The 138,246-nt window shown below is 50.1% G+C and overlaps 8 protein-coding genes and 1 non-coding gene across 21 annotated transcripts; 6 read left to right on the top strand and 3 right to left on the bottom strand.

Annotated features, from left to right (window-relative positions):
• The first annotated feature begins 24,156 nt into the window (after positions 1-24,156).
• Positions 24,157-73,750, top strand: ABCA3 (ATP binding cassette subfamily A member 3). Its single transcript, XM_028153003.2, has 32 exons — positions 24,157-24,292; positions 33,426-33,613; positions 35,283-35,362; positions 35,559-35,823; positions 37,360-37,487; positions 38,200-38,365; positions 40,443-40,702; positions 43,048-43,164; positions 43,451-43,571; positions 46,151-46,324; positions 48,476-48,657; positions 50,820-50,963; positions 51,481-51,610; positions 51,786-51,940; positions 52,218-52,373; positions 52,627-52,837; positions 53,953-54,103; positions 57,438-57,536; positions 59,288-59,471; positions 60,290-60,593; positions 61,880-62,153; positions 65,677-65,881; positions 66,240-66,459; positions 66,772-66,930; positions 68,064-68,236; positions 68,788-68,916; positions 69,021-69,215; positions 70,934-71,121; positions 71,543-71,713; positions 71,981-72,171; positions 72,311-72,384; positions 72,849-73,750. Exons 3-32 carry the CDS (start codon positions 35,309-35,311, stop codon positions 72,978-72,980), a joined length of 5,112 nt encoding a protein of 1,703 aa, XP_028008804.2. The 5' UTR covers positions 24,157-24,292; positions 33,426-33,613; positions 35,283-35,308; the 3' UTR covers positions 72,981-73,750.
• A 7,025-nt stretch (positions 73,751-80,775) lies between these two features.
• On the top strand, positions 80,776-89,591 carry RNPS1 (RNA binding protein with serine rich domain 1). Of its 9 annotated transcripts, none has more exons than XM_054714624.1 (9): positions 80,814-80,895; positions 81,203-81,290; positions 83,774-83,929; positions 84,171-84,326; positions 85,183-85,374; positions 85,633-85,735; positions 86,212-86,365; positions 88,213-88,354; positions 88,729-89,591. In XM_054714624.1, exons 3-9 carry the CDS (start codon positions 83,859-83,861, stop codon positions 88,826-88,828), a joined length of 918 nt encoding a protein of 305 aa, XP_054570599.1. In that variant the 5' UTR covers positions 80,814-80,895; positions 81,203-81,290; positions 83,774-83,858; the 3' UTR covers positions 88,829-89,591. The 9 variants fall into 9 exon arrangements, with proteins under 9 accessions (XP_008144643.1, XP_054570599.1, XP_054570596.1 ...); XM_054714621.1 differs by having other exon boundaries at positions 83,742-83,929; XM_054714625.1 differs by lacking the exon at positions 81,203-81,290.
• A 1,209-nt stretch (positions 89,592-90,800) lies between these two features.
• Positions 90,801-100,338, top strand: ECI1 (enoyl-CoA delta isomerase 1). The gene is made up of 7 exons (XM_008146419.3): positions 90,801-90,890; positions 90,985-91,104; positions 94,227-94,354; positions 97,468-97,614; positions 98,167-98,288; positions 98,387-98,565; positions 100,074-100,338. Exons 1-7 carry the CDS (start codon positions 90,839-90,841, stop codon positions 100,238-100,240), a joined length of 915 nt encoding a protein of 304 aa, XP_008144641.2. The 5' UTR covers positions 90,801-90,838; the 3' UTR covers positions 100,241-100,338.
• Positions 100,339-100,414: 76 nt separating this feature from the next.
• On the bottom strand, positions 100,415-103,748 carry DNASE1L2 (deoxyribonuclease 1 like 2). Its single transcript, XM_054714619.1, has 8 exons — positions 103,601-103,748; positions 103,200-103,360; positions 103,019-103,107; positions 102,841-102,924; positions 102,667-102,767; positions 102,479-102,591; positions 102,134-102,385; positions 100,415-101,724 (listed from the first exon to the last, which is right to left on the bottom strand). Exons 2-8 carry the CDS (start codon positions 103,341-103,343, stop codon positions 101,671-101,673), a joined length of 837 nt encoding a protein of 278 aa, XP_054570594.1. The 5' UTR covers positions 103,344-103,360; positions 103,601-103,748; the 3' UTR covers positions 100,415-101,670.
• A 649-nt stretch (positions 103,749-104,397) lies between these two features.
• E4F1 (E4F transcription factor 1) lies at positions 104,398-114,907 on the bottom strand. 3 transcript variants are annotated; one of them, XM_028152988.2, is made up of 14 exons: positions 114,748-114,907; positions 112,259-112,410; positions 111,075-111,180; positions 107,749-107,942; positions 107,539-107,659; positions 107,290-107,442; positions 107,030-107,199; positions 106,501-106,710; positions 106,139-106,247; positions 105,781-105,998; positions 105,344-105,542; positions 105,127-105,269; positions 104,996-105,058; positions 104,398-104,915 (listed from the first exon to the last, which is right to left on the bottom strand). In XM_028152988.2, exons 1-14 carry the CDS (start codon positions 114,905-114,907, stop codon positions 104,559-104,561), a joined length of 2,355 nt encoding a protein of 784 aa, XP_028008789.2. In that variant the 3' UTR covers positions 104,398-104,558. The 3 variants fall into 3 exon arrangements, with proteins under 3 accessions (XP_028008789.2, XP_028008792.2, XP_028008794.2); XM_028152991.2 differs by having other exon boundaries at positions 106,139-106,244; XM_028152993.2 differs by lacking the exon at positions 106,501-106,710 and having other exon boundaries at positions 106,139-106,244.
• An 8,407-nt stretch (positions 114,908-123,314) lies between these two features.
• Positions 123,315-124,492, top strand: PGP (phosphoglycolate phosphatase). Its single transcript, XM_008146413.3, has 2 exons — positions 123,315-124,022; positions 124,121-124,492. The coding sequence occupies exons 1-2, from the start codon at positions 123,383-123,385 to the stop codon at positions 124,444-124,446; spliced, it is 966 nt and encodes a 321-aa protein (XP_008144635.1). The 5' UTR covers positions 123,315-123,382; the 3' UTR covers positions 124,447-124,492.
• Positions 124,493-124,568: 76 nt separating this feature from the next.
• Positions 124,569-128,821, top strand: BRICD5 (BRICHOS domain containing 5). The gene is made up of 6 exons (XM_008146412.3): positions 124,569-127,378; positions 127,540-127,662; positions 127,870-128,025; positions 128,111-128,212; positions 128,474-128,627; positions 128,727-128,821. Exons 1-6 carry the CDS (start codon positions 127,328-127,330, stop codon positions 128,819-128,821), a joined length of 681 nt encoding a protein of 226 aa, XP_008144634.2. The 5' UTR covers positions 124,569-127,327.
• On the top strand, positions 126,149-126,230 carry MIR1842 (microRNA mir-1842). Its single transcript, NR_129216.2, has one exon. It is a non-coding gene; the product is annotated as a microRNA mir-1842 (primary transcript).
• MLST8 (MTOR associated protein, LST8 homolog) lies at positions 128,784-133,141 on the bottom strand. 3 transcript variants are annotated; one of them, XM_028152984.2, is made up of 9 exons: positions 132,934-133,141; positions 132,148-132,322; positions 131,921-131,972; positions 131,674-131,836; positions 131,154-131,229; positions 130,915-131,067; positions 129,835-129,959; positions 129,504-129,667; positions 128,784-129,370 (listed from the first exon to the last, which is right to left on the bottom strand). In XM_028152984.2, exons 2-9 carry the CDS (start codon positions 132,274-132,276, stop codon positions 129,252-129,254), a joined length of 981 nt encoding a protein of 326 aa, XP_028008785.1. In that variant the 5' UTR covers positions 132,277-132,322; positions 132,934-133,141; the 3' UTR covers positions 128,784-129,251. The 3 variants fall into 3 exon arrangements, with proteins under 3 accessions (XP_028008785.1, XP_054570593.1, XP_054570592.1); XM_054714618.1 differs by having other exon boundaries at positions 133,092-133,129; XM_054714617.1 differs by lacking the exon at positions 132,934-133,141 and adding an exon at positions 132,732-132,879.
• Positions 133,142-138,246: the final 5,105 nt, after the last annotated feature.

The raw sequence follows: 138,246 nt of genomic DNA, 5'->3' as shown, positions 1-138,246 counted from the left end.
TCCACTGAGCCAAACCGGTTTCGGCCTAATAGCTATTCTTTTATCTCAAATAAATGCCTGTTGCCCCTCACTTTGGCCTTTTATTTTTGGAATAACACCAGGAAGCTCCCTAAGGTCTCTATTTAGTCAACTCTGAGGCAACCGACTTTCTGATGATCACCCAGATCACAGGGTGTGCTGTCTTCTGCTCAACACCGTGTTGTGATCTTCATCCACACTGCCCCATGTGGTAAGCAGCTGTTCCCTCTTTATTGCTGAGCACAGTCCCTTGGATGAGTATAACCACTGTGTTCATCTATTCTCCTGCAGATGTGTGTTTGGGACATGGCCAGTTTGGGGCTCTTCAGACTACAGCTGCTGAGAATAGCCTGGCCTAGGGCTCTGGCAGACACAGCATGTGTGGCTGCTGGAGGAAGTATCAAAGCTCTGTGTCATGTATAGATATGATGGTCCTCACCTTTTTCACTTGTGACTGAGACAAGAATAACCGGTCCAATGCTCACTCCCTGAGCGTTATGATGAGCTTAACACAAGCGCTACCCACACTGTCACAGTAGAAGCTGGTCAGGTAGATAAAGGGATGATAGCCCAGCCAGAGAGCATGAGCAGCAAGAGAACAGCCAGGATGTTTTCCTGGTACGTAAAAGCTTCTTCACTGCAGTATAAAAACACCACCTTAGGGAAGGGTGGGGGGAAGAAGCTGAAGAGTTCACCAAGAGTCAATCCTAAGCACATGAGAAAGAACATGACAATCTCAATTTTAAAAATGAGTTGTTAGGATCAACCGAAGGACTTGTATGCATGCATATAAGCATAACCAATGGACGCAAGACACTGGGGCAGGGGGGTGAGGGCATGTGCCAGGGGGGTAGGGGAGGCTGGGGGAAGGTCAGTGGGGGAGAAAAAGGAGACATATGTACTACTATTTGTAATACTTTAAGCAATAAAAAAAGGGGGGATAACCACATCTATTTTTTCAAGTTGTGAGGATTAAATGTGACACACTATGTACAGCACTTGGCATACTGTAGACATTCAATAAACATTACTTCCTTAATAAAAAAACACACACGAGTTGTTAGTAATACAGCTCAGGCAACTCCCTTCACCCAACAGTGCAGAGACAGGAGACTCTACCTCTGGAAATCGAGGGTTCATAGATGTTTACAAAGAACATAGGCAGAACAAAGGAGGACTGGTCTATTCTACACAAATGACCAGGGAGCCTTCAGGCTGCATAATTCTGTCACAAATACTTGCACCCCTCAATGCCATAGGGAGCTGTTTCTGGAATTATCTTTTATGGAGGTCAACAATGAAGATGCTTTCACACCCTGAGTCACCAATCAGGGGCTGAGCTGCCAGCCTAGAATTCCGGCCTGGTTCTGGTTCTTTGCAGGTTCCCCAAAGCAAGTCCCCTGTGACATGCAGGGAAAGAGTCCCAGCACCATGCATCCCTCACCGGCGGCAGCAGATGGGGATGAGGAAGGAGATGTAGAGCCGAGAGCTGGAAAGTGGCCACGTAAACTCCACTGACGAACTGGATGTGCCTGGCCTGGATGGATCTCTTTGATTGCCAAGAGGGAAAAAGAGCTAGACAGGAAAGCTACAGCGAAAAGCAAGTTGGTAAGTCCTTTAGGGCCCCTGGAAAAGACAGCACACGAGGAGAGAGGTAGCAGTTTAAGTAGAACTGCTCTCAGCAACCACCTTCCAAAATAACAATTTGTAATTAAAACAAAGGAAGAAATAGGTAGTGAAGAGAGGAGCACTGCAGATGGGAAAGCTTTATTTTATTTTATTTTTAAAAGTATATTTTATTGATTTTTTACAGAGAGGAAGGGAGAGAGGAGAGAAAGAGTTAGAAACATCGATCAGCTGCCTCCTGTGCAACCAAGGTACATGCCCTTGACCGGAATCGAACCTGGGACCCTTCAGTCCAGAGGCCCATGCTCTATCCACTGAGCCAAACCGGCTTTGGCTAGATGGGAAAGCTTTAACTGGAGAGAGAAGTTGCACATGCTCATACAGGCTATTCTCAGAAGTCTCCATGGTTGACGGAGGTTGGGGGTGGCTGAATACCATCACTGAAGCCTTGGCACCAGAAAGCAGCTTGAACAGAACATTGCCCACCAGTGCTAGTGCCAGGGCAGACGAATGGTACGCCTGGTTGTCGAAGAGCCTGTCACTGTGGTTTGGTTCCTCACGTCTTCAAAGGAAGCTGCCACTAGGTCGTTCTGAGCAAAGCTCTCAGGCTCCTCTTCGGCCTTTTTCAGTAGGAATACCTCCACTGAACCTAAAAGAGAGCAGAACATCTATCTAGCTTCACCCCAGGCCCAGTGGGGCAGGGAGGACTTGCCATGGCCACCCCCCAACCCCTGCTCCTCCTGGGTGTCTCATCATCAATCCTCACCCACATCCCAAAGTGGGCTCCTCCTGACATGGCCTTGCCCTCAGTTCCAGTGATTCCATTTGCCTGCAGGGCCGCCTCCTGCCTGAATCTCATGACCCTGGGACCTCAATAAAGTTTGACTGGAGCAATAAAAACAAAAACAAAACAGTCTCATCTAGACCTCTTTTAAGTTTCGTTCAACTCTGTCTACTCTCCTCCACGGACTATGTGGCCTTAATGGAGCTCCTTGCCTTCTGTCTAGCCCAGGCGTCCTCAAACTACGGCCCGCGGGCCACATGCGGCCCGCTGAGGACATTTATCCGGACTGCCGGGTGTTTTTGCCGTTTTGTTTTTTTACTTCAAAATAAGATATGTGCAGTGTGCATAGGAATTTGTTCATAGTTTTGTTTTTTTTAAACTATAGTCCGGCCCTCCAACGGTCTGAGGGACAGTGAACTGGCCCCTGTTTAAAAAGTTTGAGGACCCCTGGTCTAGCCCCTTCAGTCTCTGTGTGAGAAGACACATCTGATCACATTGCACCCCACTGAATAAATTCAAAGGAGTCCCGCTGCTCATGAGATAAAGCCAAACGCCTGTACATATCCTACAGTGCCCGATGGCTATCCAAACTGAGCTTCCTGTCTCTAAGGTCTAGCCATGCTGAAGGACTCATGTTCCCCATGCCTACAAATGCTCTTCTTGAGGCTTGGAATGTTCTTCCCCTTCTATGGGTCAATTTCTATTCATATCTCAGGCTCTTACTCTGAAGCCTCCTCTGACTCTCCATGGCTGAGATGTGTCTATGTGATATCATAGCACTTCAATCATCATCGTTATTGTCAATTCACATTATAACGGTTGTCACTTATCCATATGACTTCTGGGCTAGAAGCTCATTCATGGCTGGTAATAATATTGTTCATCACTGCACTTCCAGCACACGGGGCCATGACTCATCTGACATTCTGGAATCTTTAGTGCTGGCAGGGATCTTCAATCATAGCAACGACAATAATGATAATCATTCCACTGACTGAAGGCTCACTGAGTGCCACCTGAGCAAATCCCTGGATAGGCATTCCCTCATGGAATCCTTGTGATTTATTTATTATTCTCTTCATTTGCATATAAAGAAACCAAAGCTTGGCGAGGTAGAGCATTATGTAACAAGTAGTATATTATGATGTTTCCTTTTTTGGTACTATTTTACTACATCATGTTCTGCATTTGATTTCTTTATTACAAAGCATAATTACATAATGTTAAAAATCAAATAATTATACAAGATTTATAATGAGAAATGGTAATGACCTGGCTTACTCTTCAGCATCCCAGTGCTGGCTCACCAGAGGCAACCACTTTCCAATCTTTTAGCTGGTGTTTCTCCAGATTGCTAGCTAGATAGCACATTTATCTAGTGACAGCCTTTCATGGAAGCAAGGATTTTGTTCTTCATGACTATTCCTACCCCTATGGACTTCCCCTCCCCTCCTCTCCCTCTCCTCTCTCCCCTCTAGAGTTATATCACAAATTTGGTTTTTCAATGGTCAGTTTTGACATTATTATGACTAAATAAAAATTATTCACAGCTGAGCCAAGTAGTATATCATGATGTACATTATATACAATGTCATACCCCCCCCCTCTCTGTCCAGGGTTAATATCCTCTTTTTCTCATTTGTTTAGTTTTCTCTACATTTATCACCAAGTCACTCATTAACTCCCTTGATAGAAGTACAATCTCCTCTCAATACACTTAAATATATCAAAAATTTATCAGTTTCATTTTGGGACATGCTTTAGTCCCTAGAAAGACACAACTTGGTCCCTGCCTTTCCTGTCACTCGGGGTTTGAAAGATGTTTTTTTTCCTGAGACTTCTGGCTATTCAGTCTGATTTCAGGGAGTATCGCATGCCCTGAAACCACATGGCTAGACTACAAGGAAACATAGGCCTGCTTCATGCCCCATTCTCCTGGGCCTGGTACTTACCCAGGATCTCCAGAGGAATCTGTTCCTCAGCCACAAGCATATCTGTAAAATGTTCTAAAAGCTGAGGACCCAGCTTGGAACTTGGAGAAATAAAGATGGAACAATAGTTTGTATGTTTTTAGAGCCAGTTCCAAAGGGACACTTTCCATGTTTGTTCTGAAGTTGAGTGACGTGAGACTAACTATAATGATTGCCAGAGGCACCAGGATCTGTATCAATAGCATCATGATCCAGTTGCACCAAGAATATGTAACCTTTTTCAGGAGCATGGCATAGAACTGCTGGAATAGAACTGCTGGCAGAGAAGACTGAGCTACAATTTTTAAAAGAGGGAGATGTACCATTAACATGGTCACAGATAGAAGCTGACGGGAAGTTAAGTGGCCCCTGGGTTCATGTCCAACTGTGTTCTCTCATAATTGTCTACCATTTTTATTTTGTTCAAAATTGGCTTCACGTTAAAATTCTTTGACCCAATGATTTGATTGACACTTGATGACAAAGAAAAAGAAGGGAAAAATTGGAAAGAGTCTGGAAGAGTAGTCTAAACAGATACCAAATGTAAACATGGTACACTTTTTTTTTTTTTTTTTTACCTACCAGATTGGCAAAAATGTTAAGTTGACGAGGATGTGAAGAAAATACCACTGTTTTAATTTGGTACAAGGAAACAAATTAGCTGGATGAACAAAATTTACTTTAATATTCACATAGTCCTCAAACTAGAAATTCCACTTCCGGTAATGTATCCTACAGGTATATTTGTATAAGTATGCGAGGCTCATGCACAGGATGTCCCTACTGCACTGACGGTAAACGTCAAGTGTGTAGTCGTGTGCACTAAGATTCCAACATCAAGAGTTGTGCCTGAGGGTGGGAGACCCTAGAGGTTAGCACCACACGTTCCCACTCAGCTTCTCTGTGCCACTGTGTGAGCCGGGACAGGAAGGGGGTCCTCCAAGCCTCAGGTGCCAGTGTTCCTTGTGCGTGACTTGTCCACCCGCAAGCCTTTGTGGTGGTTGGGTTTGAGTGAGGCATTCCTAAGTTTCTGGCCAAAATACCAACTAATCCCTGAACGTTTCTATCAAACAGCCCCCAAGTTTCCCACATTTGACACGATGGAGGCTACATATGCTTTTTTTTTCCCCAATTTTTTAATTAAGGTATTATATGTGTACATATCTTACCATTGCCATTCTGACAGGTGTGAGATGGTACCGCATTGTTGTTTTGATTTGCATCTCTCGGATAATTAGTGATGTTGAGCATGTTTTCATGTGTCTCTTGGCCTTCCTTCTGTCTTCTTTGGAAAAGATTCTATTTAGGTCCGTTGCCCATTTATTTTTTGGATCATTTATCTTCATTTTATTAAGTTGTATAAGCTGCCTGTAGATGTTGGAGATCAAACCTTTATCAGTGATGCCATTTGCAAATATGTTCTCCCATGCAGTGGGCTTTCTTGTTGTTTTGTTGATAGTTTCTTTTGCTGTAAAAAAGCTTTTTATTTTGATGTAGTCCCATTTGTTTATTTTCTCTTTAGCGTCCATTGCCCTAGGGGCAGTATCGGTGAAGAAGTTCTTTTGGCATATGTCTGAGATTTTGCTGCCTGTGGATTCCTCTAGTATTTTTATGGTTTCCCGTCTTATGTTTCAGTCCTGTATCTATTTTGAGTTTATTTTTGTGTATGGCGTAAGTTGGTGATCTAGCTTCATTTTTTTGCATGTATCTGTCCAATTTTCCCAACACCATTTATTGAAGAGACTGTCTTTATTCCATTGTATGTTCATGCCTCCTTTGTCAAATATTAATTGAGCATAGTGGTTTGGGTCAATATCTGGATTCTCTATTCTGTTCCATTGATCTATATGTCTGTTCTTGTGCCAGTACCAGGCTGTTTTGAGAATAGTGGCTTTGTAATACAGCTTGAAATCTGGTATTGAGATCCCTCCTACTTTATTCTTCTTTCTCAGGATTGCTGTGGCTATTCGGGGTCTTTTTTTATTCCAGATGAATTTTTGGAGAGTTCTTTCAAGGTCTGTGAAATATGCCGTTGGTATTTTAATGGGGAGTGCATTGAATCTATAGATTGCTTTGGGTAGAATGGACATTTTAATGATGTTGATTTTACCAATCCATGAACATGGTATGTTCTTCCATCTATTTACGTCTTCCTCTATCTCTTTTTTCAGTGTCCTGTAGTTTTCCGTGTATAGGTCTTTTACCTCCTTAGTTAAGTTTATTCCTAGGTATCTTAATTTTTTTGGTGCGATGGTAAATGGGATTGCCTTTTTAGTCTCTCTGTCTGTAAGTTCACTATTGGTGTATAGAAAGGCCATAGATTTCTTGGCGTTAATTTTGTATCCTGCTACATTGCCGAATTCATTTATTAAGTCTATTAGTTTTTTGACGGAGTCTTTCAGATTTTTTATGTACAATATCATGTCATCTGCAAATAAAGACAGCTTTACTTGTTCTTTTCCAATTTGGATGCCATTTATTTCTTCTTCTTGTCTAATTGCAATGGCTAATACTTCCAGTACTATGTCAAACAGGAGTGGTGAGAGTGGGCATCCCTGTCTTGTTCCTGTTCTTAGGGGAAATGTTTTTAGTTTTTGTCCATTGAGTATGATGTTTGCTGTGGGTTTATCATATATAGCTTTTATTATGTTGAGGTATGAGCCTTCTATTCCCACCTTGTTGAGAGTTTTTATCAAGAAAGGGTGTTGGATTTTGTCAAATGCTTTTTCTGCATCAATTGATATGACTATGTGATTTTTATCTCTCAATTTGTTTATGTGATGTATCACGTTTATTGATTTGCGGATATTGTACCATCCTTGCATTCCTGGGATAAATCCTACTTGGTCATGGTGTATGATCTTTCTGATGTACTGCTGGAGCCGATTTGCTAGAATTTTGTTGAGGATTTTGGCATCTATGTTCATGAGGGATATTGGTCTGTAATTCTCTTTCATTGTGTTGTCTTTATCTGGTTTTGGTATTAGGGTGATGCTGGCTTCATAGAAGGAGCTTGGAAGTGTTCCTTCCTCTTGAATTTTTTGGAATAGTCTGAGTAGGATAGGTTTTAGTTCTTCCTTGAATGTTTGGTAAAACTCTCCTGTGAAGCCATCAGGCCCCAGGCTTTTGTTTGCCGGAAGCTTTTTGATGACTGCTTCAATTTCGTCCATAGTTATTGGCCTATTGAGCTGTTTAGATTCTTCTTGATTGATTTTTGGAAGGTTATATTTTTCTAGGAATATGTCCATTTCCTCCAGGTTGTCCAGTTTGTTGGAATAGAGTTGTTCGTAGTATTTTGTAACAATCCTTTGTATCTCAGCGGGGTCTGTTGTTATTTCACCTCTTTCATTTCTGATTTTGTTTATTTGGGTCCTCTCTCTTTGCTTCTTGGTGAGCCTGGCTAGAGGTCCATCAATCTTGTTTATCCTTTCAAAGAACCAGCTCTTGGTTTTGTTGATCTTTTGTATTGTTTCTTTGGTCTCTATGTCGTTTATCTCCACTCTGATCTTTGTTATTTCCTTCCTTCTGGTTACACTGGGCTTTTCTTGCTGCTCTTTTTCTAGCTCTTTGAGTTGTAGGGTTAGGTAATTTATTACCATTGTTTCTTGTTTTTTGCAATAGGCTTGTAGAGCTATGAACTTCCCTCTCAAGACTGCTTTCGCTGTGTCCCATAGATTTTTGATTGTTGTGTTTTCATTGTCATTTGTTGCCATGATGTTTTTTATTTCTTCCTTGATCTCTCTGGTGACCCAGTCCTTGTTTAATAGCATGCTGTTTAGTCTCCATGTGTTTGATTTCTTTGGATTGTATTTATTGTAGTTGATTTCCAGTTTTATGCCACTGTGATCTGAGAAGATGCTTGATATAATTTCTATCTTCTTGAATTTGAAGAGACTTTGCCTGTGACCCAGCATATGGTCTATCTTTGAAAATGATCCATGTGCACTTGAGAAGAATGTATATGCTGTGGCTTTGGGGTGAAATGTTCTGAAGATGTCAATTAATTCCATCTGGTCTAGTGAGTCATTTAAGATTGCTGTTTCTTTGCTGATATTTTGTTTAGAGGATTTGTCCAATGGTGATAGTGGGGTATTAAAGTCTCTTACTATGATTGTATTGCTATTAAGCTCTCCCTTGATATCCTCCAGGAGTTTTTTTTTATGTATTTGGGTGCTCCTATATTGGGAGCGTATATGTTTACCAGAATTATTTCTTCTTGTTGGATTTCTCCCGTTAGTATTATGAAGTGGCCTTCCTTATCTCTTGTTATGGCATTTACTTTGAGATCTATTTTGTCAGATATAAGTATTGCTACCCCAGCTTTTTTTTCATTTCCATTTGCCTGAAAGATATTTTTCCATCCCTTCACTTTCAATCTATGTGAGTCTCTTGTTCTGAGGTGGGTCTCTTGTAGACAGCATATATATGGGTCATGTTTTTTTATCCATTCAGCCACTCGATGTCTTTTGATTGGAGCATTTAGTCCGTTTACATTTAAAGTTATTACTGAAAGGTATTTGTTTGTAGTCATATCTATTTTTGTGTCTGTATTCCTTCTTACCTGTTTATTTCTTCTTTTTACAGTATTCCCTTTAGCAATTCTTGCATTGCTGGTTTGGTGGTGATAAACTCCCTGAGCCTTTTTTTGTCTGTGAAGCTCCTGATTTCCCCTTCAATTTTGATTGATAGTCTTGCTGTATATAGTATTCTTGGATTCAGTCCTTTGCTTTGCAACACTTTGTATACCTCCTTCCATTCACTTCTAGCTTGTTGTGTTTCTGTTGAGTAATCATTTGACAATCTGATGGGTGTTCCTTTGTAGGTAACTCTCTGTCTCTCTCTTGCTGCCTTTAAGATTCTCTCTTTATCATTTATATTTGCCATTGAAATTATGACATGTCTTGGTGTGGGTCTTTTGGGGTTGATACTGCTTGGGACTCTCTGTACTTGCGTAACTTTTATCTTTCCCATATCCGGGAAGTTTTCTGTCATTATTTCTTCAAATAGATTTTCTAATCCCTGCTGCTCTTCTTGTCCTTCTGGCAGCCCTATTATACGCATGTTACTTCGTTTCATGTTGTCCCAAAGCTCCCTTAGGCTTTCCTCCTGCTTTTTAATTTTTTTCTCCAATAGCTGTTCAGATTGAGCTTGTTTCTGTACCTGATCTTCTAACTCACTAATTTGGTCCTCTGCTTCTTCTAGTCTACTGTTGAAACTTTCCATGGTGTTTTTTATTGTAGCTATATCACTTTTCATTTCTTCCTGATTCTTGCATAAGTTGTTGATTTTCTCATCCATCCGATGTATAAATTCCACGACCATTACTCTGAACTCCTTTTCGGTCATGTTGCAAGCTTCAGTTTCACTAATTTCCTTTCTTGGCGACTCCACATTTTCTTTCCTCTGTGAGTTATTTCGTTTCCCCATTCTGGCTATCACCAGAAAGCTCAAGCTTCTGTTTGCGGGGACCTGGGCCGTGTGCTGTGGGGACTTCGCTCCACCCGAGTTTCACTGAAGTGCTCTGACACTAGGATGTGTGGCTGCCTTTGGTTGGTGGGAACCAGACTTGCCCAGGGTCAGTGTCCCCTGTGTTCCGTGTGGTCTCATGTGCACACTTAGAATCAGGGGCCTTGTCTGCACCACACTGTTGGTATGTGCCGAAAATGAGATCCTTAGCATGTGCCAGGAGTCAGAGTTTCCCTGTGTCTGCACCAAGAATTGAGTGTCAGAGTCTCTGTTGCCTTGTGCGTTTTCTCGTTGAGAATCAGGGTTCCTGTGTGTGCATGCACCAACAATTGGGGTCGCTGGCTCTTAGTGTGAATGCGCTGTGAGTCAGGGATCCCAGGCAGCTGTGTCCGGCGTGCCAAATTCCCTGAAGTGGAGCTGCGTCCTGTGTGTGCTCTCTCTACTGAACCAAACCTGCTAGAGCGCACACTCTCAAATTCCTGAAGGTGAGCTGGCTCCGTGCACTCTCCCAGATTCCCTAAAGGGGGGCGGAGTCCGTCCTGTGCGCCAAATTCCCCAAAGGGAAGGCCCTCTGTGCACGCTCTATGATTCCCTGTAGGGGGAGCTGTGACCCGCAAGCCAAATTCCCCCCAAATTCCCCAAGGGGAGCCCTCTGTGCGCACTGACAGATTTCCCCGACGGGGAGCTGCTTCTGTCCCGCGCGCCAACTTCCATAAGGGGGAGCACGTCCCTGCGCAAAGCTCTGCAGCTTAGGCGAGGGGCGGGTCTATCAGTTACTATGGCGCTATCCGCGTGCCTGCGGGGAGGGGGATAGGCTCTTTGACTCACGGAAATCTGCCGGGAAGTCTGGATTCTTGTTGTTTGTTGGTCTGAAGCTGTGATAGCAGTTCTCTGTCCCCAGTGGCTGCAGGGTCCTGGTTTGTGTCAGAAGCCAGGATCCGAGACTCAGGCAGCTCTGTTTCTCAAGATGGCGTGGTCTCCGCGTCCGCACCAGCCACCGAGAAGTGTCCGCTTTGTGCGCGGGGCTCCGCCATCTAGGACTGCCCGGTTAGGCAGCCCCTTGGAAGACCTGCAGAATCTAACTGACCCTAGCTCATACACACACACACACACCACACACGTCTACACTCTCCTCTATGGGTTCCTCATTCACACTCTCTCTCTCCCTACCTTCCTGCCGGTCGCCATCTTTTCCCCATCTACATATGCTTTTGATAAGTATTCATCAAAAGGCACTGCTATTGCCCGGCCTGTTGGGTGGCTCAGGGAACCAGGAGTTCACGGGTTCGATTCCCAGTCAGGGCACATGCCTGCGTTTCAGGCTTGATCCCCAGTTGGGGGCATGCAGGAGGCAGACAATCAATGATTCTCTCTCATCACTGATGTTTCTATTTCTCACTCCCTCTCCCTTCCTCTTCGAAATTACGAAAAAAAATTATTTTTTTAAAAAGGGGGGGTGGGAAGGCACTGACTTGTCTGAAGTTGCACCCTGAGAAATACTTCCAGGGAAGACTGCAGAACTGCCTTCAAAAGCAAAGCTTGGCCAAGTGGAGGCTGGATAAAGCCTTGCTGGGGGCTGAGTATAGTGTCCTGCATAGGGCAGGTGGCTGGCCTAGGTGACCCCTAATGCCCTTTCCAACTCAGAGGCTCCATATATGACAGCTTCCCCTTTAATATGTGACTCAAGATAATGAAACAATGAAATTAACCTCTTCACAAACCCATGAAAATCAGTCTCGTTATTTTACAGTAATACCTTGTAGAAAGCTAAATTAAGACCGCCTTTTAAATTCACAATACTCTTTTTTCAACATTGAAAGAATATTACAGGTTGTCCCTACCCTCTCTAATAAAATGGTAATATGCAAATTAAACATCACTCTGCTACATAAGCCATGCCCACCAACCAAGCCACGCCCACCAGCCAATCAGGGCGAGTATGCAAATTAACCACATCCAAGATGGCTACAGCCACAGAGAGCAAGGTTTCCCAGGTAACAGAGCAAGCCAAGCTTTCCATAGCCGTTGCAGGCCTAAGCCTCCACTCAAGCTACAAAGTTTCAATTATAGAAGGTAAACAAATTCAAACAAATGGCGGCAGAATGGAGCTTGAGAGAGCAGGCCAGGGTTGCCGTCGGCAACAGGGGAAGCAAAGCTTTCCGCACACCCTGGCTGGGCCCACCTGCTTAAGGCTACAAAGTTTCAACTGTAGAAGGTGAATTAACTGCCACAGAAATGGTTGCCGCCCCGGAAGGAGCAGCCGGCTTGGCTCCACTCCAGGCTACAAAGTTTCAATTGTAGAAGGAAAATAAATTCCAGATACCAGGGCCTCCGCTTGGGTCGCCAGGGGGCGTGGCCGGCCTGCACACCACCACAGGCCCCTTGCTCAGGCTGCCCCACACCCCAAGGGAACTCAACCCTGATCCGGGACACCCTTCAGGGCAAACCAACTGGCCCCTACCCGTGCACCAGGCCTCTATCCTATCTAATAAAAGAGTAATATACAGATTGATCATCACTGCAACACACAATATAGCTGCCCCCATGTGGTCAAAGATCCTGCCCCCATGTGGACACAAGATGGCCACCACAAGATGGCCAGCAGGAGAGGGCATTTGGGAGGCACCCGGCCTGCAAGGGAGGGCAGTTGAGAGGGACCAGGTTTGCAAGGGAGGGCAGTTGGAGGTGATCAACCCTGCAGGAGAGGGCAGTTAGGGGTGACCAGGTTGGCAGAGGAGGGAAGTTGGGGGCAAACAGGCTGGCAGGGGAGCAGTTAAGCATCAACCAGGCTGGCAGCGGAGTGGTTAGGGGATGATCAGGCTGGCAGGCAGAAGCAGTTAGGGGCAATCAGGAAGGAAGGCAGGCAAGCAGTTGGGAGCCAGCAGTCCTGGATTGTGAGAGGGATGTCCCAGATTGGAGAGGGTACAGGTTGGGCTGAGGGACAACCCCCTGCCGTGCACGAATTTCATGCACCGGGCTTCTAGTATTTCATAAGGATATACTTAAAAATTTTAAAAATTCCAGGTGGTACAGTACATGATCTTTTTCACAATGCAAGATGAAAAAGAAAGATTAAATATGCTTTTTGGCCAGTAGATTTAGTGTTTTGTTTTTTTTTATATATTTTATTGATTTCTTTTTACAGAGAGGAAGGGAGAGGGAGAGAGAGTTAGAAACATCGATGAGAGAGAAACATCAATCAGCTGCCTCCTGCACACCCCCCACTGGGGATGTGCCCGCAACCGAGGCACATGCCCTTGACCGGAATTGAACCTGGGACCCTTCAGTTCGCAGGCCGACGCTCTATCCACTGAGCCAAACCAGTTAGGGCTAGATTTAGTGTTTTTATTGTTTTTTCTTCCTGGTAGGAGGAATGGACAAGATCTTTGCTGTGATCTTTTCTGATACTTTCTTCCACTGCATTAATCCTGGTAAAAAAGAAACACACCAAATTTTGACTTTGAACCAAAACAGAGAGCATGGTATTGCTGAAATGGAATACAGCTGGTCTTTATGCTTAAAATCTGCATATTTTTTCTTAAGCCTTTGTTAAAGGTTGATATATACTTCTTGACAGAACAATAGCATGATTTCAAGAATTAAACCAAAACTGCTTTCTTGCATGCATTAGAAATATTTGCTCACCCTGGTGTTTGGGTGGATTGGCAGGCCGGACTGTATTGAGAAGAATCTAAACAGGGGGCCAGTTCACTGTCCCTCAGACAGTTGGAGGGCCGGACTATAGTTTAAAAAAAACTATGAACAAATTCCTATGCACACTGCACATATTTTATTTTGAAGTAAAAAAACAAAACGGCAAAAACACCCACATGTGGCCCGCGGGCCGTAGTTTGAGGACGCCTAGAGAAGATCCTTGAATAAAGACGTTTAATTCTGTTAACAGGAACTCTGCTAATCAGAGGGTGAGAATGGACAGAGGGAAGCTTGATGGCTTGGAACTCTGTACTGGAATCTGCCAACTTACTAACCCTAAACCAAACAAAAAACAAAAAGAAATCAAATTCTCAAAATGGCAACACATTTCATTTTGTTTGAATTTAAAAAATAAAAGTCATGTAAAGTTTGAAAAAAATAAGAAGTTAGGACCTAGCTGGTTTGGCTCAGTGGATAGAGCATAGGCCTGAAGACTGCAGGATCCCCGGTTCGATTCCGGTCAAGGGCATATGCCCGGGTTGTGGGCTCGATCCCCAATAGGGGGCATGCTGGAGGCAGCTAATCAATGATTCTCTCTCATCATTGATATTTCTCTCTCTCTCTCCCTCTCCCTTTCTCTTTGAAATCAATAAGAATATATTTAAAACTAGCGTTCCCGTTGCAGGAAAAAATCCTGCAATAGGATTTCCTGCTGCACTCTACCCCGCCTCTGATCCTCCCTTGTCACCCGCCCGGCCTTCTCCGCCAGCCCGCCTGCTTTTCCCTTCGCCCCCGGCCCTGACTTTGCTCCTCTCTTCTCCTCCCCCCCGCCCCCCAGCTTGCTTGCTTCTTCGAAGCTTTACTCCCTTCTGCAGCTCTTGGCTTCTTTCGATGCTGTCTTGATATGCAAATTAGCTGCCATCTTTGTTGGGATAATTTGCATACTCGTCCTGATTGGTTGGTGGGCGTGGCTTGTCTGGTGGGCATGGCTTGGTGTAAGCGAAGTTGCGGTCAATTTGCATATTTGTCTATTATATTTAAAATACTAGTAAATAAGAAGTTAGGACAAGAATAATAAAGAAAAAAGGAGCTGTGCCTAGATTATATACTGCTAGCAAGTATAGCTAGTTCTTTTTTTTTTTTTAATATAGTTTATTGATTTTTTGCAGAGGGGAAGAGAGAGGGATAGAGAGTTAGAAACATCAGTGAGAGAAACATTGATCAGCTGCCTCTTGCACACCCCCTACTGGGGATGTGCCCGAAACCAAGGTACATGCCCTTGACCGGAATTGAACCTGGGACCCTTGAGTCCGCAGGCCGACGCTCTATCCACTGAGCCAAACCGGCTTCGGCAGCTAGTTCTTATATAGGCACTAAGTATTGAATTAACTAACCGATGGCTTTTCCAAAGAACTGAGGCAATATTAGCATGAATAGATTCATTCTTTTCCTTAAAAGACACCACATGCAAATTAAAACAGAAATGAAATATTACTTAATATCTATTTTAAGAAAAAGATATATTCGTTGTTGGCAGCAAACTGTTAATAACTCAAGAAACAAATTTTTATTCATAGTCATTGGGTCAGTTATTCTACTTCTGGGAATTTGTCACAACAAAAGAATCCAGTCCATTTTGACTCATTTTTCCCTTCAGTACAGTTCTGTCGAAAATGATGTGTTTGTTATCTCTTGCTGCTACTATTCCAAAATTTAGCTACATAAAACAATACTAGACATTTATTATCTTACATAGTTTCTGTGGTTCAGGAATTTGGGAGTGGTTTGGTTGACTGGTTTTCTCAAGGTCTCTCTCCAGGCTGCAGTGGTGCTATTGGCCAGGGCTGTAGTCCTCTGAAGGCTTGACTAGGGCAGAAGGCTGCAAGGACTACCAAGGTGGCGCCCTCCCATGGCTGTGGGCTGGAGACAGTGGTGTGTTAGCTGGTTTAACAGCTAGCTCTCTGAGTGTAGTTCTAACAAGGATGTTGGTTGATGTTTTTTGTTTTTTTTTTTAATATATTTTATTGATTTTTCCACAGAGAGGAAGGGAGAAAGGATAGAGAGTTAGAAACATCAATGAGAGAGAAACATCCATCAGCTGCCTCCTGCACACCCCCCACCGGGGACGTGCCTACAATCAAGGTACATGCCCTGGACCGGAATCGAACCCGGGACCCTTCAGTCCGCAGGCCGACGCTCTATCCACTGAGCCAAACCGGTTTTGGCAGGTTGATGTTTTAATGAACAATAATTGAGATAAAAGTGAAACAACAGAGATGGATGTCAGAACTTCATTTGTCCATGAGGTGAGCAACATTTTTGTTGAATTGAGTAATACTTGTTTAATACTGGAAGAATAGTTTCTCAAATTTCTGTGTTATGCCCATTCGGTGGCTCAGTGGTTGAATCAGGAGGTCAGGGTTTGATTCCGGTCAAGGCACATGCCTGGGTTTCGGGCTCAATCCCCAGTGTGTGGGGTGGGCAGGAGGCAGCCAATGATTCTCTCTCATCATTGATCCCCCCCGCCTCCCTACCTCTCTCTCTGAAATAAAATAAAAAATAATTTTTTTAAAAAATGAATTCAAATTTCTGTGCTATTCTATGCCCAGCCAGCATGACTCAGTGGTTGAGTGTCAACCTATGAACCAGGAGGTCACGGTTTGATTCCTGGTCAGGGCATTTGCCTGGGTTTGCAGGCTTCAATCCCCAGTGTGGGACGAGCAGCTGATCAATGATTCTCTCTCATCATTGACATTTCTATCTCTCTTTCCCTTTCCCTTCCTCTCTGAAATCAATAAAAATATATATATTTTTAAAAAGAATGTTGGTACACTAGTGTTGTCCCAGAGGTCCCTTAAACTAGCCTCATTTTTTTAAACATTATTTTTTCTTTTTGCTGTTCCAATTGGGTGTTCTTTCCTACCTTGTCTTCCATATTGTTGATTTAATCCTCTGCTTCATCAATTCTGCTATTGATGCCTTCTAATGTAACCTTTATTTCAGTTATTACATTCTTCCCTTCTGACTGGTTCTTTTTTTTTTTTTTAATGGTTTCTATCTTTTTCTATCTTTCTGGTAAAATTCTCACTGTTTCATCTATTTGAGCATCTTTATAACCAGTATTTTAAACTCTATGTGGTAGATTGCTTGTTTCCATTTTGTGTAGTTCTTTTTATCAAGTTTTGTTCTGTTCTTTCATTTGGGACATGGTTCTTTATCTCCTCATTTTATCTGACTGTGTTTTTGTTTCTATGTATTAGGCAGACCTGCTATTGTCTCTCAGTCTTGGCCGAGTGGCCTTATATAGTGGAGAGGCCCATTGGTGCAGTCTCCTTGATCACCTGACCCAGGTATTCCAGGAGTGTCCTTTGTGAAGGTTGTGTGTGCCCTTCTATTGTAGTTGAGCCTTAGTAGCTGTTGGCACATCAGTTGGTGGGATTGACCTTCAGGCTGACTGTCAGGGCTGGCTGTGACTACAGCAGGAGCTGATCCAGACAAGTCTACCCTTCAGGTGCGTCATTTGTGGAGCTGGTTGGGTGGTGCTCTCGTGTGGTCTGAATCTGGCCACCAGATGCGTTGGTTCTGGAGCCTCTGGGAGGGATCCTGGTGGAGGCCAAGGTCAGTCACCATTTGTACCACTAGTTTCTTGGTAGGAGCTACAAAGTGATTTGTGATTGGTTGCCACTTGTGCTGGGCTTGGAGGTGCTTGGGAGAGGCTATGCTATGAACTGAGGACAGCTGCCACTAGTACCTGGCTTGGAATTCTTTGGTGGTCACCATGATGCGAGCTGAAGCCAGACGCCCTTGTGCCAAGCTTGTGGTCACTTAGCTATAGCTGTGCTCCAAGCCAACACTGACCACAGGTTATGCCAGGCTTGGTGCCACCTGATGAAATTTACAATGCAAGTTGAGACCAGTTGCCACTTGTACTGAGCTTGGGACTGCTTAGCAAGAGGTAGAGGGCACACCGAGGCCAGTGCTGCTTGTTTGGGTTTTAAGGACTTTTGAGAGATTTTAGGAAAGTCTGCAGCTTGATGCCCTAGCTGGTTTTGCTCAGTGGATAGAGTGTCGGCCTGCGGCCTGAAGGGTCTCAGGTTCGATTCCAGTCAAGGGCACATGCCTGAGTTGTGGGCTCAATCTGGGGGGTGAGAGGGTTGGGGCATGCAGGAGGCAGCCAATCAGTGATTCTCTCTCATCATTGATGTTGCTATCTCTCCCTCTCCCTTCCTCTCTGAAATCAATAAAAAAATATTTTTAAAAAACTGTCTGCATGCCCTAACCTGTTTGGCTCAGTGGATAGAACGTCGGCCTGTGGACTGAAAGGTCCCAGGTTCGATTCCGATCAAGGGCATGTACCTTGGTTACAGGCACATCCCTGGTAGGAGGTGTGCAGGAGGCAGCTGATCGATGTTTCTCTCTCATCGATGTTTCTAACTCTCTATCCCTCTCCCTTCCTCTCTGTAAAAAATCAATGAAATATATTTTTAAAAAAATATAAAGTAAAATAAAAAACTGTCTGCAGCTTGAGCCGAGGCAGGCTGCTCATATGGAAAAGCCACTGGAAGCAGCTCAGACAGGGCACATGAGTTGGGTTGGGCAAGGTCTTAGGGAATCACCAGGGTGTGTCCAACAGTATTATTCAGGTTAATGGAGAACTCATATTTGATGTCTGCCTGCAAATGTAAGCTGGGTGAAGAGAGGGGTCAACAAAGGAACAATGGCACCTGCCAGGGCTTCCATCCCCTGGGAGAACTGTCCTGATCCTTGCCCCTCCAGCCCTTGCCCTGAAGCTAATCAATCCAGTTCCTCCCTGTATGTTCACGGTGCTTTCAAGCTGCTGCCCCTTCCCTGGAACTTACAGAAAACAAGTTTGTGAGCAAGTAAGTTCCTATGTGGGCCTCTCGAGAGGAATGTGTGGGACTCCATCAGCCCTTTGTCTCACTCAGATTGCTGGTTTTCACAGCCAGATACTATGAGAACTCCTCTTCCCAGACTGGGAAGTTGGGTGGGGGGCTAGGAACCCTCACTCTTCAGGGGGCACCGCCACAGCCAAGATATCCCCCCTGATCCTTATTCACCACACCTGTGTGTAGGACCTGACCAATCCATGTCTCCTCCCCTCCTTCCAGTCTCATCTTGGCTTCTTCTTTATATTCTTAGTTAAAGGACTTCTGTTCAGCTACTCCTCAGGTGGTTCTCACTGATGGCTGCCCTATAATGTAGTTGTAACTTGGATGTGGTCATGGGAGGAGGTGAGCACAGCATTTACCTACTCTGCCCTCTTGGCTGGAAGCTCTGCAGTATCTTTGGTAGGTATCAACAAGCTGACTCTAAAATCCATATGAAATGGCAAAGGAACTGGAATAGTCAAAATCATTTTAAAAAAGGAACAAAACTGGAGGACTCCTATTACCTCATTTCAAGAGTTCCTAAAACTACACTAATCAAGACAATATGGTATTGCTGAAGCATAAGCAGGCAAACTGACCCATGGGCCAAATCCACTACCCAATTTTTATAGCCTATAAACTAAGAATGATTTTGACAACTTTTAATGGTTGAAAGAACTCCCCATAACCACTATTACTGAACATTGAATAGCTTTTGAAGTTAGCTTTTACAGTGCTTACATGTGAAACATACTGTGGTACAGTCATTTTGATGACAACCAATGTTGTTTAAATCACAAGCAATAGCAAGCTGCATTAAGTACCTCCCATGCTGTCAAAAGATAAAACAAGGAGCGAAATCTTCATTCCCACACAAATTTGCAGCAGATGTATATTCCAAGCTCAAACTATTGTTTCAGCATCATTTATTTTTTTCAGACCTTGATTTAAGTGCAAAGAAAATTTTCATATTTTAAAATCCATTTAATTGGTCAAGTAAGGAGCCTCCACATAACCTTCAACTGGATGTGATTAATTTGTAATGTAACGACTTATTAAAAGTCAAATATAAAAGAGAAGAATGTAACAGAATTCTGTCAATGCTTTTCAAGCCATAAATACATTCAATCAATAACATATCTTCAAAGTAAAATACACAAAATCTCATTACAGATCAGCATTATGAGTTGAATATTTACAGTATTTACAATATTAATTTTGATGATGGGGAACACTTTGAACCCCACCCATCCAATATGTTGTCTCATAAAAAAAACCTCAATTTTTCTCATTAGTAGATATATATTACAAAAAAATTGTACTCAATTATTATATTGAATTTTTAAAATTTATCTTTATTGTTGAAAGTATGTATTATTTTCTCCCCATTGATCTCCTCTATCCCATTCTCACCCCCTCCTTATTATATTGAATTTCACTAATAAAAATTCTGTGAAAACTTGTTTTGTCTCTTATATAACAGGTATCTATATGATATCCTCAATTTTGCCTGTTGACATGCAAAGCCTAAAATTTTGCCCTTTACAGAAAAAGTTTGCCCTTTATAGGAAATTTGCCAAACCCTGGGCTAAAATTAGATCAAAGGTACACAAATCAGTGGAGCAGAAAAGAGAATCCAGAAATAGACCCACACAAATATAGTCAATTTTTTACAAAGGTGCAACTGAATGGAAAAAGATAGCTTTTTTAACAAATGGTGGTGGAACAACTGGAATCCACGTATGGTAAAACAAACAAACAACCCACTTTGATCTATACCTCAATCCATTATATGAAATTAATTCAAAACAGAGCATAGAACTCAATGCAAAATCAAATATTAAATTTCTAGAAAAAAATATAGAACATCTCTGTGACCTTGGATTAAATAAAGATTTCTTAGCTATGCCATCAAAAGCATAAAAGAAAAATTAATAGTTGGACTTCACCAAAATTAAAAACTTTTTCTCTGCTAAAGACTATTAATAGAATAAAAAGAAAAGCCACAGACTGGGAGAAAATATTTGCAAATCGCTATCTGACAAAGGAGCTGTATCCAGATGTATAAAACCCTCAAAACTCAAAGTAAGAAAACAACCCAATTATTGTTAATGAATTAAAACAAAAATTTAAGATGTTTCACCAAAAAGAATACATGGTTGGCAAATAGGACTATGAAAAGATGTTCAATATCATTAGTCATTAGAAAAAACACAAACTTAAATCACAATAAAATACTACTATATAGCTACTAGAATGGCTAATTTTTTAAAAAGTACTGACAAAGATACACAGCAACTGGAACTAGTATATTGCCAGTGACAATGCAAAATGGTACAGCTACTTGGGGAAATATTTTGGCAGTTTCTTATATTGCTAAACATATACTTCCATACCATCCAACAATCCCATCCCTAAGTTTTTACCCAAGAAAAATGATAACTTTCATTTTCAAATGTAAAAAAATTTATTTTTACACGAGAACTTATACACAAATGATTACAGAAGGCTTTACTCACCATCTCCCCGAGACTGGAAACTGGGCCCTTGCTAAGTGCCACGCACTTTTCTAAGTATTTTAAATGTTTTGATGCATCAAATCCTCACAACCCTCCTATGAAGTGGGCACTATATGATCCCCATTTTACACAAGGAAACCAAGGCACATAATGGCTAAGTAAGACATTAAGATTTGAGATTCAATTTGAGGCTGTGTGGTCAGATTCAATAACTGGCTTTAACCACTACAATATGATGCCTCTCAGTCACATGAAGGAGTAAGTGTACAGCCATTGATCTAAAATTTATCCCCCAATTATATCACTGTTCCTATGGAAACAATCAGAGGAGCCCTTTCTAAAACTGTGCATTGAATACCAGCAACTTGGACACTTCTGTACCAAAAACAAACAAACAAACATATATTGGGATAGATAGTATTTGTATTCCTGCAAAAGAAATAGGAGCTGACATATTGGTTTCATTTAAAAAGGCATATAGTGTGGATATGTATATATCTATAAATGTCAGCCAACTATTGTAACAACTAGGTTTACTGCCTTTTGTAAAGCCATAAAATTTATGTGCCACCATCCACTTTAACTTTTGTTATCCACGTTGAGAAATGCCTTTGCCATGGCAACCCCAAGGAGTATGCCATGTAATTCCTCAGCATATATTCGTGATATATGAATGTGAGTAATTTACATACCAGAAAGTGTTAACAAGCCCAGGAACCTGAACACTGGGCTCCAGTCTCACCTATAAGGTGTGACTTTGAACAAATTATGACCCTAACCTGGGCTTCCGTGTGGAGGGAAAAGACTAGATGGAGCATCTAGATTTGGCTTCTTTTTTCAATAGTAGCTCTAAGCAGAAATTTGATTAAATTTTGATTGTTGTGGAACATCAAAAGTGTCCAGCCCACTGTGGGCAGTTGTTTCTGAACAGGAGTCCAGAACCTGAACTCTTTGCACATAACAATCTTGCTTTGCCAGTGACCTTTACACCCTCCCGGTCATGATTACGATAATTAATAATAATTACAATAGCAAGCACCCTGACATGATTAAGAGCAAAGATATAAAATTACTACTCTTTGCAATTGTCTATCTTGATCTGTGTGGTCATTCTTCTTCCAGTACCCCCACTCTCACCTTCCATCCAGGGGAAATTCTGAGTCAGTCAACTCTGGATTTGGTGATGCAGACCCAGAATCAGATTTAGAAAGGGCTGGAAAGTAACTGCAAGGTATAACCAATCTAAATTGGAAATGGCAAAGTTTGGTTCTTGAAAGAAAAAAAAATTGAGTGAGGAAGAGGCAGAGTGAAGAGAAGGACCAGCCAGCCAGGTTCATAGAGTTTTCTGATAGACACTTTGGTTGGGAAGAGGGGGTGCAGTCTGTGAGGACTGATGGGGAGAGATGGTTTTTACTAGTAAGATGTTTACAGCACAGTAATAATCCACTACCCTACCTATCCCATAATTGCATTCAATTGTGTGGGGGGTTTTTTCCTGTATGCTCATTATAAAGAGCAGGCTATATAAATCTCTAGTTGTACTCACATTATACTACCATTTACTTGGCATTTATGTGCCAGGCATTGTAATAAGCACTTAGGCATTTTCTCACTTGACCCTAAAAAAATACCATTGAGTTTGGTATTATTACTATTATTATTTTAATTTTAGGGATAAGAAATTGAGGTTCAGAAAGGTAAAACGATATGCCTACTAGTTAAGGGGTCAGATTAAGATTTAAAACCAGGTCTTTGTGACTTTTTCATTCAACAAATATTTACCAAGTGCCTCCTCTGTGCCAGGCATTCTAGTACCCTGGGATATAGCCGTCAACTAGACAAAATGCCTATCCTTATGGAGTCCACCTTCTGGTGAGGGAGATAGAGGGAAGAAAAGCAAACAAATCAGTGAATACCACTTCAGATAATGAAAGGTGCTATGAAGAAAATCAAATGGGGGAAGGCGGGGACAAAGGGGGGATGGCAGACATATGTAATACTATCAACAATTAAAAAAAAATCTTAAAGAAAATCAAGTGAGGCATGGAGACAATCACTAACCCATAGGGAGTCTTCGGGTAGCAGGAGAATAAACCTGACTTCGGTCATTGCGGTTCACTGGCATCCTGATCCTCAGGCTGCTGGGAGCAGAGACAGGAGCCGGCTGGCCAGCAGGCGGCGCCCCAGGTGCTGGCCGGCCTGGTGTGGCCCAGCAACCGCTGGAAGGAAAGGCCGGAGGCCGGGAGGGGAGGTGTCCCACCTGCGGTGTCCCTCGGGCCTCTGGAGGATCCTGAGTCCTGGAGCCCCAGACACTGGTGGGCCAGGCCTGGGTGACTGTTGGCCGTGCCGACCACCCTCCAGCCCAGGCCACCCTCACCGGGTCCACCCCTGCCACGAGACCCTCCAGTCCCCGGTGACCCATCCAGGCCTCGGAACCGTCTCAGTCCCAGGTGACCTTGCCCTTGTCCAGCGACCCTTCCTGCACCGATGGCCCCTGGTCCTGCCTCGGGACCCTGTCGTTCCCACGTGACTCCGACCCGACCTCGCTCCTCTTCGGTCCAGCCCGACCCATTACCCTCCTCCCCAATCTAGCTTCGGAATCCTCCTCACCCAAGGTGACCCCAACTCGGCCTTGGAACCCTAACCTGCGACTCCCCTGCCTGAGGTGATTCTGACCCAATCTCGGGACCCCCTGGCCTCCCCACCCTTTTGAACTGCGCCCCGTCACCGTGGTCACATCCCGGGATGCCCGGCCTTCCTGCCGACCCCTACGGCCGTTTTCCAGAAAGTTCCTGGCCCTCCCAGGGCCTCACCCACAGCAGCCGTCAGCACCAGGCCGAACAGGGTCTCCGACCCAAAAGACGAGCTTGCCCACCAAGAAGAGGGTGAGGCCGAGCTAGAGGTCCGTGAGGAGAAGGGGCACCGCACCCAACAAAAGACAGTGCTGAAGGGGAAATGGAAGGAAGCCAGCGAAGGCCAAGGTTTCGGCATTGACTGCTTCAGTGGCTTCCCAGCACCTGGGGAAAATTCTGCTCAGTGTCCGAAACCTCGCCGGGCTGGGCGTCGCACGCCCCCTGCGGGCCACGGCCCGGCGAGCGAGGCACTGCGCAGGCGCGGGCGAGGCGGGGCGGGGCGTCCTGGGGAGGGAGGGGCACCCGCAGGGGCGGCCCAAAGCGCACGCGCGAGCTGGCCGGCGCGCCCCCTGCAGGATCCTGAGCGGCCAGGTCTGTCCTGTGGCGGGTCGCCGGCGCCCCCTCCCCTCCGTGACGGCTTCCTCCGCGAGGCTGGAGCGGAGCTGGGAGCCGAAGGAGTGGACCCCGCGAGAGGGCAGAGCGCCGGCCGCCGCATCCCCGGTGCCAAGGGTCGGTGAGTGCCGTAGGACCCGCCGCAAATGCGCGCGCGGCTGCGGAGCCGCTCCCCGCCCCGGCCGCCCCCAGCCCCAGCCGACCTGCCCCGGAGCCCCGCCACCCTGCACCGCCCCCGCTCTGCCCGTGCCCACCCGCGCCGGCCCAGCAGGTGCATCTCCCTGCGGCGCCAGGCCGCCCTGACTAAGGCTTCCTCACCGCTCGAACCTCTCTGGGCGTGTCCCCATCCCTGCAGGCAGGTCGCTGAAGCCACCCGGCCTCGGAGAAACCTAAACCTTCCCGGACATAGAATAAATAGCTGCGGAATCCTTTGTGCCCAGCCGAGATAGGACCCGCCGCATTCATCCAGCAGGCACTCTCAACACCTGTCTGGTAGCGTCCTGCTGCGTCCCAGGCTGGGGAGCCGAGGCAGGGCCTCCAAGAATGCTGCTGGCTCATCTCTCGGTGCAGAGTCCCAATGTGGGTGGTAATCCTTCTCCATACTGGACTCGCCTTCCTCCCAACCCCTCAGTCCCAGAACGGGGGTCCATTGAGGATCCAGGGGTCCACTGTTGGTGGTGGGAGTTGTGTGGGGGACAGCAGGATGGGTACTCCTGGTCCAGGCGGAGAGGCCTCGACAACCCTAAGTACAACCTTCTGGCGTCCATGGTCAGTCCTGATTTGGTGTCATTTGTGTTTACATGGGTATCTGTCCTCACACAGCACACTATAAGCTTCATGAGGTCTCCTGCAGGAGGGTTTAGGGCAAGTGTATATTTGTACGTGAATGCATGCCCTCTCCTCACTTCCTTGGACATGATCCAATTAAAGCTGTTGCCTTACAGGATTATTTAGGTTTGTTTGTCCCTTTGCCTCTCGAACTGTGAGCTCCTTGAAGGCACTGATTGGCTCTTGTTTGGTCTTGCACTCCCAGCACATAGCCAGTACCTGGCAGGCCTGGAGACTCAGACAAGGTTCACACGAAAAAGTTAATGCTCTTTTCTCCTGAGCAACTATACCATTTGATTTCGTGTATTTGATGCTGCCTTTTGTAAACTTGAAAGGATGAAGGTTGTTTTCCTTTAGGAAGTCTGCATCACGGGAAATGTAAGAGAAAAAGAAAATAGGTAAAAATGGATGCCATGAGGATCCTCCCTCCCCCATCTTTTTAACTTCTTAGAGAATTAAAAATAAATAATAAACACTTGCTTATTCTATCTGACAAATAGGATGGCATCATTCCCTCTTTAAGGTGATCTACCACAATTCTGATGAGACAGCCTTTTGGAACAAGAGAGGGTAGCTCAAGCTGTTTTTTAAAAAGACGTTAACCTCCCATGGTGCATGTGCCAGGCAGTCTCATAGGACCCTGTTCTGACTTAGTCTCAACTGGGAAGGCCCACGTAATACTCCTAGTTAACAGTTTCTTCTCCGGACCTGCTTCTTGAAATGGCAGTAGACTCTTCTGCTATTGAGTCTGTTGAGGGGGAAAGCATTCTAGAACTCCGAGGAGAATGTGGGCAAGGCTCTGTGAATGATTGAAAGATTTCCTGGACATGGTCCCTGGTCTTGGGGACTTTCGGGTAGAGTTAAAGAGATGACTTATTCACAAGTAACTGTGACATAAGACAGGACAAGATAAGCGATACATGAGACATCCAGAAAAGCTGCTGAAGATGTCCAGAGGTGGAGGGAGAGCTTTCAGCAAGAGCAGAAGGTCTCAACTCTGGCTGAATGTTATGATCACTTGGGAAAGAGCCCCATGTCCAGAGCAGAGTCCAGAATCTCCAGGGATGGGCCTCAGACATCAGTTTCAGTCTTAAAACTCCTCCAAAAGATTCTGTTGTTCAGCCAAGATGCAGAACCCTTGAACCAAGGTTATCAGTAGCTGATTGACAGAGGTGCTAGGACTGGGCTGAGAAATAATAGGTGGGGTTTCAGAAGGTGGAGACAGATATGGAGGATGGTATTCCAAGCAGACAAAACCCTAAAAGGCCCAGACACCTGTGGGAAAGTGTAAGGTGTGTCAGTCCCTGTCCTTGGGGGACTCGTGCAGTGTATGAATGGCTCAGAGTTATTTGCACACTTGAAGAGATTTGGAGTCAACAGGCAGGTAGGAACCATTGCAGGAGCTGACTAATGAGTTGCGCCTTGGTCCTTACAGAGCATCCATGGTTACCTCTCCCTGGGGATTCCAGTTGCCCAATTACTTCATTTCCTCCACCAAGAGAGGCAGATGAGCTAGCAGGCCTGGGAATGGGACTGAGGCTACAGCAGGGGTTAGAAAAGCAGGCAACACTTTCTTTTGTAAAAGAATGTAAGTATGTATCCCCATATATTATATTTACTTATAAATTATAGCCATACACTACTGTCATGAATATTATGGACATAGAAATGTACACAAATATAGAAGTTTTAAAGGGATGAGCAGCACAGATTTCATAGAACTCTCTCCCAATAACCTCCTTTGGGCCACATCTTTGGCAAAAATATACCCTACCAACTCCCACCAGAAGCTTTAATGTAAACTCAGAGCCATGTGATCCTGAGGAGATGGCTGCCCCCAACCCTGAACAGAGCTGGTGGTGGTGTTGAGTGTGAGACCAGCACACCAGATCTCCACCTGAGCCTCCCAATGCAAATGACCACAGCCTCAAACCCGGCCTGGAGAGGTGTGGAGGGGTCTGCTCTCAGACAATGACTGAGCCTTCGGGATTTCTTCCCATCTCATTCACGCAAAGACCACTTGTGTAAATACATCATCTAAAAACTATTTTTTGTGCACTTTCTTGTGTAAAAGAATTTATGTATCCCCCATATATTATACTTATTTATAAATTATAGTCATACACTACTGTCCTGATATTTTGGACATAGAAATATACACGAATATAGAACTTTTAAAGGATGAGAGGGAAAGTGAACATGATTTAATTTTGTCAGTGTACTAATGCTACAAAATCTTCCCTTTCTGGCTTATTTCCTGCTGTTCCCCCACCATCACCGCACCAACATATGCTGTTTTTAAAAGAAACCATGTGATCAAGTCTACATCTCATTTATAAAATAGTGAAATATATGTTCCAGCATTTGAAGGTCTGGTTCTGTTTCTGTGTCCTGTTTATTTCAGTTCCTGGTTCTTGTGGTATGTGATGCCACACCGCATGGAGACACAGACTGTTTTTCAATCCCACTCACCAGTCATGCAAGGGCTCCTGAATTTGGGCTGATAAGTGTTCATGGGCGATCAGAGAAGCTGGCAATCTAGTTCCCAAAGCTTTTGGTGTGCAGGTGTAGATGTTTGTGAAATGGTGCTCTTGCAGCATCCTTGGCAACACAATCACACCTTTTCCTTAAAGGCACTGATTTGAGTATGTTGGCTTGAAAGAAATAAGCTAGCTGACACACTGCTGCAGTCATTTGCCCTTGAAAAAAAGAAAAGAAAAAGGTCTCCGGATTTGGAACTTTTCGTGAAAGAAAATGCAGATTCCCTCCTTAAGTTCTAAATCACAAGATAACCAGTGAACCTCTGTGTCATAAAAGATCTTCACAGGTATTCCTGAGTCACAACAAAGTAGTATAATGGAGTCTGGTTTTTGTTTTTAATTGAATACAACCATATCTTTTTTAAAAAAATAATTCTTTATTGCTGAAAGTATTACATATGTCCCCCCCCGCATTGGCCCCCTCCAACCCCCCCCTGCCCCCCCCCCACCCCAGGTCCTCACTGCCCCATTGTCTGTGTCCATGAGCCATGCATATATGCATACAAAGTCCTTCAACCATGCTATCTTGAAGTATATAAACTCCAACATATCTTAGAGGCTTCAAGTAAACTAGTGGGAAGGGCCCGCCATCACCCCCGTATCACAGAACCTCTCCTCCATCAGGGTGCCCATGGCTGCTGACACACAGGCCAACAAGGGTGCCAGGGTCCGTCCATGTATTAAATATTAGTAAAGATGCCCGGGTGGTGTTGCTCAGTGGTTGAGCATTGACCCAGGAACCAAGAGGTCACTGGTTCGATTTCTGGTCAGGGCACATGCCTGGGTTGTGGGCTCAATCCCCTGCAGAAGGCAGCCAACTGATGATGTTTCTCTCTCATGGATGTTTTTATCTCTCTGTCTCTCTACCATCTTCTCTCTCTAAAAATCAATAAAAATATTTTTAAAAAATATTAGTAAAGCCAATTTTTCTCATTTCTAAAGAAAAATACTTACAAATAAAATTCCTCACCATTCCATTACTCCAGCAGATAATCTTGCTCACCACACTCGGAGACTAATAGTGGGTTCACTGGCAGGGACCATACTCAGTAAACATGCCTGCTAGTTTTAGCCTGTTTTTGACAGTATTTATTGTTATACTAGAGGCCCAATGCACGGATTCGTGCACTGGTGGGTCCCTCCATGTAGCCTGCAGGGATTGAGCCGAAACTGGCAGTCCAGTGCTACCTGCCGCTCCTGCCTGCCACTCCTGTTCATCCTGGCCATGCTGTGCCTGCCACCGCCATGGCTCAGTAGGCTTGCTGCCACTCTGCTGTGGTCTCTGGGGTGCAGCGGGCAGCCACGAGCCCTGCGTCTGGGGCCTTTTGGTCAGCTAAGCAGCGCTCCTGCTGTTGCACCAGGGGGCAGCTCCTGCATTGAGCGCCTGCCCCCTGGTGGTCAGTGCGTGCCATAATGACTGGTCGACCAGTCCTTTGGTTGTTCGGTCGTTTGGTCACTGAGGCTTTTATATATCTAGATGGGCATTTCATCTGAAGAATTCATTGAATTAGACATTTTCACATATTTACTGTCCACTCCGCCCCCAGAGAAGGATCACGTACTGGGTAAAAGATTAAGCAAAACAAAACACCCATAAGCAGCATTACTGCACATTTAGAGACCCTCTCCCTCCATGCCTCACCCCAACTCCCTTCTTGACATAGCATCCAAGCCCTTGTTGGCTTCCCTTTCGGCTTATTCCCTGCTGTTCCCCCACCACCACCACTCCAAACTACTTGCTGTTCCCCACACACACTCACTCATTTCTCCATGATCTAGTATTGCCCTCCCACCCCAACTAATAAGAAACTTGAGACCAATGTGCTCCAAATGTTGCAAAATGGGGCCCAGTGAGTCCAGAGAGCATCAGTTTTGCTCTGCATATTTTGATCAGACTTTTTTTTTTTTATAAATCTACTTATATATTTATGTATGTTTGTATAGGGGGATATTTCTGCAATTTCATTTTAATTTAAAGCAGGTATACTGCATTAACAGAATTTTTCACTTAACAAACTTGCATATATTTATATATAAAAAAGAATAAACCAGCCGAAACCGGTTTGGCTCAGTGGATAGAGCATTGGCCTGCAGACTGAAGGGTCCTGGATTCGATTCCGGTCAAGGGCATGTACCTTGGTTGCGGGCACATCCCCAGTGGGGGGTGTGCAGGAGGCAGCTGATTGATGTTTCTCTCTCATCGATGTTTCTAACTCTATTCCTCTCTCTTCCTCTCTGCAAAAAATCAATAAAATATATTAAAAAAAAAAGAATAAATCAAACATAAGAATGGAAAAATAAGAAACTTGAGACCAATCTTCCATGCAACCTTCTGGAAGCCTTCCCAGAGCTCTCTTACACGTACACTCACATGCTCACACTCTCACACACGCACACGCGCACACGCACACACACACACACACGTATACATGTACACACATCAAATTCGGTCTTCTCCAGAATTTCATGATGCTTTTATTTGGCTTCGTGTTTAGCAATTGTAGTACATGCAAACATTCAGACTGTGAGCTCCTTGGATTAAGAACGCTGGAATTTTCATTTCCAAATCCTTATTACCTGGTAAAAGTGCCCATCACACAGTGAGCACTTGGCAAATGTTTGTTGGATTAATAAATGTGTTTTTGTCTTGTGTATCCTAAAAGGCTACAGATTCTACCAACAAACATTAACTAAGTACTTGTCAGGCCTTCTTCAGTGTGTACACATGTCAACCCTTAATACTGCTGACTGTTACAGACCCTGTGTTGACAAAGAAGTGCTTTCCTAGCTGAGATAGATCCTCACCCACCTTGGTCCTCAGGAAAAGTGCCGAGTCCTGGCCAGCACCCCCAACCAGGCCATCTCTCTATTCCACACCTGTGGTAAAGAGGGCAGAACCATGGTTGTCTGCTCTCTGCCTGTCACCAGCAGGCATGCCTGTGGCTTATGGAGACCCCTCCTTCCCACCCGTTCCTCCCTCCAGGCCTGTGCAGAGTTAGGTTTCCATGAAGGAGATGTACTGAACCTGGGATATGTCAGGAACATAATAGGGTGTGTGCCTTGTCCGCTTCTGCTCGCTGGTCTGGAGGATAGCTCAGCAGTGACTCTCTTGAAGCATTTAACATCGTTCTGTTCTATATATGCAGAAATAAAACCTTATTTTTGCACCGGCATATATATAAATTGTTGGACATATTGAAGCCCATAATGAAAAAGAAAATCCCCACAAATCTAAAAAGTGGAAGTGTCTGGGTTGCAGGCTTGATCCCTGGCCCCTGTCCGGGCACAAGTGGGAGGCAACCAATGGAGATTTCTCTTTCTCCCCCTCCCTCCTCCTTCCACTCTCTCTAAAAATCCATGGAAAAAATATCCTCAGGTGAGGATTAAAAAATAATAAATAAACAAATAAATAGATAAATAAATAACATTGGAAGTGTCTAGACTCCCCAAGATGCACTAAGCAGCAGTGGCCAACCTTTCGGACCTCAGGGACCACCAGAGGTCCGCAGACCACGGGTTGGCGACCGCTGCACTGGAGTGCTGCTGAGCTGCGGGCCCCTGAACAGCGGTGGGTGCGCGTGAACTGGCACGACCCACAGCTCTTTAACAAAAGCTGCTGGAAAAACCATTTTTAGAGGAATTCTATGTGCCCATCAAGAGACTTCTCAGAAATAAGCAGCCCACAGTATGCACTCACTCTGGACCAATTCACTTGCTCACCTAAAAAGCAAATATTGAAATACTCAACAGTTTGTGTAACGTTTAATATTTTAACAGTAAGCAAACAAGGCTTTTGGTCGGGACAATAAAGTCTTCCCTCCCCTTCCTGGCTCTGTCCCTGGAGGAGTGAAGTGAGCCGCTGCGGGGGAAGTTTCCAGACGTGCTCTTGTGGGCGGAGGTGGTGGCTTTGCCAGTGGCCAAGTGTTTGCCTTAGCGTAGAACCCGCCTGGGGTGGTTCTGGACCGAGGCCATTTCCACTTCTGGGGACTCTCGGTGCCACGCGGGTCAAGTGTTTTAAGGAACTTGAGCTTCCTTTCCTCGTGTACATTTGCTTTTGTAACCAGAAAGCTTTCTTGGTTTTGTAATTCTGGGAAATCTCCTCCTTTAAATTCTTTTTTACTCAGACAGAACAGACCCAGATATAGCATTTAGTGAGACTTTGCATAAAGCCTGGCGTGTACCAAGCAACAAGCTGGGTGCTTTGGGGAGACAGAAATAAATAAAATACTAAGGTGGAGGGGCTCAAGGGACATTTTTCTTCTGATTTCTAATGTTAGGTTCTGGAGGCACTGTATACAAGTTTTATAAAGATGTTTACTGCCTGTAGGACACACAAGGATGTCGTGGTGTCGTAGTTAATGGGAGGTTCAGATCCTGGCTCTGTGGCTTTCTTGTGGTGTGATCCTGGGCCAGGTTTTTCCTCCTGGTTTCTTTGTCTATAAAAGGGTACTGATACCAGAAGCCAGAGTTGAAATAAGAGACTGTGTAAGTATAAAAGTATATAATATGAAAGCTCCTTATCTTTTAATGTAGCAGGAGAGAACAGAGTCAACCCTGCGGTCTGGTCTCTGTTTTCCTACGTCCATATTTCTTTGTTACCGGCTCTGTTCTTCCTAAAGTAACATACTTGCAATCTGTTTTGCTCTTTGATTTTCTAACTTGGTGAGGGAAGTTTTATGTTTGTTTTTCAAATTATTCTCTAGCACCCTCCATTTGCCCAAAGGTGCCAGTGAGCCATGCCCGGGAGCCCCGGGCCCCTCCTGATGTCCCAAGAGGCGTCAGTGCTCCTGATCTCCAAGGTCACCCTGCCAGCCCCACCCCAGAGCCCTCTGCACAGGGCTTCCTTTCTGCCAGTCCTCCCATAGCCCCGGAGGAAAACCGTAGCCAGGAGCCTCTCCCAGCACTCAGGTCAGTTCCCAGACACTGCTATGCAGCCTCGTAGGAAGGTGGAGGGTCTGTCCTTCTGCCCCACCCCACCACCACCCTCCTTCCCACCTGGAGAGACAGGATTAGGCTTGGTGATGTGTCCTTCCTCGGACAGACTCTTCCCGAAAAGGAAGTCGTCAACGTCTCTGACCAGAAGACCTCTACGAACTGTGACCTTTTTTACATTCCCCTCTTGAGATGGAGGAAGGAAGAGCGTCTTGGCCAGGCCAGGTGACCGCAGGATGACCGGTCCCTGATGGAGGCCCTGTCTTCCCCTCTTAGCCTAACCCACTTGTAGAAATCTTTCCTAAACCACAGGCCTCCACGGGTAGCATTAAATCACTGCTCTCTTACTACCTGTCTACAAGCGATTTTTAAGACAGTTTTCCACCTTGTTAATTTTAAAACAATTGGGATAATTTATTACTTTGCCGCTTAATAGCACTTTATGCTATTTTAGCTTTAATTTCTTCACATTTTAACCATGTAGTTAACCGAAAGCCATATTTTGCATTAATTAATATATAACTTCTTGCAGTTGTGTTGTCTATAAATATACAAAATATTTATTGACTATACTTTAAAGCATACATTTTGAATAACTATGGACACATCTTGTTTTGTGTGTTTTTGTGTGTGTTTTTTTTTTTAAAGCAGGAGCTTACTTTGAAAAAGGGGCTTTAATAGAAATTATTTTCAACTGACTAGAGCCAAAAGTGAAACTAGCTGCTTTAAAAAACAAACTCCCGTTCTGCGCACACTGGTCTGAAGGCAGGTCCTTGGGGCAGTAGTGTTAGCTTGTGCTCACTAATGAATGGTTGGCTAGCCGTGTGAGTCTTCTGTGTGATTGTCGGCCACTTAATGGATGGTGTTGGGTTAGTATCAGCCGGAATGTGGAGCCGATTCATTGAACTCAGAACTCTTCCGCTGTGAGTCACGGAGGTTTCTCCCCTCCTAAAGGACTGTGAGCTGTGAAGGGTTCCTCTTGCTCCACCTGCGTCCTCGGTACATGGACGGTGACCAGGAGCTCTCCGGGGCCTCCCCTCCTCTGCCGTTCTTGCTGACCACCATAGGCCTGAGCAGCCTGGTCCACACTTCAGCCTCCATGCCCGCAGCTTCCAGAACGTGACCACCTCCTTCTCTAGCAGGTAAGCATCTAATAAACTCTGAGCTCGGTGTCTCTACCGATTTCGGGTGCTTCTCACACCTGAAATCTAGTACAATGGGTTTCCTAAATTGAGAGTAGATACATATTTATATTTATTGGTTGATTTTAGAGAGAGAGAGAAAGAAGGGGGGGGAGAGAAACATTGATGTGTTGTTTCACTTATTTATGCATTTATTGGTTGATTCTTGTATGTGCCCTCACCATGGATCCAACCTGCAACCTTAGTGTATCGGGATGATACTCTAACCAACTTAGCTACCCAGCCAGGGCCGAGAGAGGCCTTTCTAAACCCCACTCTTGTTTCTGCTATCTCTTTTTTTTTTTTTTTTTTTCAAATATATATTTTATTGATTTTTTACAGAGAGGAAGAGAGAGGGATAGAGAGTTAGAAACATTGATCAGCTGCCTCTTGCACACCCCCTACTGGGGATGTGCCCGCAACCAAGGTACATGCCCTTGACTGGAATCGAACCCGGGACCCTTGAGTCCGCAGGCCGACGCTCTATCCACTGAGCCAAACCGGTTTCGGCTATCTCTTTTTTTAAAAAATTTTCTTTATTGATTAATGTGTCCTTATCCCCTCATTGCTCCCCCATCTCCCCCCCCACACTCATGCCCTCACCCCCCTGGTGTCTGTGTCCATTGGTTAGGCTTATATGCATGCATACAAGTCCTTTGGTTGATCTCTCCCCCTTACCCCCACCCTCCCCTACCTTCCCTCTGAAGTTTGACGGTCTGATCAATGCTTCTCTGTCTCTGGATCTGTTTTTATTCATCACTTTATGTTGTTCATTATATTCCATAAATGAGTGAGATCATGTGATATTTATCTTTCTCTGACTGGCTTATTTCGCTTAGCATAATGCTCTCCAGTTCCATCCATTCTGCTATCTCTTGTGTTTCATAATCTCTCAGCAGAGTTTCCCAGTTTATGTACCAGATTTAAATATAACATTCATAGTGACACAGGATAGATTTTCTTTGAAGGAAAATGACCACTCTTGTGGGAGGCTCACATACCAATGCTCAGTTAAAGCAGGAAATGCTTCCTTAGGGTTCAAGGCAGGAAGGTACATTCCATCATCCTGCCCATGTGTCTGCTACCTGTATCCTGCTCCTGAGACAACAGGGCCAGTGAGGACCCCCATTTCAGGCTTCTCCTCCCTCCCTCTCTCCCTCCCTCCACAGCCCTCTTCAAACTTAGAAATCACCCCGAAGCCAGCACACTAAGCTGAGTTTCCTTTTACTGGGTCTGTGTTGGTGGAGAGGAATTCCATCAGCCTGAGTATTTTGCTAAGAAATAGCACATTCACATGAACTACAGAGAACATCTGAATAGCTTTTTATCACATTATAAATACCACTCTAGCAGTCACATTGCACATAAAAGCCTGTTGTTGATCTTAAGTTTCGGGAAGAAAGAAGGTCCGTTTCCCAAAAGAGTGTACTTTAAACAAGCAGTAGAACTGTTGTTTCTCTCTCACGTGTGCTATGTTGGGTGAAGATGGTATGAAAAAAGGTGAGGAGAAACATGGAGAGAAGGTTATATGTCCCAAGATTCAATCTTCCCCTCTTTCCCCTGTGCTCCCCCAAACTCAAAGCACATTTTCATGGCACACTCTAACTTTTTGTCCTTGCTCTGTAACTAGTGCGGAGGGTCCCTCCTGGTGAGAGGATGGCAGTGCTCAGGCAGCTGTCACTCCTGCTTTGGAAGAACTACACTCTGCAGGTAAGTGCCACTCTCGGGGCATGGCAAGAAGAAGTGTGTGCCCCCTGTCTGGGCACCTTGGGAGACGGCCTCGGGGGGAGAGTGAAGCTTGGAGGGGGGTGTCCCCAGGGAAGGGGGGTGTCCCCAGGGGAGGGGGGTCTGTGACCCACTCCTGTGCTTCTCAGTCCGTCAGCATGTGCTTTCATTCCTCTTCCAGAAGCGGAAGGTCCTGGTGACGGCCTTGGAACTCCTCTTACCCTTGCTGTTTTCTGGGATCCTGATTTGGCTTCGCTTGAAGATCCAGTCGGAGAACGTGCCCAAGGCCACCATCTACCCCAGCCAGCCAATCCGGGAGCTGCCCCTGTTCTTCAGCTTCCCTCCTCCAGGAGACGCCTGGGAGCTCGCCTACATCCCGTCCCAGAGCGACGCCGTGAAGACCGTCACAGAGACGGCCAAGAGGGCCTTGGTGATCAACCTGAGAGGTGAGGCGCCCAGGGGACCTTCTTCCTGTGAGGTTCAGGGCCGTTCAGCCTCTCCTCTTGTTGGCCATGCTGCCAGGGCAACCCCCCAGCTCTGTCTCCTGTCTCTCCTTTTTAAACATTTTTACTTACTGATTTAAACATTTTTTTTTAGAGAGAGAAGCATTGTTTGTTCCACTTATTTATGCATTCATTGTTTGATTCTTATATGTGTCCTGACTGGGGATCGAACCTACAATATTGGGATGACGCTCTAAGCAACTGAGCTACCCAGCCAGGGCTTGTATCATGTCTTATTATAAGGAGTTGTGAGGGCCAGATGAATTGATATGTGGCAGCTTGAGCAGCAGCCAATTCCCCACAGAGGGAATAGGTGGCCACATACACAAAGAAAGCTCTTTTAGTTACAAGGGTAAGATGAGGTGTGAGAATATGGTGCCAAGAATCTTTTCTGGGGTGTGGTTTTGAGAGGACAGCTCTAAAAGAGTCATTAGGCCTGGCCCATGGCCTGGGGTGGGCTGGAGGGAGTCAATGAGGTAGGGGGTGCGGAGGGGACATATGTAATACTTTCAACAATAAAGAATTATTTTTAAAAATTAATAATAAAAATTTAAAAGGAGTCATTAGGCTCTGGCTGGGTGGTTCACTTGGTTGGAACATTGTCCTATATACCAAAGGGTGTGGGTTCTATTCCCAGGCACATACCTAGGTTGTGGGTTCGATCCCTGGTCAGGGGTGGGAGGCAGCCGATCAATGTTTCTCTCTCTCTCTCTCTCTCTCTCTCTCTCTCTCTCTCTCTCTCCCTCTCTCTCTCTCTCTCTCTCTCTCCCCCCCCCATCCTCTCTCTCTCTCTTTCTCTCTCTCTGAGATTAATAAGAGCATATCCTCAGATGAGGATTAAAAGAGAAAAAAATGAGTCATTAGAGAGCCTGTTGAGGTATACTCCCAATAAACACATGCTAGTTGTCTTTTCTAGCTCTTTACTTTCATGATAAAAAGTATGATCTCTTTTTTCCCCTCCTCTTGATTTTGGCATATACCTCCTGGGGCTTGTTGAATTCAGCGTAGCAAACACTTAGGAGAAGATCCTTGGTCCCTCACTGAGTGATTACAGTAAAACCCTTTATATGAAATGGGGGCTGGGTGATAAAGAATTATTTAACAAGCTATACATTAGTGTCTACTCAACTTTTTAAAGCACACCACTATGGCTATAAGGCTATAAGGGGACTGCCCCGGCAGTGGAACCAGGGCAGGTGGCCGCCTGCATGGAGGAGGGTAACAGATGTGGCATTGCTGCCAGCCCTGCCTGCAGTCTCACCAGAACCCCAGGGCTGGCTGTGATTTTCAGGTTCCGCCTACCTTCACGGCAGCCTGCCTCTCTGCCAAAAACAAAAGCCGCCTCTGGTCTTAAAAAGGTTTACACAACCCTAGAGAAATGTGTAAGTTTTCCGTCTTTTATCTGCAAATGACCGAACCATTTAGATTTTTTCAAGTGGGGCAGATGATTGGGCAACTCAGCTTCAATGCTCTTCACAGTTCGCGGCTTTGCCTCGGAGAAGGACTTTGAGGACTACATCAAGTATGACAACCGCTCCTCCAACGTGCTGGCCGCCGTGGTGTTCGAACACACCTTCAACCACAGCAAGGACCCCCTGCCCCTGGCGGTGAGGACTCAGCCCCACAAAGCCAAGTCCTTCCCTCCCCGCCCGCTCTCCCCCCCCCCCCCCCCCCCCCCGCAAACTAATTCAGCCTACAAAAGTGCTCTGCTGGCCTGGGAGTAAACCAACTTTTTTTGGTCCAGTGTTGCCATCTTGGTCCCTCCTGAGGGAGGCCTGGGGACAGTTTAACCCATCAGGCCAAGCAATTTAGAAACCTTACCTGCTTGGAGAAAGCAGCCTATGAGCCATCACTCTAGGCCCCTTTATGTCCTCTCATTTCATAAAAGGCGTTACTGGTCTCTAGGCCTCTGTGCAAAGAGTCGTACAGGATAGATAAGAAAGTAGCAAATACTTGGGACTGAAGTATGATATGGCATTAGCATTTCTGCTACATGTTTAAAACAGCCCCCTCCAAAAAGTTTTTTGCTTGCCCGATGGGATTAAGACTGGGAACCCATCAAATTTCTCTAGCGTTATTTCAAGGTCATGTAGAGTTCATGTGGGTGGACGGCAAGAGAGGCTTGGCAAAGAACACCCAAAGTGCCCCTGTGGGCTCCCTGTTACCCCTGGGGCAGGACCACTTGCTCTGACCTTGGGGAAGACACTGGGAGACACTGGTGAGTTCACAGAATGAGAGTCCCCTAACCTCTCTCAATTGATGCGGGTGTGTGATCCTCTGGATCCCTCAGAGCAGTTGGTTTTCTCTTTGTTTCCACAGGTGAAATACCACTTACGGTTCAGTTACACTCGAAGAAATTACATGTGGACCCAAACAGGCTCCTTTTTCGTGAAAGAGACGGAGGGATGGCACACCACTTCCCTTTTCCCACTTTTCCCAAACCCAGGACCAAGGGAACCCGCATCCCCTGATGGTGGAGAACCTGGTGAGAAGCACCTTTCAGGTGGTGTTGCCCCCCAAAGTGGTGACTGACAATCACATGGGGAACCCACCTTGCAGTTCTCTGCAGAAATACTTTTTAGGAATATTTTATCTTCTTTGTAGGAGAAGGAAGAAGACATCTCGTAAAACTGTCTTCTGTAAAGCTAAACTCATCTTTGAAAACAGCGAAGGCTCTCTTCCTGTTTGAGAAGACGTGTGCTCTTGAATGAAACATTTATATTCCAGTTTTTAGGGAGCTTCCGTTTGCATTGAATCTTTTGGGCTTGGTTTTATGTTTTCCTCCTCTTTGTTGCTGCCTCTGTATACAGTTTTATAGGCTCTTTAAGCTCTGTGGTTGTTTAATGATCTGTGGTTTAATTGAGTCAGTGGAATGTTTGTAGAAGTTGGATCTTGGGCAGCAAATGACGAAGGGTAAATACTTTTTGTTATACAAAGGACTCAGATAAGGCGGTCAGAAAAACATGAAGGCCTCGAGCAGCGTGGAAACCTGGGAACCTGGCACACAGCAGGCACTGGGTACATTTAGTCCAGTATTCTTCCCCCGCCCACCCCTAGAGGTCCATATCTTAGAGTCCCTGATTCCCCTGATAAGAATTTAACCCTGGCATCATCTAAAAGAAGGAGAAGATCCACATGCACAAATATGTTCACCACAGCTTTACTTATGATCACAAAAATGTCAGCGGGGTGGGAAATGACTGATTACAGAGTGACGGCATCATTCCTCAGCGTGTTGAGCAGCCACACAGGTCATGAAGATGAAGAGCATACGGTAGCATGGCAAAGCCTCGCGAGAGAGCAGTGTGTGAGCAGGCAGGCAGGCAGGCAGGATATTTCGTGGGGCAGGTGGTGTGATGTTGTGAAAAGACAGGCTTTGAATGCAGAGACCAGGGTCCCATCTCACCTTTGCCCTGCCGCCAGTTGTGTGCCTCAACTGCCCGGGTCTCAGTGGTCCCATCTGCTCAGTGGGGATATCGTTATCTCCTCTGCTGGTTTGTTGCGAAGATGAGAATCAAACCCCCACCCAACACAATAATGGGTGACCTTAATTGAGCACCTACTATTATCACAACCATAAAAAGAGTTAAATCTAAGAGGAATAGTAGAAGCACACAGGTATGGTAACCTCATGTCGGGGTATGGTTGGCATTTTGCTTTTCTCTTTTCTAGAGGCTGGAACCCAGACAGTTCTGTTAGAGACACATGTTACAGATGTTCCCAGCATCACTATTTTATGAGTGAGGGTGCCCAGACCTGCACCCCATGTTCCCCCTCTGTTTCTTGGGCTCAGGCCTCAGGCGCTCAGGCTGCCTTTTTTTCTCCTGTGGCCATGCCACTCCTTCCTTAGGCCCAGTCCCTCCCTATCTTAGCTCTGGACTGGAATACCATATCCCCAGTTTATCACTCCTCCCAGGCCCTTTTCGCTTTAGGAATTTTATTACAGACCATTATGGGGACTCTAAAAGGGCCAGCACCGAGAAACCACAAGGTACAGCAGTGGTCTTTGGTCTGTGGTGTTTGCCTCCTTTTGAGATGGTAACTCAAGGGCAGAGCTCTCTGGTCGGCAGAATTATGGCCCTCCAAAGATGTCCACATCCTAATCTTTATAAGCTGTGAATATGCCAGGACACGTGGCTAAGGGGAATTAATGTGGCAGATGGAATTAAAGTTGCTAATCAGCTAGCCTTAAGCTAGCCAGATTATTGTCATTATCCCAGGGGGCCACTGTAATCACTAGGTCCTTAAAAGTAGTAGACAGGGAAGGCAGAGGAGAGGGTCAGAGAGAGATGTGATGGCAGCAGCAGGGTCAAAGAGGTGCTGCCTGGCTGGCTTCGAAGGGGGAGACAGGGGCACAAGCCTGGGAATTATGGAGGTTCCTACAAACTAAAGGAGTGAAGAGGCCTTAGGGCGTTGGGCGATGTCGCTCTGCGGCCAGTTCAACAGGGAGGCCCTGTACAGCTCCGTGCATGTGGCTCTCTGCGGGGGCAGCACCCCATGCTGCAGCTTTTCCAACATGTATTGACCTCGTGTGCTAGGATGTCCTGTGCTCCCACACTTAGGGTACATCCGAGAAGGCTTCCTGGCGGTGCAGCACGCCGTGGACAGAGCCATCATGCAGTACCACACAAACGCCTCCACACATCAGCTGTTTGAGAAACTCACCGTGATCGCCAAGAGATTCCCATACCCGCCTTTCATTTCGGACCCCTTTCTCGTGGCCATCCAGTACCAGCTCCCCCTGCTGCTCATGCTGAGTTTTATTTACACCTCACTCACCATCATCCGGGCTGTCGTGCAGGAAAAGGAGAGGAAACTGAAGGTAACCCGATTTGCATTTGGCTTTAAAACATTTTGGCAACTGTCATCAGGCAGGGGCAGCTCATGGACGCGGGAGCCACAGAGCAGTTGTGGAATGAGGCAGGCGCCAATGGTGGCTTTAGCCTACTTGGGCTTCTTTGAAACCAATCCTGGTATATCCAGATTTTAAAAATCGTAAGGATGTATCCTATTTTGTGTGCAGTATACTAAGGCTCTGGGGCTGCCTTGTCCAGCAAGGGAGCCATAAGCCCTTGGGCTTCAGCACTTGGGGGGTATCTGGTCTCACCTGAGTCATGCTGAGAGTGTAAAACATACACCAGATTATTTAAAAGAAAAAAAAAGTAAACTGTTTCATTAGTACTTTCTATATTGATTATACGTTGAAAAGACAACATTTTGGACATATTGGGGTAAGTAAAATACATTGTTGAAATTAATTTTACTTGTTTCTTTTCACTTTTTCTTTGTGGCTACTATAAAATTCTAAACTACATACGTGGCTCGCATTCTGTTTCTGTTGAACAGAGCCGCTCTAGACGTTAGAGCAACAGTGAGCCAAGATGCTTAAATATGTGGCTGAGCACAAAGCTAATTCACTTTGCATATGGATCAAGGACAACTGTAGTTCTCGACTGCCAGGCACAGTAGGATGGGAAATTCAAGTGTATGAAGTGTCACTTTAAAAGGATATCATGGACTTAATTGAGTGCACCTGAATGAATAGTATCACCTGTAAACCCATACCCATGACATTGCCAAAAGTATCCAAAATTTACTTAGAGTTTCTCTTTTGGCGATGTCTGCAGTGCCAGGGAAATGACATTTAGAAGACTCCCACCGGCACCAAATCTGTGATTATTGGGGCTGGGAGAACCGATGAGGTGGGTACTATCTGCTTGGGCACCTTAAATAACTTTGATAAGATGGTATACTGTGTAGTTTAAATAGTTAGCAGTGGACAAAGAAATGGTTCAGAAAATAATATTTGTGCACATGCACACCTGCAGATACATAGATAAAACCAATGTGGCAGAATGTTAAGTGATTATGGAATCTAAGTGGTGGGTCCATGAGTGACCTTTGTACCAGTCCTCCCATTTTTCTGAGGCTGTGAAATTGGGCATAAGGAGAAGCTGGAAAATCAACAGCCTGGCTTGGTGCCCGGCTTACAAGAGACAATCAGTGCTGATCCCGTCCTCCAGACGCGTGCTAGCCATTCCCCGATGATGGATGGATATGTCCTGTGTCCAGTACTGTCACCACCGGGCACTGGTGCCTCGCACAGCTGAGGAGCTAAATTTTTAATTTTATTAATTTCCATAGAAATAGCCTCATGTGGCCGCTGGCCACTCTATTGAACATCACAGCCTTATGTGTCCTGGGACTCCCTGGTCAGCTTGGTCAGCGGAGTAGCTGGGTTTCCTCACCACACCTCCTGACAGCCCGACTGGGACCCTCGAGGAAGGCCTGTCCCCAGCATCACTGTGCTCCCGTCCTTCCTGTAGGGCCCCTGCCCCTCACAACAGTAGTCTGGACCCCTCATTTCAGAATAGCAGGAGGGGAGGCAGTGCCTCAGGCTTCTAAAGAATCCCACAGGCACTGTTGATCCTGGAACAGCCCTGGCCCCACACTTTGCAGCAAGGGCATTAGTGGGGCTGGTACTAGACAGTGGAGGGGCCGGGCTCCGCCCTCCTGACTCAAAACCCCAACACCAGCTGCCCCACCACACAGCTTCCTGGGGGGCAGTTGGGTACCCAGAGAAGACTGGGAAGCACAAGCTAGGAGTTTGGGGTTGCTCCGGGGAATGAAGGACTGTGAGGGAGCTCATTAGCTTAGTCAACACAGTGCATGCCCACCTCAGGCCCTGACTGGGGTTGTGAGGAAGGGGCTGTGACGGCTGAGAAGAGGGTGAGGGAGCTCACTCGGGTGAAGGGAAAGGTGCAGTAGTGGCTGGGAACAGAGAGGGCATCTCAGGTGAGTAGCACTGAAGAGTGGGGAAAGGTAGGAAGAGGGCAAGATTCCTCATGCCCCAAGGTCAAGCGCTGACAGGCCAGTGCGACCCATGTCTTCTGCCCCTGGCCAGTGTGTGTTTCTCTGTTCCTGCCCTTGGCCTGTGGCCCAGGTGTCCCATGTCCTCTTTTGGCCCATGTATGACACCGCCATCTACAATCACACCCACACACACAGAGGCTCTAAGGAAGATCATTGGGAGGAAGGTACCAGGGTCTGGCATGGCAGGCGGTGGGAACTTGCCCCAAGCGGGGGTGTCAGGCAGGGGGGTGTCAGGGTGTGTGTGTCAGGACATGCGTTAGGGCGTGTGTTGAGTGCATGCCGCTATTCCCCCAGGAGTACATGCGCATGATGGGGCTCAGCAGCTGGCTGCACTGGACAGCATGGTTCCTGCTCTTCTTCCTCTTCCTCCTCGTCGCGGTCTCCTTCATGACCCTGCTCTTCTGTGTCAAGGTATGTGTGGCTTCAAGAGGGGGTCTGATGGCAAGAGTAAGGCATTCAATTTGATGGGAGATCCAGAGACAGCCCTAGTATCACTATAGAGACCCCAAGGTTCCACGTTTGCAGATTTCAGGGGAGTCTGCCTGGGCTCAGTAGAGGAGCAGTGGTTTCATAGTCATGCACTCAGTGTAGCCCCTTCACCAGTCCCCACCCGTTTCACTTACGGCCGGAACGTTTACCATCCCCACCTCCCCTGCTGTCGCCTGCGTGTGCTGACCTGGGGTGACGCACCACGCAGGTGAAGAAGGACGTGGCGGTGCTCGCACACAGCGACCCCTCTCTGGTGCTGGTCTTCCTGGTCTGCTTTGCCATCTCCTGCATTTCCTTCAGCTTCATGGTCAGCACCTTCTTCAGCAAAGGTGAGTCTTCCTGACCGCGGGAACAGAGGACAGCGGGGTGATAAAACCCCAGACAACCTGGCAGTTTCATTTGTGATAAATAGAAACCAAAGAGTTTTTGTATCTGCACCTTCCTTTGGACTCAATTTTCTAGGTGTTGAAAATTTAACATCCCCAATTCTTTTTTTAAATTTATTTTTAATTATAATCGACATACAGTAAGTATGTTAGTTTCAGGTATACAGCATAGTGATTCAGCATTTATGTGCCTTACAAAGTGATCACCACAATAAGTCTAGTAATTATGTCACTGTACGTAGTTTTAATGATGTTATTGACTGTGTTCCCTATGCTGCACACTATGCCCTCATGACTTACTTTATAATGGGAAGTTTGTATATTAATCCCCGTCCCCTTTTCCACCCCACCCCACAACCCTCTCCACTCTGGCAACCATCAATTTATTCTCTGTATCTCTGAGTTTGTTTCTATTTTCTTTTATTTGTTTGTTTTGTTTTTTATATTCCACTTATAAGTGAGATCATATGGTATTTGTCTTTGTCCAACTTATGTCATGTAACATAATACTCTCTAATTTCAGACATGTTGTCACAAATGGCAAGATTTCCTTTTTTATGGCCGAGTAATATTCCATTGTGTATACATGTACCACATCTTTATCCATTCATCTATTAATGAATACTTAGGTTGCTTCCATATCTCTGCTGTTGTAAATAATGCTGCAATGAACATGGGGGTGCATATATCATTTCGAATAATTGTTTTTTGTTTTCTTCAGATAAATACCTAGGAATGTAATTGCTAGGTCATATGGTAGTTCTATTTTTAATTTTTTGAGGATTCTCTGCACTGTTTTCCATGGTGGTTACATTAATTTACACTCTCATCAACAGTGCACAAGGGTTTCCTCATCTCCACATCCTCACCTTGTCTTTTTTTATGATAGCTATTCTGACAAACTGAGATAATATCTTATTATGGTTTTGATTTGCATTTGCCCGATGATCGGTGATGTGTCTGTTGGCCATCTGTATGTCCTTTTTGGAGAAATATCTACTTGGGTCCTCTGTTGTATAATAAAATGTGTTAACATTTAGATCTGCATAACTCAAGCAATATTTTCCAAATGACCAAGGCATCATGTTACAAAATCATGCAAGAAGATTAATCCATTTAAAGTGCAAGTTAGACCAATGGAATTCAGTGTAATAATATGAAAAGTTCACTGGTTAGTTTCATTCCACATGGCACCTAACCTTTAAGAAACTACCACTTATTGAATGGTGTAGTGTCAAAAAAGAATATCCACAAATATCTAAAAGGTATGAAATACCCTCCCTTTTCCAACTACTTATCTGTGTAAAGCTGATTTCTTTATTCACTTCACCCAAAAAATGTAATACAAGTAGCTATGACAATTCATCTGTAATCTAAGTCAAACATGCAGAGGTTTGCAAAAATGTAACCTCTTGCTAGATTATGAGAAACAGAGTGTTTTTCATAAAAATATTTATGTTAACCTGTAATGGGTTTATTATTTTTATTCTTAAATATCTTTAAATTTTCTTAGTATTAATTTCTAATGCAGTCAACATTGGGGTGTGTGTGTATAACTCACATAAACAAACGTTCTTTGATGTCCTTAATAATTTTTAAGGAAGTAAAGGAGTCTTAAGACCAAAGCATTGGAGGGCTGCCAGCATGGACTACAGCCACACTGTTTTCCCCACACCGCCACCACCCAGCCCTCACCTCTCTCAGGTCTATCCCACATGTCACCTTCTCATCAAAGCCTTCCTGGCCCCTGGTCACAGTCACAGCCCCTGGGCTAGGGAATGTCTTGTCCTCATACTTCGCCTTGCTGGCTATCTGTGTCCCCACGGGATTATAAACTCGGGTGGGGCATGGGGTAGGGCTTTGTCTTGTTTGCAGTGGTCTCCCTGGTGCCTGGAGCAGGCCTGGCACAGGGTAGGCACTCAGTGATTGTCCGTGAGATGCATGAGTGAATGGGAAGGAGAAGACCAGGCAAGAAGCAAGGCCGTGGTGAGGGGCTCAGTATCAGTCATGTCAGGTGTCCAATGCCAAGGCAATCAGAGGTGACGTCTATAGGAGAGGGCCGGAAAAATCAAGGTGTGGTCCCAGGATGAAGAGGACATCTGCCACCCTGAGCAGGATCACATTCCCTAGGGCCGTGGTCGGCAAACCGCGGCTCGCGAACCACATGCGGCTCTTTGGCCCCTTGAGTGTGGCTCTTCCACAAAATACCACGGCCTGGGCGAGTCTATTTTGAAGAAGTGGCGTTAGAAGAAGTTGAAGTTTAAAAAACTTGGCTCTCAAAAGAAATTTCAATCGTTGTACTGTTGATATCTGGCTCTGTTGACTAATGAGTTTGCCGACCACTGCCCTAGGGCACAGGCACCCAGACTAGAGAAAAGACTGCAGGCCAAGCCTGGAGTGCCCAGCACCAGGGCCTGTGTCCCAGGGAGGGGGTCCTGAGGCTCACGGGCTTCCTTCCGACACATTCACGCAAACTCTCTTGCTTGATTTTCTCACACTTACCTTTCTCTCTTCGTCTGTAGCCAACATGGCGGCAGCCGTCGGGGGCTGCCTGTTCTTCTTTACTTACATCCCCTACTTCTTCGTTGCTCCTCGATACAACTGGATGACTCTTAGCCAGAAGCTCTTCTCCTGTCTCCTGTCCAATGTCGCCATGGCGATGGGAGCCCAACTCATTGGAAAATTTGAGGCCAAAGGTGAGTATTTTCCTTTTCACAAGCTGCCCTTGCTGATCAGTTACACCCACAGAGAGTCTGAGCGGAGGCACCTCCAACTCCCGTAATAGACACTTCGGGACAGCTAAGCGAGTGATGCGTTTGGAGGACAGGTTCTTGGCATCCACCACCTGGATGGTGTAGTCCCGGCTTTGAGTTCCCTCAAAGCTCTGCCTGGAACCAGCTGTTACTGCAGGAAAACACTGAATGTGAGCATCTATCTGCACCTGCTGACATGGGATTGCACTCGATTACCCGAGTCTCTGCCTGCAGCAGGAGGCGTTCAGAATTATTACACTCCAGGTCTCAAAGTCCATGTTTGGTTTTTTAAATAGCTGTTTATTTTTCAATTACAGTTGATGTACAATATTATATTAGTTTCAGTTATACAACCCAGTGATTAGACATTTATATAACTTATTATGTGATCACCCCCATAAATCTAGTACCCATCTAACACCATGCATAGCTATTACAATATTGTTGGCTATGCTGTACTTTACGTCCCCATGACTATTCTGTAACTACTAACTTGTACTTCTTAATCCCTTCACCTTTTTCACCCATCCCCCAAAACCCCCTCCCATCTGACAACCAGCAAAATGTTCTCTGTATCTTTGAGTCTGTTCTGCTTGTTCATTTATCTTGTTTTTAGATCCCACATATAAGTGAAATCATATGGCATTTGTCTTTCTCTGTTCTGTCAAAGTCCATGGGTTTTGATCCATGCCTCGTTCTCTGTAAAGTGGTACAATTAGCATCTCTCCCTTTCCTGGCCCCCTGCACCCTGCAGTGATTGGCAGTGAGGGTGAGGAGGCCTGAGGGAAAAACAAGGACAGACCAGAACATTGTTTTCTGGCTTCACTGGCAGGAAGTGAAATGCAATCTCCTTTCTACATGACTGACCTGTGTGCAATTTAAGATCATCTTGGCCCTGCCCCATCCAGATGGTCTCTTTTTCAGGATGAATGCTCCCGTTTCTTCCAACCACGCCATTCCTAGTTATTGTAGCTTCTGGTTGGGGCAAGTGGGGTCTATGGAAGGAGGCAGGTGGAGAGTCACAGGAACCTTCAGTGTGTCTTTATCTTTTCTTGTCTTAGTGTGGCTTTCTCTTTACTTAGAATTTTTTTCTTCAGTTGGCAATGTCTCCCAACACTTCCGTTTTAAATATGTGTTTCCAATGCTTAGTAGTGTGAAGTACACTGTGGACTTTTAATGCACCGTCCCTTTCAGGATTCAAATACTTTTTAAAAAGCCATTTACAGAGAAGAATATAACTGTATGACACCTTTCATTTTTCAAAGTTCTATACTGAATTTTCGTAAAACGGACTAATTTCTAGTTGTTTCAAAGTGAACATTGACCAAGGCCAGAGAGCAGCCATTTTCATCAGAGGTTCTCGAGCCAACAGGTCGCCTGGCTCCACAGAATGCCCAAGCTTCGTTTCAACTGTGCTGTTGCAAAACAAAGAGAAGACAAAACACTATGAGCACCACTAAATAGAGCTTTCTATGTGTCTAAAGCATTTTTCTGTTTTTAAAAAGACATATGAATTGCACACTGATCCAATATTGGGCTTATCCCAAATCACATATATGCATGCATATGTGTGTGCCTACTGTACATGTATATGTATATTACATATATAAATATTTGTCTATGTACATATGTTGTAAATCAAACGTGAGCCTGTCTAGTCAGTTAGTGAGCTTTTGCTAGCTCTATAATATCGATTTTGTAACTTACTCTTACCTTCAAGACCTGAAGAGCCCCAGCTGGTTTGGCTCAGTGAATAGAGCGTTGGCCTGTGGACTGAAGGGCCCCAGGTTTGATAACAGTCAAGGGCACATGCCCAGGTTGTGAGCTCGATCCCCAGTGTGGGGCGTGCAAGTGGCAGCCGATCAATGATACTTTCTCATCATTGATGTTTCTATCTCTCTCCTCTCCCTCCCTCTTTGAAATAAATAAAAAATATATATATATTTTTAAAAAATTACATTAAAAAAAAGACCTGAAGAGAGTCATCAGATTGGCTGTAAGAGCAGGGAGGGAGAAGTCACGCTGGCATTGCTGCTGGCGGGGAGAGGAGGGCTGCAGGTCCGTTCCAGGCCCATTTCCTGGTCTGTTTTCCAGGCACTGGCGTCCAGTGGCGAGACCTCCTGAGTCCCGTCAACGTGGATGATGACTTCTCCTTTGGGCAAGTGCTGGGCATGCTGCTGTTGGACTCTGTCCTCTACGGCCTGGTGACTTGGTATGTGGAGGCCATCTTCCCGGGGCAGTTCGGTGTGCCCCAGCCCTGGTACTTCTTCATCACGGTGAGTCCTGATATCCCTGCTCCTCATGCTGGCCACTGGGGGCGGGAGGGATGGGGGGCGGCACAGGTTTTCCCAACTCTTACTGTGACATTTGATGCCCTAGTTGGGCCAGGATATAGGACCTTCCCTGTGCTCCGTTGTGAGCAGTATATCCTAAGGGCCCTGAGGTGATCCCTGCCCTCCAGGGTCTGAGAGAGGGAGCTGGGCTGGCCCACCATCCGCAGCACCAGCACACCCTCACCCTCAGCCTCTTTCGGGTCACTTGTTGGGTTTTCTGTGCACAAAGTAAGGTGGCTTCTTGTAAAAATGATCGCATTGCTGGAATATACAGCACAGTCCCACTACCAGAGACAAACACTGCTGTCATTTTTTTATGTGTAGTTCTTCCGGTTTTTTCTAACATAGACTATCCTCTAGCATACGTGGATGTGTATATACCATACATACATTTGTTCTCAGACAAAGGCATCAGATTGTAAAAATGCTTCAAACTTGTTACTTTTTTAAACCTATGCTTAGATATCTTTTTTTATTATTATTGATTTTTTACAGAGAGGAAGAGAGAGGGATAGACAGTTAGAAACATCGATGATAGAGAAACATCAATCAGCTGCCTCCTGCACAACCCCTACTGGGGATGTGCCCGCAACCAAGGTACATGCCCTTGACCGGAATCGAACCCGGGACCTTTCAGTCCGCAGGCTGACGCTCTATCCACTGAGCCAAACCGGTTTCGGCAGTATGCTTAGATATCTTAAGCACACACATATATATGTCTATTTATAAATATACCTTTAGATTATTATCTATACATATTTATACATTTTGTTTTCTTTTTAAATATATCTATATTAAATATATGCATATATATGATCAACTTCCTTTTTTAATGACTGCACAGTATTTCATGGATGTCCCACCTTGTATTTTACGAATTCCCTATTGATGGTTAGTTAGGTGCCGCCTCAACTATTTATTCTTTGACTCAACAAGTATTTATCAAGTGTCCACTAAATATTTGAGCGAATCTAAAATGCCACTGATTCTTAGAGGCACTGTTACTTTATTACTAAGAAAGAAAAATAGCCCTAGCCGGTTTGGCTCAGTGGATAGAGCGTCGGCCTGCGGACTGAAGGGTCCCGGGTTCGATTCCAGTCAAGGGCACATGCCCAGGTTACCAGCTTGATCCCCAGTGGGATCAGTGATTCTCTCTCATCACTGATGTTTCTATCTTTCTCTCCCTCTCCCTTTCTCTCTGAAATCAATAAAAATAAATAAAAGAAAATTATTTTAAAAGTAAGAAAAATACAGTTAATATTTTAATACTGTGGCATACCATGATTTCTAAGACACAGTCTGATTTCAAAGTCACTTAAAACATGTGGTTCAAAACCAGTGGGTTATGGTGTGCCAGAACTACTCCAGGCATTGGAAATGCACTGGGGACATAACTGTGGGTTAAACAGTCTCCCCTCAAAGGCGTACCTCTACAGGGAGTTCTCCTAGGGCCCTGTTCTCACCTTACCTGTGAGCCTGTGTTACCTGTGCCCACAGGCCTCCCTCGAGGGTGGGGTATGGGTACGGTTTGTGGTTATAGTCTCATCCCTCACACAGCCTGTCCCTGTGATAGCCAGACTGAGGGCGAGAGTCATCCTCCAGACAGGGCGGGGCGGGGCTTCCTCACAGCCGAGGGAGGCGGGCCCTTTGGCTCCTCCTCTATAGTTCCTGAGATTCTATGGAGGAGAGTAAGGTGCAGTTGAGGGTGTGACGACACCGCCTCCTTCCTGTTCTATCCCGACATCGCTCTGGACTGGAACAGTCAATCCCCTTCCGTATTAACTGTCATTGTTTGCTTTTCCTCCTTGTCACATCTGAGTTGATATGACAGGACAGTGAGCTTAAGAGTTGTCGTCATGCCGTATGGCAGATTAGGAAGCTGAGGCTGAGTGCTTCCCTAGGAGTAGAGAGTGGGGGCTGTGCTGGATCCTGACCCCGCCCTGGGGCTCTAAGCAGCGTCTCCTCTGCGCAACATCGTGGGAGGGAAGGCCGAGGCCTGACTGCTGCCTGTGTTTAGCATGTCAGTTCATTGTTGCTCTGCTTGTCACAAACACAATGACCTGATCTGAATCAGCCCTCTGAGACCCCTCTGCTTTCCCATCTAGCCCTCGTATTGGTGCGGGCACCCAAGAACGGTTTTAGGGAAAGAGGAAGAAGACCACGACCCCGAGAAAGCCCTCAAGACAGAGTACTTTGAAGCTGAGCCAGAGAACCTGGTGGCCGGGATCAAGATCAAGCACATAGCCAAGGTGTCACACCCTGTGGGGACAGGCAGGGAAGGGGGCCTTCGGAGTCACAGGTGGTAAGACCTGCTGCCTTGCCTACGGCTCTCTCCAGGCTGGTGACTGTTCTCTGGGCCTGTGGCCTCCTGGATCCTCGGGGCTGCTCTCTGACCAGCTCTCCCCGGCACTGGCCACAACTCAGACTGTGTCACCAGGGCCCCGTGTGGAGACTGGGGGTTGAGGCAGTAACGCATGCCACTGCTCCGACTTAACCCCTCAGCAGCTTTGCAGTGAGTGACGCTGTGCTGGCTGCACAGCGATGCCTCGGCCTCACAAGCCTTTGATGCCGACACCAGGCATGTTGGGGAGCTGTTGGGGGTGGAGGAGTCAGAGAACAGCGGGAGGCAGCGTGGCCACCAACCAGCACTCTGTCCCAAACATGCGCCTCTCTGCCTGCTGACTAGTGATGGTGGGAGTGGGAGGGGCCCGTGGAGTAAGTTCCTGAGGGCCCCTGAAGTCCAGGGCCGCTCTGCCTTTCCTGCAGGTGTTCAGAGTGGGGAACAAGGGCAAGGCAGCCGTCAGAGACCTGAACCTGAACCTGTACGAGGGGCAGATTACTGTCCTACTCGGCCACAATGGTGCAGGAAAGACTACCACGCTCTCAATGCTCACAGGTGAGGGGCCACGTGGCCACCATGGCAGGAGCGAGGTGACCAGCAAGCCGCTCACAGGCCGGTCCTTGGGTGGATCGAGGTGAAACTGCAAGGACACGGCAAGGCCGTTGCGCCTCGTGCTGGCTGGCAGGGTATTCCGCCGAACTGAAGCCTTTGGTCTTCTCCTTGGCCGCAGGTCTTTTTCCCCCGACCAGTGGGCGGGCGTATATCAACGGGTATGAAATTTCACAAGACATGGCTCAGATCCGGAAAAGCCTGGGCCTTTGCCCACAGCACGACGTCCTGTTTGACAACCTGACAGTGGCAGAGCACCTGTATTTCTATGCTCAGGTGAGCCGGCAGAGCATGGCATTCAGAGCTTGTCCTCGTCATGTTTGTTCCTTAGTCGGCATGCTTGGGTTCCCCAGGCAGCCAGCTGAGCCCTTAGCCTCCCGGCAAACCAAACCTGCTCCGTGGAGCCCTCCCAGACCCTTGGAGTGGGGGAGGGGGAGGGAAGCCAGGACTTGGAGGCCCACACATGAAAGGAGGAGACAATGCCAAGGCTACGTGGTTCACTGGATGGCCCCTCAGAGGCCCCTCTCGAACTCTCCGTCCCCCGCTCTTTCAGCTGAAAGGCTTGTCCTGCCAGAAGTGCCCTGAAGAAGTCAAACAGATGCTGCACATCCTCGGTCTGGAGGACAAGCGGGACTCACGGAGCAGGTTCCTGAGCGGGGGGATGAAGCGCAAGCTGTCCATCGGCATCGCCCTCATAGCGGGCTCCAAGGTACAGGGCAGCGGGCCTGACCTCCTGAAGGACAAACACTTGGGGCCGTGGGTCCAGCGGTGTTGCCCTCTAGCTCCCACTCTGCCTGGGCTGGCTGCTGGCTCCGCAGCCGTGGCTCAGACACCTTGACCCTGGACACCCTGTATGGGCAGTTTGGCAAGGGCAGTCCTGCTGTGTCTTTGTGGACTTGAGCTGCACGGGCTGAGGATACGGCCAGCCCAGGCCTGTTCCCAGGCTGTGCCTCGCCCTCCAGGTCCTGATGCTGGATGAGCCCACCTCGGGCATGGACGCCATCTCCAGAAGGGCCATCTGGGACCTCCTTCAGCAGCAGAAAAGTGACCGCACCATCCTGCTGACCACCCACTTCATGGATGAGGCCGACCTGCTCGGGGACCGCATCGCCATCATGGCCAAGGGGGAGCTGCAGTGCTGCGGGTCTTCGCTGTTCCTCAAACAGAAATACGGTGAGTGGCCGAGGGTGGGGAGTGGGCTGAGCGGACCAACCTCCGTTCTATATGGGGTCAGTGTCACTGACCCAGTGTGCTGAACAAAGTGTCCACTGTTGGCTGGGTCGGCGTTCTCAGTGGTTAGAGCGTTGGCCTATCCACCAAAGGGTTGTGGGTTCGATCCCTGGCCCCAGTAGGGGTGCATGTGGGAGGCAACCAATCCATGTGTCTCTATCACATCTCTCTCTCCCTCCCTGCCTCCTTTCCACTTTCTCTAAAAATCAATGAAAAAATACCCTCGGGTGATAGGCCCCTGAGATCAGACAGGGAGAGGCCTTCCCTAGACTTCTGTCTGCTACCTCTGGGTGGAGACCCGAGGCCCCAGGCAGAGGAGGTTGTAAGAGCGAAGAGGGAGGGAAGTGGAGCAGATTGTCCTGATTGGATTAGAATAATAACCAGTCACGGTGAGTGGAGCAGCAGGTGAGGATCGGGCTGCCCAGAGCAGCAGTGCTCTTGGAGAGGCCAAGCCGTGTGCCAGCATTGCAGCTCTCACACCAGCAAGTGGCCTACGACCTGATCCAGGGCTGGTGGGTCGCATGTGGAATCAGGATCCTCTTTGCTATGTAGGCATGATTTTTCTCAAGGGCAGCTCCTGGTCCAATGTGCCAGGTCCCATCCACCTTCTGCCAGTGGGAAGGAGCAAAGACAGAAGACAAGATACCTCAGGAGTTGCACACCTTCCCCTGGTCAGCACACAGTCCTGTCAAGTAGATGGTGACCCAGTGTGGTCACCATCAGGCTGGTGGAGACTGGACAGGGTGGCCTCCACCCTGGGGTTCCATTACTGAGAAAGCAGCGTCTTGGGGACAGTATCTTCCACAGCCTCTGAGACTTGAAGTCTGAAGCCTGGCCTGGTTTCACCTCCTTACCATGCTCAGCGCCCACATTTTCCAGCATCTCTTCCCAGCTAGGGAGCAGGAGGCAAGACCCGCAGGATAGCTCTGAGGAGTTCTGAGAGGCCCCCTGCTCTCCAGCCCCTTTCCCATGAGCCTGCCATGGCCGTGAGCCTGAGGACCCTGGGTAGGCCAGGAAACGTGGGCGACAGCCTCATGTGGGGCTCCGCTGTGTTGCAGGTGCAGGCTACCACATGACACTGGTGAAGGAGCCTCACTGCAACCCGGAGGGCATCTCCCGGCTCGTCTACCACCACATCCCCCACGCCTCCCTGGAGAGCAGCGCCGGAGCGGAGCTGTCGTTCATCCTTCCCAAGGAGAGCACGCACAGGTACATGTCCCAGAGAGCGCGCACGTGCAGATCAGAGGAGGGGGCTCGGTGGGCTTTGAGGGCTCCATGCTCAGAGTCACCCACCTGCACCTGTCAGGCCTGGCCAGTGGGCGTCTCTCAGGTCCTGGGCCTGTGACAGTCAGCACAGTCAGCATGGTGAATCTGCTTGCTGGGTCTAGGGTGCCAGGCCTCCCTGTGCAGTTGGGCTGGGAGAAACACCACTCGTACCTGAGAAGCAGAGAAGTGTCTTACTCATCAAAAGGGAGCTCAGTGCATTGGTCACACCGGGCGAAGCATGCACAGCCACCCATCCAGAGTTCTCTGTGGAATTGCGAATTTGTGTAAGAAGACATACAAATTCGACACATGTCTCATCAACGGTGCAGACTACCAGTGTGGGGAGATAAAAAACCAAACTTGATTCACATTCTGAAACTTTGTGACATAAATCTTAAAAGTACTTTTAATCTTGCTACAAGTCCAATTGAGTAATGTGTTGTTGTTTTTAATATATTTTTATTGATTTCAGAGAAGAAGGGAGAGAGAGTTAGAAACACCAGTGATGAGAGAGAATCATTGATCAGCTGCCTCCTGCATGCCCCCTACTGGGGATCGAGCCTGAAACCTAGGCATATGCCCTTGGCTGGAATTGAACCCAGAACCCTTCAGTCTGCAGGCTGACACTCTATCCACTGAGCCAAACCAGCTAGGGCTAGTAATGTGGTTTTAATAGCCACATAATAGTCCCTGACACAGATATATCATAATTTGTACATAACGCTACTCTATTATCACATGCTCATGGTTTTCCAAAACAATATGCTAATGAGCATCCTTCTAGAAAACTCTTTGTCCATATTTCCAGTGATCCCCTTAGGATAGATTCCCAAAAGTGGGGTAAATAAGACCAAATTACCTTCTAGAAAGGTGGTGTGTTTAGCTTTCCCATCAGCGTGATAAAAGAGTGTCCATTGTACTCCACAGTTGCCAGGTTTGAATAAATTTTTAAAAAATATTTGTGTATCTGATGGGTGAAAAATGGTATATACTCACTTAACTGGCATTTTGTATTTCTTCCATTCCTGCTGGTGGGAGGTTTAATATATTCAGTGCTTTTGTGTGTGTGTGTGTGTGTGTGTGTGTGTGTGTGTGTGTGTGTGTTAATTTATTTCAGAGAGGAAGGAAGAGGGAGAAAGAGAGATAGAAACATCAATGATGAGAGAGAATCATTGATTGGCTGCTTCGTGCACATTGGGGATGGAGCCCGCAACCTGGGCATGTGCCCTTGACCTGAATCGAACCTGGGACCCTTCAGTCCGCAGGCCGACGCTCTATCCACTGAGCCAAACCAGCCAGGGCCTTCCTGGTTTTTAAGCCTTGCTTTTTCTGCATATTATGTGTTCATATCTCTTTCTTACTTACCAGTCAGAGTGTTTTATATGTAGTTGACCCTTGGACAACGTAGAGCTTAGGGGCACTGACTCCCCTACCCCTGCACATTAAGAAATCCACATATAAATTTTAACTCCCCAAAACTTAGCTACTAATAATAGCATACTAATAAATAGCTACTAATAATAGTTTACCAAATGCCTTACGGGTAACATAAAGACTTGATAAACTCGTGTTTTTTATGTTATATTATTACACTTTGTTGTACGTATTTGTACAACAAAATACACTAGAGAAAAGAAAATGTCAATAAGAAAATCAGAAGGGCCCTAACCGGTTTGGCTCAGTGGATAGAGCGTCGGCCTGTGGACTCAAGGGTCCCAGGTTCGATTCCGGTCAAGGGCATGTACCTTGGTTGCGGGCACATCCCCAGTAGGGGGTGTGCAAGAGGCAGCTGATGGATGTTTCTCTCTCATCGATGTTTCTAACTCTCTATCCCTCTCTCTTCCTCTCTGTAAAAAATCAATAAAATGTATTTTTTTTTAAAAAAAAAAAGAAAATCAGAAGGAAGAGAAAATACATTTATAGTACTATTTTGGTTTTTATTTTTGTTTTCTTTTTTGTTTTTTTAAAATATATTTTATTGATTTTTTACAGAGAGGAAGAGAGAGGGATAGAGAGTTAGAAACATTGATGATAGAGAAACATCCATCAGCTGCCTCTTGCACACCCCCTACTGGGGATGTGCCCGCAACCAAGGTACATGCCCTTGACCGGAATCGAACCTGGGACCTTTCAATCTGCAGGCCGATGCTCTATCCACTGAGCCAAACTGGTTTCGACTATTTTTGTTTTTTTGGTTTTTTAGAGAGAGAGAGGAAGGGAGAGAGAAATATCAATATGAGAGAGAAACATTGATCTTCTGCCTCCTGTATGCACCCCAACTGGGGACCAAACTTGCAACTTGGGTATGTGCCTGACCAGGAATCAAACCTGCCACCTCTTGGTGTACAGGGTGCGCTCCAACCAACTGAGTCACACCGGCCAAAGTTATGTATTTTTGGAAAAATTTTGCATGTAAGTGGACCCATTAATATCATGTTGAGAATTAATATCGACCATTTTTGTTGCAACTTTTCCAATTTTGTAGTTGTCTAATTTTGTGGGATTTTTTCCATGCAGATACTTTACATTTACTTTTTTAAATTTTATGTTTTGTTTTGTTTTATTGCTGTTAGAGAGGTAGGGAGAGGGAGAGGGAGAAAGAGAGAAACATTGATTGGTTGCCTCCCATACCAGGAATTCACCCGCAATGCCGGCATGTACCCCGACTGAGAATTGAACCGGCAACCCTTCAGTGCACAGGATGACAATCCAGCCAACCAAGCCACACTGGCCAGGGCAGCCTCTTTACATTTAATGGGTTATATCTTCTCCCTTGTGATTTCTTTTTAGAAAATGTTTTCCCTGCCCTGCAATCAAATAAATATTCACCAATTGCTTTTGGTTGGTTTTATGATCTCATGTAGGTGTATACTATCAAAGAATGCCTTTGTACACATTACATGGAAACAAAGAGGGGTCAGGGAACCCTGGCTGGATAGCTCAGCTGGTTAGATCATCCCCCGGATATGCCAAGGTTGTGGGTTTGATCCCTGGTCAAAGCAAATAAGTAGAACAACAAATCTCTCTCTCTCTCTCTCTCTCTCTCTCTTTTTCTCCCCTTTCCTCCCTCCCTCCTCCCCTCCTTCCTTCTTTCTTTCTCAAGTCAATTTTTTTTAAAGGCAGGGAACAACTTTCCTTTTTTTTTTTTTTTTCAAAATGGCATTTCAAGGAGCTCACTTCTTTTGTCCCTCCCCACACTACACGGAGGTGATTATTTAGGAATGAAGTGTCTGGAAAGTCATTGAGAAGGAACTCATCACTCCGGATCTTTTTTCAGGTTTGAAAGTCTTTTTGCTAAACTGGAGAAGAAGCAGAAGGAGCTGGGCATTGCCAGCTTTGGGGCCTCTGTCACTACCATGGAGGAAGTCTTCTTACGGTCAGTAAGTGTGTATTCCCATTAGTCAAAGACTCAGCAATGTGGATGATTTTTTTTTCTACTGCTATTTACTTATTTAATGACTAGGGGCCCAGTGCATGAATTCGTGCACCTTGAAAGGCTGTGGTGGGGGGCTGTGGTGGGCACAGGGGCGGGTCTCGATCCATCCTCTGCACCCCACCCAGCCCCTTCCGCCGCAGCCCCTGGTCCCCTGTCTGCTGGCAGCCCTGCTCCCAGCCCCACCGCTCCCACGTGCTATGCTGATGGCGCCAGCCCCACTTGCTTACAGCGGCGTGGAGCGATTGGGGCCAGCACCAGCAGTGGGTGCAAGTGGCAGCTGCTGCCTCAATCGCCCCTCAGGAGCAGGGGGAGGTGGAGAAGCCCTCAGGGGCAATTGGAGCCTGCAGCCTCCTCTCGCACCTGCTGACAGTGCCGAGCGATCAGGACTGGCATTGTGCGCTGGCAGCAGGTGCAAGTGGCAACTCTGGCGCCGGCAGTGGGTGCGAGTGAGGCCAGCGCTAGCAGCAGGTGCGAGCACCGGGTGGGACTGCGGTGCACAGGAGCAAAGAATTTTCAGTAACCACCAGAGGCTCGCCCCGATGACAGCGACCAGTGCCCACCTTGGTCTGGAGCCCCCGCTCACCTGCTCCACCATCTCTCCATGGTTGACGCCCGCCATGTTCCGTGCTCTGCCGCCTGCTGCCAATGCCCGCCATGTTCCTCACGCGCCCCCTGGTGGTCAGCGCACATCATAGCGACTGGTTGTTCGGTTATTCCACCGTTTGATCTATCTGCATATTAACCTTTTATTATATAGGATATTGTTTATAATATCTTGTAGAGTTGAACCAGAGATCAGCATTACAATTTGTGAATGGATGGTTTTTTTAGAGTGTAACGATAAAGCAGTCCTCTCAATTATATCTCTAACACCCATCTGAGGGTGGACGGATGCCTGGGGTGGAAGCAGGGCAGTAGGCCAGCTATCAGAGCCCGAGTTTGAATCATGACTCTGTTATTAAGACCGCATGAACTCAGTGAGGTTTCTGACATGCACAGCAATTTAGAAAGCGGAGAGCAGCTGTGCTCCGATCCTGTTGGGAGTGTGTGCGCTTCCCCCGGGGTCTCTCTTGGAAGCACCTCAGCAACCACAGGCTGGCCAAGCTCCTCTCAGGTTTAGGCAGTGGTCCAGAGCGTGCCTCCATCCCTAATGAAGACGTGAAATTTAGCATTCAGACCTTCAGAACTGCAGGGTGAGCTCAATACGACGGACACGTGTGTCAGACATTTGTCGGATGCTTATTTGACAGACATAGTGTTAAGAACTAGAAATGCAAAGAAATAGAATGTGAGGGAGGGATTTTTCCTTGAGGGCCCATGCCTAGAGCAGGCAACAGATTAAGTGGGTGTAAACACAGTGTAGCTATCATGACCCAAGCCTCCTTGTTTCCCCTGGGAAAGCCCTGATTATTAATGCTGACCTTGGTCAGGCTCCCCATGAGACCGAGGTCCCCATGAGCAGGGTCCCTGTCTGCTTGTCTTTCTCTCCTGGACTTTGCTTGGCTGCAATAGCTGGTGTTCCGGAGGTATTTACTGATGAATGAATGCATGCACAAACCAGCCAAGGAAGCTGATGGCATTCTACTTCAGTGCCTCTGACAATCGCCCTCTTTTCCCCACCTCTGCTTCCCTTCTCTGTGAAACAATAGCTTCTCCCTCCCTTATGACCAGGCCTCGTGTGTTTGGTGCAGGGTCGGTAAGCTGGTAGACACCAGCATGGACATCCAGGCCATCCAGCTGCCTGCCCTGCAGTACCAGCACGAGAGGCGGGCAAGCGACTGGGCACTGGACAGCAACCTGTGTGGGACAATGGACCCAACTGACGGCATCGGCGCCCTGATTGAGGATTGCACCGCCATCAAGCTCAACACAGGGGTGAGTGCTGGGGGCTGGAGCCAGGCAGTGCAAGAGGATTGAGAGACCCCTGAGTCCCCCGTGTTAAGTGTCCATGAGGGTAGATGTGGACTTCAGGAGGGTCAGTGTGCCAGGAAGAGGGTAGATTACAGCTCGTGCTCCCAGGGGTTGGCAAAGAGAAGGAAAACCTGGAGCATTTTTATCGAGCAGTTGTAATTTCTTGATCTTCTAACTTGGCCCCTTATGAATAAGAGGGGAGTTTTTGCTTATGATGCTGACAGTGCTCCCTTCACCAAGATCTTGACGTGTGCCAGCATGGGCTGAGGTAGAAGCAGCACTGGTTCCGTTTTATGGACAGAAAACAGAGGCCTGAGCCAAGGTTGCATGGTCAGCATGTGGCAGACCCGGGGATTGGTTCCTGTGACCCCCCCCACACTTAGGAAGGCAGTAAAGAGGTGAAGTTGGGGAATATGGGCAGCTGAGGGGCTTTTTTTGTCCTCTGCAAGCGCAGCCGGTGTCCTCATACCAGTAGCAAGGGGAGGCAGAGGCCTCAGCAGGAGAGCTGTGGGACCGCAGCCAGTCCCCTAATTCCTGTGACAAGGAAACAGTGCCTGCCCTGCCTCCAGGCTGTTGCAAGACCCCCTGAGGCTCACATCAGGACCTGCAGGGACACGAACACACGTGTCCTGCATGTCACTGACTGAGCCCTGCAAGAAGTTCGGGGGCCCCAGGGCACAAAGTCAGCCAAAGGCCCCAGGCTCACGTGGGAACCATGCCTGCTGCTGGTCAGATGCTGGCTCCTGAGTGGCAGCCGTGTCACCTCGTCCCCTCTGCTGCAGCTCACCCTCTACGGCCAGCAGTTCTTGGCCATGTTCCTAAAGAAGGCCACATACAGCTGGCGGGAGTGGAAGATGGTGGCCGCCCAGGTGCTGGTCCCTGTGATGTCCATCACCCTGGCCCTCCTGGCCATCAACTACTCCTCCGAGATCTTTGACGACCCCCTCCTGAAGCTGACCTTGGGCGAGTACGGCAGAACCGTTGTGCCCTTCTCGGTGCCTGGGGCCTCTCGGCTGGATCAGCAACTGTCTGAGCATCTGAAGGACATGCTGCAGGCTGAGGGCCAGGAGCCGCGTGAAGTGCTGGGTAAGGGGCACCCCTGGGGCTCAGGACCCAAGCTGCACTGGTAGAGCGCTGCAGATATTGGGGGTAGTTAGTTCTTCTCTACCCTGTGCACCACAGGCCCCCTGCTCCCCCACCCACCCCATCCCATCATGACAACCAGAAATGCCTCCAGACATTGTCAGGTCTCCCCTGGGGGAGAAAATGGTTGCACTGAGTCAGAAGAAGACACGAGACAGCATCTCTAGGGCCAGATTTTGTCCAAGGAGTCATTTCCTGAAGTTTTATATTTAGGCCCATTCAAAGGAAATGTGAAGCTTCCATGACCTTTACGTTGCCTTTTCTTTGCTGCTGGCTGGTCACAGTATGCGTTAATGTGACACAGTGTTTTCTTCCATCATCCTAAAACCAAAACCATCCCATGTCCCCAGTGGTGGCAGTTGGACACTGACCTGGGTTTAGAGCTGGCATCACTCCAGTGACATGGACTATGCTTGAAGGTTTTCTCCCCTCACTGCTCCCCTCCCACTTCCTGGCCAGCTACTTAGAGATTCAGTATCCTGAATGGTCACAAAATCTTCTTTAGCTAAGTGAATGGGCAGCCTAGAATGGGCTGGCACTGTGCTGGGCACTGTGCTGGGCAGGAGCTCCTGCAGCCCAGAGTCCCCACTTGGCCCTGCCAGTGACTGTGACCCTGACTAGCCCCATTGAAACAGTGGTGGGTGCCCCTCTTTGTCACCCCACTGGCCCAAAAGATTGTGGGGCTTTGTCACCCCATGTGCCCCAGCCTGTTTTCTGGCTGTCACCCAGCCTGGCCCAAAGATTGTGGGGCTCTCATGGTGCGCAGTGGCTCTGGGGATTCAGGACGCTGCCATAGATGCCCCGGCCTGAGTCCATCTGGAAGGTTAAATTGCCTGCTCCCTCGTCGAACGTGGGGCCTTTTGTTTCTCACTCCTCACTGCGTGGTTTTTTACACTGTACTTAAAAACATCCGACCTTCGGTAATGACAACAGGCCTTGATGGAAGCCAGTGCAAATATCGGTACTAGGATTCACTGATGTGCCCCTATCCCCTTGCTGACCCTTGGGTCCTGCAGAATAGGTGTCATCGCTGTACCCATTTTACAGCTGAGTGAGAGGCAAGACCAGAGCAGTGAGCCTGTGTGCCGGGTGGAACAGCCGGGGACAGTTTCTGTGCGCCTGGAAGGTTGCGTGTCCTTCCCTTGGTTCCTCCAGGCTTTCAGAACTCCCCAGAGCGTGGGCCGTGGGCACCCGCCGTCCACACTGCTGACTCTGCCATTGCCCCCCAGGTGACCTGGAGGAGTTCCTGATTTTCAGGGCCTCGGTGGAGGGGGGAGGCTTTAACGAGCGGTGCCTGGTGGCAGCATCCTTCAGAGATGTCGGCGAGCGGACAGTCATCACCGCCCTGTTCAACAACCAGGCGTACCACTCCCCAGCCACCGCGCTGGCCATGGTGGACAACCTCCTATTCAAGCTGCTGTGCGGCCCTCAGGCCTCCATCACAGTCTCCAACTACCCCCAGCCCCGGAGTGCGCTGCAGGCCGCCAAGGACCAGTTCAACGAGTATGTGCACTGCCCCACCATCCCTGTGCCCCGTCAGGACTCCATCCCCATCAGATCAGACCCCGACCTCCTCCTGTCAGGGCCACTCATCAGAACGGACCGCCTCAGCACTGCCTGGGCCACCAAGGGCCATGGAGGTGGATAAAGCGTAGTTTATGCCCTCAGGAAGCTTCCAGTTCTTGGCCGGGGAAACCTCGCCCCATATCTTTCCCAGCTCTCCTTACCCACCCTTGTCTTGGATAGCAGATAAGGTGTTGAGTCTCCATGCCACACACACTGAGGTCCCTGCAGGGAGCTCCTGAAGATGTAGCCATGCCCTCTTCCCAAATCTGCACCCCGCTCCCACTAGCCACTGTCCCCAGGGAATCCCAGCACACACTCGTGCTCAGGGCATTCCTGGCTGTGTGTGTGAGCCAGGACAGCAGAACGCAGCAAGACCAAGTGTTCTTGCTTCTTGATGGCTTGAGTCAGGGAGCCCAGGAGGCGTTTCTCTCCTTAGGCCTTGTCATGCCATCATGTGTGTCGGACTCTCAACCGCATCCCTGTCACGGAGCCCCCAAACCTCTGGGACCATCCAGAGGAAGCCAAGAAAATCAGTTAATTTCAGAACAGTCACTCCACTTCAGGGCAGCTTATTAATGGGGGAGGGAGGTTCGTCTCCATCCTCCATTCTAGACTGGGCCCTGGGCCTTACCATGTCTTCTTCTCCCTCTGATACCTCCCATTTCTCCCCCAAAAGAAGAGACCCAGTGGCAGTCACTTGCTCTCCTTGGTATATCAGAAACAGGCCAGCACAAGATAAATACTTGTGATAGCAGATGGCAGGGCTTTGAAATGATACCCAAGTGCTGGGGAGGGGCTTCCCCTGGATGGAGACATCAGGAAGAGGCGGGCTTATGGGGCCTTCAGACCCGGGCAGGTCATCAGCAGCTACAGGCAGGGGCTGTGCTGGAGCACCTAGAGGGGCAGCTACCTCCTGGTGGCTCCAGACTAGGAGACCCAGAGGTCAGGCTGAGCAGGTTCAAGTGCAGTCTACTAAGAGTGGGCCAGGCAGCAGGAATTTTTGTTTTAACAGCTTAGGAGATATTATTCACCTACCATACAGTATCCCTGTTTGTAGTACAATTGTATGATTATTAGTATATTCACAGTCATGGAGCCTCATCACAATGTAATTTTTCAATTTAATTGAAATATAACACTATGTTAGTCTCAGGTGTACAACATCATGATTCGATACATGTATTGATACATGTATTGGGAAATGGTCGCCACAAGAAGTCTGGTTAACATCTGTCACCATACATAGTTACAAATATTTTTTCTTTTTTAAATATTTTTTATTGACTTCAGAGAGGAAAGGAGAGGTAGAGAGAGATAGAAACATCAATGATGAGAGAGAATCATTGATTGGCTGCTTCTTGCACTCCCCCTACTGGGGATCTAGTCTGCAACCCGGGACCCTGCAGTCCGCAGGCTGACTCTCCTGTCCACAGAGCCAAACCAGTTAGGGCACAAACATTTTTTCTTGTGATAAGAACTTTTAAGATTTACTCTCTTACAGCTTTAAAATATGTAACGTAGTATTATTAGCTATGGTCACCATATTGTATATTACATCCCCATGACATATATTCAATAACTGGAAGTTTGTACTTTTTGACCCTCTTCACCCATTTCGCCCATGCCCCACCTCTGGCAATCAACAGTCTGTTCTCTGGATCTATGAGTTTTGTTAATTTGGGGTTTTGTGGGGTGGTTTATTTTTTTGTGGGTTTTTTTTTTTTTTTTTTCAGATAAGGGAGATCATACAGTATTTCTTTCTCTACCTGACTTATTTCACTTAGCATCGTCCCTCCAGGTCTATTCGTGTTGTCACAAATGGCAGGATTTCTTTCTTTCTTATGGCTGAATAATATTGAGATATATTTACATTTCCCTTACCGTTCACCCATTGATGGACACTGAGGTTGTTTCCATGTCTTGGCTATTATAAATAACTAGAGGCCCAATGCACGAAATTCGTGCAAGGAGCTCGGCCCTCACAGCCACGGCCCTTGCAGCCCCAGCTTCATCCAGAAGATCATCCAGAAGGAAGGTCGTTCAGCTGTCAGGTCTAATTAATTAGCATTCAGGTCTAATTAGCATATTATGCTTTTATTATTATAGACTAGTAGCCCGTTTGCACGAAGATTCGTGCAATAGACCTTCATTCACCTGGCTGCCTGCACCAGTTTTCTGCCGGCACCAGGGACCCAGGCCTTGGCTGTGGCCACCGCCTTCTGTCTTCTTTCAGGGTCCGGGCTTGGCCCTGGGCAGTGGCCTTGGGCTCGGCTGCACCCAGCATCCCTGCGACCCGATCGCAGGCACCCCGCTGGCACCCAAGGCCGGGAAAGCCTCGGCCAGCCGGCTTTCCCGGCCTTGGGCTCCACCGCACCCCAGCGTCCCTGCAACGGTTTCCTGGTGGGCGTGGTTGATGGGCGTGGTTGGTTGGTGGGTGTGGCAAAGGTGCGGTCAATTTGCATATTTGTCTATTATAAGGTAAGATTATTATAGATGCTGCTGTGAACATGGGATGCAGCTATCTTTTCCAGTTAGTGTTTTTATTTCCATCGTGTAAATACCCAGAGGAATTGCTGGATCATAGTGTAGTTCTATTTTTAATTTTTCAAGGAAACATCGTGGCTTTGACTCACATTTCCCTGATGATTAGGGATGTTGAGCATCTTCTCATGTACCTGTTGGACCACAATATAATTTTATTACACCTTCCATCACCCCGAAAAGATATCCTGTGACCACTGGCAGTCACTCTTCATTCCTCTCTGCTCCATCTCCCAGCAGCCACTAGTCTACTTTCTGTCTCCATGGATATGCCTGTTTCGGACATTTCATGTAAATGGAATCATATAATATATGCCCTTTCGTGACTGGCTCCTTTCACTTTCAAGGTTCATCTATGTTGTAGCATGTGTCAGTACTGCATTCCTTTTTTGGGTCAATTAATATCCACTTGTCCCAGTATCATATATTGAAATGGTCAGGATGTGTTTAAGCAACAGAATAAAGCCATAAAAGCCAGTTTGTAGAAGGTGTTACTGGCAATTAAATGTAGAATGTAGAATGCACTTGATGGGGGTGGAGGAAGATGAGCTGCTGCAGCAATACAGGCACCCAGGGATGGGGGTCTGACAAAGACAGAACAGAGAAGCAGGCAGAGCGTTCTCAGATGTGGGAAAGGCAGAGCGATACCCGATACCCGAGTGTCTGTGGGAAGTGGGTGGCACAGATTGAAAGTGACTGGGCGAGTGGCACTGCCGTCACTGGAGACAGGAAATCCAGAGGAGGAGCTATTCTGGGGATGGGGGCATTTTCCTGGTACTGAGACCATCCCCCAGCTCTGGCATTTCCCCTTAACCTGTATCGCATGCTTTGAATGGTAGTTACCAAGGACCCCATCCCCCATCTGCCCAGAAGTGCTGTGCTCTATCCCTGACCTGCCCTGTCCTCCCCACCCCCGCAGGGGCCGGAAGGGATTTGATATCGCCCTCAACTTGCTCTTCGCCATGGCGTTCTTGGCCAGCACGTTTTCCATCCTGGCGGTCAGCGAGAGGGCTGTCCAGGCCAAGCATGTCCAGTTCGTCAGTGGAGTCCATGTGGCCACTTTCTGGCTCTCAGCTCTGCTGTGGGACCTCATCTCCTTCCTCATCCCCACTCTGCTGCTGCTGGTGAGGCCACAGCTGGTGCTGGAACCTTCCCTGCACGTCCGGGGGGCTTGCCCCGGGGCCCCTGTGCAGACCCAAACCAGCCCGGGGCCCACCCTGGCAGCTCAGCCCTGATTCCAGGAGGACAGTTAGAAATGCCAGGCAGCCCCCCTCATTGATCTCCATGCCCTCAGCTTCTGCCCCCTTTGGCAGGCAGGGCCCCGGAGCCAGGTGCCCTGGTGCCAGTCTGTCAGCAAAGGGGAGAAGGGGATCCTCATCAGGGAAGATCCCAGGGCTGAAAGCCACCATGGGGGGTGACTGGGCCTGGGGGGCGGATGGGCCTCCGCAGGCATACCAAGCCCCCCTCTCTGTGCCGCTGCAGGTGGTGTTCAAAGCCTTTGACGTGCATGCCTTCACACGGGACGGCCATGTGGCCGACACCCTGCTGCTGCTCATGCTCTACGGCTGGGCCATCATACCCCTCATGTACCTGATGAACTTCTTTTTCTCGGGGGCGGCCACTGCCTACACGAGGCTGACCATATTCAACATCCTGTCAGGCATCGCCACCTTCCTCATGGTCACCATCATGCGCATCCCAGGTGGGAGCCTGGAGGCCGCCCCCTACTCCCCACAACCTGGACACCCATGGAACCTCTGCCCCCGTGTGGAGGTGTGGGGGAAGGGGGGTACCAGTGCAGACACTGGGCCAGACCACACTCCAGCAGCACCTCCCCTCTCATTTGCAGCAGAGCGGGTGGGGCCACCCCCTGGGAGGACACCCAGCTGGTTGCCCGGGCTTACACACACTTCATAGGGAACATCAGGAACCTGCCTTCCCTGGTTTGATCTGTCCCTGGGGGCAGGTGTGGCGTGTCCTCCTGCACTCACTGTTCTGTGCCTTCTCCCCACAGCGGTAAAATTAGAAGAACTTTCTAGAACCCTGGACCGCATATTCCTGGTGCTGCCCAACCACTGTCTGGGGATGGCGTTCAGCAGCTTCTATGAGAACTATGAGACCAGGAGGTACTGTACCTCCTCGGAGGTGGCCGCCCACTACTGCAGGAAATACAGTGAGTGTCGGCAGCCCCCTTTCCGGGCTCTCTCCCCACGACCAGCCAGGGCGTCCCCAGGAGCCTTGTTCCTGTGAAGGGCTCCTCTGGGGAGGATCCACACAGTGTGTCCGGCAGGGCCGGTCCCTGCTCCCAGGACTGAGACACCCTGGGTATAAGCATGAAAAGGGTCTTCAGAAGATGTGTGCTCACTGCCCCGCCCAGTGATGTGCGCCTCCTCCTTCCTGCCTGGCTGACCCTAAATCTCTCCCACCCTGGGCTGGGCGCCCCTTGCTGCTTCCGCAGCACTCAGACACACAGCCCCCTGCTTCTTTGGCCAGCTCCCACCTGCTTCCACCCATCCCCACCACCCTTCCAGCTTTTGCTGACTCCTGGGCGTTCTCTGACTCCTGGGCAGCATCACTCCCCTCTCCATCTCTGTCTTCAGGTGGCCTTCTCCGTGTGTCTCTGTATCTCAGAACTCCCTCTCTTTTGTTTTGTAAAGATATTTGTCATTGGATTTAGGGCCCACCCTAAATCCAGGATCTTACCTTGAGACCTTAAATAATAATTACATCTGCAAAAACGCTATTTCTAAGTAAGATCATTCACAGGTTAAGGGGATTAAGACCTGGATGTCTCTCTGGGGGCCACAATTCACCCCACACACACCCCTTCTGCACCTGGAACAGTCTTTAGCAGGCAGCTGAGTTGTCACATCGACAGAGCCCTGCACATCCCCCTGGCAGGCTCTGTCTCTGCTCTGTTCCTGCCACTTCTTTACTTCACAGGACCAACTTGGGGGAAGGGAGGAGGTACATCCTCCCTGTCTTTTTGTCTCAGTGCAGTCCCCAGGCAAGGAAGTGAATGTATGTGTGAGTGAGTGAGGACACAACTTGGTCACTTGTTGTAGGTGCCCCTTGCAAGGTGAAACTGCCCCAAAATACAGGAAGTGTTTGGGGCTCTTGGGTGGCAGTGGCAAGCATGGTATGCACCCTGGGAAGATGAGTGGACCATGTACCTTCACAGCCTCCATGTAGAGGGCTGGGGTGCAGCCTGGTGGGCCTAGAGAGAGGGACCTGGGCTGGCACCCCAGGAGAGAAGTGAGGGCAATAGGGGACGCAGGAGCAGCACCCTCTCCCTTGCCCACACAGACATCCAGTACCAGGAAAACTTCTATGCATGGAGCGCCCCGGGGGTCGGCAGGTTTGTGACCTCCCTGGCTGCCTCAGGGTTTGCCTACCTCACCCTGCTCTTCCTCATTGAGACCGACCTGCTGTGGAGACTGAAGACCTGCATCTGTGCCTTCCGGAGGAGGCGGGGGCTGGTGAGTGGCTCCTGCAGCTCTGCACTGGGCAGGTCTCCCACTGAGGCCAGGCTTCCTCGGGCCAGCTCACAGCGAGAGCCTCAGCACCCAGCAGTGGCCAGGGTGCACGTGCACCCAGGACTCGCAGCCTGGAGGAGGGGTCACAGTCCTCCTGAGCTCGGGGGCCTTCATCTCCGCAGAGGCGGTGCTGCCCCACAAACAAGCAAAACCTGCTGAGACCACATTGGATGCACAGAGTAACCGAGGGCAAATTAGCTTCTCTAAAATATTAGGACTTCTCTAAAAAGAGGAGGGTTCTTTTTATGTATTAAAATCTCGCATCCTTCAGTGAAATTTCCTGGTTTTCTCCAAGGGTCTGCACTGTCCTTATTTCTCAGGCAGTTTGTGCCTGCTCAGTGTTACTTTCAGTCCTTATGGTCCCCTGAGCTCTCCCCGTGAAGGGCCTGAGTCTGCACACGTGAGCTGTCTCAAAGACCTCAGCCCCTCCTCCCAAAGAAAGGGACCCCTCGGGCTGGAGCTCACCCCCTGCGGTCTTTTTCCGGAACAATTAGATGGAAGTGTACACCCGGCCGTCAGCACTTCCCGAGGACCAGGATGTGGTGGACGAAAGGAACCGAATCCTGGCGCCCAGCCTGCACTCCCCACTGGACACACCTTTGGTCATCAAGGAGCTCTGCAAAGTAAGGTGGCCACACCCCGCAGGCCCCCGGTCTGTCCCCAGTGCCGGCTGCCTCGAAGCTGGCTCCCTGCCTCCCCACTGTGATTCCTCCCTGGAACCTAACAGGTGTACGAGCAGCGGGTGCCCCTCTTTGCCGTGGACAAGATCTCCCTGGCAGTCCAGAAAGGGGAGTGCTTCGGGCTGCTGGGTTTCAACGGAGCTGGGAAGACCACCACTTTCAAAATGCTGACCGGGGAGGAGACCCTCACTTCTGGGGACGCCTTTGTTGGGGGACACAGCATCCGCTCAGACATCGGGAAGGTGGGTGCCACTCGGGAGACGGGAAGAGGGGGTTCCCTGGAGGCAGGGATGCAGCTCATCTCTGGCTCAGAAAGTGGATGAGGCAGTGACTGTGGGCAGGACTGAGCCGGTGATGGGGTAGAGAGAAAGGATAGGGAGACAAGGGCCCCCTGGACTGGAAAAGCCCAGGCCTGGCTGGGGGCCGAGGCTGGGCCCCTCCCGGAGAAGCCATTCCTCTGGGCCTGGGAGGGCATGGTGCCCACAGCACACGGCCCTGCTCAAATATAAAAAAAATAGGCTCTCTCCATCTGTGCACAGAGATGTACAATAATGGTCCCTGGGCTGTTCAGACCAGCCCTCCCACCAAGCACCAAAAGCCAGATAAAATGTTAGTCACAAACCATATTGGCAAGAGCATGGAAGAGCACACAGCATGGTGAGGAGCTCAGACCAAAATCCAGGAGCCCTGAGAGGCACAAGGGCCATTGTGTTCTAGACAATGGGCATGGGTTTAGGGGCCTTGCTGAGGGAAGAGAGCAGAAACCAAGACCCAGGGCCGCCATGGTAGGGGTGTAATAGGAGACTTTCCCCAGGTGGGGCTGAACCCCAAAGGCTGCCCCTCAGGGCAAGGATGAACCAGGCCAGCCTCCTGCTTCCCTGCCCCTGGGGGTTGCCCAGAAGGTTCCCCGCATGCTGAGCAGAGCAAGAAAAGGAATGAAGTAGAGCCTGTGCTGGGGGCCGCAGCACACCCCTCTCTGGAGGAAGGCCCGCATCCTCGGCCTCAAACAGACCCCAAATAGTGTTTCAAGGCCCATGAGCAGTGCACAGCTGAACAAAGGGACAGTCCCTGCGACTAGAACCTGCAGACACAGGGCCCAGCAGGAGAAACAAGCCCAGCACTTTAGATTTGCAATTGCCAGACCCAGATTACAAAAACAGTTGTTTACTGTGTTTAAAAATAAATAAGACTGAAGATAGAGGAGAGTGAAAACTATAGATGTGATCCAGAAAGTGGAGAAAAGGGTGAGAAGTCCTCAATATATTTAATCTGAGTTCTAGCAGGAAAGAAAAAAAGGGAAAGTTAATCACTGACAAGGTAATAGCTAGGAATTTTCCCAGACCCGTTAAACACCAAAGCTGGAAGTGTACGTAAATCCCAGAGAGGATAAAGAAAAGAAACCCCATCTTTGGAATCCACAGACCTCAGGCTCACCTGTCCCCAGCCAGCAGCTGCAGGTAGCGGGGGAGATGGCAGTGGCTGTGGGGCACCCCGGCTCTGATGAAGGTGGCCATCCGACCAGGGGATGCCCCACCCCAAAGGTGTTGCCACCAAACCTCTCTTTCATTAGAGGGAGAAGAAAGAAAAGTCCTACACGTTAGGTGTTTGTTAAACATCTGATGAAGGAATGAGTGGATGATACACCAGCAGATATTTGCATGTGGTGATCACTTGGTATAACCTATACATTCTTGCACCAACCTGCCCGCACCCAGCCTATGGTGGACGAGGCTCTGGCCCCTCTCTGACCCCTTGTTATGAGTCAGTGTGGCTACTCATGGCATCCTTGAGCCAGCCAAGCCCTCCTGTGTCCCTCCTGAAGTGCCGCTTGGCCAGCTTTGGCTGTGCCAATGCCAGCCCTGTGAATTGGCTGATGGACCACCCTGGACAAATTGGCTGAGAGAAACCTGGAGTAGCCTCCCTCTGACCTGTTACCTCCTCGGCTGTGTTCCAATCCAAGGTGCGACAGCGGATCGGCTACTGCCCCCAGTTTGATGCCCTGCTGGACCACATGACAGGCCGGGAGACGCTGGTCATGTACGCCCGGCTTCGGGGCATCCCCGAGCGCCACATCAGTGCCTACGTGGAGAACACACTTCGGGGCCTGCTCCTAGAGCCTCATGCCAACAAGCTGGTCAGGACTTACAGGTGCACCTGTGCCTCAGCCCCTCCCCCGCCCCATGACTTGATGACCCATGGGTCTTCCCAGGATGGGGTCAGGGCCTCCGTTAACATAGACAGCCACGCAGGTCGGGAGCCAGAGCTCCCAGGTGAGAGGCGCTGCCCTGTTGGTTCCTGCCTGCTAGAGGTAAAGCCAACCTCAGGTGAGGTCAGGACTCCCCTTAGGTGCAGACGGATGGCGATGCTCCGTGTGGGGGTGGGAACTGACCCCCTGGGCAAAGCTTTCTCTGGGGCCTCTAGCTCTCTGAGGTGGAGGCTGTCCAGGCACACGCCCTCGTTCCTCTTCACCTGAGGCACTCGGCGGTCATTGGGCCCTGTCATCTACTGGGACCCGGGGATAACATGCTAATAATAAGCCTTGCCCCCTCCTGCACCCCCTCTATCCCAGCGGTGGCAACAAGCGGAAACTGAGCACTGCCATTGCCCTGCTTGGAGAGCCTGCGGTCATCTTCCTGGATGAACCGTCCACGGGCATGGACCCCGTGGCCCGGCGTCTGCTCTGGGACACTGTGGCCAGAGCACGTGAATCTGGCAAGGCCATCGTCATCACCTCCCATAGGTAGAGCCTGGGTCTCTGTGGGTCGATGGATGAGCTGGGACGGGGGCCATGGGAGGGATGGGCTTGAGGGACTGGGTGGAGAGAGATCTGACATCAGTTGGAACAGAATCTGTGAGGAGAATCCCCAGGCTCTAGCACCTGCACCACACTCTGAGCATGGGAATCAGGAACAGCCTGATCTGGGTGTTGGCACCTTCTCCTCTGCACATGGAGGGTGGGTGTCAGCATACCCCAGCCCTGAGTCAGGCCTCCGCTGCCTCTTCCCAGCATGGAGGAATGCGAGGCCTTGTGCACCCGGCTGGCCATCATGGTGCAGGGTCAGTTCAAGTGCCTGGGCAGCCCGCAGCACCTCAAGAGCAAGTTTGGCAGCGGCTACTCCCTGCGGGCCAAGGTCAGGAGTGATGGGCAGCAGGAGGCGCTGCAGGAGTTCAAGGCATTTGTGGACCTGACCTTCCCAGGTGTGTGAGCTGCACAGAGGGCATCTGAGCCTTGCCCCTACCAAGTCCCACATCCCTGACCCTTGGGACGAGGGCTGAGATTCTGTGGGCCCTCCCTCCCACCCAGCCCTCGTGGGGACACGGTCTCTCCTTTGTGCAGGCAGTGTCCTGGAAGATGAGCACCAAGGGATGGTCCATTACCACCTGCCTGGTGATGACCTCAGTTGGGCAAAGGTGAGCAGGAGCCCCACAGGGGCTGGGGAAGTTTCCTCCAGCAGTCACCCCTTCTGTGGTGATTCCAGGCTCTTTCCAAGGAGGAATCACTTGTAGTTTCTGTTCTAACACTCACCCTAGTATCGACTTAGGTTTAGGGGTTTATGCCTGAAATATTTGAGTTGGGAAAATATTGGTGCAAGAAAGAAAACTGGCTCAGAGGGGGAACACAGCTTGCCTTAGGTCACATTCTAAGAGTCAGGAGGACACCCGGTCCCCCAGCCTGCTCACCGAGGACACCCCATCTCTTCCCTCTGGGATCTTGGCTCACCCTGTAAGGCCAACTCCCTGTGGATGCCCTGGGGCTGGACTGGGCAGGGGTAGGATCTTTGTGGCCATACCACCCCTTATGGCCAGAGGACTCCCAGACCAGCCAAGAAGCTGGGCCCTGGGCTTGTTAACAGCAGCTTGTCTACTTCCCAAAGGTGTTTGGTGTCCTGGAGAAGGCCAAGGAGAAGTATGGAGTGGACGACTACTCTGTGAGCCAGATCTCATTGGAGCAGGTCTTCCTGAGCTTTGCCCACCTGCAGCCACCCGCTGAGGATGAGGGGCCGTGAGGAGCCTGGCAGAGGTGGGATGAGGACGTCCTCGCCCTCCGAGTTCATCGTATCCTGCACCTTTATTTCTAATCACTGCTTTCTATGATGGATATGAAACCAAGGCACAATGTGGACCGGGTGTCGCAGTGTCTTCACAGCAGGAATCAGCATGCGAGCATCTGCATCTAAGGTGGTTGTCGAACCCGATTCCCAGAAGTCAAGATCCCAACCGAGAGCCGGTCCGGTCTGTGTAGGCAGGCTGCAGGGTCACTGGGGAGAGCTTGTCCCAGAAGGGGCCACAGCCGACCCAGGGAGTGAATTTCCTGTGAGCTCGCGAAGAGAGCACTCAGTGACACCTCCACGTTCTCACGTGGCACCGAGCTTCTCTGGGTGTGACACGGGAAACCGGCTGGACGGTAGGCAGCAGACTCGCCAGGCTGCCCAGAAAGGACAGAAAGGCCACCCGTTTCCATCCATGAGGGAGATGCCAGCTGTGATTAGGCACTAAAGTCTTGGCTTCCAGGATACCGGGGGCATCCTGAGAGTCCGTGCTCCCCAGAGTGTGGACACTACACCAGGCAGAGCTGACCCTTCGTTTAGCGCCACCCCATCGGTAACTTCCGGAGTCGGCCAGCGCAGGGAGGAAAGGCAGTCCTCCATTCCTGGCCCTGGCCTTCTGAGAAGCCACCAGCCAGGAGACCAGGCAGGGACTGAGTGGCCATCTGTGGAGGGTGCACCGAACACATGGTGACTCAGTGTCCAGAAAATAAAGGCTGGAAGGGAACATGGCCACAGTCTGTGAGTCACACACAAGATGGGAGTCTTGGGCCCAACAACTCACCCCCAGTCCTAACACAAGCTTTCTTTGTCAAGTTTCAGACAAACAAAAGCAAGAGCTCGTTTTTCACAGTATGTAGTAAACATACAGAACTCACTGTCATGAGGTGAAGAAATAAGCCAAAAATACAAGTGCAAAAGCAGGTTATATAAATAGCCAACTGACAGATGTTCGTCTACAGTGAGGAAAGACAGGTGTAGGGTTGGTGTAGGAAGGTGCGTGAACAGGAGACCGCTAGCCCCAGGGCCACTCATGGGCTTTAAGCCACTTTCCAGATCATTCGTCAGCATCAGCTCCCTTTTTATTTATGTACTATTTATTTCTTAGCTTTCTAAATTTTCCATTATTTGAATCTCTGTGCCTTTTAGAATTTATAGTTTTAGAAAACACTTGTTTTCATCACTGGTTCATTTTGGTCAGTTTCCAATTTGCATTTTTATCAGTCTCTCAAAGTTTATAAACACTGCAAATGGTTTCCAGTAGCTTTTTTATTCCCTTTAAAATTCTTCAAACTATCATCGTTTAGTTCCATGTCATAAAAAATAAACAGGGGTGGTTGTGGTCCTAAACACTGCCCAACATCTGAGAGAAGGGCCTCAGAGTTGTTGGCAGGAGCTGTGGCTGCTATGCCCAGACTGGGTTTGCCGGGCCATTGGAGGAGGGTAGAGGCCAGCACGGCCTGGCTGCATGTCCACACTTGACAACCCTACTGCAGGGCTTCCTGGGCTGTTTTATTTTAAAATATGTTTTCACTGACTTTTAGAGGAAGAGAGAGGGAGTGAAAGAAAAACATCTATTGGCTGCCTCCTGCACGCCCCCTACTGGGGATCAGGATCAAAACTTGGGCATGTGCCCTGCCTGACCACGAATCAAACCAGTGCCTCTCAGTGCATGGGACAACGCTCAACCAACTGAGCCACACCAGCCAGGGCTCCTGGGCTGTTTTTAAGCCCACGTGTTGGAAATGTGTCATTTTTCTCCTTTGATGACACAAAAAAGGATGTGAGGAAAGGTGTTTAGGACTGAAGGAACATTTAATACGTATGCGAGGCACACATATGAAATCAAGACTGCCTCAGTTCAGAGAGAGGTGGGTTCATTGACAGAAGATGAGGTAGAGATTAATTTGAAGGAGACTGGCAGGATGAAAGTGGGGACAGTCGTAATCAGAGGTCCTTCTTAGGAAGATGACCTGGCAGCTGCGGAAAGGATGATGCAGGCACAGCTGAAGCTGCAGCAGTGGGGACCAGAGGGACAGGCGCACGGCAGAGTGGGGGAGAGCCCAGAAGACTGTGTGAGAGGAGCCCACGATTGCACCCACACATGGAGCTTGGGTAACTGCAGGAGGGACAATTAGAAGGGACCCCAGGAGCAGCAGGAAGGAGCACTGCTGTTAGGGTCCAGTGTGTCCCAAATCATCTACAAAGCTGCTGAAAACCTGGTATGAAGCTGAGTGTCCTCAAGGAGCAGGAGTGGGGCCTAAGAAACCACACACGTACCCTGTCCTGGTTGGTTTTAGTTGTGGCAGCTCTAAGCCCAGGAGACGGATGCAGAAAGGAGCTGTGGACATCACACTCCCCATCCCCACCAGCAGCAAGTTGGTCTTGGTCATCCATCTTCCCATTCCTGTCACGCTCCTCTAGACCTCCAGGCCCAGACAGTCCCTAGAGATGCTGGTCCCAAACCGCTGTCACATCTGGCAGGCATAGCCCTCCAGGGGGACTCCACTCCTGCCCGACCCCCAACAGCAGTTAGGAGACCCAGGAGATGAGGTCATGCCTTCCCTGCCCTGTGTGGCCTGGTTGGGGGCTCCTGAGGGACAGACACCCACATCAGGGCCGAGAGCAAGGCCCAGAAAAGTCCTGCCCAGTCCAATGGTGTGGCTCAACTGAAACAGGCAGTGGACAGAGGGACTGACTTTCATTCAGCCTGACAGCTGCACCCAGAACTTAGAGGGAGCTCTGACAAGGAAAGGGCAGCCGTGTGGGAAGGGTGGGGAGACCCTACTGGGGGGCAGGGCTGAAGCCAAGCCTCTCCATTGCTTTTACTGTGGGGAAGGGCTGCCAGGCAGTAGGTCACAAGTCAAAGGGACCCCACCCCCCAGGCCACAAGAACAGCTTCTGCATCATGACGACTACAGCAGGCTTGCTGAGCACATCAGAAAATCCCAGATTGCAGTGGTTTAGAAAAGACAGTTTATTTCTCTGCCAAGTACAAAGTCCAGAGGAGGCAGTCCAGGCATTCCGGCAGGGAGTCAGACTCCATGTGCCTGCTGCATCCTGGTGCAGGCCTCCTTCCTCAAGGTTCTCTCTCAGGGTCCGAGGGCTGCTGAGGCTTCCAGATGGCATCATCAGAAAGCAGCGTAGGAGCAAGAGGGCACAGCTCCCAGCGACCGCCAGACACTTCTGCCCAGAATGCAGGCCTATGGCTGCACCAGGTACAAGGAGCTGGGACACGCAGATAAAACCCAGACACCAGGACACAACCACAGTGTCTGCCATGATTATAGCAGGCAGGTTGGCGTCCTCAAGGTGATCCCCCTATGTGTGCCTTCGTTGTCCACCTGAGCTCACCTCATCAAGTAAGCTCCAGAGACCAGAAGCGGCCACATCCTAAGGCCTGCTCCCTACCCATTCCCCACGTAGTGCCCTGGCCCTTTGGTTGCAGGGACTCAGAAAAACAAACAAACAAACTGGACAGTCTCTTGCTGAGCAAATTCCAATCCCAGATCTCTAGTCCGGGATCCCTGGCCTGGTCTCACAAAGCAGCAGCAGACAAAACCAAGGAGTGAGCCAAGGCCAGCACCTGGAGGGGAGGGGAGGCTGGAAGGCAGGTCCAAGGGTGGCCACAAGCTATCTGGGGATGCGGGGGAGAAGGTTCCAAAAGGCTGGCATAAGGCTAGACCGCCAACCAGGGCAGCTGATTCCTGCTGCTCCATCTGAGTGACACCCCGTGCCAGCTGCTGTTCAGCTCACCTCTGGCATAAGCTCGCCAGGCCCTCTGGGACCCCCACTCTCACACAGATGGGCCACTGTGAAGGTGAGTGCTGCCTACACTCATCCAGAGCCTGCCCGCTGCACTGAGGGACAGAGTGTCACCTGCAGACAGAGGGACGGACGTTCCTGGGTAGATAGCCTGGGCCCTACCTGGACCCAGAGGGACTAAGTTCTGTCCACTCTTGCATATCAGAGATGGCCCAAACATTCCAAGAGGTACCCACCCACCCCACCCCCCAACACCAAAGTTAGGGTTAGACTGCTCACCCTACTCCACAGCTGAGGCCAGTAGGCCAAGTGTACGATATCCCACCCTCCACACAAAAGGCTCCATTCCCTGAACCCTGGCTAAGGTCTGATCCCAAACCCCAGAATGTTTAAGCTCCTGCAACCCGTCTCCCTTCCCCAACAGAGGGCTCTCTAGGGACCCTGCATGAGAGGGAGCTCAGGGAAGGTGGGCCTGGAGACTACCAGAGAAGGGGCAACAATGCAGAGGTCCAGGCACCTGAGGAGAGGCAGGCAGGAGGCAGGACAGTGCTAGGCCCTGGAGTCCCACCCCCACCTGATGGGCCCACGTAGTCTAGGCTTCAAGCAGACAGGGGGAGGGGCTGAAGCTGTGGGGTCAGGCCTGGGGAGCAGAGCCGCTGCTTTCCTTCCTTAACACGTGTAGCTGCCCAGGCCCCACTCCTGGGCCTGGCCCATACCCCACAGGTGCTGGCTTCAGATGCCTCTGAGGTCAGAGAAGCTCCAAGTTGACTAGCTGTGTAAGGCACAAGGGAAGGGGAGAGGGCTGGGGGCCAGGCCACACAGCTCAAACCCAGTCAACAGCACAGCATGACCTGAGGCCTACCCGGTGCTACAGCACACAATTCACCTGCTCTGCACCCAGTTCTGGCCAGGCCCCATCCTGTTCCCTGTGACCGCCCCAGAGTGGGCAGCTCAGGTGTTACTACTGACTTCCTTGGGGCAGAAACAAACATGGGGCTTTGAGCATTAAAACCAGCAAGGCTCCCAAATCCACTGCTCAGCTGACCCAGCCCTGCAGCCCCTCCAGAGGGCAGACTACAGTGCCTCCTGGGAGAGTCCAGAGATGCCTACAGCAGGGGGACCTAGCTGGTAGGTGGGGCTCAGGACTTGATGCCCCACACCTTGGAGACACTAACTGAGGATTCCAGACCTTCATTGGCTGGATGGCCCTTTCAGATCCAGTCAGTACCAACTGGGCTCCTTCATGATGGGCTGCAGGCATTCACCCCCACAGACAGGAGCCAGGCCTCAGTAACCTGTCTCCTCTTCTAAGGCCTCCCCCAAGGTCACTGAGCCATCACAACCTCCCTGACCCCACCCAAACCCCTCTTCCACCTGGCCGGGCCACATCTGCCCTTGGCACAGAGACTGCTAGCAATGGGCAAAAGTGCAGGCTTACAAGGGGTCACAATGCCTGCTCAAAGCTCCTGGGTGGCCCACCATGACCTCCAGCACAGCCCTAGCTATCCCGGACCCTCTCTGTGTCCAGGATCACCAGCCTCCAAGGGCAGGCACTGCAAAGGTTATCAGGCCCACAGAGGATGAAGGCAGAGGGAACATTCTACTACTTTGATGTGGGTACGCTCTCAAAGTGAGAGCAGCCCCACATCACCAACAGGTGGCCCTCAGCACTGGGAGGAAAGGGAGGGGGACTCAGGACACTGGCCAGAGCCTGCAGGATACCTGTGTCTGGTGGCCAAATGCCCTGTCCACAGGAGCCCTGCCCCAACCCCTCCGTCAAATCTGGGCCAAAGACCTCCTAAAGTCTCCCAAGGCCCCTGCTCCTAGCCCTCAGCCCCCCATAGCCTCAGCATGCTGGCACTGGGGGGCTGCAAGGGGGGACGGATAGGAGCCTCTAGTTTTATTTTTTCATGTTTCTTCCAAACACATTCTGCTGATCCCCAAAATGGCAAAAGCCAGGATGCTTAAATGTTAAAGCTCACCAGATGATAATACACTTGATAACAAAAATCAGTAATATTTAGAAACAAATTTGATTAATTTCATGTGATAAATCATGCTTTCAGATTTTATATAAAATGTGTTACACAATACAATATACAGATTATAGAATTGTACACCCAAAACCTGTAATTTTATTAACCAATGTCACCCAATAAGTTCAATAAAAGGTCCTATTTTTTTAAAAAAAAGATTAAATGTGTTAAAATTTAAATGCATGTTAAATTATATTATATTAGAACATTTTAAAAAAGCAGAGGGGGCTGTCAGGCCAGCTGGTTATTTCCCCATCCTTCTCCCCACATGTTAGGGACATCGGCCTGCCTCCCCCAACCAGGGTGTCACTGCTGCCCTGGGCAAAAGCTTTGAGTTCAAGGCCCTTCAGGCACCCACTGATGGTTGGCCCAGGATGTGTGGGGCTCCAGCATGCTGCCACAGCCTCCTCACAGACCTCCAGGCCTGGCCTTGGCAGATGTGACCGTGATGCAGAGAATTTAACTTGCTCTAAATGTCCCCTCATCCCTGCCATCAAATCTAAATCCAAAGGGAAGACACCAACCCAGACGGACTCAACCTGCCAACATGCAGTCCCAGGAACATGTTGGTGCCTCAGTGGAGAGGACTGGGGAGGGGGGGCGGGGGAGGGGGCAGATTGCTCCTCCCACGCCTCATTAGTCTCGGCCTCCTCAGACACCCTCAGCACAGGGTGAGGTGTTAGGGGCACACTTGACATCCCTGGATGGGAGACACCATTGGAGGAGGGAAAGGAGTCACCATCCTTGGCTGGGAACACCAGTAGAACAAGGAGCAATGACTTGCAGAGGGCATCCACAGCACCATCCATCCACCCCGTCACCCAGCCAGTCCTCCCTGTTGACATCTAATCGGCCTCCAAGTCACACAGATTCCTTCCTCCAAAAAAATCATCTTGGATCTATCTCTTCCTTACAGCACCTAACTGTACTATGTCTGGGGTTGGGTGCACATTCCTTCCTCCCACAAAGTCGAGGAAGGACTTCTTGCCAGACACAGAGGCGGGGGGCAGAAGTGGGGGGTAGAGGTTGGCACAAAAGTGAACAAAACCCAAAAGCCTGGCCCTCTCAAGCGTCGGAGTTGTACTCCGACAGCCTGCTGGCTGGGTCGGGGCCTCTACACCCTCACCCCTTCTTCTGCCTTTTCCAGTGCCTCCCAGCCTACGCCGTCCACAGGCAGGGAGGGTGGCTGGGGGGGAGGGGTGAAGCCTCAAGGCGGTATCTTGCATACCCTCCACGTCCCCCCGCACTGCTTAACTGCACCTTCCTAGCCCCGGCCTTCGAGCCGCCACAGGGGCCTCCCTTCGCTTCTCCCAACGAGTCTCCACGCCTTTGTAGAAGATGCTCCCTCTGCCGGCGCGCCCTTCCACTGAGCTGCAGTGTCACCTCCTCAGAGACGCCTTCCCTTTTGCACCCTGTCTTCCACCTCGCCTTTCGTATCCCGTTCGTTCTGGCCGCACTGCCCCGTCTGGTCTCTCGGCCGAGTTCCGCCAGTGCAGAAGCGCAGTCTTCACGGCCAACACGCACACCACGCGTGGTTTCTAACCGCACGAACCCGTCCCGTAACTGCCGGCCCGCTGACCCGCCCATGCCCTGCGGGCCTGCAGGACCTGCAGCCAAAGGCCGCTGCCACCGCCCGGTCCCGCAGGGCGCGAAACAGATCCGAAAGGAGTTTAGCTTCGGGCAACTGCCAGGTCCGCTGCGAGCCCAGATACGGGCACACGGAGAGAGGCGGGGCCGCGTTGGCCAAACCGGCGCCGCCCCTTCAGCTGCCCTAGCGGCTCAGGCCTTCCTGCTCCAACAAGCGGCCAATTTGTCGGCCCCCCGAGGCGCGTAGCCAGCCCAGGGCAGCCCGACACACCCCTCCAGAGGAGGTGACAGAGTAAGGATTCCCAATGCATCTCTCCACAAACCGCCTTGGCCCTTTAACACTCCCAGCGCTCGCGCCCATTGGCGGAGAGGCTCTACGTCATAGCTGCGCGCCGAACGGCGTCTTCCCGCTCCCTAAGCCTGATAACTGAGCGTCGCCGACCTCAGCGGCTGAGGAGAGCGGGACGAAGTCGCGGTGGCGGGAAGATGTAAGTGGGGGAATCCGACCCCATCCGACCTTCGGGGGGGCGCGCCCCGCTATTGGCGGGACGCATCTTGGAGCCGGCGCGCTCCTCGACCCCACGGTGAGGACGGCGGCCTGGCGGTGCAAGCGCGGGGACTAAGAAGAAAGAGTGTGTGGCCCGGGGTGGACGGAGTGGGAGGGTTCGAGGCCGCGGCCCGGAAGTAGTTGGAGCCGCGGCGGGCGGAAGGGCGGCCTCGCTTCGTCCCCTCTGCGGCAGGCCCAGCTAGGCCCACCGGACTCGGAACAACCGCGAGCGTGGCCTCTGCCCTCAGGACCCTCTCGCCGGGCTGGAGATCCAGGCCTGCAACGCCGGGCCCTGCCCTGGAAGCGCTCGCGGTTCGGCGCCTGGACTGGGGAGTTGTGAGTGAACGGGTGCGGCGAGGTCGCGTGCGAAGCCCGTGCCCGGTGGGTGCGGAGTTGCTTTGTGGGATAGATGCCGACTAATCCTCCCTTCGGGGCCATTAACTCAAACATTTACTCCGCGAATGTTTACTGAGCCCCTGTGTGCCATTCTCGGTGCTAGCCCTTGGGGGTACGGCCCCTGAGATCACGGAGCTCAGATTGACGGCTTAACCCAGAAGGGAAGGCTAAAATCAATGGAGGAGATACGTGGCTTTTTCTCTCGTGGTTATTTTGCATGAATTGTGCCTAAAATGTACTTTTAAATGGGGAAGATTTGAGCTGAACGCCATCTGCTCGAGATTTAACTAATTGTTCTCTCCTCTCTCTGACTTGGACGCGCACCTTTTCCGGAGGATGGGGGAGGTCACCAAGTCCTGTGCTGTTAACCCGAACTTGTGTGAGCAAAGAACCTCAACCTTTGCTTTTTAGCGTTCGGCCACACCCAACAAAGAGTTCATTTACTCTGTGGTTCTTAATTTTTAGTGTTTAAGAATAATTGGTGGTGCTTGTTTTCACAAAGTACATTCCAGTAGATCTTTAGAACTGGGGTGGAGTCCAGGAACCTGTACTCTGAGTCAGTGTAGGTAGCCATTGGCCACATAGGGCTATTGAGCGCTTGAAATACAACTATACCAAATGGAGGTGTTTTTAGGCTTAATAGGGGGTGTTAAATGTTTTGCTAATAAGATTTTATACTGATTGTTGAAAAGGTAATACTTGTTAACTTCTACTTTTTGTAATGTGGCTACTAGAAAATTTTAGGGTATGTTTGGAACTCTATTGGACAGTGCTGCTCCTAGTGATCCTAATGGGGGCTGTTCAAGGACCACCTATTAAAAAGCACTTAGGGATATGTCACTTGGGGGACAAGGGTTTATATGGGAAAAGAGCCTCCAAACATGAAGAAACAGCCCTTACTGAGCCTTAACTAGATGCCCAGTCTCTTTCATGAGTTAATTTGATTGATGTCCTTGATAACTATGAGGTATAGGAACTGTAATTGTCACCATAATACTGGTGAGACGTTGAGGCCCAGAAAGGTAACTCAAGCAAGCTGACTCCAGAGTCTTAACCATAATCACTGATTGTCCAAAGACACTAACCTTATCTGGTATTGCCAGCTCGGTGTCTGTAGTATATTAATGTTTTAAAGCAAAACATTAAAGATTTTACAGCCCAAGAAAAGAGGAGCACTCATTTGATTGTTCACGGCCAGGCCCTTTGTTAACCATACCATTATTCACATTTTAGACACCCCCTTCACACACGGAAACAGAATCCCAAAGGGTGTGCTATGTCCATTTTATTTACAGGCTATCGAAAAAGGTGGGACAGAAGTAAAGACTGACATCCTGAGATCTTTGCTTACAACTCAAGCAAACTTTACAAAACCTCACGGGAATTACTGAGGCCGCAGTCCCCAGGAAATAGGGCACATAATGCATTAGCAGTTTGTTCTTGAGTAAAATTTACTAACGACCATTTATTGAGCACGTGGTATCTCGTCCAATTCCAATGTCTATTTCCCATCCCCAAGCATTTTATTTTTTAAAGGATATAAACATACAGCAAGGTTGAAAGAATTGTACAGTGAATACTCACATTACCACCACCTAGATTTTATTAGTCACAACTGCAATATTTGCTTTATCATATGAACTAAAGTTCAGTAGTTACAATGACTTCTCTTTAACGTGTTGTTTCATTGCTTTTAAAATGTTCTTATGGGATAATTTATCTGTGTGTGGGTAGTAAACTTTTTTTTAAACCTCATCTGAGGACATATTTGAGAGAGAGGGAGAAAGAGACATCAATCAGTTGCCTTCTATACATGCCCACCCCAGGATCTAATCCACAACCCAGGTGTGTACCCAGACCAGGAATCAAACTGGCAGCCTTTTGGTATACAGGACAATGCTCAGCCAACTGAGCCACTCTGTTTTGATGCCAGTACCAGTCACTTTTGAAGTGGTTTTTGCTTCCAGTAATATCATATATCCAAAGTACCCTGTAAAGAAATTAGAGCAATAAAACAAGATCTAAACCTATCAGGAGAGCCGCACACATTCATATTCTGCATGCAAATGTGCTGTAGTATTTCTGTGGAATTGTAAAGGGCTTATCGTCAAATTTAGAAGTGAAAAACGGGTACTGTGCCATCTGTAAAATAACAGTGACCAGCATCTCCATCATTTCCTTAAGAAAAGACAAGCTGAGGTGACGATTCCACTGTGTGTCCTGTGAAGATGGGGCCCTCCCTGAGGAAGTGGTCCCCGGGTGTTCCTGGCTTTGTGGACACTCGCTGCTGTGTTCCTTGCCGCCATCTTGTGTGCTCAGCTTTTGGCTGCAAAGTAGATTTGTTGCCTTGTCAATTTGTTCACTCTGTAAATCCTTTTATCTTGTTATTAGGCTGCACTTTGGCGTAAATTGCAATCGATTAGGGATCGTTTCTCTGACTCAAGTTAGAAGTGAGAGTTCAGATAAGTGAGGCCGCCATTGCTGCTTTGAACACCTCAGAAGGGGAGAATGGATTTATCAGGAGTGAAAAAGAAGAGCTTGCTAGGAGTCAAAGAAAATAATAAAAAGTCCAGCACTAGGTAATTCTTCTGTCAGATTTTTCTAGTGCTACTTTGGGGGTGCTTGTTGCTAGGGATTCTGAGAAAGGGGAAGATTGGAAATGTCTTACATTGCACGATGAAAGTGACCTAAGCCACAGATCATTTTTGGTCTATGATGGCCTGGGTCTGTAGCTGCATGGATCCCCTCTTTTGGGTTGTGCTGTTGTTTCTGGGTTCAATCAAAGGGGCATGCAATCTCACACTCTTCTTCACCATCCAGGGCTCCTTCTCCTACGAAACGCAAAGACCGTTCTGATGAGAAGTCCAAGGATCGCTCTAAAGATAAAGGGGCCACCAAGGAGTCAAGTGAGAAGGACCGTGGCCGGGATAAAACTCGAAAGAGGCGCAGCGCTTCCAGTGGTAGCAGCAGCACCAGGTGGGGCTGACAGGATAGTGCTGAGAGGCCTCGCTTCCCTCCTGAAGAGCCCAGAGAGTGCTCTGTCTTTTTTATTATTTATAAAGAAATCACACTCCGGTTGTTAATTGGCTTTCTAATTGTGGCCAACTGGTTTGGGGTTTGCTCTGGTTATGTATAGAAAGTTGGTGTCTGGTTTTTCTTTCCTTGAGATGTTGAGGAATGAGACATCTTGGGGTATATTTTTCTCTAAAGTGCTTTTTATTTGGAGTTGTAATTGTATTGCCCAGGCCCAGAACTTTTTTCTTCCATTGAAAACCAGCCTCATGCCGAAACCGGTTTGGCTCAGTGGATAGAGCGTCGGCCTGCGAACTGAAGGGTCCCGGGTTCGGTTCCGGTCAAGGGCATGTACCTTGGTTGTGGGCACATCCCCAGTGGGGGGTGTGCAGGAGGCGGCTGATCGATGTTTCTAACTCTCTATCTCTCCCTTCTCTGTAAAAAATCAATAAAATATATTTTTAAGAAAAAGAAAACCAGCCTCAGTCAGTCAATCAGCAGTTACCTTTCAAGCTGAATTGATGGCTCTGACTTGCCAGACTCCTTCTTTACCTTTCAGTAGACAGGGCTTCTGTGTCAGTAGGAAGCAGCCCGTTCTTCCTTTTTGTCACCGCACAATGTGACTGCTGTTTCCTGTTCCCACCGAGGGTTTTGGCTTGAGTGTGAGGTGGTAAATGTTCTCCCCGCTGGGGAACGCAGGGCCACTTGGAAAACTGAGAACAGCTATTTACTTTTGGAGCATGGTGCAGGCTTGTGCTGTGAAGAAACGTTGCTCCCACCTGTTGTCTGTAACACCCCCCTCTGCCATCTTACTCCTCAGGTCTCGGTCCAGCTCTACCTCCAGCTCTGGCTCCAGTACTAGCACTGGCTCAAGCAGCGGCTCTAGCTCTTCATCAGCATCAAGCCGCTCAGGAAGTTCCAGCACATCCCGAAGCTCCAGTTCCAGCAGCTCCTCCGGCTCTCCGAGTCCTTCTCGGCGCAGACATGACAACAGGCGGCGGTCCCGCTCCAAGTAAGCTCCCCTCCAACACCATTTCTCACCAGACTTGTGACTTATCTGTAAACGTTTTAAGTTTACAAAGGGGGGACTATAAAGTTCTGTAATTATTCTAAAAGTAGACCCAAAAGGAGTATTTCTAAGACAGGGATAATATGTATGAACTAGTAGGAAAGGCTTCCTTATTTAAAAACACACTAGCAGTTAACATCTCAACAACAACAAAACTTTGACTTGACAGAAATTGTTTTGGTATTTTGTTTTTTCAATCAGATCCAAACCACCCAAAAGAGATGAAAAGGAAAGGAAAAGGCGGAGCCCTTCCCCTAAACCCACCAAAGTACACATTGGTAGGCTCACCAGGAATGTGACCAAGGTGAGGAATCCCAAATCGAGTGGATCGGGGATGGTATCTTTGGATGTAGCCTTTTGGAGGACTTGTGTGATGGATGGTACATGATTCAAATAGTGCACTGATTAATTCATTTTAATGGAGTGTGTGTGTGTGTGAGACTAGATTTACCCCTGGATGCCAAGGTTGTAATTTTTATGTGGTGAATTCTCTTTTGTGTGTGTGTGTGTGTGTGTGTTTGTTTTTATTAATGATTTCAGAGAGGAAGGGAGAGATGGACACATCAATAATGAAAGAGAATCATTGATCTGCTGCCTCCGGCATGCCCCACACTGGGGATCGAGCCCGCTACCTGGGCATGTGCCCTGACCACAAATTGAACCGTGACCTCCTGGTTCATAGGTCAACGCTCAACCACTGAGCCACCGAGGCTGGGCAGTTCTCTTTGACTAACACAAGTGACTGGTGCTTAAGCATTAGTGACACTTCTTTCCCTTTAGGATCACATCATGGAGATATTCTCTACCTATGGGAAAATTAAAATGATTGACATGCCCGTAGAAAGGATGCACCCCCATCTATCTAAAGGCTATGCATACGTGGAGTTTGAGAATCCAGATGAAGCTGAGAAGGCGCTGAAGCACATGGATGGAGGTGGGTGTGGGTGGCCCTACCAGCGCTCCTGGACTCCCTTCTCTGTCTCCTACCCAACACCGGCAACCCACCACATATAGGGACCTTTAGAACCAATTTCCAACCTGGCTACACATCAAAATCTCCCTGGAGCTCTTTCAGGATTTTAATTCCTATTCAGTGGGTGTGGTTTTACCAAAAACATGTTTATGGAAAATTATTTAAAAAAATTAGCAGACATGAATATATTAGCATTTTTAGAATTTTTCTTAAGATTGAATGGTGTGAGTTTTGTATGGGTGTTTTTTGTTTTGTTTTTATACAAAGAATAGATTATGGATATAATGGAGCCATTTGACTTTTGTATGGGAACGTTTCCTTTAATCCTCTGAGAGTCATTTTTCTATTTTGGTAACATTTCAGCATTTTTAGGATTTTTTAAATTTTCTGAATTCACAAATTTAACCCATTTTCTAAAAGCTTGTATTTTAACTGTTTATGATATTTGCAGCCATTTGTCATTGAGCAGGATGATCTTAATGTTTAAACATTGTGAATAGTTTCAGATGGCCAGTTTTCATTTTGTCTCTGCCCCAGCTCACTGACTCTGTTTTAATTTATTTAAATCCCTTTGAACTGTTTTAGGAAGTAGTTTAGTTCAGAATAAACTACAGTCCATCACTTTGCATGCATCAGCTTTTGGCTTTGTGAGTTACACCTTCGTATTAGAGGTTGTCAGTCATGTTTGACAGTCTGTGCACTTGCTAAAAATTCAAGAGACTTGGACACATGCAAGGTGTACCTGATTTATAAACATTCCACATTTTCTTTTAAGATTCTGGTGGACTTTTGTGTTTTCCCATATTGTGCTATGCACCATTGAATGGAACAAGTTTGTCTCTAGAAGGAAAGTGAAAGGCTTGGCCTTTACTGGCAGCTGGCCAGAAGGTGTATTTGCCTCTGTCATTTTATCATCAGTGCCATGAATTCCGTAACGGGTTGGCTTTGATAGTGCCAGGGCCAGCTTAAGCTGCAAATACTTAAGCCTTTTGAGTCTCTTCTGAACACAGTTCCTCGTGCCTCAGTTATCCCCTCCATGCCTTTGAAATTTCCTTAAAGGTTGGAGCTGAGAAGATAAAAGAGACCTCTACCCCGTGGGGTGACACACAGGAGCTGTGCTTGGTTCCCTGGGCAGTTCCTAGACTGAGGTTGCAGTGTATGCTTCCCTGGGGTTCCTGGGTCTGCGGCTCGGTGTCCTTTGGTCTTCCACTGAATCCCTGCAGGCTCCTCTGGCCTCCTTCCTAAGCTGCCTCCCTGTGAGCACTTTTCCAGACTCTTAGGGCAGACTTGGCATCTCCTGACCCTCATTTCATTTTGTCTCCTCACCCCTGAGGTGTTCTTCCTCCTGAGCCCTACTTCTCAGGTAATTCACTCAAAACCTGGTTCTGGTGATTTTACGTCCAGTTATCCCTTGTGTTCTTAGTTTCACCCTATCTCAGTTCTTGTGAAACCCCCTCGGGGGTCTCCCTTCTCTTGCCTATCCCCTTCCCATTGTTCTTGAGAAGGAAGCTCAAGCGCTAACCTCATGGTCCAGCTCAGGGCCGGCACACTCTTCCAGCATGTTCTTTAGATGTTGACCCTGGGAGGCCATCACAGTGCATCAAGATTGAGTCCCCAGTGATGTTCTATGCCCACTTACAGTTTTCTTAATGAGACCTTCAGTGATAGTAATTGTGCGGTTATTTCTGTGAGGAGTTGAGTTTGTCCTTATTCCCAGGGCCCATTTGTCTTGCTTTCCATGGTGTGCCTACATCTGACATGATTAGGGGCATGTTAGATCTTTTGTGACTTGATCCTTTTTTCAACAGGACAAATTGATGGCCAGGAAATCACCGCCACTGCTGTGCTGGCCCCCTGGCCTAGGCCACCCCCCAGGCGATTCAGCCCTCCCAGGAGAATGCTACCACCACCTCCCATGTGGCGTCGGTCACCCCCACGAATGAGGAGAAGGTGAGTCCGTTTGGGGTTTCACAGAAGACTGGGGCCAGTTTGGGTTTGTTTTATTTACACCACAATGCGACAGTAATGACTTTGGGATTTTATTCAGCCCCACATGGACTCATGCACGAGTGCACACACACCATGATGCGCCTTCAAAGCTCATGTTCATTACAGCAGGGGAAAGGGAAAGTGACCACCAGAAGGTGTGGCCCTTGCAGATTGCACCAAAACTCCAGAACATTTTTCCTTTGCAAGCTATCCTGACTCGGAGTGTTGAACCAGGAAACTGTACAGAATTGTTCCAAAAAGAAGCCAGCGTCCAAGATGCAGAGCTGCTTCCATGGCGTGTGCTTCAGTGTCTGATGTTCTTCCTCTTCCCACAGGTCACGCTCCCCGCGACGCAGGTCCCCCGTGCGTCGGCGATCACGCTCCCCCGGCCGCCGCCGCCACAGGAGCCGCTCCAGCTCCAATTCCTCCCGATAAGCAAGCCCCGAAGCTCTGCCCCGAAACTTATATCCCATCCAACTCCGTTCTGTCACTTTTCTAGCTGAAGGACAGTCAGTAGGAAACAAATCCTCACTCAGGGGCAGGCTTCCAAAGGAGCATTGAGACGTTTCCTCTGAAGGCCAGGTTTGGCTGCAGAAGTGTTGTTGATTTGGGGTTGTGCCTATGAAGATGCTCTCCAGTTTCATAGCTAGAAAGTTCCCACGTTTCCAGTCTCTGAGAGTCAGTTTAGTGGCAGAGCCAGCAGGGACAGAGCAGGGTTCCAGGCGGCAGTGCCGCCCCGCCTGGGAGCACATGTTTCCATTCCATAGATGACCTAGGGCCTGTCTAGCAGCCTGCGGATCCTTCAGGAAAGGGCATGCTTTTGTGCAGCTGCTGTTCCTATTAACCTGGCTGTGCTCCCCTGCTTGACTTCTGACCTCTAGAGAAACATCCCATGTTAGTTGCTGTAAATGGTTCTGTTTTCATATGTACTCATATGGCACATCTCCTTTTTCTCTGAAATTGGTGAGCAAATTGAGAGCTCTGCAAGGTCATCACAGACCTTCTCCCCCTTCGTGGTGGTTTTTGGGGTTACCTTGACAACGTGTACATTGCTTTTTCGGCTATTATTGTACAGTCAGTACTATGAATTTTCTGTTTTTAATTTTTTTTGTAACTTTGTAGCATTTTAGATAATGTGTTTATACTTTGTTGTGTAGAGTAAAAGAATTGTGTTGAATAAATCTAGGATTCGAATGCAGATTGAGTGCTGGGTTCACTGCTTTCTTCCTGTCTCTTGGCCCCAAAGATAGCTAGATTGTGAGGGACATGTGGCTGCCTAAGATCTTAATTGGTTTCGTTTTCAAAGTCACACCTCCAAAATCAAACGAGAACACTGGTCAGTTGGGTTGCTCCTGCACATAGACATATATGAGGAAGATGTTTTATCACCTTTATATTCCCAGGAACTTCTAGTTCTGCCTCACTGGAAACATGGATCTCATTTGCTGCTGCTATATTTGATACTGGAAAAAACTATTTTTCCTCATCATAAATTGGTTTGTTCCAAGAGGAAAACTTTGAAACACTTAAGGTGTTAAAGAACAAAAGTTCAAATTATCCAACATTGCACTTGACCCTTACTGTGCCCACTGTGCAAACTGAATGGTCAGTACAAGACCATGTCCTGCCAGGCGGTATAAAGGCTTGCTCCCCTGCCTCTCAGGTCATCTTTGTTTATTGGGTATCTTTTCAGTGTTTCTCCATGTGGGATCAAGCAAATGAAAACCACTATTTCTTGCGGAGGAGGTAGCAACTGTCCTGCCATTAGTGTCGGTTGCAGTCTGCAGCAAGTGTGCTGGGGGAAGGCAGATATTCTATATTCCCTTCTTAATCACCAGGCTATGCTGATTCCCATGCCTAAGCTACTATCCTCAATGTTTTTCCCACCCCAGGCAGGAGGCAGAGCTCACACTTGAGGCAGCACCTGGCTCCCATCTGTTTCCTAAGTCCCTCTTACCCTTAAACTGACAACCTCTCCTTGACCTCTGTGAGTTATGTGCAGTCACTCCCAGTTTCAACACTCCTGCTTTGGTAACTTGATCTTTGCCAGGTTGGGAAGCCTGCCAGCCTCCCATGGGCAAAGCTGTAGGTGGAGGGGGGCGGGGGTGCGGGTCTGTTCTGTGGGATTTATGGGAAAGGTTAGTCTAGGACCGGCGGCCCACGCCAGTTCCTGCAACCCCACAGCCGAGTCCCGCTCAGTGAAGCCCATTGCACCTGGTAAGCCACGCAGGGCGGGACTGCTCCGGCCTCCAAGGGGAGCGGCTCGAGGCCTGGACCAGGAAGCTTTGCACCCTGGGTGACGGGGGCGGGGCGGGCTGGAGCCGCGGCTGCGGTGCAGTGGACCTTGGCGGGCGAGCGGAGGTAATTGGGGGGGAGGGGGCGTGGCCTTCCCGCCACGGACAGAGGCCACACCCCTGCGCCGCGGCCCGGCCGCTTCCAGTCAAGATGGCGCTGGCGACGGGGATGCGCGTCCCGGCGCGCGCCCTGCTCCGCGCGTGTGCGTGACCTCCGGCGGGTGGGCTGGGGCCGGGGGTGGCGGGCTGGGGCCGGGGTGGCGGGCGAGCTAACAGGCCTCGCGCTGCCGTTCACAGGGACCTGGCTCCCGGGCGCGGCCCTCGGGCGGACGGAGCCGGCGGCAGGCGGTGGCGGTGGCGTCGGCGTGCGACGTTTCGGGAATCAGCGGGTGCTGGTGGAGCCGGACCCGGCCGCAGGTAAGCGTGCCCCGCGCCCTGAGCTCTAAGCCGGGCCTTCCGCACGCCCGCCTCGCCTGCTCCGTGCGTCGGCCCACGGAGTCAGGTTCGGCACCACGCCGATGCCTGGCCGGCCAGAGCCTCCCAACGAGCTGAGCTGGTTCCCTGCCATTGCCCGCTGCCACGGGGTGAGCAAGGCGAGATTGAAGAATGCCTTGCAGTGCTGACAGAGCAGGCTCCATAATGCAGTTTGTCCTATTATTCTCCTCCAGGGTTTGGGGTCTGTGCCCCTTTAAGCTATTAAACTGGAAATTGAAAATAATTGGAAGTATTTTTGGAATAAAATATTTTAATTTGTCTTAATACTTTCACGTGGCACAGAACCCAGCAGATATTGCACTAATTAAAGACAGGATCCACAAGTGTAATCACTCCTAATACCGCCACCGCTCTCCAAGGAGGATAGAACAGGTAGAAAAGGCACTTTTGGAAGAGAAACCTGGGCACTCCAGAGCTGGGTGCGGAGAAGGCTTGAGGTCAGAGATGGGCACAGTTTGGGGTTTTAGGACATGCTGTGCCATGACCTCCCAGCTGTAAGGCCTTAGCCATATGAAAAGTGCAACAACACATTTTAAACTTTTGGAATGGATGGTGGTAATGGCTGCACAACATTGTGAATACATACTTAACACCACTGGATTGTACACTTGAAAAATGGTTTAAATGGTAAATTTTATGTTGTATTTAAAAAGTATTGTTGAGGTAATTTTTTACCAAAGTGTTCCCACCCCACCACAGAACTCACTAGCTTTGTTGGCTTGTTAGAAAGTCAAGTTTGGGGTCTTAAAGCCAGAGCTGGTTTTGTCCTCACTGCGAGGCCCAGTGAGCTTTCAGAAATCTTGAGGCCTGGATGAAGTAATGCAGTAAAAGTGCTTTTAAATTTTTTTATTTAAGTGCTGCTACTGAAACTGATCTTAGATTCGTTTGCAGTATTTATTTTAATCATCACCCTGTGCCAGGGGTGTTGTTACTTATCTCTGGTTCATCCAGGTTCATCCAAATTTCTCTTTGTTAACTCATGTTCACCTTTGGCCTCTTTACCTTTCCCCCAGTGCCCTGAATTCTGCCCCACGAGGCTCCACAAAAATCCAGGGTCACCTTCAGAAACTTCCTTCTGAACCAAGTTTGGGTAACTCACTTCTGGAAGTTTTGGTTGCTTCTTATATGTAATAATTACCTCTTCCTCCTAAATTAGAGGCCTCAAAAGATTCTTTAGGACTTAGTTCTTACTCTTGCAGAATGGTATGTGTTGACGGTCCAGAGATTTCCAAGGCCCTGGCCAGGGAAGTGCACCAAATGAACGGGGCCATATCGGAAGTCCTTGGGGGCTGCCCTTGCTCAGGCAGTGAGAACAGATGGCCCCGCGGCCCAGGCTAGCAGCTGCACTGTCCACAAGGGCGGGCCCTGTCCCTCCTGCTTTTCCTGCTGCTGGCATTATGAATGAATGAAGAGCATCTGACACCCCTCCTCCCGCTATTTTTTGCCTCTACCCTTAGATAAGCATAAACAAAAGAAGGGGGGAGGTCCCTCCATGTTATTTTTTGAGATAACATGGAGGACCTGGAGATTATGCTAAGCTAAGTAAGTCCGGCAGAGAAAGACAAATATCACATGGTCTCATTTATATGTGGAATCTAATTAACAGAGTAAACTGACAAACAAAATAGATCCAGAGACATGGACACATGCGACAGACTGATGATTCTCAGAGGGAAGTGGTGAGGAGGCAGGAAGAGAAAAACGGAAGAACTTATATGTGTATATGCATGACCCATGGACACAGAGAGTAGGTGTGGTGAAGGCCTGGGGAGGGGGCCAATGGGGGGGAAAGGGGGACAGCTAGAGTACTTTCAACAATAAAGACAAGTTTAAAAATAAAATAAGCGAGAACCAGAGTACCTCCCTGGATTCCTCCTTGCACATCTACTTCTCAGGGTTGACTCACTCACTCCTCCAGAAACTAAGGCTATTTCCTACTCCCACGAAGACAGTGGACTTGTGTGGAAGGAAAATTTGTACGTGAATGTTCACAGAAGCATTATTCGCAATAGACAAGAGGTGGAACCAACCCAAGTGTTCATCAGCACGTGAAGGGATAGACAAAACGCAATGTACAACGGGGCATTATTTGACCTAAAAAAGGAGTAAGGCTTCCCTGACCTGTGGCTCAGTTGGAGCATTGTCCCATGCACCGAAGGGTCGTGAGTTCGATTCCCAGTCAGGGCACATACCCAGGTTGTGGGTTTGATCCCTGGTTGGGGTGCATACAGGAGGCAACCAATTGATGTTTCTCCCTCTCCTCTCTGTTAAAAAAAAAAGGAATGAGGCACTGATACATGTTACAACATAGGTGAACCTTTAAAAACATGTTAAGTGAAAAGAAGCCAGACACAAAAGGTCACATAGGGTTCCATTTATATGAAATGTCCACAGTAGGCAAAATCATAGCAACAGAAAATAGATCAGTGGTGGCAAGGGCTAGCACAGGAGGAATGGTGACTGCCCTGCCCATCGGTGCAGCATTTCCTTTTAGGTGATGGAAATGTTCTGGAACTCCATGATGATTGTACAACAGTGAATCTCCTTAACACGTTACGCGCCCAGCCTGGTTTGTCTTCCAGACGGAAAGTATAGTGTCCGTCACCGGGGACTGAGAGGGCGCTTAATGTGTTAATGGACCTGAATTGTTCACTTTTATTTATTTTTACTTTTTTAATATATTTTTATTTATTTCAGAGAGGAAGGAAGAGGGAGAGAGAGAGATAGAAACATCAGTGACAAGAGAGAACCATTGATCAGCTGCCTCCTGCACGCCCCCCACTGGGGATCGAGCCCGCAACCCAGGCATGTGCCCCCGACTGGAATTGAACCTGGGACCCTTCAGTCCACAGGCCGATGCTCTATCCACTGAGCCAAACCGGCTAGGCTGAATTGTTCACTTTTAAAGGGTTAATTTATGTTATGCAAATATCACCTCACTTTTTAAAAGCCATTTAACTTCCCATGGCCAGGTTGTGGGTGCAGGGTAACTAGGGGCACTTTTCCAATGCTGGGCATGAGCTTTCTCCCCATTTTCACACTAGGGATTGCTGTGATGAAGTTCAAGAACCCTCCGGTGAACAGCCTCAGCCTAGAGTTGCTGACAGAGTTCGTCATCAGTCTGGAGAAACTGGAGAATGACAAGACCTTCCGAGGCGTCATCTTAACTTCGGTGGGTGCTTGTCGGTGCCCTGTGTCCGGGGTTCCCTGATCAAAGTGTGAACCTGTTACCAGATCAGAGTCCAGACTCGGAGGCCATCTGTATGTCACAGTGTGGAATAACTAGGCAGCCTTGGATGCAGATGCTCACAAGAGATTTCTGGGGATCGTGGTCCGAGGCAGGTGACATTTTTGCAGGCACAATCCTGAGCCCACGTTGATTCATGAAGTCTAGACCTGTGCAAACTGGGCAGTGGATTCCTGGGGTGCCCTCCCTGCGTGGTCCTCAGAACCTGGGCTGGTTTTAACACCCAGACCCGCAGGACTTGGCATCTCATGTGTTCCTACCCTCCTCCAGTGGGCGTCAGGCTTACCTGCTCTGCCAGGCACCAGAGGTGCCAAGAGAGAACACAGATAAGACCACGCCAGGGAGGTGAAGTGTGGATCCAACTTACAGGCCATTTGTTGGGTCAGGAAGAGTATTAGGGTCACCTTTCAATTTAGGAGCCACAGGCAGCATGAGGTCCCCCAAAGCTAAGTGCCGCCATATTAGAGACCTGCCCTCAGTAGTAAAGGTGCCCCAGCCTCTTTCAGCCAAGATCTGCAGCACCCACTGTAGGGGTACATCTGCTTCCTATCCCTCAGGCCGTCCCAGGGTAGCCTGGCTGCCTCTGCCCTGGGGGAACCAGCACTGTGCCAGCGACAAGGACCAGCAAGGGACTCCCAGGAACTGGGTGTGATGTGTATACCTGGTGGATACTGTGAAGCTGGGGTTTGCAGAACAAAGCGTGGCCCCATGCCTTGGAAGAGAGATTATCCCATGTTTCTCCGAAGGTGGGACTGATACTTGGGGTGTAGATTGTTGAGGGCCTGGTGACCGAATCCCAGGGAACTTTTTGACAGTCGCAGCAGAACTTTCTGGAGATGCTAAAATTGCCTGGGAACTTTTCACCCTGGGTAATTTCTGAAACTACTCCACTTAAGATGTCATATCATAGCATGACATTTTCTTTATTGTGCTCTAACATGAGGGAACTGTGTGTCACCAAATGTAGGACCTTCAGAAAGGAAGAGGAGGAAACCATCACTGCACAAGGCCCCAGCCTCTGTGCTTGTGGACACTGGGTGCTACTCAGTGAAGGTCCCTGCTGTCTCCAGGCCTCCAAGTCACACAGCCCTGAAGGAGGGAGCCAGGGTTTGTCCCTCCACGGCCCATTTCCTCCCCACGACAGCGTGATTGCCCCCCAAATGTATCTCTGTATTGTGTTCTGTATTGAGTGCCTACTGTGCATGTAGTAGCACAGGCCTGCACAGTGGTTCCTCAGCAGATGAGTGTGGAATGATGTCACTAGTGTCATGTGAACACCATCACAAAGCACACAAATGGGCTGGTTTAAAACAACAGAAATGTACTCTCAGTTCTGGAGGCCACAAGGTCAAAGTCAAGGCATTGGCAGGGCTGACTCCTACAAGCCCTAGGAGAGAACCTCCTTGGCCTCCTCCAGCTCTGGGGGCTCCTGGTGTTCTCTACTTGTCTCCACCAGCAGCCTCCTCCATCTTCACAAATGCCCGCCCTGTGTCCGCATTTCCCTCTCCTTAGAAGGGTACCAGGCACAGGATTTAGACCCCCCCCACACCCACACACACACACACACTGCAGTATGACCTCATTTTGATCACATCTGCAAAGACCCTATTTCTGAATAAGGTCATGTTCACAGATCTGGGGGTGAGGAGCTGACCTTGTCCTTTTCGGGGATGCAAATTGGCCCACTGTCGATGCGTTGCTAAATCACAGAAACAGGCCATCCCACACCCCTTCTAGTTTATCTAACAGAGACTATCCCAGTTAGGATCATGTGGTTTATTCTCTCACATCCGAAATATAATGCTTTGCCTTTGATTTCCTGAATATGGGCAAATGCTGTTATCCTGCCCCACATCTGTGCTGATAAAATGTTTTGGATTTTGTGGGTGGAGGGGACCAGGGGATTTTGGTGGGAAAAGGATAAGGAAAAAGGCAGAAGCTAAATGTCCTCTTGCCATGTCCTTTAAGCAAGAGCAACTCTGTCTCTGCTGCCATCCCTTTCCCAGCCAAGGGCTGCCTGGCTTCCGGGTCGCTATGTCTGGCCCATGAGGAACAGTGGACTTGGTGTAATGATTGCCCATCTTTCTCTGTTGGTCTTTTTAAGTTACAGGAGTAGGACACAGCCCATGGAAACAAGAGGTCAGCCTCCTGAGTATTTTGCCTGCTCTTCACAGACAATGGGTGGTTGTCATTCTCATAAGCGGTGTGGTACCCATAGTCAGTTCTAGTTGGCACCAGCCTCAGGCATGCCATCCCCAGCCCTGGGAGTGTGGGAGCATCTCCTTTGCTCAGGTGCTGTGCCCACATGGGAGCCCCAGGGGTGGGTGTTCCCAAGTGAAGGCTGCTGAGCCATCCCTCCCTGTCTGTGTTCTTGGCCACCAGTCCTGTGAACACACAGAACGTGGTGCCCACAGCTGGAAAGGGCCATCGTGCTGGCAGCCCTTTATTTCAGTCTGTCACTTCTCTTGTGCGTTTGCTCCCCCTCCCTTCCTTGGCAGCTGTTTCAGGACCTCAGGCATCCATACAGGACACATGTCATTCCCCAGGCTTCTGTCTTGCTGTGACAGCCCAGGGCAGAGGTCTGGCTTCTTGACTGGTCACTGCCCCTCTCCTGCCCAGACAGCAGCATCTTCCTGTCTGCAGCAGTCGGCAGCTTGCTGGACCTTTGGGGGTACATCCGCATGTGCCCCCAGCAGACGGTCAGAAGTCCTCCCCGTGCCTCTTAGGTTTCTGCCTGGGATACCACATGGGTTTGCACAGAGCCTGGGGTAATGCCTGACCCTGCCTGCCTGTTCTGCCTTTTCCAGTTTGAATTGGGAAAGGGAAGAACTTCCCAGGACAGAGAAGGGACTGAGCCTGAGGGAAGTTGAGGCCGAGTCCCAGAGCCCAGCTTTGGGCTCCTTGGGACAGTGTCCTGCCTCATCCTGAGCAAGACCTCAGCCCTGCTGCCCCGGAACACGTGCGGGCTCCCCCTGCTCTGGGAGCATATTGCCCTGGGAGGGGGACTCTGAATGGGCCCCGGCTCCTCCCTCACCCAGGACAGCCCCGGGGTCTTCTCAGCTGGCCTGGACCTGAGGGAAATGTGCGGGAGGAACCCAGCGCACTATGCTGAGTACTGGAAGGCTGTGCAGGAGCTGTGGTTGCGGCTCTACCTGTCCAATCTGGTGCTGATTTCCGCCATCAATGTGAGTGTTTCCACTCTCCACTGGCCTTGCTGACTCCCTGGAGGCTGGGGGCGGGGGGAGGGGGGAGTGCAGATGTGGCCCTGCCCTCGGGAAGCCCTCAGAGGGGAAGGGTGCCTTGGGGAGAGATGGGCACAGGTAAGCATGCCATTACAGATCACTGTGACATGGTGACAAACAAGGTAGGGGCCACAGGGGTCAACTCACTGGGGTGGGGGCAGGGCCCAGGATCCAAGGGCTATATGGAGAGCAAGTGGGGAATTGGATCCACATTTTGAAAACATCACTTTGGCCTGACCTGGGGAAGGCAGGGACAGACCGCTAAGGTAAGGTGCTGAAGCTAATGCTCCAGAACTAGTGCCCTGAAGAGATGTGGTGACAACCCAAGTAAGGTGCAAGGAGAGCCTGAGCTGGTGGAGGGAGGGGTGGCAGGGTTAGGTCAGTGTGAGAGCTCACACACACTAGCGGGCATTCCTCGGGACCCCGGCTCTCTGAAATACTATTGGGACCAGCAGTAGCAGCACCCAGAGCCCAGTGGTCTTGCTTCCCCTGCAGGGAGCCTGCCCTGCTGGAGGCTGCCTGATCTCCCTTACCTGTGACTACCGGGTCCTGGCTGACAATCCCAGATATGCCATTGGGCTGAATGAGACCCTGCTGGGCATCGTCGCCCCTTTCTGGTAAGGCCAGGAACTGCACCCATTTTCCACTTGGCCCAGGGATGAACCAACCCACCTGGGAGCCCCCAGCCCCAGGTGAGTGGGTGTCTGCATTCCAGGTTCAAAGATACCCTTGTGAACACCATTGGGCACCGTGCCGCAGAGCGTGCTCTGCAGCTGGGCTTGCTCTTCCCGCCAGCAGAGGCCCTCCAGGTCGGCATAGTGGACAAGGTGGTGCCTGAGGACCAGGTGCAGAGCACAGTGCTCTCAGTGATGGCCCAGTGGTTGGCCATTCCAGGTGAGGAGCACAGGGATGGGCAGCCACTGTGGGTACTGGTGAGCAAGCAAAGCCTCCTTCCCTCCTCTTTCCCCTCCTCCCCCTTCCCCTTCCCTCCCTAGCCTGATACTCCTGGTGAGACCAGAAAGTTCTCATGTGAAAGTACACTGTGCAAGTCAAGAACATGCAGACTGGCTTAGTGCCCTGGGGTTACTGTAACAAATGATCACAGAGTGGACACCAGAAGTCCAAAATCAAGTTGTAAATGGGGCCACGATCACTCCAGATATTCTAGGGGAGGCTCCTTTCTTCCTCTCAGTTCCTGGTGGCTCCAGACATTCCTTGGTTTGTGGCCTCATCACTCCAATCTTTGATTCCATCTTCACATGATCTCCTTTATCCCAAATCTCCCTTTTCTTTCTTTAGAAGGACCTCATCTTAATTGCATCTGCAAAGACCCTTTTCCAAATAAGGCCACATGCATTGGTTCTAGAAGGGTGGTTAGGACTTATATCCTGTATATCTTATTTATAGAAATAGGGCTGGTTATGTACTATATAAAAGTAGTACTATATAAAAATATAAAAACCATTCTCAGCTCAGACATAGCATGACCGAATATTGTGCAGCTGTTACTTAGGATATTGAGTGACTTGGAAAATATTCTTTTTTTAAAATATATTTTATTGATTTTTTACAGAGAGGAAGGGAGAGGGAGAGAGAGTTAGAAACATTGATGAGAGAGAAACATCGATCAGCTGCCTCCTGCACACCCCCTACCTGGGGATGTGCCCGCAACCAAGGTACATGCCCTTGACCGGAATCGAACCTGGGACCCTTGAGTCCGCAGGCTGACGCTCTATCCATTGAGCCACACTGGTTAGGGCAGAAAATATTCTTGATAAGTCCTGGCAGGTGTAACTTAGTTGGTTGGGCTTCATCCCATGCATTAAGTTTGCTGGTTTGATTCCCGGTTAGGGTACCTGCCCAGGTTGCCTGCTAGATCCCCCGTTGGGGGCATGCATGAGGCAGTCTCACATTGATGTTTCTCTTTTCCCTCTCTAAAAATAAAAACATGGAAATCAAAAATATTTAATAAAAGGAAGATATCCTCAATAATATAGTTGAGTGAAAATAAATAGGCTAAAAATACAAATTATTTTTTTATTGATTTCAGAGACAGGAAGGGAGAGGGAGAGAGTCATGGAAACATCAATGATGATAAAGAATCACTGATAGGCTCTCCTGCACAAACCCTACTGGGGATTGAGCCCGAAACTGGGGCATGTACTGTGACCTGGTTTGTGGATTGAAGCTTAACCACTGAGCAACACTGGTTGGGCTAAAAAGGCAGTTTTTACAGTAACATCTTATATGTTTTTAAAAGGTGACAGTGGGTAGTGGGAACATAGGTGATTTCATTATCTTTTGCTTATGTTTAACTTCTAAGTGTTCTACCACAGTTTGTGTTGGAACTCTCTCAGGGAGGTTGGGAATTATTTTTCACTCATAGACTCTGTTATCTTTAGATCACGCGCGACAGCTGACCAAGAACATGATGCGAAAGCCCACAGTAGACCGCTTGGTGAAAGAGCGTGATGCTGACATCAAGAACTTTGTCAGTTTTATCTCCAGAGACGCCATTCAGAAGTCCTTGCAGATTTACTTAGAAAAGCTCAAACAAAAGAAAGGCTAACGGCTGGGCTGCCCACACAGGTTTTAGGCTTATGCACCCTTCCAGGGGCACTCTGGTCCCCAGGGGTTTTAAACAAGGTCTTTTCCTATCTAAAAATCCTTTCAGCTCTTTGTTTTGCTGATCTTCCCAGAAGATCCTGTTCCTTGAGCCAGGGCCGAAGACCCACCACCATACATGAGTGCATTTTCTGCCTAGCAGGTGGGCAGAGTGGGGTTGGCAGGCAGTATCTGGATTTGGGGATTATGAACTGGCAGGTGGACCTATTCTGGACCTGGGCAGTGTCACCACTGAGTTCCTCCTTTCCAAAGAATTGTGACTAAAGCCCTGGCAAGTGTGTTTCAGTGGTTAGAGCGTTGGCCCGTACACCAAAGGGTCAACGGATCAATGTGGGACACATCAAGGTTTCTCTCGCCCCTCCTCCCTCCTTTCCACCCTCTCTAAAAATTAATGGGAAAAATATCCTCAGTTGAGTGTTAAAAAAAGAAGAAGAATTGTCACTAAGTTCTCAGGCTGTCCTGTCCCTGGCCTCTCGGCTGCCTGATTGCTAGAAGCATAAGGGAGTCATGGGCCCTGATGATCCACACAAGATACCTCCGCTCTCTTTCACCCCCAGAGAAAAACCCGTTGGCTACCACATTTGTTCATTTAGATGGTCAAGGGAGGCATTATTTGAGAGGCATTCTATGTTGCAAGTGTCCTAGATCTTAATTTAAAAAGACGCCAAGAAAAACCTGTTCAAACTTTTGACAAAAAGGCTTTTCCTGCCACCGTACAATTCAGGACAGTTACCAAATCCTGCCAAAAACCAGAAAGCTCATCAGGCCCTGTCAGTTATGCTGTGTACTCCAGCTCTGCTTGTTCCTGATCCTCAGGTGATGGGTTTACCTGGGATACAGGCCATTGTCCTGGACAAGTCCTTGCCCAGCCCAGGGCTCCTGAGGAGAACCTACCCAGGAAGGTGGTAGTTTCCAGCAGGATGTGAAATGGGCAGGCCAGACTGCCTGTCCCCTAAAGCAGCGGTCGCCAGCCGGTGGTCCGTGAGGTCCAATAGGTTGGCAACCGCTGCCCTAACGAACCTGCTGGGCTGCAGGACCAGGTTTGTGCTGCAGGAAAACAATCCTAAGAAGACACGGAGGCCTCTAAGCTGACCTGTTTGTGGTCCTAGCTGAGCACTCTTGTTTATTGAGCAGAGCCACACCCAGTGCTCCGGGTTGCTCCTCACACCCCTGTGAGGTAGGTAGTGGTAGGCCATTTACAGATGGAGGATAGGCTCAGTGTCCCAGTAACATGTCAATGGCCACCTGTCCAGGCCCAGTTCACCCTGCCCTGCAGCCTTGCTGAGGGCAAGCCAGCCACCTTGAAGGAGCCCTGTGGAGCTGGTCCTCATAGCCAGTCTGCAGGCAGCATGCCCTGGCCAGTCCTCGGAGCTGTCAGTGGGACTTGAGGGTCACCTCCACAGGAAAATGGTCACTGATGGCAAGGGCCTGGAGGGAGAGGGGCCAAGTCTCAGTGGCCCTGCTGGGCAGCCTGTCCTTCCTGAGGCTTCACCTCAGAGAATTGGCCCCCCACCTAGGATGAAGCCCACTGGGTTTGTAAGAAACCACTGCATCTAGGGGAGCAGGCCAGTGAGGCCTGGGCTGTTCATCTCTGCTGTTGCCTGCAAGTGGGGTGTGGGCACAGACCCCTGGGAGAGGCGAAGGCACCTTACTCTGCCATCCCAGGCTTGTTCCATTCAGCCAGAACTGACCCTGTAGGGGCCTTTTCCAGAAACTAGGGCAGGGAGGGGGTCGCCAGGTGCCCTGAGGCTTAGTCTGGTCCTGTCTGCCAGTGCAGAGCAGCCTGGGGACACCCCCACACCTCCCTCCCCCACCCCCCATGGAGCTCAGCACTCACCTGAGTCTGGTCCAGGCCAAATACCTCCTGGAAGTTGTGCACCGTGGCCGACTGGGGCTTCAGACTCCTGCGCAGGTGAGCACCACAGACAACGATGCGGTCGTAGGCGCAGTCCGAGTTGCCCACTGTGGTGTCCGCACTGTCCGGGATGAGCCACTTGAACACTTCGCTGCTGCGCAGGCGGATATCCGCCCAGTCCTGCTCCTTCACGTAGCTGCAGTCCGCGTTGAAGTCGCCCAGAAACAGCATGTCCTGCAGGGGACCAGGGTCAGCCAGCCCAGGCCTCTATGGCCGCCCCCAGGGCCTGCCTCCAGGGACCCAGGGCTGTGCGGGCGCGAGGCTTACGTCGGTGCCCCACTTGTCAATAATGTCCAGGTACACGTCGTAGAGAGCATCGATCTCCGCTACTGCGTGGTGAGGCGCAGCGTGCAGCGGAACCAGCACAAACTCCTTGGCAGCTGTTGGAGAGGGTGGGTGTCAGGTGGGGTGGGGCCTGCAGCAGGGGCGGGGCCTGCAGTAGGGGCGGGCCTCACCGGAGCTGGGAGCTGAAAATTTGACCACGAAAGGTTCCCGACTAAAGGTGTCCTCCGGGTCCGGGTACTGGTACGTGTCCACAACCGACACCGCGTCCTTCCTGGGGGCAAAGGGCGGGTGGGTGCGCTAAGCCAGCAACCTCCTACCCCACACGCTGCGACCCCACCTCTCACCTGTAAACGAACAGGTACATTTCCTTGTACTGATCCCGCCCCAGGGGCTCACTGCTCACGTAGCTGTACTGGTACCTAGACACGCTGCGGAGATATGGACCAAGCCCTGAGTCAAAGCACCGCTCCAAGGCCTAGGATGCCGGCCGGAGCTCCCGACGCTGAGCCCTGCCCGCCACACCTGTTGATCTGCTCCATAAGCGCGGACACTGCGCTCAGGTCCGGGTCTCGCACCTCCTGCACGAGCGTGATGTCATAGCCTGCCAAGATCTGGAGAGGGGACCGTAGGGGCGGGGTCACGCACGGCAGATTTCACCCGCAGAGCCCAGAGGCAGCAGCCCCAACCCAGGCCCCCGCCTCACTTGTGCGATGACGCTGCCACAGTCTGAGTCCAACACTTTGCTGTCACCGAAACTTTGGATATTGAAGGCTCCAATGCGCAGCGCTGCTGCCCCGGCAGCGCCCAGAGCCCAGAGCGCAGCCAGTAGGGCCCGGGGCTGTCCCATTGCTCCGAGGTAGTGGGCTGGCAGGGACAGACACAGCCCTGAGCGCCCACCGGGAGTCGGACACACCCAACCACCCCTCACCACCCCAGGCTTGGGGGCCTGACAGGGTATGCCACCCCCTGCTGGCCAGCACCAAGGCGCAGCCTCCCCCTGCGCTCTCCCCAGGGTGGTGTGCTGGGTTCATGGCCATTCTCCTACACCGTGGGAAACTGAAGCCCAAACAGAGGGACCCCATTACCATCCAGCCCCAAACTCACCTGAGATGTGGATAGGGCAGTGCCAGAGGCTCAGGATTTGGGCCCAAGTAAGGGTTTGAGGTCCAGGCTGGGAGTGTGTCCGTGGTACCAGACTCCAAGGGCTTGGTCTGGCAAAAGGTCTGATGCCTCGGCACACTCAGGTATTTAAGGCCCTGGTCCAGGGAGGGGCCAACTGTGTTGGGTCCCGCCCCCTCAACAAAGTTGGTGCCAGAACTCCTGGCTCCCATTCCCAGGGAGACCCCAGAAGGCAAGGCAACAGGGGATTCACCCTGAGGCTCCAGCCCCCAAGTCTGTCAGAATCAGGACTCAGAAGCCCCTGCCAAGAGCTTCATGAGGAATGAGGGAGATGGCCAGCCAGGCCCTTAATCCAGGCCTATTCTTGTCCCCACCCCTCAGAAACTAGGTCATCCAGAATCTCCCTCCCAGGACGGCATCCCCTCAGGGAAACTGAGGCAGTACAATTAGGAAAGCCCCTCATTCTTGGCTCCACATCTTCCACTGTTTCTGCTACACATTGTTAAGAGACTCCTGGTCTCCTGGCCTAAGTCCCTTGCCCCAGTGCACCACATCGGGCCTCAGGAAGCTGGGGCCACAGATCCCAGTGGGCAGGGCACCAGTAGATGGCTGCCTGTCCACATGCCAGTGACACCCACACACAGCCAAGGTGTCGCCAGCCCCATTAGGAATACTGGGTGGGGTGGCCAGGCAAGAGAGTTTACAGCGTGGCCTGGGCAGGCAGGTGCTGCCACGGGAGAGCCTGCCAGGGCTGCCACTGCCGCAATACCACAAGATGGGTTTTCATGTTTTATTGTAAAGCAACAAAAAACTCTTATTTACACTCCCACATGTCTGAACATCTGAATTCTGTGCCGTGTCTTGTCCATACCAGGCCAAGTAGGAGTGGGTAGGGTGCTCAGGTTCCTTGCCCCTGACCCAGCCCAGCCCAGTGGGACCCATGCTAAACAATGACAGTCTGCACCTCGAGCTGGCCCTCTGGCGAGGCAATGACCAGCTCGCCCGCATGCTCCAGGATCTCAATGTCCTCCGATGAAACCATGGTCACAGTAGCCTGTTCAGTGCCATTTGCACCCGCACGGGCAGTAAGCACAGTGCCCTCGCTGATGGCTGAAGCCAGTGTCATGGCCACCTGCTCTGTCAGGCTTTCAGGGGTGGCAATGGTAATGGTGTCTGCAGCAGCTGCTTCGGGACCTAGCCCCGCCTCCTGGTCCATGGTCACATTCTGCACAATGATTTGGTGCCCGGCGCTGGCCTGGTGTACGATCTGCTGCACCACCTTCATGATATGGCTATCCACCTGTGGGTAGCTCACAACTCAGCCCACAAGGTTGGGTGAGGGCACCACACCTCCCCTCACCCTCTCCCCCAGCCCCTCACCTCTGTCTGGGTGCCCTCGATGATCTCTGTAGCTTCACTGGTCTCCGCATCATCCGTGGTGGCCTGGAAAGAGGGTCAGAGGTCAACCTTGCCTGCCCCTGGGCCACATCCCAGCCCTGCCCTACACCCACCTCAATGATGTACTCCTGGGTGTCGGCCACCACAGATGAGAATTCAACCAACACCGTGTGCGGGTCTTCATCGAGGACAGCGGCAGCTGCTGTGGGGCTCTCTTCAGACACCAGCAGCTCCTCCACCTCCAGCAGGCAGCCCCCTGAGGTGGGGAGCTCAGTCAGGGCTGGCCTGCTGCTGCCCCTCACCCCCTCCTGCCTCCCACTAGCTCCCAACCTTTAGTGCGCAGGTGCCGATTGAGCGTGCCATGCTCGGCAAAGCCACGGCCACACTTGTAGCACTTGAAGGGTTTCTCGCCCGTGTGGTGGCGAACATGCCGCACCAGGGAGCCCTTCTCCCGGAAGCCTCGGCTGCAATATGGGCACACGTGCGGCTTCTCTTCCAGGTGCGTCCGGAAGTGTACCTGCTGGGCATTCTGAGGAGGCCCACTGTCAGGATCAACCTGGTCTTGTCCACACCTAAGACTGAGGCTTTCCCCATCGACTTCTAGGGCCAGGGAAGGGGCGGGATTCATTGGCCAGCAGGGAGGGTCCAAGCCAACACTGGGCAGAGGGGTAACAAGGGAGGGCGGGGGCAGAAACAAGGGATGGAGCTGGCCCACAGAGTGGGGAGCTCATGGGTGAGGGGGCAGAAGTCAGGGCTGGAGGGCCCACCTTGGTCTTGTAGCGCTTGCCACACTCAGGACAAGGGTAAGGCCGCTCATCTGAATGGACACGCCGGTGGCCGCGAACATGAGCGATGGTCTTGTAGAGTTTCCCACAGTCCCCACAGCGGAAGCGGCGCTCGTGCACGTGGACCTCCTGGTGCTTCTTGAGCAGGTAGGCCTTGGGGAAGGCCTTGCCACACTGCACACATGTGAACAGCTTCGGCCCTGGGGCCACAGGCAATGTCAGGCCACGTCCAATCCCCAAGGGCCCCCCCGCCCCACAGGCCACCCTGACCACCATTGCCCAAGGGACCACCCTGGCCACTCACAGATCATCCACTGACCAGCACACTCCTGCCACCCACCTGCGTGGCTCCTTCTGTGGGCCTCTAGGGTGGCAGCTGTCGGGAAGGTTTCACTGCACTGAGGGCACAGGTGGGTCCTGGGTACCACTGAGGCTTCATTGGCCACCTGCTGGGGGACCACAGCGTATTTCCAGTATCCACTGCAGGCTGGGCCCCAGCAGTACCAAGGACAGACCCGTAGTACCCCCACCCTTTTAGGCTCCATCATGGGCTTAGGGGTAAGCAGAGCAGGGGACAAAGTCACTGCAGAAAGTGACAGCAGGGAGAACAGCAAGGAGGCTGGCGGCCAGGCCAGTGTAATGAGTAGCTTCATCTAAGGTGCGGCCCCCAGGAACGAGCACACTGGCAGCACAGGTACCTACTGTCTCCACCTGCTCCACCTCCAGCAGCGGCAGTTCTGGGGGACCATCTCCTAGGGGCTGGGCACTGGACGCAGCGGGAGGGACTGGTTCCAGGGCCCCCTCCTCCCCAGTGACCCGCTCAAGGACAATGCCAGAGTTCTGCATGGCCTGGTGCAGCAGGTTCTCCCGACTGTCCTCGCTGGAACAGGGAAGCTCCTTGGGAGCAGGGGGCTGCGGGGGAGGTGGAGGGAGGGAGGTTGGCCAGGCGGCTCAGCACATGGCACCCACCCGAACCCACCACACAGGAGAAATCCAAGGGGCCCCAGGACCACTGTGCACACCCAATATCTTCACTCAAGAATGCCCCTGGGAGCCCCGCAGTCCACGCCCATCTGCTCTTGCCTGCCCCATCTAGGGCAGCCATTGGTCTTTCATCACCTCTGCAACCAAACAGAGTGCAGGCCCAGTCAGTCCCCTTCCCACTGGAGCCAGTGCCCAGAACAGATCCGGCACTGAGCAGTCAGAGGCCATACCCCCAGACGGCCCCCACCTCTGGAGTTAGGGCTTTCATGCCCAGGGGAAGCTCTTGCATCTGGACATGGACTTCATGAATGACGGTGCCCTTGGCATCTGTCACCAGATGAATCACGGGTGATGTCTCCATGGGCTCGCCTATCACCGATGATGATGTAACGGTCCCCATGGCGGAGGCACCAGACCCTTTAAGGCAGAACCAAGAAGAGTCCTTGAAGAAGCCTCCCTGACCAGGGCAGCTTCGGGGCTGGAACAGGGAGCCTTCACCATGCTGACCTGCATGCGCGTCCTCTTTGCCAACAACCACATCCTTGCTCATGGTGAATCGGATTTTTTCAGTGCACGGGGTGAGAGACTTGAGGTGCCGGGTCAGTGCACCTGACTCCCGGAAGCTTTTTCCACACTTGGCACACTTATAGGGACGCTCATCTGTGGAATGGAGTCAGCTTTGGGTAAAGAAGGCAGGCCTGGAGCCACAGCCTCCCACCAGGAGGCCGGGGTGCCCCACATACTGAGCTAGCTCACCTGTGTGCCGCCGGTGGTGCCGGATGAGCGAGCCCTTGGTCCGGAAGGAGGCCCCGCACAGCTTGCACTCGTGGTCCTTACGACTGCTGTGGGTGACCATGTGGGCCTTGAGGATGCTACCCTGAGGGGGAGGGGCAGCGAGGCTCAGGCAGCTCCCTGGGCAGGAGGCCTAGTCCCCTTAGCTGACACAGCCCAAGATCTGGGGCTCACCGTCTTGAAGGTCTTGTGACACAATGCACACACGTAGCGGCCATCCTCGTTCACTAGCAGCTTGAGCTGGGCCTGTTCACCCTGCCCGGCCAGCCCAGGCCCCTGATGATCAGGGCTGCCCGAGGCCTCTGCCATCTCATTGTCGCCTGGATCCACCTCAGCAGCCACAATGACCTCTTTGATGTGTCCACTGTCTAAAGAAAAGCAGGTCAGCCTGAGTCTCAGGATGGCGTGGGCCCTACCACCTCCTGGGACCCTGGCCCAGGAGTACTGCTGGGGTATATTGGAGCTGCCTAGAGAAGTTCCAGGCCCCCAGAATGTATCCAGTGGAGACCATGGTGAGCAAATGCCCCCTCCCCTAAGCCAAAAGGAGTACTGCACTAGATGTGCACAGGGGTCCTACCACTTCTAAGGGCGATGGGGTACCCAACACAGAGCCAGTGGGCAGGCCAACCCAGCTCACTATAACCTATCCTGCTTGCTGCCCCAGCTCCCACTAACATAAGAAAATGCCTCCGGAGTCACCCACTAGCATCTATTTTGAAGCAGGCAGGCGAGGAACCCGGCCTGAAAGTGAATGCTCATGAGACACCTGGGACAGCCTGAGGTTCCTGCACCTGTTGAGAGCACTGAAGAAATCTGACAATCACCCTGGCCGGGTAGCTCAATTGGTTAGAGTGTCATCCCAATGTGAGTTCGATCCCCGTTAAGGACACATACAAGAATCAACCAATGTGCCCTGTCTGGTGTAGCTCATCTCTTGCACTGGGAGGTCGCCAATTTGATCTTGTCAGGGCACATGCCGGGATTGGGAGCTCGATCCCTGGTGGGAGTGTGCAGGAGGCAGCCAATAGATGTTTTTCTCTCACATCAATTTTTTCTCTCCCCGCTCCCTTCCTCTCTCTCTAGAATCAATAAAAACATATTTTAAAAAATTAAATCTGACAATGTGTAAAGCTAAGCTGTAAACACTTCACAAATTTCTGTTCATAAAAATGACAGTTGGAAATGGTTGTGAAACTGCTTCTTTGAAGCCTCAATCAGGCTGGCACCATGTTTTGACAAGTCATTCCCTCCAAACAGAACGGAAGCACAACAAATAAAGGCCCAGCCAGTGTGGCTCAATGGTTGAGCATCAATTTCTAGTCAGGGCACATGCCCAGGTTGCCGGCTCAATCCCCAGTAGGGGGTGTACAGAAGGCAGCCAATCGATGATTTTCTCTCATCATTGATGTATCTCTCTCTCTCCCCTCTCCCTCCTCTGAAATCAATATTATATTAATAATAATAATAATAATAATAACAAGACGATAAAGCATGCCTGATGCTTTATCTTTCCTCTGCTCCAGAATGTGTCATACAGTAGACCAAAGGTTCAGGGAAGGGGTAACAAGTGAAATGCAAGTTTAGCCCTGGCCAGTTTGGCTCAGTTGATAGAGCGTCGGCCTGCGGACTCAAGGGTCCCAGGTTCAATTCCAGTCAAGGGCATGTACCTTGGTTGCAAGCACATCCCCAGTGGGGGGTGTGCAGGAGGCAGCTGATTGATGTTTCTCTCTCATCGATGTTTCTGACTCTCTCTCCCTCTCCCTTCCTCTCTGTAAAAAAAGCAATAAAATATATTTTTTTTAAAAAGGAAGAAATGCAAGTTTGTTTCCCAAGAAGAGGCAGGAGTGGGTGTCTAGCTGCTAATCAACCCCAGCAGCCCCCGCTGACCATGCAAGGACACAGAACTCCCAGCCCTGGGACAACAGCAGATGGTAGTTTAGAGTCTGGCCAATCCTGGGCAGCTAACACCAAGGGGACATTTGGGCACCCAGGATGCCTGCAAAAGGAGAAACCCCAAAGGATGTAAGAGAGGCAGGGGGTGCCCAGAGAGGAGCCCTCAGAGCTGCCGAGCTGCAGGCATGGGCAGGCTGGAGGTCAGGGTGGTGGGAAGATGCCTGACTGGACAAGGGTCTGCAGCCCATAGATGCTACCCAAACACAGAAAATTTGTTTTTCTTTTTAATTTCTTTATTTTTATTTTTTTAATCCTTACCCAAGGATATGCTTTTATTGATTTTTAGAGAGGAAGGGGGAGAGAGAGAAACATCAATGTGAGAGAGAAACATTGTTCAGTTGCCTCCCATAGGTGCCCTGACCGGAAACGGAACCTACAACCTTTTGGTGTACAGGCCAGCACTCCAACCAACTGAGCCACCCAGCCAGGGCAGGGAACTTGTTTTTCTGTATGACACTACCCACCCCAGAAACCAAACACCAAGCCAGGGCTGGAGCACGGCCCCACCTCCCACATGACAACATTCCTATGCCCGAGTGGCACCAGATGAACCTCCTTGTCCACAGGAATCTCAGGGGGAAAGATAGCATGGAGACAAGGACAGGTGTCCCATCACCTCCCTGAGGTGGGGCCTTGGCAAAAAGCCTGCTCTCAGGTTCCCCTCCCCCACGCCTCCTCCACCACCACTTCCTTCTACCCCAGATGGTCCTAAGAGCTTCCCAAGGGCAAATTCTACCTGTTGCCCAAACTTCCTGTCTAGCTCCTCAACCCACTCATGCACCTGTCAAGGTCTCTGCCCAGTAGGCTCCCCAGGTAACCACCATTCCCTTCCCAATTTTCCCGAGGCAGCAGGCCCAACCCAGCCTCCCTCCACTGCTGTGCACACACCCAGCACCTCCCCTTCCCCCCCACCCCCCCAGCGCTCTTCACCTGCCTCAGCCCTTGGCTACCCTTTGAATGTCGCCCTGCATTGGCCTGTCCCCAATTAATGAGTGTGTGATCCAATCCAAACCTCTCAACACCCCTCCCCTATTGTAACTTTAAAAAAGCCATCAAAGAGGCTGACTTGGCGTTGTATGCTCATAAAAGCCTTGTGCGAATCAGGTCAGGAATCACTACCCCCACAGGGAGTGAGCACTGGGGAGTAGAAGGCCAAGGTCAGACAGCAGATCATGGCCGAGCTGGAGCAGCAGATGCACCCCATGCACACCCACCCGGAATCTCCAAAGCCAACTGTGGAAAGAAAAAGGAACCAGGGGGGTAGCAGAAAAGTAGGGAAGAGCCTAGGACAGCCCAGGCAACATGCTTTCCCCTTCCTGGCAGGGGAGGGCCTGATGCCCAATGCTCAATCCTCCTGTAGACCTTGCCCTGGGGAAGGTGCACACGAGGCCTCAGTTCCACCTGGGCCAGGCCTTGCTCTCGGGGGAGCAGAGGAGTGTGGGCAGCAGAGGTTCCCAGCCTCCAGCCCTGACCACTGATGGCTACCAGGTCAGCGACACTTCAGGGCTAAAAGCCAGGAGTGGACGCGCCCAGGGGGGCCAGCTTACCAACAATATCAGGTGTGTGGCTGATGTCCGGTGTCAGAGCAGCTGCCTCCACAACTATGTGGGCCAAAGTGATGGGCTCCTCCGGACTTGCCACGGCCGGGACCACCTATCAATGGTGAACAAGGGACAAAAGGAACTCATCTGTGGAGCTCCAGAGCTCCCTTGGTTTGGTGAGTGCAGGCTTGGTTTTATGTCCTTGCAAGATGGCTGGGTGGAGGCTCTCATCTCCCCCAAGAGAGTCACTACTCTGAGCCCAACTCCCAGCCTGGCCCAGGGTGTCAGCCCCATCACTCTAACACCTTTGGCCACTGAGGAACACCTCAGGGAGGACTCCGGAAGGAAGTGATCAGAGCTCCAGCTCGAAGCTCAGCTGCCTGTGCAGGAATGAAGATGGTGAAGGTAAGCAATTACACCCACCAGCCCCAGCCAGGAGTCAGGAAAGGGCTCTGGGAGTGTGGGTCCAGGGGCCTTCCTAGAGGAGAGGGCACTTCTGGGAGGGGCACGTACAGAGCACAGGGTCGGAGTAAGACAACTCTGGGCCCACTGTCCGCTAGGCTACTCCCGGTAGTGACCTGAGGCAACTGACTGGTCTTGGAGCCTCCTTTCCCACTTCCCTCCGAGGATGACCAGAGTGCCCACTGTGCAGGGCACCATGGACCTTAACTGTGTGTGTACAGCCCCAAGCATACATGGGGTGCAACCAAGTCGGCCATTTTTATTATGGGGTGGCAGGATCCAAAGCCATGCTCTGTTTGTGGGATCCACAAGAACTATGTGTACAGGATAGAAGACAGGCCAAAAATACAAAAACCATCATGATACCCCTGAGCCAAGACAGAACTTTGGGCCACAAGAAAGGAGGGACCTCAGGCCCCAACTGCATATGCTTCGGCCAGAGGCTGCTGAGAAGGCTGGGCCATCCAGGAAATCCTAGAGCACCACCAGGCTCTTGGTGGTAGAGCCAGATCCCCCCTCACCCCGACAGAGGGCAGTCCCATCCGGATGGCTCAGAGTCACAAGCCAATCACTGAGGTGTCTGCCACCCTTTTAACCCTCCCTTGGCTCAGAGTCACAAAATCGGATGCCTGCTCGCTGCCTGCCCCAGTGTCACTGGGAACCAGCTGCACAGGTCTGTCCCGCATGCCACCTCCTCCTCATCCTGCGTGAGTGGGTGGTGGGCTTACCTCCTGACCCAGCAGCGCAGCAGCCGCAGGGGTGGCAGGCAAGGCCTCCTGGGGAGCCCGCTGGCAGACCTTCTGGAGCTTGTGCTGAACAAAGTCCTCCAGAGCAGTAAACTCCGCCTGGCAGCGGCCGCATCTATGCACATCGTCCTCATCTGTAACAAGCCTGAGGTCAGTGGGGCTTGGCAGGGCTTCCAGGCCCAGGCCAAATCCACCCAGGGTGGCATCAGAACCAGAAGCGCCTTCCCTGGCCCTCCCAGGGGGGCTGAGAACACTCTCAGGAGTCCAAGGTGTAAGCCCCCATCCTCTGGAGGTCAGCCTCTACAGTACACTTAGGCTGCAGGAATCCACCGAGGCTGTCGTGTCCAAAGCCCCCACCTCAGAGATGAGGGGAGGGAGACCCAGAGAGGCAGTCATGAGGCAGAGGCATTTGACCAACCCAGTTTGGGGACAGTGGTGTATAGGGTTTGCATGTGACCGTGGGTACCTCAATGACCACATCTGGGTCTGTTCCCTCAACTATAAAATGGGCTGACCCGATGCAGAGTACGGCAGAGGGAGAAGAGGTGCTGGTGCCCACGGGGCTCTGGCTAAGAGGTCGGCCCTTGGCAAACACAGAAGAGGGGGCACCCTGACCCATAATTCCTCTTCTCTCACTCTGACTTGGTGCTTCCTTGGTTCCAACAGGCAGCACCTCCCTGCTCTGGTGATGACACCCAGGATGGAATCTTAGAGGGGCTCCACGCCTTAGGGCCACAGCACCTGAGCCCCTCACCATCTGGTATAACCAGCCAGTGCCTGCCCCTCCTGCTCACTGAGTCCCTACCACATTCCGGGCACCTCACTGGGGATGTCACCAAATCCTGACAGCACCCCGGGGAAATGGAAATTACTATTTCCACTCCAGAAAAGCAACTTGAGATTCAAGGCCACCCAGCTGGTGACTGTTGGGGCCAGAACCTGAACCTGAGGGTCTACTCCAGAAATCGCAGTTTATACAAAGGGATGGGGAGGTGTTCCCTCTGCTAGTTCCATAGAAGTCGGCTAGTTTCCATCATCTCATATGCAGTCCCACATTAGGGTCAAACCCAGGCCCGGTGCACAGGGGCGGTCAATGTCTATTGAATTAACGAGCAAACAAAGGGCCAAACCACAGCCATGACTCGCCTACGGGCCACCTGAGAGAGGGCAGTCCCGTCCAGATGGCTCAGAGTCACAAGCCAAGCACTGAGGTGTCCGCCACCCTTTTAACTTGCTGAGTCTGACTCGGCACCGGGGTATTGCGGTTGAAGGAACTCCTGCCACAGAAGGGGACACACCCAGCCCATGTGACACTGAGACAATGCCATGGGCAAGCCCAGCAGGGCACAGCAATCTTCAGAGACCCCTCTTCAAGCTGGCCCTGCCCCTCCCCAAGCTGGAATAAGGAGTAAGAAAAAAACTGTACCAGGAATATGAATGCTGTAGGGACAATGACCGCCGACCCAGTATCGCTAGCCAACCTCCTCCTGTCCGGCCCAGGCCACAGCTGCATGGGACAAGCTCAGAGGGCAGAGACCTTCGTTCTATCTCCAAAAGCTACTTCTCTGTGAATGAGCCCTCAGTGTGTTCCAGCACTGTTCTCAGTGATTTACATGCTCTATTTCCATTCTCACCACTGCCCTATGAAATGGCAGAACACAGAAGCTAAGGAGTGTGTTGAGCTGTCTCACAGACCTGGAATCCAATCCAGTCCTTGCTACTTACTAGCTGGGTGACCTGGTCACGTCCACATTTTTGAACCTCAATACTCCTCACTCACAAAATGGGAATAACAACAACAATAATAGTGTCCAGAGTTGGTTTGAGGATGAAAAAAGCTGACACAGGTTAAGTGCTTGATACCTTGTTATCAGCAGCACCCCCATTTGTAATAGGAAATGGAGAGGGAGGTGTGTGGCCACCTGCCCAGGATCAAATAGCTGGAAACGGGCAGGTCTGGGACGGAGCCCGGCGGCAGTGCAGCGGCTCTCCTCCCCAAGCGCCAGCCTAAAGCCCAAATCCTGGAGAAACCCGAGGCCCCGCCCTCCTGGAGCCCCCAGTCACACCCCAGCCAGGGCCCTAGCGGCCCGTCAGGTGCAGTGGGAGGGGGCCCAGAGGAGAGCTGGGCCGTGCCCAGACAGGAAGGCAGAGAGGTGCCGGCGGCGGGACTGAGGGCAGGGCTGGCGGTGGAGGCGTTCGTGGAGGTCTACACGGACAGCCCCGAAGGCTTGGGCAACTGTGAGTATCCAAGAGTAAGCACCGGAACACACGGCGGTGATTGGCGGCCCGCAGGTGAGGCCCGAGTCTGAGGAAACGGGGGACTCGTGCAGGTGTCTGAGGGGTCCCATGAGAGAGAAATCCGGGTCTGGGAAAGTCAGTCGCGCCTGCAGCTCAGGTAATCGGAGCCTCCGCCAGCCCCGGGCAGAGTTGCCCCCAACCCGGCCACACCCCGCCGCATCCGGCCGTGTTACCTTCCTCGCTAAAGGGCGCCGGGAGGCCGAGGAAGCCGCCAGGGGCTAAGGCCGCCGACGACGCCGACTCGACCCCGCCCTCGCCCGCTTCCCTCCTGGCTTCGGCCCGGGCTTCTGCCGTATGAGCGGCCGTCACCCGCACTGCCATTGCGCCCTCCATGTCGCAACGCGCCGCAGGAAGATGGCGGATTTACGACCGTGTCGTCATAACAACGGGCCGCGCCGGAGCGAGAAAGACGACGCCAGGATGGCGGGGCGGGGCGGGGCCAGTGTGGGTTTGATTGACATGTAGGGGCGGAGCTTATAACGAGAGGTGATGGGCGGGGCTTCTTATGGGGGCTGGGTTTACAGTGGAGCGGACTTCCGAGCAGCCGTCTGGATCCAGAGGAGGGCTCTTTGGGTTTGGTTTAGGAAGGAAGGGACGTGGCCGAGCTAGAGGAAAACGGAAGGCTGGGCGGGACTGGAAGGGGCTGGGCTCGGTTCCGAAAGCTGCATCTAGACTTGAGAGCTGGAGTATAGGGGCGAGGTGGCCGGCGGCGCCACCCGGCCACCCTTGAGAATGTGCTATGGCCCTGGCACCACGCCGGGACCCGAGCTCCAGAGGGCCGTATGGTGCCCTCCGTCCACCGACCCCGCTCAGGTGTCAGAACGTCCCTTGTTGGTTGCCCGGGTCATGGAGTAAAACCGAGTTTGGGATGGCTCACGCACAGTTAGCTTCACTAAGCCTCTTATTCTTTTGTATATTTTTTAAGTTGTGATAAATACACATAAAATTTATCATTAGTGACATTTAGAACATTCGCAATGTTGTGCAACCATCACCATCATCTAATTTCAGAACTTTTGTCATTTCAAAAGAAAACCTGTACCCATTAGCCGTCACTCTCCCTTATCCCCTTACCCCAGCCCCTGGCAACCACTTTCTGTTTCTATGGATTTACCATTTCTGGACATTTCATATAAATAAAATTATACATGTGGTCTTTTGCCTCTGGTTTTTTTTTTTTTAATTTCTTTTATTGATCTCTGAGAAGAAGGGAGAGGGATAGAGAGATAGAAACATCAATGAAGAGAATCACCGATGGGCTGCCTCCTGCACGCCCCCCACTGGGGATGGAGCGGCAACCCACCCCCCCCACCCCCCCACCCCCCCACACCCCGCATGTGCCCTGACCAGGAATCAAACCGTGACCTTCTGGTTCATAGGTCAATGCACAACCACTGAGCCACTCCAGCTGGGCAACCTCTGGCTTCTTTTGCCTAGCATAATGTTTTCAAAATTCATCTGTGGTAGCAGTTAGACAGCCATGAGCAGAGCAAGGGGCTAGGTACTGGAAGTCACCAGGGCGGGAAGCCCTGGGTGCCAAGCAGCAGACAAAGCTGGGAAAACAAGGACCTTGCCCTCAAGGTAACCTTTCCTCCCCTAGCACATTTCTAATCATGCAGTTTAGACCCGCTGACCTCCCATATCACTGGTCATGCTGTTTGGACCCTGCCGTGACCTTGCCTCCCCTGGCACGTTGCTAGTCATGGGGTTGTGGGTTGGGGGGTGAACAAGGGGACTGGAGAATAGCCCGTAAGCATTAACCCCGAGGGATAACATCTAGGCTTCAGTTGTATTTCAGCTACAGAAAAGCAACAAGCCCTAACTGGTTTGGCTCAGTGGATAGAGCGTCGGCCTGGGGACTGATGGGTCCCAGGTTCGATTCCAGTCAAGGGCATGTACCTTGGTTTCGGGCACATCACCAGTAGGGGGTGTTCAGGAGGCAGCTGATTGAGTCGATGTTTCGAACTCTCTATCCCTCTCCCTTCCTCTCTGTAAAAAATTAATAAAATATATTTTTTTAAAAAGAAAAGCAACAAAACCTGGCAGCTGACCTCAGGACCAGCTGCATTTACTGATGACCCCCTGCCCTGACACCGGCCAATCAGTGGAGACCATGACTCTGAAAAGATACACCTGGAAAGTTGATGAGTATTCTATTGGGATCCTCCCCGGGGATTGCCCCTAAAATTCCCGCCCTTAGAAGCCCTTAGGGTGGAGGACCCAGCTTGCTCTCCCTCCCCTGAGCACACTCTCCACCTTTCCCCTCCCATGCCTCTTCCCTCTCCCCGAATGGCATGTTACCTCCTGAGCCCATTTCTTCTGCCACTCACTTCTACCACCTCTGTAATTTTCTAAATAAATGTTCTCTTATAGTTTGAGTTTTGGCTCTGAATTCTTTCCTAGCCAGAACTCAAGTACCAAGGTTGCTGAACCAAGGTGCAGTCTGACGCCACCCATCTAACACCTGTGCCATTCTCGCCACCACCAACACATCCAGGTTGTTGCATGTATCAGTACTTGATTCCTTTTTATGGCTGAATAATTCTATGGATACATCACAATTTATTTATCCATTCATTACATTTGGGTTGTTTCCACCTTGTATGGTAAATGGGAACATGGGCCGCCTCCCACCCTATTGGAAATACAGTGAAGACCACCTGTAAGTGGACTGTGCGGCCTTGGGAACCTGGCCAGAAGAAATGCCAAAGAGAAACTGCTTCTAGATTGTAAACAGCTAGTGGTGTTTTGGTTGTTGTTTTTTTGTTAATCCTCATCCGAGGATATTTTTCCCATTGATTTTTAGAGAGTGGAAGGGAGGAGGGAAAGGAAGAGAGAGAAATAGAGAAACATTGATGTGAAACACATCAATTGATTGCCTCCCGCACTTTCCCCTACTGGGGCCGGAGAATGGGTCTGCAACCCACGTACATGCCCTTGACTGAGAATCGAACCTGCGACCCTTAGGTGCGTGGGCCGACACTGTCCAGGGCTCAACAGCTAGTGTTTTTGTTTGTTTGTTTTAATATTTTATATGTCTTTTCAATAGATTATTGATTTCAGAGAGGAAGAGAGAGGTAGAAACATCAATGATGAGAGAGAATCATGTGCCCTGACCAGGAATAGAACCATCACCTCCTGGTTCATGGGTCCATGCTCAACCACTGCTGCCTCTTGCACACCCCCAATGGGCATGTGCCCTAACTAGAACGAACTGTGATCTCCTGGCTCATGCTCAACCACTGAACCACACAGGCTGGGCAACAGCTAGTGTTTTGATCTCACATAGGCCTGTCCCTCTTGCAGTGCATGCCCTGTTTTTCTATATAAAACCTTGTGTTGGGAAAGTCGGGTGGCAGTGAAACAATAGCACCAGCAGGCTGCCCCTGGTGCAGCCCATTACAGGCTGGGTGGGACTTCGCAGTTCAATTTCACAGTGGCAGCTGGTGCGGGAGTAAACTTAACTGGTTGACCGCCACCAGTGCTCACATAAGTCCTAATACACCCATGTCCTTCCCAGCCAGCCCTCTGGTTTCTTTCTTTCTTTGGAATCCACGAACAATATGCTGAGGTTTTCTGGGACCTCAGCACTTTGCGTAACACACCTTTTCTACTATTGTGAATAGTGCTGCCATGAACATGCTCATACAAAGTTTTTTAAATTTTTAAATATTTTTTTCTTGATTTCAGAGAGGAGAGGAGAGGGAGATAGAAACATCAATGATGAGAGAGAATCACTGATTGGTTGCCTCCTGCAAACTCCCCACTGAGGATCAAGCCCGCAACCCAGGCATGTGCCCTGACCGGGAATCGAACCGGTGACCTCTTGGTTCATGGGTTGATACTTAACCACTGAGCCACACTAGCCAGACGCACACTGTGTTTTACAGTCAATACTGTGTTGAAAAAAAAAAATACTGTGTTGACTTTCCGTGGGCAGAGCCTGATGGGAACTCCATCATCTTTAGGATGGCTGCTCAATCTCCATTTTTTGGCTGTACTTTTATTTAACCAATCCCATGTTGAAGAATATTTAGGTGGAATATAATTTTTTTGCCACCTGAGTCTTTTATCACTGACCCCCTTTTTTTTGCTTAGCTCCTCAGAGGTGAAAATTCAGACTCATTGGCTACTTGTATTTTCTAGTACAATTTAAATCCATGAAACACTATTAAGATTAAATAGTGTTGTCCTATGCCACCTATATCCATGCCCCATTCCTCTTGCAGTATGGTATTCCTGCTTGGGGGAGACCCTGACACCATTCATTTGTAGGTAAAAGCTGAGCACCTACTGTGTGCTGGGAACACATCATGACTGTGATTTGCTCCTTTCCCATCCAGTTGCAGGGCACCTCACCCAAGGTCAGTCTTCTCCAGTAAATGGCACCAGCCCTTCTAATCTTCTCCTGGACCTGTCCACAACCATCCACTGTGTCTCAATACTGACTGTTACACCTCTCCCACTCTGCCACCTCAGTCCCCACAAACCACAGGGGATGTTAAACCAAACAGGTGCGGCAGAGCTCAGCTTTGGGGTAAGCTGAGTTTAATCCTGACTCTGCATTGTCCAGCTGGTGATTCCCTGTAGCTCGGTGTCCTCATCTATAAATCAGGATACTAATAGCCCCTGCCTCTCAGGGCTGTCCTGTGGTTCCAACAAGGTAATGCAGGCAAGGAGCAGTGTTCAGTGCACAGATGCTTACAGAGTGCCCAGTAAACCAAGGCAACTTGGCAAGTATTGTATGAGCCAGCCTATGGCTGCACAGCAGAGTATTTTCCATTCTGGTCAGTTTACCACATACGCTGGGTGTTTCTGGGAGCTCAAAGAGGGGTTTGTGATCTTCTGTCAAATCCAGTTCCTCCCCAGGGTCAGCTCCACCCCCAAAACTGAGCAGGAAGGAAGACACAGGGAGGAAGGTACTCCCTTCTTGGGTCGTGGGTGTACCAATAAGGAACACTTTGCATGCCCTGCGTTTGTGGGCCATGGCCCTGTCTTTCAGGGGCTCCCAGGCCAGCAGAGACAAACTGAAACAGGTCTTATGAAAACAAGCAGGGCCCAGCCGATGTGGCTCAGTGGTTGAACGTCAACACATGCCCCGAGAGGTCATCAGTTCAGTTCCTGGTCAGGGCACATACCCGGGTTGAGAGCGCGATCCCCTGTAGGGCTTGCAGGAGGCAGCCGATCGATGTTTGTCTTTCACGTCAATATTTCTCTCTCTTTCCCTCTCCCTTCCTCTCTGAAATCATTAAAAATACATTTAAAAAAAAAAAGAAGCAGAGGTCTTAGGACTTCAACTTTCTTTTCTTTCTTTTTTTTTTTTTTAAGGCCAAATAGAAACTGCTTCTAGATGTGAGCCTGGATTGTAAATAGCTAGTGTTTCGATCTCACATAGCTTATGTACGGGCACATCCCCCGTCCCCTGTGTGCCCTGTTTTTTTTTGCTTTTTATTATTATTATTTTCTTCTTTTTTTTTTTTTAATTTCTTTATTGATTAAGGTGTCACATATTTGTCCTCATCCCCCCATTCCCACCCCTCACCCCTCCCCAGGGATGCCCCCACCCCCCTGTTGTCCTTAACCATTGGTTAGGCTTGTATGCTTGCACACAAGTCCTTTGGTTGATCTCTCCCCCCTACCCCCACCCTCCCCTACCCTCCCTCTGAGGTCCGACAGTCCGATCGATGCCTCCTTGTTTCTGGGTCTGTTCTTGTTCATCAGTCTATGTTGTTCATCATTTCCCCTAGATGAGTGAGATCATGTGTTACTAGAAATATACTTATAAGAACCGAATGTGAGACGAGCAATAATAGTTATGCTGACAGGCAAATGAATCAGTGTGTAGTGAGTTTCTTTCTGGACCAACAGTTCTTTTGAGACCCAATTTCAATGTCCACCAGTTCCTTATGTGTACATGTCGGCACTGACTTTTCAGCTCTGGATGGTGGATAAATGGTGGTAATGCAGGTCCGACTCCCTCTGGTTTGGTTTTGCCCAGACACAGGGCTGCGGCCTCACCCGGACCTGGGACCCAGCATCACCCAGGCCCCGGGGCGCGCAGCCTCACCCGGTCCTGGGATCCAGCCTCACCCGGACCCAGGGGCGCGTGGCCTCTCCCGGACACAGGGGTGCAGCCTCACCCGGACCCGGGACCCATGTGCCCTGTTTTTTGTACTCCATAAAACCTGTGTTGGGAAAGTCTGGGTGGTGGCAAAAGAGTAGCACCAGCCGGCCACCCCCAGTGCGGCCTGTCTGCCAGCCTGATGGGACTTAGTGGGACAACTTCACAGGCGGCAGCCAGTGTGGTGGCAAACTTCTCTGGTTGGTCGCCATTGGTACACACGTTAAGTCCTAATAAACCCCTGTCTTTCACAGTCAGTCCTCCGAGTTATTTCTTTGGAATTCACAAACAATATGCTAAGGTTTTCTGGGACCTCAGCACTTTGCATAACAAGCCCCAAAGTGGAAACAACCCAAATGTCCATGAACTGGAGAAGGGATCAACAGGATTACACTATTCCACCTGGCAACTCTGGACAAAAAGGGGCCACATGCTGACCTGACTAGCTCAGGGAAGGCCTGCATGGTGGCCTTGCAAACTCAGAGACCTAAAGTAACCAAAAGGTTACTTTGTGATAAATACACATTAAATTGTATTTATGGTAGTCTGAAATTAAAACGTTTTAGCTAAAAACCGCGTATGGTGGGTAGTCATGTCCTAGGCCAGCATCTTCCCTGACAAAGGTCAATCTTTACCCTAATTGAGCCTGTCATTGTCTTTTTGCATCTGTGATAACATATCTTTGGAATGTCAAAGTAATTTTCCTTTTTCTGGACCCCTCAAAGCACGGGCACCACTCTGCGGAGACCAAGACCATAAATCCACTCATTGTTATTGAGTTTATTGCTGACTGTTAACTATCCTATACCCACCTATATGTAAAAGAAGTATGTGTCTATCATTTTACTTTTTATCCAATCCCAGAGGTTCCTCCCCCTTTCCCGGCTTTCTCCTGCCTCCCTAATCTTTCACCAATGGATTTCATATACATCTCCTCTTTTTTTTTTTTTAATATATTTTATTGATTTTTCACAGAGAGGAAAGGAGAGGGATAGAGAGCTAGAAACATCGATGAGAGAGAGACATCGATCAGCTGCCTCTTGCACACCCCCCACAGGGGGACATGCCCGCAACCAATGTACATGCCCTTGACCGGAATCGAACCTGGGACCTTCCAGTCCGCAGACCGACGCTCTATCCACTGAGCCAAACCGGTTTCGGCTACATCTCCTCTTTTGATTGTAATGTATAAAACAAAGTGCAAAACTGCCATTCTCCAGAGCATTATCTCAATCTGTTGAGATTTTGCTTCCCAGCAATTGTTGACAGTTTGGCTCAAATAAACTCACAAAAATTCTTCACAGGTTTGAATGTGTTTTTTGTTAATACATTTTATTGATTTTTTTACCGAGAGGAAGGGAGAGGGACAGAGAGCTAGAAACACCGATGAGAGAGAAACATCAATCAGCTGCCTCCTGCACACCCTCACCGGGGATGTGCCCGCAACCAAGGCACATGCCCTTGACTGGAATCAAATCTGGGACCCTTGAGTCCGCAGGCCGACGCTCTATCCACTGAGCCAAACCGGTCAGGGCTGCATGTTTTTTTTACGTTGACACAACTAAAATGAAACAAAAACACCAAGAAGGAAGCATTTCACAGACATTATGTTGATCCAAAGAAGCAAGAACAAGAAGAATACACACAGTAAGATCTTCTTTTTAAGATGGTCTGGAACAGGCAAAGGAGGCCATGACTTCATGGTGATAGTAGTCAGGAAAGAGGTTGGTGGGGGGTGTCCGCTATTGGCTGGATAGTGAGGTGAGGGAAGTTTGTAAAGTGATGGAAATATTCTGAATCTTGATCTGGGTTGTGTTTACACAGGTGTATAGGTATGTAAAAATCCCATCAAGCTGCATACTTAAGATTTATGCAATTTATTATACATTACACCTCAATAAAAGATAACAATAACCTAATAATAATGATGATGACCAAATAAGGACCCTAATCCCACTGCTTCGAAATTACTCGTTCACAAAACCACTAAGACCGCAGGGAAAGCATTTTGGGAAATGACAACGCAAGGCTTGTGAGGAAGGAGTTCCGAGCTGGCTCTCAGGACTGGCCGTAACCTGACGGCACGCTGACACTGTGTGCGGAGACTGTCCAGTGGGAAGGACAATGCCCGGCTCAGCCCAAGCAAAGGTGAAGACGTGATTGCCTCCGAAAGGGGGGCAGCACCCCACCCCTACAGCGCTCCTGCGGAGAGCCCCGCCCGCACGACGGGCGAGAAGCCAGCCAATCAGTAGCCTGCCCGATTGAGGGTCATTCGATTAAGGGTCTCCGTCACCTAAGCTGACCACGCGCCTCCAATGAGCGAGCTGCCCATTGAGCTGCCCAATAAGCAGCGGCCTTACGTCCTGCGCCGGCTCCCCGGCTCCGCAGCGTTTCCGCAGTCAAGGTTCCACTCCGAATACCGGTTGGCTCCCTGCCAGCCAATCACCGAAGCGCCTCTGGACTTACAGCCAATAGCTGTCCTCTTCCCTGCGCCGGCCCGTGACGGTTGGCGCTGAGCTCCGGCAACCTGAGGTAGGCAGGGGCGGATTGGCGCAGGCGGTGTCCAATGGGTGGTGCGCGTGAGGCGGGGGGGCCAATGAACACGGCGGGGGCGGAGCGGACACTGTGGCGGGCGGCTGTGAGGAGAGGCCGGTGGCTGCCGGTGGCGGTGACGGCGGCAGGCGGCCATGGCAGAGGCGGAGGCAGGCGGCGACGACGCCCGCTGCGTGCGGCTGAGCGCCGAGCGGGCCCAGGCGCTGCTGGCCGACGTGGACACGCTGCTGTTCGACTGCGACGGCGTGCTGTGGCGCGGCGAGACGGCCGTGCCTGGCGCGCCTGAGACCCTAACGGCGCTGCGGGCCCGTGGCAAACGCCTCGGCTTCATCACCAACAACAGCAGCAAGACCCGTGAGGCCTACGCCGAGAAGCTGCGGCGCCTGGGCTTCGGCGGCCCCGCGGGACCCGGCGACAGCCCTGAGGTCTTCGGCACGGCCTACTGCACCGCGCTGTACCTGCGCCAGCGCCTGACCGGCTCTCCGGCTCCCAAGGCCTACGTGCTGGGCAGTGCAGCTCTGGCGGCGGAGCTGGAGGCCGTGGGCGTCGCCTGCGTGGGCGTGGGGCCGGATCCCCTGCAGGGCGACGGCCCTGGCGCCTGGCTAGACGCGCCCCTCGAGCCCGATGTGCGCGCCGTCGTGGTGGGCTTCGACCCGCACTTCAGCTACATGAAGCTCACCAAGGCCGTGCGTTACTTGCAGCAGCCCAGCTGCCTGCTCGTGGGCACCAACATGGACAACCGGCTCCCCCTCGAGAACGGCCGCTTCATCGCGGGTCCGTGCGCCCCGGGGCAGGAGGTTGGAGGGCGGCGGCGGGCCTCTCCAACCCTCTGACCTCGGGCGCTCTCCTCCCCTCCCCTCTCCGCCCCTCAGGTACCGGTTGTCTGGTCCGAGCCGTGGAGATGGCCGCTGAGCGCCAGGCCGACATCATAGGGAAGCCCAGCCGCTTCATCTTCGACTGCGTGTCCCAGGAGTACGGCATCAACCCAGAGCGCACCGTCATGGTGGGAGATCGCCTGGACACAGATATCCTCCTGGGCGTCTCCTGTGGCCTAAAGACCATCCTCACCCTCACTGGAGTCTCCTCTCTAAGAGATGTGAAGAGTAATCAGGAAAGTGACTGCATGTCTAAAAGGAAAATGGTCCCTGACTTCTATGTTGACAGCATAGCCGACCTTTTGCCTGCCCTTCAAGGTTAAAGATTTAGCGTCTTTAATCTACAGAATAAAAAAAATTTGAAAATCACTTAACCAAATTAATAGGTGGGGCTTAAGCACTTGCTCAGCTAGGTGGCTTTAAAGGTAATACTTGGAGTTAAGCAAAGGCACTAGTAACCTTGGAAGTAAAAGTTTGGGGGGTGATTTTGTTACAGGTGTTTATAATTTGAGATGCACCTTTTTTTTAAGAGAGTAAAGGAGAGAGAGAAACATCAATTTTCTGTTATTTATGCATTCATTGGTTGCTTCTTGGATGTGCCCTGACTGGGGATCGAACCCACAACCTTGGCATATCAGGACAACCCTCTAACCAACTGAGCCACCTGGCCAGGGCCTAAAATGCACTTTTAAACTTGGAGGGCATTGTGGGGATTCTGGGCCTTGGTTGCCATTGGCAAGAGCAGGCTTCACATCTGTCCAGAATTCAGATAACCTAAGGGCCTGCTGATGGGACTGAGGTAGGTCTAGGGGTGTCACATATTTTATTGAAATTTTTATTCAGGGATCAAGTCCCCTTGTTGGGCAAAGGGGAGAAGGGACTGACTATTTTGACTAGCAGGAGAAATGTACAAACCAACCCATGACCCGATGGTTGGGGTCATCAGCAGAGGAGCTGGCTGCTGTATTCCATCTCCTCACCTGCAGGGTGGGATGGTACCCAGGTAGTGTCTCCCCGTCTTTGGGGTGTGGAGAGCTGACCTTACCACCACCACTCCACATTTCCTTACAAACCACTCTGCCATTTTGAGTGTTGTGTTTCAGATGCTCAGGGCTGCTGCTCCTCATACATGGTCGTGCAGCTTTGTAAACTCACCCCAGCTAAACCACAGCTTTCTCAAAATGTACATTTAAACCCAAGTGACATGGAGTGAGCATATTGTTGGCTGAGTAGCCAGGAGGACATGGGTGCCTTTGCTGAACTTTGGCCTGCTGTGTAGGGAGCTCAGAGCAGCACTGTTATAAAAAATTATTTTTTTAAACTTTTGAACAACTTTGTCAAGGGGTGGAATTGAATCTTAAGCATGTTAATAGCTGTGCTCTGTCTTGTAGGGCAAATCTCACCGAAGAAATCTCCAGGCCCCGCAGTGAGCAGCAGGGCTAAAGTCATAAGCAGGCCAAGGAATGCCTGTTATCCAGGGTGCCCTCTGGGTGGGAGAAGAAAGAAGTGTCCCCAAGAACAGGAAAAATGGTTCCTACAAAGCGTCCAGCCTCTTCCTGTCCTCCCCTACCTTTGGTTGTGTGGGGGTTAGATGCCAATGGTCCATGAGGCCAACTGTCTTGGCTCTGAAGTCCTTTGTCAGTGGCCAGCTGGAGGACTGGCAGGGTTCACCGGCTAGCCATGGGTTCTTGGTAGGGAGCCCTGGCCTTTGCCTATTCCCTAAGTTGCTGACCTTTGGGAACAGGCCTGATAAGCAGACTTTCCAGCTGCACTTGTAGGGTAGAGCCTGGGAAGCTGTTCCTTTGGGCCGACTCCTTCCCGGCGCCTTGCTCTGCACCCAGTGGGGTCTGCCTACAACCTGTGGCTTCTCTCCTAGTCCCAGAGTTACAGCACTCTTTCACTTCTTTCTCTGAGAGTTCTCAGTAGTAAAGGGTACCCTGAGCCTTTAGCTCCTCCCAGGCTTGGAGTGTTTGGGGGTTGGACTCTGCCAACAACAGCAGGGCAGCCGGTGCCTGTGAGGTTGGTGGTGCTGACGTTGGCTCTGCGAGGTCGGCTCAAGGTGGGTCTGGATATTGAGCAGGCCTGTCAGGGCGTTGTCACCCACACCAGGAGCACGCAGCAGGTGCGGCAGCCAGCGACACCTTCCTCTTCTGCCCCATCTCTGCCCTTACTGTGTGAACTCAAATGCACATTAAACTCTCAAACCCATGCTGACTAGCGTTCCTTGCTCTCGCCTTGACAGCAGCCTTCACACACAGGCTGCAGCTGTCTAGCCTTCGTGTGGGTATGGGACGGGAGGACTTAGTTGAAGGCTCTTCTATTCCAGAGCTGGAAACAACCCCATCTCAGGTTCATAACAGGACAGGTTCTGAAGATCCAGGAAAAATGAAGCACAAAGCAAAACCAGAGTAGGACAGGGCTCCTGGTGAGGACACCCGTGTTGTGAAAGCTGCCTGGGGAGCCCTGCCTGTGGCAATCCACAGTGTTAAGTGACGAAATGCAAGCTAGGAGCCAGGGCCATAGCACAGTTAGAGAAAGCCATGCTGGTCAGGGCAGAGGCTGGTGGACATAAGGCTGACCTAACCGTCTCAGGGTGCAAGGGAGGTTCAAGTAGGCTACCTTTACTGCAGCGGAGCTTCCTGGAAGCCATCCTGGTGTCAGGCACATTCTCTGGGATGCTACCCAACCCAAAATTGCAGGGGTTGGGAAGTGGGATGGCAGTGCAGAATACCAACCTTTCATAACAGGCATTTATTGATGGTTTGCTGTATGCCAGGCCTTGTGCCCAGCCCTAGGAGTCTGGAGGTAACCCAGGAGACTAGAAACCGGCCTCTTTAGGAAAAATTAATCTGCCCCCAACCAGACTCTGCAAAGCTGCTCTTGCCAAGTCTGGGCTGCCCTCCCTGCTATTCAGCAGATCTTGATTTCCACAAGGCCATGCTCTCATGCTCTACCAGGTTTGTGCTCTCAGGTTAGCACAGGCCAGGTGTGAGGAGAGCCAGGCACGGTGACAAGCTCATCCCCCTCCCCCAGGTGGAGGGGAGAGGGCTGTCTTGGCTCAGGTAGCTGGGCTGGGGAGGAGGCAGTAGGGTCAGGAGGGGAGGGGGCCAGGACGGCTGTTTGGCTTATCAGAGGCTCCTGAGGTTTTCCTGGCTGACTCCAAGGAGTGGCAGACAATCAGAGCATTGTCACCAGGGCTGCATCATGGAGCAGGGGAGCTGCTGTGCAGAGGACCCCAGGCCTGGGCCTATCAGGGTGAGTGCCTCCCATCACCCAGTGCCCTCTCCTGGGACAAAGACCCAGGGCATGCCCTGAGCAGGGGACAAGAGGGCAACACCCATCACCCACACCTCCTCAACCCCTACCTTCCCTGAGCCAGTCTGCTCTAAGCCCCACTGACTGCAATGTGCCCTCAGGTGAAGACCAGGCCCTGCCATGGGGGCTGGAGAGCCCTGGGCCTGCTGCTGCTGCTGCTGGCATTGGCCACTGCTGGGGCTGTGGCTGGAGGGCTTTTTGGCTTTGCTCACAGCCCTCCCAAGGTGAGCCTCCTCAGGACCTGGGCAGGCATGCACACTAGGAAGGGGGAGGAGAAGCCAGCACATCCAGCCCTCCAATAAATCCAGGGCTTAGAGCTGAGCTTACAGGGGGAGGACAAAGGAGTGAAGGGGTCAGAAGCCTCGAAGGGCTGGGGAGAGAGGGTGAGGGCAGCCCTAGCCTGCCCAGCTGAGCTCTGGCTTCCCACCCAGCCACTGCTACAGATGTCCCGTCTGACCCTCCCGAGCCCCAGGGTGTACCAGTTCAACCAAACTGCCCAGGTGGACGTGGCCGGGAATGTGGCAACCATCAGGGTAACCCCGACTCAGAGTAACCACAGCTGGGCGGTGCTGTTCGATGGGCAGAGCGTGAGTTGACTGGTGGGGATGGGGGGGGGGTCACTGCCAAAAGGTATTATTCAGATGGACTTTCCTTACCTGCCTGCCTCCCCAGGGCTGTGTCTGTTACCGACCTGCAGAGCACCGGGCCTGCTTCCTCCACCTGATGGAGCCCAGAGATCGCAAGACCCTGCAGCTTCTGGTGAACACCTCGAAGGTGAGCAGCCTCCGTACTTGCATGATCAGGCTTTCCAGGCCAGGGGCCAGACAAAGGGTCCTGTGTACAGCCCGGGCCGGGGAGGGCTGGGGCTCTGGTTTCAGAGGAACAGAAGCTCTATCTTCCCTTTGGTGAGGCTGCTGACAAGAACTGAGGGCGTGGCTGGCACAGTGCTGGCATGTCCAGAGATTCATGGGCCCTGCCCAGCCAAAGGCAGTGCAAGTATCCCTGTCCCAAGGCCCACCAGAGCCTTCTCTGCAGACCCAGGGGCCTAACAGCCCCAGCCAGGATACCCACTATGCTCAGGAGCTGCTGGCAGTGCTTGGGAGCCATGAGGTGGACCCTGCCCAAGTGGGGGCTTCAGTGCGGCACTTTTGCTCAAAGATCCCCATTTACTGGGCCCGTCGAGCAGAGGGTGAGTCGGGGCAGCTATGGGGAGAGGCCTGGGCTCCCGTGGACATTCTGGGAGAGGGAGACGCACTCTTTTGGGGTTCATTAAGGCCCTTCCCCACAGGGCCCCGGAGGCAGCGGCTCATCTATCTATGCATCGACATCTGCTTCCCAAGCAACATCTGTGTGTCAGTCTGCTTTTATTACCTCCCAGACTGAACCCCCAGCCCACCCAGCCCCACAAGCCAGCCAGCTGGACGGCCCTATCATCAGTACCATGGAAGGCAGCCACCAGCAGGGGCTAATAAACCCCTCCACTTGGCCATGATGGTGTTTTCTGTGGTCTCGGGACATATAATGGGTAGGGAGGGGGAAAAGCACTGGCTTGGGGGTAGGCAGCAGCCAGGCTGCTTGGGTCAGCCTCCTGAGCCCTGTCACATCCAGATAAGCAACTGGGGACTAAAAGAGCCCCCAGGCAGACCAGCTTGGCATCTAGGCTGGCCAAGGGGGCCAGGGTAGTCAGTCAGGTCCAGCTAGCCTAAGCTGGTAGAGGCTAGCCCGAGGAAGGGCTCGCTCTGACTTGGCAGCTGAACAATCACATCTAGCCAGTGCTGCCTGATGGCTGCATGCAATCCCAGCGGGGCACAGGCTAGCCCAGCACACTGTCATTGAAGGCCAAGCAGACCACGGCTTTCTGGTGGCCGCCGTATTCTCTCTTGATCTCTCCCGTCTCCACGCACCAAAGCCGGGCCAGGTTGTCAGAGGAAGCTGTGGGGAGGGAGGGTATGGGTAGCAACTCAGGATTCGGCCCCACACTGGAGGCTGGCTCCCAGGTAGCAGGGAATCCGCAGCAATCACCACTGGGCTAGCAGGGCAGGGAGGCAGGGTAGGCGGGACTCACCCGTGACAATGTACTGGGAGTCCCCAGAGAAGGCACAGCCCCACATCCAGCCTCGGGATGACTCTCCGGGATTGCTGCTCTTGATGCTTAGCTCCGTCATCAGGGAGAAGTTGGACGTCCTCCAAATCTTGCACGTCTGGTCAGCCGAGCAGGTGGCGAGGAGCCTAGGGGTGGGTGTGAGCATGGTGGGGATGTCATCAGCAGTCACTCCAACCCTGCATCCCCTTGCCATCCACCAAGCAGACCCGGATCCATCAAGCCCCCAACCCAGGCAGGTCCCTTCCTCCCCATAGCCATGGAGAACTCCTGGTCTACCAGGCCCCGCACACACGTGGAGTCTGGGCTGAAGCGGCACTGCAGGGCGTAGCGGGTGTGTGCTGGGATCTTGGTCTTGGGGATGAGCTGCGTCACCTCATCACCAATGCCCCCCGTCAGATTCCAAACATAGCAGTTCCCCTGCGGGGTAGGAGGAAGATCATGGGGGGACCAGAACCTCCAGTCTGACACATGGGAATGGGTGCCCTAGCAGGTAGACCCAGATCCAGGGGCTGCCATCCAACACTGTGGTTGCACACAGGGGATCTGGGGTCCGGGGACATATTGCTGGCACATCAAGTCCCACCTGCAGGGAGCACCTGGAGGCCTGGCCCCAATCAAGGGCTACACCTGGTGGGCTGAGAGCAAGAGGCTATATCTAGCCTTCCTGATGCTGCTGGCCAACCGGAATGCGAAGAATGAGATGGGCCCTGGTTAGCATGGGTCAATGGTTAGAGCATGGCCTGCATCCTGAAAGATCACAGGTTCAACTCTGGTTCAAGGTCACACACCTAGGTTGCAGGTCTGATCCCCGCCCCCAGTCAGGGTGAGTGTGGGAGGCAACCAACTAATGTGTCTCTGTCACATCATGTTTCTCTCTTTCCTCTTCCCTCCAATCGCGCCCCCCCACCCCATCCTCCCTCCCTTCTACTTTCTAAAATCAATGGAAAAAATATCCTCATTCATTGGGTGAGGATTTAAAAAAAAAAAAAATGAGAGGAGGGCACCCACAGTATCTTGAGGCCATGATAAGGAGCCAGGGTCATCATTGGCTTTATGCAGGGAACAATGGGATCAGGCTGGTACTACTGAAGAATGCCCTGGTGGCAGAAAGAGAATGGATTGGGGTGAGGGGGATCAGAGGGAGACCAGAAAATGGGGTAAGTGGGATAGATTTTAGATTCAGGAGATGGGAACTGATGGGGCTACAGCAGGTAACGAGAGGTGGCATCTTGACTTTGGTGACTAGGTTGGAGCTGGAGTACAGGAGGGAACAGCAGAACTGTGGGGTAAGGGAGACACCTGCAGGGAATAAAGGAGATAAGGGGCTGGGTGCTGAGTTGGTCTCCACCACTGCACCCACCCCAGGACTCACAGTGCTATTTACTGCTGCCATGTAGCTGGCATCCGGATCAATGTGGGCAGATGTGATGGAGACCTCAGGCTCAGGGATCAACTGCTCATTGTGGTCAGTTTTTAAGTCCCAGATGTGGATAGCGCCGCTCTGGTCACCCACAATGAGCTCTGCCTGGGGTGCAAGGGAGGGAGGTGAGATAAGGCAGGACCCCTGCCCCCCAAAGCCCCAGGGTGCCCAGACCTGTGCATACCCCTCACCTGGTTGGGGTGCAGGCACACACAGTTAATGGGTGCATTCACCTGGAAGATCCGCTGACACTGCAGGTTGCGGGACCTTTGGGGTGGGAGACAAATACTGTAGATGCTGTTGGTGCCCCACCCAGATGCCCTTTCCCTGGCCATTTATCCTTGTCCCTCTGCTGCTAAGAGCTACCCCACAGGAAATACTTAGGAGGCTCACACTCACCAGGGGCAGTCTGAAGCCAATGATTGACTCAGAAGGGACATAAAGGCCAGTCCCCTGCCTCAAGGCAGGACTTGCTCTTTGATGCAATTTATTCTCCCAGAGTTCCCTGTAGGATCAGGCTGAGACTGGACTCATCTTTGTGTGGCTTTATCTCTTCTCTAACCTGCTTTCCTCATTGCTTTCAATAAATCACCCACATAGCAAACCCTGTCTCGGCTTCTGCTGAGGGAACTCTCCAGTTTGACCCTCACTCCCATACACCCAGAACCCCTACACATCCAGGCAGCTGGCCCTCCTGCCTGGCATCCACACCTGAGGTCCCAGATCCGGGCAGTGCAGTCCTCCCCACCCGTGTACATCCAGCGGCCATCCTCATGGAAGCCCACAGATGCGATGTTCTTATTGACCCCATCATAGCTGATGATGGGGTTGGGGTTATTGGAGTTGAGATCATACATGCGGATGTGCTGGTAACCTGTGGGCACAGACCAAAGTGAGGTTTGGCTGTGCCTAGATCAAACCACCAAGAGGTTAGGGGTCAAGTTGAGGGTACAGGTACCTGCAGCAGCAATCATACTGCGGTCGGGCGTGATTTCCAGGGCATTCACCTGCTATGTATGCTAAGGATGATGACCAGCAGAGCCCTGGAGTCAGGAGCCCTCAAGGCCTCCACCATCTGGCTCAGCTGCTGCTGTATTCTCCCCACCCCAGGCCTTCACCCAGGCTGTTATCCCCACCAGGGATCCAGTCCAGCACCACCCTCCCCACCTCCCCAGCAGAGGATACAGAGTCCTGGTGCTGCACCGTGCGGGTGCAGATCCCGCTGTGGGCCTGCCAAAACCGCACGGTGTGGTCATAGCCCGCAGTCGCCAAGATGACCGGGTCACTGCCCACAGTGCCTGGGGATGTGTTCATGTTGTGGCCGCTTGGAAGACTCAGCAGGGGTTAAAGGTCAGAGAATCTGGAAAATAGAAAGGTGAGTATACCCTTTATGCCCTAAACCAGCGATTTCCAATCTTTTACATCTCATGGCACACATAAACTAAATGCTAAAATTCTGCGACACACCAAGAAATACTTTTGCTGATCTGACAAAAAAAAAGTTATAATTCTGATTCATTCACACCGAAGGGCTATTGTTGGGTTGGCTGTTGTCATTTTTAAATTTGACAATCTAATGGAAAAGAGGTCAGTACCCCTGACTAAATGGGAATTGCACGTTTTAAAAATTCTTGCGGCACACCAGTTGAAAATCACTGTCCTAAACAGATTATAGGTCCACTCGGAGATAGATAGATAGATAGATATCATTCCCATTTTAGAGATGGGGAAACTGAGGCACAGAGAGGCTTAGGGACACGCGCGACAACCGGCAAGAGGCAGCCTCCCAGCTCTGCCGCGTACGCCCGGCCCGGCCCCACAGACACGCCGCGGACGCCGCCACCCGCAGGGGGCAGGTACGCCGCCGCCACTCTGCCGCAAGGATGGGTCGCGCGTGCGCAAGGCAGCAGAGGGGCCGACCGGAAAGCCGAGTGCTGCGACTGCGCATGCGTAGCAGGCCAGCGGCTAGACCTGCTGCGAGGGGGCCCTCTGTGGCGGGATCTTGGCGCTCCCAGGTTCTCTGCCGGCCGGCCGGGCTCTGTCCCACTGGGCCAACTTCCTCCGGGTGCGCTCTCCGGGCCACACAGTAGCTGCTTTCTAGCCCTCGTCCCGCGACCTCAATACCGTACAGGCGGCTCGGCGCTCCGCCGCAGTCCAGGACGGCGAGTGGAGGAGTGAGTCGATAGAGTCTGAGGCCGAGCGTAGAGTTATCGATGGGCCGCTAGGGCGACACCACGGGCGTGCGGGGGTGGGTGGGACGAGACCAACGCTCTGGTGCTGCGGGGCCAGCCCCTCCCTGGAAGAACCAGTAGAGGTGCTGGCTGGCGGCGAGGGGTAGATGAACGAAGTGGTGGCCTCAGCCTTCTCCTCACTCGAGCACCCCTCCCTTGTGGCACTCACTTTCCATGCTTGGGTCCCCAGGCCAGGTCGCGCAGTCTCTTCCACCCCCTACTCGCCATGCCGGGGTAGGATTCCCAGGTAAATTACGGGACGCTTAGTTACATTTGAGTTTCAGATGAGCAGCAATAACTTTTAAAAAAAAGTCCCAAATATTGCATGAGATAAACTAAAAAGTTATTCGTTGCTTACGTGAAATTCAGATGTAACTAGGCGTCCTGTAGTTTTATTCGCTAAATCTGGCAACCTTAGTCCGGGCACGTACAGGGCTTTGTAGACCCATCCTCCATTCCCCTAACTCAAACCAGTGACCCCTCCAAAACTGGGGTCCCTCATACTTTATTTTCCACCACCACCACCCCCCACACACACACACACACTCCAGGCACGTGGTCTCACCCTTTTTCACAGAAAAACAGCCCTTAAGACAGGCTCTCCCACTGTTTGTGCTCACCACGGTCAAAACGCAGCTGCACCTCCACCCCCTTCCTTATCTGGCCCTTGTACTAAGGCCACATCCTCCAGCCCATCCACCCAGGCCCTGGGTCCCAAGAACCTTCCTTCTTGTACCTTCCCCACTTCCCCTTCTTCCTTCTCCCCAGACTTGAAACTCCATAAAACAACCCAAAACTCTACTTCCAGCCAGCACTCTCTCCTTCAAAGAGCTGTCTTCACTGCCTTGCTGGTTCCACATTCTCGCTTCCCACTCCTCTTGCTGCCAGGACTTTTATTCCCAGCTATCCAGTTAAAATGTCACAAGGTCACTGCCCTTCTCATGCTGCCAAACCCAGTGGATACTTTTCTTTCTGGATCTTGACACGTTTGCACAGTAGTTGACAGCACTGCTTCTGAAAAGCTCCTGTTGCCTAGCTTCTTCTTTTTTTTTTCATTTCTTTTTTTAAATATTTTATTGATTTTTTACAGAGAGGAAGGGAGAGGGATAGAGAGCCAGAAACATCGATGAGAGAGAAACATCAATCAGCTGCCTCCTGCACACCTCCCACTGGGGACGTGCTTGCAACCAAGGTACATGCCCTTCACCGGAATCGAACCCGGGACCTTTCAGTCCGAAGGCTGACGCTCTATCCACTGAGCCAAACCGGTCAGGGCTGCCTAGCTTCTTGTCCAGGCATTCAGTCTCTTTCTCTATCCCTAAGGCTGGTGCCCTTCAGAGTTCTTGTCTCTGCACACCAAACTGTCCGTGGGGTTTCCAGGGCTTCTAATACCGCCATCCCTCCTCCCGGCCTCCAGCTCAGGTCTAGCACCCGGTGAGACACTGTCCCTGGAAGGCCCCGCGGACATCTCTACTTTTCATAGCCAAGACAATTTGCTATGGACCTACTCCTCTGTGTGCAGTGGCTACTTGGGTGTTGCAACTAGTTGTGATCCAGGTGCATTCACTACCCACTCTCCCATAACATTCTCCTGGCCTGCCTTCCCACACCACTCTGGCCCCCCTTCAAGCTGTCCTACACATTGCAAAACCGTCTCTTAAAAACCTAAGTCTGAGCCCTGTTAAAAGCCTTCAGGGGTTTCCTGTCACCCTCCAGACTCCTGGGTCTGGCCTCTACAGACCCCGCAGCTTTCTCCCCGCTCCGCTCCATGAGCCACTTGCTCTATGCTCCATCTGGCCAGAGATGATTTGCCACCACACACTCACTTCTGAACCTTTCCCCATACCTAGGATGCTTTCCCCGCCACCTCTTTACCTATTGAACTCCTGGTTTTCAGCACCTTTCATAGCATTTTGAGGGCTTATTCTGTGTGAGGCATTATGCTGTTTTTGTTTTAATTGAGGTGAAATTCACATAATATGAAATGAAATATTTTCAAAGTTTGTGGCACTTAGTACATTAAAAAGGTGTGCAACTACCACTTCTATCTAGTTCTAGAACATGTTCATCACCCCAAAAGAAAACCCCATATCCATTATGCAATCACTCATCATTCCCCACCCCCTCTCAACTCCTCCAGCTCTTGGCAATCACCAATCAATCTAATTTCTGTCTCTATGGATTTGCCTATTCTGGATGTTTCTTTTTTATATAAAAAGAAATCCTCTCCCCTTTAAACATCAGCTTGTTCCCAGTGTGTTTCTGTTTGGTTTATTCATTTGTTTTGTTTTTAGGTTCAACATATAAGTGAAATCATAGGGTATTTGTCTTTCTTTTGTCTGACTTATTTCACTTAGCATAATGCCCTCTAGGTCCAACCATGTTATTGCAAATGGCAAGATTTCATAATTTTTATGGCTGAATAATATTCCATCATGTATATATGTACCACATCTTCGTTATCCATTTCTCTATTGATGGACATCTATGTTACTTCCATACATTGGCTATTACTAGTAATGCTGCAGTGAACATAGGGGTGCATATATCTTTCAAATTAGTGTTTTTGTTTTCTTCAGATAAATACCCAGAAGTGGATTTGCTGGGTTATATGGTAGCTCTATTTTTAATTTTTTGAGGGATCTCCATACTGTTTTCCATAGTGGCTGTACTAGTTTACAGTCCCATCAACAGTGTATGTGGGTTCCCTTTTCTCCACGTGCTCACTAACATTTGTTGTTTATTGATGATAGCCATTGTGACAGGTTTGAGGTGATATCTCACTGTGGTTTTGATTTTAATTTCCCTGATCATTAGTGATGTTGAGCATCTTTTCATATTTCTGTTGGCCATCTGTATGCTCTGTTGGGAGAAATGTTTATTCAGGTCCTCTGCCCATTTTAAAAAGTTTTTATTTTTCCATTAAAGTTGACATTCAATATTATTTTGTACTAGAGGCCTGGTGCACGAAATTCGTACACTGGGGGGGGGAGGGGGTTGTCCCTCAGCCCAGCCTGCACCTTCTCGCTCCTTACCGCCTGCCTACTTGCTGCTGCTTAGTGATTCCGCCGCTGCACTCGCCAGCCTTGAACCCAGCTTCTGGCTGAGCAGTGTTTTCCCTGTGGGAGCACACTGACCATCAGGGGGCAGCTCCTGCATTGAGTATCTGCCCTCTGGTGGTCAGTGCACATCATAGCAACCGATTGTTCTGGTCGTTCTGCCAACTGTTGCTTAGGCCTGTGGTCAGCAAACTGCGGCTCGCGAGCCACATGCGGTTCTTTGGCCCCTTGAGTGTGGCTCTTCCACAAAATACCACGGCCTGGGCGAGTCTATTTTGAAGAACTGGCATTAGAAGAAGTTTAAGTTTAAAAAATTTGGCTCTCTTGCCAAAACCAGTTTGGCTCAGTGGATAGAGCGTCGGATAGTCTGAAGGGTCCCAGGTTCAATTCCGGTCAAGAGCATGTGCCTTGGTTGCGGGCACATCCCCAGTAGGGGGTGTGCAGGAGGCAGCTGATTGATGTTTCTCTCTCATCGATGTTTCTGGCTCTCTGTCCCTCTCCCTTCCTCTCTGTAAAAAAATCAATAAATATATATATATTTTTTAATTAAAAAAAATTAAAAAAATTAAAAAATTTGGCTCTCAAAAGAAATTTCAATCGTTGCGCTGTTGATATTTGGCTCTGTTGACTAAGGAGTTTGCCGACCACTGGTTTAGGCTTTCATTATATAGATTAGTTTCAGGTGTACAGCATAGTGGTTAAACAGTCATATACGTCATAAGGTGATCACCCCAACATTTCAAGTACCCACCTGGTACCATCCATAGCTATTACAATATTATTGACTATATTACCTATGCTGTACTTTTATATCCCTGTGACTATTTTGTAACTACCTATTTGTACTTCATTTTTGTTGTTGTTGTTTTTATTGTTATTATTTTTGTAGTTCTTAATCCTCACCCGAGGATATTTTTCCATTAATTTTTTTTTTAGAGAGAGTGGAAGGGATGGGGAGAGACAGAGAAAAACATCAATTGGTTGCCTCCTGCATGCACCCTGATAAGGGCCAGGGATTGAGCCTGCAACCAAGATATGTGCCCTTGCTGGAATCAAATCTGGGAGCCTTCAGTCTGAGGGCCCATGCTCTAACCACTGAACCAACTGACTAGGGTCCAATTTGTACTTCTTAATCCTTTTACCTTTTTCACCCACCTCTGCCCATTTTTTTAATTGGATTTTTTTGGTGTTAAGTTGTATGAGTGCCTTATAAATTTTGGATATTAACCTTTTGTGAGATGTATCATTTGTGAATATCTTCTCCCATTCACTAGGTTATCTTTTCATTTTGTTGATGGTTTCCTTCACTGTGCAAAAACTTTTTAGTTTGATGTGATCCCTTTTTTTCTCTCTTTTTTCCCCTTATTTGAAGAGACATATTCAAAAAGATACTGCTAAGAATGATGTCCAGCCGAAACCGGTTTGGCTCAGTGGATAGAGTGTCGTCGGCCTGCGGACTGAAAGGTCCCAGGTTCGATTCTGGTCAAGGGCATGTACCTTGGTTGTGGGCACATCCCCAGTGGGAGGTGTGCAGGAGGCAGCTGATAGATGTTTCTCTCTCATCGATGTTTCTAACTCTCTATCCCTCTCCCTTCTTCTCTGTAAAAATCAATAAAATATATATATTTTTAAAAAGTGATGTCCAGCCCAGCCGGTGTGGCTGGGTGATTGAGCGTCAACCTATGAACCAGAAGGTCATGGTTCGATTCCCAGTCAGGGCACATGCCTGGGTTGTGGGCTTGATCCCCATTAGAGGGCATGCAGGAGGCAGCCAGTCAATGATCCTCATCACTGATGTTTCTCTCTCTCCCTCCCTTTCCCTTCCTTTCTGAAATCAATAAAAAAATTTTTTTTTTTTTTCAAAAAAAGAGTGATGTCCAAGAGATTACTGCCTGTTTCCTTCTAGGAGATTTTGGTTTCAGGTCTTACATTTAAGTCTTTAATCCATTTTGAGTTTATTTTATACTAGAGGCCCAGTACACGAAATTCGTGCA

This window comes from Eptesicus fuscus, chromosome 4 (genome assembly GCF_027574615.1).
Source record: "Eptesicus fuscus isolate TK198812 chromosome 4, DD_ASM_mEF_20220401, whole genome shotgun sequence".
Lineage (NCBI taxonomy): Eukaryota > Metazoa > Chordata > Mammalia > Chiroptera > Vespertilionidae > Eptesicus > Eptesicus fuscus.
This window is presented reverse-complemented; position numbering and strand designations above follow the sequence as displayed.

Excerpts from the sequence above, each read along its gene's own strand:
- MLST8 (XM_028152984.2), bottom strand. The coding sequence starts at position 132,276 with ATGAACACATCCCCAGGCACTGTGGGCAGTGACCCGGTCATCTTGGCG. Across the intron at positions 131,973-132,147 it reads CGGTGCAGCACCAGGACTCT|CAGGTGAATGCCCTGGAAAT; the intron begins GTATCCTCTGCT and ends TAGCATACATAG. Across the intron at positions 129,960-130,914 it reads TGGCAGCAGTAAATAGCACT|GGGAACTGCTATGTTTGGAA; the intron begins GTGAGTCCTGGG and ends CCTACCCCGCAG.
- DNASE1L2 (XM_054714619.1), bottom strand. The coding sequence starts at position 103,343 with ATGGGACAGCCCCGGGCCCTACTGGCTGCGCTCTGGGCTCTGGGCGCT. Across the intron at positions 102,925-103,018 it reads CTTATGGAGCAGATCAACAG|CGTGTCTAGGTACCAGTACA; the intron begins GTGTGGCGGGCA and ends ATATCTCCGCAG. Across the intron at positions 102,386-102,478 it reads TTGACAAGTGGGGCACCGAC|GACATGCTGTTTCTGGGCGA; the intron begins GTAAGCCTCGCG and ends GGTCCCCTGCAG.
- E4F1 (XM_028152988.2), bottom strand. The coding sequence starts at position 114,907 with ATGGAGGGCGCAATGGCAGTGCGGGTGACGGCCGCTCATACGGCAGAA. Across the intron at positions 106,711-107,029 it reads TGAAAGCCCTAACTCCAGAG|CCCCCTGCTCCCAAGGAGCT; the intron begins GTGGGGGCCGTC and ends CCTCCCCCGCAG. Across the intron at positions 105,999-106,138 it reads CCACAGAAGGAGCCACGCAG|GGCCGAAGCTGTTCACATGT; the intron begins GTGGGTGGCAGG and ends CTGTGGCCCCAG.
- ABCA3 (XM_028153003.2), top strand. The coding sequence starts at position 35,309 with ATGGCAGTGCTCAGGCAGCTGTCACTCCTGCTTTGGAAGAACTACACT. Across the intron at positions 51,941-52,217 it reads ACCTGTATTTCTATGCTCAG|CTGAAAGGCTTGTCCTGCCA; the intron begins GTGAGCCGGCAG and ends CCGCTCTTTCAG. Across the intron at positions 71,714-71,980 it reads ATCGTCATCACCTCCCATAG|CATGGAGGAATGCGAGGCCT; the intron begins GTAGAGCCTGGG and ends GCCTCTTCCCAG.
- PGP (XM_008146413.3), top strand. The coding sequence starts at position 123,383 with ATGGCAGAGGCGGAGGCAGGCGGCGACGACGCCCGCTGCGTGCGGCTG. Across the intron at positions 124,023-124,120 it reads GAACGGCCGCTTCATCGCGG|GTACCGGTTGTCTGGTCCGA; the intron begins GTCCGTGCGCCC and ends TCCGCCCCTCAG.
- ECI1 (XM_008146419.3), top strand. The coding sequence starts at position 90,839 with ATGGCGCTGGCGACGGGGATGCGCGTCCCGGCGCGCGCCCTGCTCCGC. Across the intron at positions 94,355-97,467 it reads GAGGCGTCATCTTAACTTCG|GACAGCCCCGGGGTCTTCTC; the intron begins GTGGGTGCTTGT and ends TCCCTCACCCAG. Across the intron at positions 98,289-98,386 it reads GGCATCGTCGCCCCTTTCTG|GTTCAAAGATACCCTTGTGA; the intron begins GTAAGGCCAGGA and ends TCTGCATTCCAG.
- RNPS1 (XM_054714625.1), top strand. The coding sequence starts at position 83,859 with ATGGATTTATCAGGAGTGAAAAAGAAGAGCTTGCTAGGAGTCAAAGAA. Across the intron at positions 85,375-85,632 it reads AGGCGGCGGTCCCGCTCCAA|ATCCAAACCACCCAAAAGAG; the intron begins GTAAGCTCCCCT and ends TTTTTCAATCAG. Across the intron at positions 88,355-88,728 it reads CCCCCACGAATGAGGAGAAG|GTCACGCTCCCCGCGACGCA; the intron begins GTGAGTCCGTTT and ends CTCTTCCCACAG.
- BRICD5 (XM_008146412.3), top strand. The coding sequence starts at position 127,328 with ATGGAGCAGGGGAGCTGCTGTGCAGAGGACCCCAGGCCTGGGCCTATC. Across the intron at positions 127,663-127,869 it reads TTGCTCACAGCCCTCCCAAG|CCACTGCTACAGATGTCCCG; the intron begins GTGAGCCTCCTC and ends CTTCCCACCCAG. Across the intron at positions 128,628-128,726 it reads CTGGGCCCGTCGAGCAGAGG|GGCCCCGGAGGCAGCGGCTC; the intron begins GTGAGTCGGGGC and ends CCTTCCCCACAG.